This window comes from Bufo gargarizans, chromosome 3, assembly GCF_014858855.1.
Source record: "Bufo gargarizans isolate SCDJY-AF-19 chromosome 3, ASM1485885v1, whole genome shotgun sequence".
NCBI lineage: Eukaryota > Metazoa > Chordata > Amphibia > Anura > Bufonidae > Bufo > Bufo gargarizans.
The window spans coordinates 188,348,504-188,476,003 of record NC_058082.1 but is presented as its reverse complement, the minus strand read 5'-3'; the positions used below and the strand labels follow the sequence as shown (position 1 = coordinate 188,476,003).

The window sequence follows — 127,500 nt, the reverse complement described above, 5'->3', positions numbered from 1 at the left end:
GTTAACACTAGCATTTTTACTGGATCCGGCAGGGTCCAGCAAAAACGGATCCATCCCCATTGACTTGCATTGGGGGTCATGCCGAATCCGTCTTGCTCCGCATCTCAGAACGGAAAGCAAACTACAACATGTTGCGGTTTGCTCTCCGGTCTGGGAATGCAACTTAGGCTACTTTCACACTAGCGTTCGATCGGATCCGTTCTGAACGGATCCGATCGTAATAATGCAGACGGAGGCTCCGTTCAGAACGGATCCGTCTGCATTATATTAGCAAAAAAAAAGCTAAGTGTGAAAATAGCCTCTGACGGATCCGTCCAGACTTTCAATGTAAAGTCAATGGGGGACGGATCCGCCTGAAGATTGAGCCATATTGTGGCATCTTCAAACGGATCCGTCCCCATTGACTTACATTGTAAGTCTGGACGGATCCGCACGCCTCCGCACGGCCAGGCGGACACCCGAACGCTGCAATCAGCGTTCAGCTGTCCGCCTGTCCGTGCGGAGGCGAGCGGAGCGGAGGCTGAACGCCGCCAGACTGATGCAGTCTGAGCGGATCCGCTCCATTCAGACTGCATCAGGGCTGGACGGCTGCGTTCGGGTCCGCTCGTGAGCTCCTTCAAACGGAGCTCACGAGCGGACCAGCGAACGCTAGTGTGAAAGGAGCCTAAACAGAACGGAATACATTTTGGAACATTCTGTTCAGTTCAGTTTTGCCCCCTTTGACAATGAATGGGGACAAAACGGGAGCATTTTTTTCCGGTATTGAGACCCTATGACGGAGCTCAATACCAGAAAACTAAAATGCTAGTGTGAAAGTAGCCTAAGCTACTCCCCTTCTCCATCATGGCTGATTTAGAGTCAGAGAAGGGGGCTAGTTAGCTAATGAATGGGGCTAGATAGTCAGCCCCTTCTTATACACCCCAGACACGTAGAGAGGGTAAATGTGTTCCCTGCCACCAGAGCGTGTGTCAGAACATTGACCGGGACTGAAATTGAGGCATCCGTGCAGTGTCCACTTCTGTCCAAATGCAGATACAGGAGATTTTGGCACCTGTATTTCCGCATTCATCAACTGCGCAGAAACGGCTGCAGCCTTAGACAGAGAACTGGTCATGTCAGTAATTCTCATGACTGCCGTCATCTAGAGTCCTGTGGAGACCAGTGGGCTTTGAAATGAAGAACTGGGGTAACAACTAAAGGAGTATGAAACGTTACCAGAAAGGGGCAAACCTCTATAATTGGCATTTTGCATACATTGGGTGTCATTTATTATGACCCCCTATGCCAGAAACTGGCATAAAAAAAACTTGCACGTCCTCATTTTGTGACTTTTTCGAATACCTAAAGCACCTAAATGTAGTCACATGCGGCCTTTTCACTGGGGAGTGGCGGGGGTGGGGGCATTGTGTGGGTGAGGCCATCAGCCCTGGCTCATTTATTATCATTTACTCCGGTTTCCTGGGATATATGACGCCAGCCTGGAGCCAGAACAGATTTGGATCTGGGTGCATGGACTGCAGGACGATGTGCCTAATTTATGAAGCAGTCTGCACCTTGTCATAAACTAAGTGCATGCTGTAGTGGTGCAGGGGGATATAAAAAAACACATGAAGTAACTTTCCTAATCTTGATCTTTACCTGCAGGAAATCATACCACACATGGCCCAAGAATATGGCTTCCAGTATGAGTTAGTCCAGTACAAGTGGCCTCGATGGCTGCACCAGCAGACTGAGAAACAGCGGATTATTTGGGGTTACAAAATCCTCTTCCTCGATGTTTTATTCCCACTTGCCGTAGACAAAATAATCTTTGTTGACGCTGACCAGGTACGGTTCTGTGTGTACAAGCAAGCATGTCTTTCTAACAGAATCAGGTGCCAACTCGCAGTCTTTGCTCAGATGGCAGTGTGAAAACTGATTTTATTCTTAACCCAAATATCAAGCTTAGTGGCAAACAGAGGGAGATTGTCAATCCATCTCAGGTAATTATGTGAGCATTCTTTTAATCCCAGAGGGATTTTAGAAGCTCATTACATTCTCTCTTCAGTCTTTGCAGAATATCCTTGCAGAAGGCATTCGTTGCTGCATTTTCTATTTCTCCTCCTTTGTTCTTATAAGTTCAGGATGTTCAGTGTTTAAATGATCTGTGTCTTGCCTGTAGCTCCCAAGGAAAGGAACCTGAGCTTGCGTTTAATGAGAAAATCGGAAGAACGAATGCTTCACAGATCCTTACAAATCCAAGCAAGGCCCTAAAGTTGAGACATATTTAATCCGAATATTGACAGTTGAATCCAAGCACATCCTTAAATAGTTTGTTACTTTGGAAAATGTCCTTTTAACCGCTGCTTGTCCTGGATTTTTCCATCTAGGTGGATCAACAATTCTGTGATATATATATATGAATGTTGTAATAATATCTTCAATTACACATAAGACTAATATAAAACATTAAGAGACAACTGATAGACATTGTGTATTTTGTACACTTTTCCAGAAATCGAATGTTCTAGGCTGAATATAACCATGGGCCAGGCGCAGACTGAGGGTTGTCTGCTTAATAAGAGTCTTGGGCCCCTTTCCACCCATTAGACTTTTTTTTTTTTTTTCTTTTTTCTTTATTTATTATTTTTGTGTTTTTATCATATGCAAAAAAAACACATGAGAAAAAAAAAATTAAAACCAATTCCCATGTATTCAGTACCATAGAAACAGCAGCAGGTTACAGGGCGTAACAATATAAAGATCAGTGATGGAACATTCCACTATGCAGTGATAACCCATATCTATTAGACATGGTGCAACGCTATTCAGCATTCAGTCAGATAAGACTGACAAAGCTGTTTGAGCCTTAAAGGGGTTATCCCATGATTAATGTAAAATATGAAAATCAGACGTCATATAGTACATTAAAATCTCTTTGTAACAAAGCTAGAACCAGCCCTGTACCTCACATGGATCCAGAGATCTCCTCATTCATTGCTCTGCTAGATTATATCAAGCTGACAGCTCAAGGGGAGTGTCTTTTCTGCTGCAGCTAAGGGGGCGTGTCTCAGCTCTCCCTATCACAGCTCAGGAGGCAGTTTAAGGATGGAACTGAGCATGTGCGGCCTCTCAGTGAGCAGGACAAATAAATATGTACAGCAGGGGCGGACATACTGGTTCAGCTGCACAGCGTGCAAGGGGGCCCATACAGCTTGGACTGGGCCACTGGGTCTGAACTTCAGACTGAGAGATAATGTGCTGCTCAGGGGCTGAATTCATAGGAGGACTGACAGGTTTTAGTGTAATCAGCACTCCTGGCCAGTAAGGCTGTGTCCACAGGGTTTGATTTGTACAGAATTGCGGAAAAAAAACACTGCATTTTGCCGCGATTTTCTCGAAAATAGGACCTTGTGGACCCAGCCTTACTGACCGTGCTGATTGGACTAAAAACTGTCACTCAAAAGCATGACCGCCTCTCCTCCAATGAGCCAGCACTGCTAATCAGTAAGGAAGGAAGCAAGGACCGACTGCTGCTGTGTGGAGACCGAGCCTTGCTGCTGCTGAGAGGGGGAGGAGCCTGGCTGAGGACACAAAGACCAGCAATACAGAGCCAGGAGGTGAGGGAGGAATCTGTACGTAATGTAGTGTAAAATAGTTTATGCATGTGTGACAGTGCCTACATGTGTGCAAGTGTATGTGAGTGACTGCATATGTGACAGTGTGTGTATGTGTGAGTGACTGCATATGTGACAGTGTGTGTATGTGAGAGTGCCTGCATGTGTGACAGTGTGTATGTGAGTGACTGCATATGTGACAGTGTGTATGTGAGAGTGCCTGCATGTGTCACAGTGTGTATGTGAGTGACTGCATATGTGACAGTGTGTATGTGAGAGTGCCTGCATATGTGACAGTGTGTATGTGAGAGTGCCTGCATATGTGACAGTGTGTATGTGAGAGTGCCTGCATGTGTGACAGTGTGTATGTGAGTGACTGCATATGTGACAGTGTGTATGTGAGAGTGCCTGCATATGTGACAGTGTGTATGTGAGAGTGCCTGCATATGTGACAGTGTGTATGTGAGAGTGCCTGCATATGTGACAGTGTGTATGTGAGTGACTGCATATGTGACAGTGTGTATGTGAGAGTGCCTGCATATGTGACAGTGTGTATGTGAGAGTGCCTGCATATGTGACTGTGTGTATGTGAGTGCCTGCATGTGTGACAGTGTGTATGTGAGAGTGCCTGCATATGTGACAGTGTGTGTTTGTGAGAGGCCTGCATGTGTACAAGTGTATGTGAGTGACTGCATATGTGACAGTGTGTATGTGAGAGTGCCTGCATATGTGACAGTGTGTATGTGAGTGACTGCATATGTGACAGTGTGTATGTGAGAGTGCCTGCATATGTGACAGTGTGTATGTGAGAGTGCCTGCATATGTGACAGTGTGTATGTGAGAGTGCCTGCATGTGTGACAGTGTGTGTTTGTGAGAGGCCTGCATGTGTACAAGTGTATGTGAGTGACTGCATATGTGACAGTGTGTATGTGAGAGTGCCTGCATATGTGACAGTGTGTATGTGAGTGACTGCATATGTGACAGTGTGTATGTGAGAGTGCCTGCATATGTGACAGTGTGTATGTGAGAGTGCCTGCATATGTGACAGTGTGTATGTGAGAGTGCCTGCATATGTGACAGTGTGTATGTGAGAGTGCCTGCATATGTGACAGTGTGTATGTGAGTGACTGCATATGTGACAGTGTGTATGTGAGAGTGCCTGCATATGTGACAGTGTGTATGTGAGAGTGCCTGCATATGTGACAGTGTGTATGTGAGAGTGCCTGCATATGTGACAGTGTGTATGTGAGAGTGCCTGCATGTGTGACAGTGTGTATGTGAGTGACTGCATATGTGACAGTGTGTGTTTGTGAGAGGCCTGCATGTGTACAAGTGTATGTGAGTGACTGCATATGTGACAGTGTGTGTTTGTGAGAGTGCCTGCATATGTGACAGTGTGTATGTGAGAGTGCCTGCATATGTGACAGTGTGTATGTGAGAGTGCCTGCATATGTGACAGTGTGTATGTGAGAGTGCCTGCATGTGTGACAGTGTGTGTTTGTGAGAGGCCTGCATGTGTACAAGTGTATGTGAGTGACTGCATATGTGACAGTGTGTATGTGAGAGTGCCTGCATATGTGACAGTGTGTATGTGAGTGACTGCATATGTGACAGTGTGTATGTGAGAGTGCCTGCATATGTGACAGTGTGTATGTGAGAGTGCCTGCATATGTGACAGTGTGTATGTGAGAGTGCCTGCATGTGTGACAGTGTGTATGTGAGTGACTGCATATGTGACAGTGTGTATGTGAGTGACTGCATATGTGACAGTGTGTATGTGAGAGTGCCTGCATATGTGACAGTGTGTATGTGAGAGTGCCTGCATATGTGACAGTGTGTATGTGAGAGTGCCTGCATATGTGACAGTGTGTATGTGAGAGTGCCTGCATATGTGACAGTGTGTATGTGAGTGACTGCATATGTGACAGTGTGTATGTGAGAGTGCCTGCATATGTGACAGTGTGTATGTGAGAGTGCCTGCATATGTGACAGTGTGTATGTGAGAGTGCCTGCATATGTGACAGTGTGTATGTGAGAGTGCCTGCATGTGTGACAGTGTGTATGTGAGTGACTGCATATGTGACAGTGTGTGTTTGTGAGAGGCCTGCATGTGTACAAGTGTATGTGAGTGACTGCATATGTGACAGTGTGTGTTTGTGAGAGTGCCTGCATATGTGACAGTGTGTATGTGAGAGTGCCTGCATATGTGACAGTGTGTATGTGAGTGACTGCATATGTGACAGTGGGTGTTTGTGAGAGGCCTGCATATGTGACTGTGTGTATGTGAGTGCCTGCATGTGTGACAGTGTGTATGTGAGAGTGCCTGCATATGTGACAGTGTGTATGTGAGAGTGCCTGCATGTGTGACAGTGTGTGTTTGTGAGAGGCCTGCATGTGTACAAGTGTATGTGAGTGACTGCATATGTGACTGTGTGTATGTGAGTGCCTGCATGTGTACAAGTGTATGTGAGTGACTGCATATGTGACTGTGTGTATGTGAGTGCCTGCATGTGTACAAGTGTATGTGAGTGACTGCATATGTGACAGTGTGTATGTGAGAGTGCCTGCATGTGTGACAGTGTGTATGTGAGAGTGCCTGCATGTGTGACAGTGTGTATGTGAGTGACTGCATATGTGACAGTGGGTGTTTGTGAGAGGCCTGCATATGTGACTGTGTGTATGTGAGTGCCTGCATGTGTGACAGTGTGTGTTTGTGAGAGGCCTGCATATGTGAGGATGTGTGAAAAAGAGTGGCTGCATGTATGAAAGTCCATAGAACCGAAAAAAGAAGGGCCTCACTATAATACCGTAGGTAAGGGCAACCAGAGAACCAATCATATAAACCTATAAATGCTGCTATAAAAACAACCATAGAATGCCCAGTAGAAATATAAATACTTTATTAGATCATCAATGGATCACAAAAATTCATAAAATATGTTTTATACACAGATATGCTATGGAGAATGGTCAGCAAAACAGACTGGAAACAATAGTCCCCCCCGTCGGTGCCTCAAACACCCACCAAACAGATGAACAACATGTCAGTGTGATGTGCAGTGAGGTGATTCACCAGTAGAGAGTGTCAGTAAACATCCACTACAAGTGTCTGTGATATCCAACTCACTGCACAACCCAGGGAGAGGTTATTGTGTGAATACAGCAGAAAAGTGATACTGATATTCTGGAGCACAAGGTTACAACACATCCATCAAATACATCTAGATGCAATCTGCCCATATATAGTAAGTTAAAGATATCAGGCTGTACAATCAAACTCCCACAAAAAAGTATCCACTGGGGACGTGAACATACCCACAGACATGATGGAGGGTGGAGGCACCGAACACAGGGCTGGAAGGAACCCCGACGCGCGTTTCGCCTCAGCTTCGTCAGGAGGTTAATGTGAATGTGGCCATGGCTTCCCCCTTTATACCCCTCATGCAGCTACACCTTCAATTAATATGTTTCAGCTGATACTTACTTATCGAGCGCTTGTGCCTGATGATGCGCGCCAAGGACATCATGGAGACGCCGCATTCATCAGGAGGAGGGGTGGAACGCAAACGTGCGTTCCAGCCCGCCTCCCAAGGAAACGTAGCCGCGTCACCACGTGACCCGGCGCGCAGCGCATCCTGGCCAAGCGCTATATCAGCCTCTACAGCGAGCCTACCAAAGCGGCTCAGAAAATACCAGAGCCCATCCGAACATATGGCAAACAGTCTTAACCCTTAGTGGGATTTGCATGAGGTCTATAAAGTTCGGGAATGCCTTAAGGCCGCTGAGTATGGATGGCTGATAATTGGGATACATACAGGGGGGGGAGGGGGGGGTGGGGGAAAGAAAAATAAAGGTGAAAAAGAAGTTGAGGAGAAAACAAATGGATAACAATAAATCAACAAAAAGTATATATAAAGAGAGGAAGATAAATACAGAGAATGCTGTAAAAATGATTCCATAATTTCATCTTTTTGTACAGATATTCATAAATTTTACACCATGGTTGAATATATAAAATATAGCATGATTTCTTATGAATTATATCCCATGATTTTATGAAAATAGATACACACAAATTTTACAAATTTATATATCACAAATAGCATAATTTTTTATATAATGAATTAGGTCCCATGATTTTTAACAATAAATTTGCGTATCCATGGAGTCATGATTTAATAATAAATTTACATATCCATGACATCATGATTCCATATATAATTACAAAAATTTATAATAAGCAGACTTTATGAACATGATTGTATTGAATAATATTTCATATGTGTTTCCTCTAAGACAAGATGTATATATATCAATTATGTATATGTACAGAAAGGAGCAATGTGTTTCAGAAGAACGAATACCAATGCTATGTTCTCACCAATATTATCAATAGTAACTACAAGTGACTCGTGCAACAATAACTATATAGATATGAGATCTACCCAGTAAAGGTCCCGTCCTATCTAGCCCATTCAAAATAAGGCTACATAGGTCCTGTGAGGTTATACTGCCGAACAAAATGTTTACATTAATAATTGTTATGAAGTATTGCGGGGGATGATCGATGGACCAGGGTGCCACCGACCCCACCCCTAACCAAGTGGAGTCAGGCCCATCGCCACACCCCCAGCAGCACCCCCAATTATACACAATCATTTACCCTGAACCCAAAATTATAAATTAATGTAAAGAGACCAGTGTTGGTCAATAGCATCATCCAACACCCATCATGTGCATAGTTAATTGTCCAAAACGGACATTGTGAGCTTGTGTAGAAAGGCTGTGCTGGTCAAAAATGTCTCCCAGCACGGACTATATTACACCCCCCCAACAACCTGTCTGTGCAAAGAATATTAACTAAATAAGTAGGAATTTCAAGATTCTTAATAATAAATATTCATAAGGTTAACTATTCATATTAAAGGGTGAGAGTGTGTCCAAAAGCAGCTGGGTACCATCAGTCATGGTTGTACCAGCCTAATCGGGCACAGCATCACCTAATGATATACATAAAGTTCTGAAACAACATCACATTCCAATTTTACTCCATACAAATTTATTCACCAATAGTCTAGCCCCACAAATATATTCACCAATAGTCTAGCCCATATATCATAGCCTATTCCTTGTCAAATAACTGTGGAACCACCCACGCAGAGATAAATAGAGGGATCATAATATTTCTTCCCGTTGGTATCTTCCTCTCCATTTGCATCATACAATTTCCGATACATATAGGAACTGCTCCTCAACTCGAACACCTCCACTCATCGTACCATGTCCACACAAGAACTAAATAGAATAAAAAACAGTTAAAATCACTGAAAAAATTCAGTAACAACGCTACCCTAAATAAAGGATTTGAAACTCAAAGCCTCATTTAATCCATGAGGAGTCACTGTATTGAGCAGAACCATCCATTTGGTCTCCTTTTGGAGGAGGCAACGTTTGATATTGCCCCCTCTAATCCCCAACCGTACCCGATCTATCCCTTTAAATAGAATACCCCTGGGATTACAACCATGCATCTCCCTAAAATGTTTTGCCACTGGTTTCAACTTTCTAAGTTTCTCGCACTCTGTAATCTCGGCGGCAGCCTTAATGTCACGGATGTGTTCCAGGACTCTCGTTCTGAGTGCCCTCGTGGTCATGCCTATATAGACCAGGCCACAGGGGCACTCAGCCCGATAGATCACCGCCTCCGTTTTACAGGAGATGTGATGCACAATTTTGTACTCCTTCTCCCTGTTGGTGTTAGTAAATTTGTCTGACCGGATCATATATTTGCATGCTGTACAGTCACCACAGGGGAAGAAACCCCACTGTGGGCCCCTATCTCCAAATATCCCTCCCATAGTGGGGGCCACATAGTGGCTCCTGGTCACAATATCTCTCAAGTTTTTAGCTCTCTTCCAAGTGACTAGAGGCCTATCCGAGATGACTTTTTTCAGGTCTCTATCTGTGCGAAGAACCTGCCAGTGTTTGTGGAGAATATCTTGTATTTGTCTCCATTGGGCATTAAAGTTGGTGATAAACCTAGGAAAACCAAAATCTTTTTCTTTTTCTTTTTTGCGTGAAGATTGTTTAAGCAAACTATCCCGCGAGGAGTTTTTGGCCCTATCATAGCCTTTTTTGATTACTTTTTGGCTGTACCCTCTCTCTCGGAGTCTCCTAGAGAGATCCGCTGCCTCTCGCTCAAAACTTACTTCGCTAGAACAAATTCTCCTAGCTCGACAAAATTGTCCAATGGGTATAGCGCGAGCGACCTGTGGATGATGCGAAGAGGAGGAGAACAGTAATGAGTTTGTGGCCGTGGGTTTCCGATGTATGTCAAAGCCCAACAGGCCATCATTCTCCACAGTAATAGCAAGATCCAAGAAATCAACACGCTCGCCACTATAAACCCACGTTAATTTTATATTTTGGTCATTAGAGTTAAGATCATCCATAAACTTCTTCAAGTGCGACGTCGAGCCCTGCCAGATGAACAGTACATCATCAATATACCTTGACCACGAGACTACGGCGTCATGACCTTCCAAATTCAGGACAATCTCCCTCTCCCACAGCCCCAGGAAAAGATTTGCGTATGAGGGCGCACAAGTCGCCCCCATCGCAGTTCCCCGGAGCTGTAGGAAGTAGCGGTCCTTAAATGTAAAAGCATTGTGTGTCAATGCAAACTCCAACAGCGTCATGATTAGATCAATCAGATCGCTGTCTAGTTTAGTTGTACTGAGAAAGAATCGTGACGCTCGCAGCCCGTGGTCATGGCAGATGGAAGTATACAGGGACTCGACGTCGCACGTGACCAGAACCATATTTTTATCCAAATGCACACCACTGAGTCTATGAAGGACTGGTATTTTCTGAGCCGCTTTGGTAGGCTCGCTGTAGAGGCTGATATAGCGCTTGGCCAGGATGCGCTGCGCGCCGGGTCACGTGGTGACGCGGCTACGTTTCCTTGGGAGGCGGGCTGGAACGCACGTTTGCGTTCCACCCCTCCTCCTGATGAATGCGGCGTCTCCATGATGTCCTCGGCGCGCATCATCAGGCACAAGCGCTCGATAAGTAAGTATCAGCTGAAACATATTAATTGAAGGTGTAGCTGCATGAGGGGTATAAAGGGGAAGCCATGGCCACATTCACATTAACCTCCTGACGAAGCTGAGGCGAAACGCGCGTCGGGGTTCCTTCCAGCCCTGTGTTCGGTGCCTCCACCCTCCATCATGTCTGTGGGTATGTTCACGTCCCCAGTGGATACTTTTTTGTGGGAGTTTGATTGTACAGCCTGATATCTTTAACTTACTATATATGGGCAGATTGCATCTAGATGTATTTGATGGATGTGTTGTAACCTTGTGCTCCAGAATATCAGTATCACTTTTTGCTGTATTCACACAATAACCTCTCCCTGGGTTGTGCAGCGAGTTGGATATCACAGACACTTGTAGTGGATGTTTACTGACACTCTCTACTGGTGAATCACCTCACTGCACATCACACTGACATGTTGTTCATCTGTTTGGTGGGTGTTTGAGGCACCGACGGGGGGGACTATTGTTTCCAGTCTGTTTTGCTGACCATTCTCCATAGCATATCTGTGTATAAAACATATTTTATGAATTTTTGTGATCCATTGATGATCTAATAAAGTATTTATATTTCTACTGGGCATTCTATGGTTGTTTTTATAGCAGCATTTATAGGTTTATATGTATGAAAGTCCAGTATGTGTGTTAGGACCCATTCAGACGGCCATATGAATAGGTCCACATCCGTTCCGCAATGTTGCAGAACAGATGCAGACCCATTCATTTCAACGGGTACGCACAAGATGTGGACAGCACAACGTGTATTGTCCACATCCGTAGTTCCGTTCTGCAGAACATGTCCTATTTATGTCCGCAATTTGGGGGGTCTCTGTCCTTGCCAGGTACGCTAAGGCACTACCTCTCCTGTTGCCCTCGGAAAAGATGGACTGCTTCTGTGCTAATACCCATTTCTGCGTGTACTCCGTCAGGTGTAAGGTGTATAACCTCTGAGCTGCAAGCCATGTTGCCTCATGTTCCACTGTGGGGTCTTCCGTGTAAGCCTCTTCTGCACTCGCCAACTTCTCCTCCAGCTTTTTACGTGTGGAGAGTAGTTCAGCCCTATTTGTCGCTATCGCTGCTATCAGCATTCCCCTCATAACTGCCTTGCATGTGTCCCATTCTGTCAATGGATTAGAGGAACCTGTGTTAGTTTCCCAGAATTCCGATAAACCCTCCCTGCATTTTTCTTCCATTGGAAGCACCATTAGCCAAGTAGGGTTTAGGCGCCAGTGGTAAGTGGCCTGCTTAGTGGCTGTGTAAGGGTAGTTTGAAGTGAGGCATGGTCAGATATGCCCTGGGGTAGATACTCGGCTGCCCTCACCCTGATTGGCAAACGCAAGGTCTATACGTGATAGTTAGTGTACAGAGGAAGAGTGACATGAAAATTGTCTGTTATCAGGATGTAGCTTCCTCCATATCTCCGTGAGATGGTGCGCCTGTGCCCAATGAGGCAATGCTAGGTTATGTCTAGGTGACGAGTTTAGCCTGTCCAGTTGTTTATCCAGTGTGGCATTGAAATCACCCAGGAGGAAAAGTGGGGCTGGCGGGAGTACAGCTACCCGGGCCATAAATTGGTCTATTATCTCCCTATTGAAAGGTGGGGGGACATATATCCCAGCAATCAAAACATCAGAGCCTCTAATAGCGGCCTGCAGCAGTACATGTCTCCAAGACGGATCAATGTGCACGGAGATCAGCTGAAACGGCAATGCTTTACTTGCGAGTATGAACACACCTCTGGCATAGTTAGACTACTTTCACACTCGCGTTTTGTGCGGATCCGTCATAGACTGATCTGTTCAGATAATGCAACTGTCTGCATCCATTCAGGACAGATCCGTTTGTATTATCTTTAACATAGCCAAGACGGATCCGTCTTGAATACCATTGAAAGTCAATGGAGGACGGATCCGTTTTCTATTGTGCCAGATTGTGTCAGTGAAAACGGATCCGTCCCCATTGACTTAGGCTGAGTTCACATCAGCATTCAACCTTTCCATTCTCCTGCTCCGTTATAGGAGCAAGAGAACGGAAAGGACGGATTCAGCACATTACTGAGCCGAACGGAGCCTACGGACCCCATAGACTTAAATGGGGTCCGTTAGGTTTCCGCTCAGAAGATGATTTTGGAGCGGAGACAAAAGTTGTGCGCGCAGGACTTTTGTCTCCGATTCAAAAATCTTCCTCTGAGCGGAAACCTAACGGACCCTATTATAGTCTATGGGGTCCATAGGCTCCGTTCGGCTCAGTTATGTGCTGAATCCGTCCTTTCCGTTCTCCTGCTCCTATAACGGAGCAGGAGAATGGAAAGGCTGCACGCTGATGTGAACTCAGTCTTACATCCGTCCCCATTGACTTGCGTTTGGCTCAGTTTCATCACACAGACACTAAAACGCGGTCCGTCTCCAAAGCAGAATGGAGACTGAACTGATGCATTCTGAGCAGATCCTTTTCCATTCAGAATGCATTAGGGAAAAACTGATCCGTTTTGGACCACTTGTGAGAGCCCTGAACGGATCTCACAAACAGAAATCCAAAATACCAGTGTAAAAGTAGCCTTAGAAAAGGTTGCGTGGTACACATAACTTATCAGTGGTCTTTTAAGCGCCAATACTTTTTGACCGCGAAGGTGGGTTTCCTGGCAGAACATCTGGGTTATGTTTCTTTATATAATTGAATACTAAGGACCTCTTTACCTTATTTAGTTCCCGGACATTCCAGGAGATCAGCTTACATGTCGCCATGGGTATTCATAAGGGGGGTGCCACCACATCCTGCGTCCTTCAGAGTCGCTGCCCCATTCATACACACAAGCACACCAAAGTATGAAAAACCTGGAACTTCCTACCACAACCCCACCCTGCCCAAACATCCCCAACTCGTCTGAGCCTATTTATCCCTAACCTGCTTAGTAAACCTTTATGGAAGACTAAGGAGCACTCTGCCAGTCTAACTAGAACATAGAGGGTTATTTAACAGTACCCTATAGAACAATTGAACTAAGAGCTAACTAAAGGTAGAGCCTAACCCCTATCTAAATTATACTGCCTCATTATTCCAAAGCTATCCCACTTCCAGCAGAGAGTGCCACAGCCAGAACAGGAACACCCCTAATGGCAGTGGCATTCTCTCAAACCCTTGAAAAGTTCACTTGAACTAGTTATTTGTGGAACTGCATGTCCTTCATCGTTGGTAAATTGCCTGCATTTTTTCTGTACTTCAGTTGTGAAGTCTGGATAGAAGGAGATCTTTACATTTTCATATTGAATGTCCTCCTTCCTCCTGGCTGCTGCCAGAATGGCATCCTGATCTCTATAGTTTAAAAGTTTCATCGTGAAGGGTCTGGGACCAGAGCCCGGAGGAAGAGGTCTTGTAGGAATCCTGTGGGCTCTTTCCACGACAAAGCTTGACGATGGCTCTATGGGCTCCAGGAGGGTTCGAATCAGTTGTTCCGCATAGTTCTCTGGAGTGGATCCTTACACCCTTTCAAGCAGTCCCAGAATTTATGTTATTTCTTCTATTGCGGTTTTCCACATCTTCCACTCTGGCCTGTAGGGTTTTCACCTGTTGTTGCAGATATCTGGTAGTTTCAGAGGTAGCAGATGCTGAATCCTCCACCTCACCAAGGCGACGTTCAACCTCCTTTGTACGATCTCTCGTTTTATCTATGTCATGGCGTAGACCGTGAATGTCAGTTTGTAAATGATTGATTTTCGCAGTTAGCGCTGCCTGGCATGCTGCTATAGCAGACATGATCTTGACCGTTTGTGGCTCAGTGTCCATAGGGGCACCTTATTCTGGGTAAAGGTCAGGCTGACTCATATTATCTACCAGTTCTTTTGGTGATGCAGGGGCCGTACAGGATGTGGTATATTGTAGATGCTCCCTAAGGGGAGTATATGTAATAACTGCAATATCCTTTGGAGGAGAAAGTGCAGGAAGCCTTGAGCAAAGCAAGCTATGAAGTGTCAAGTTGCCCTCTGTGCGGGTTTGATAATTGAAGATCCTATTCAGTAGTTGTATTGAGAGTTTGTGAGTGGTGTAACTTCAGAAGTAATGGATATAGGTCTCCAGTGACCAGCGGCGGGAGGAAACAGGGATCCAAAATGGCGTTACCAGTTCCCCATGAGAGAGGCAGCTAGGTATAGCAGCCCAATAGTGACGTTTGGAAAAGCTACCAGACTAAGCTCTAGCTCCCACTGCACCTTTATCTTTATCAGGGTCCAGGGAAACCAAGAACAGGGGGTCCCCAACCTGCTCCCCAGCTTGTCAGATAGCGCTCCCTTCCCGGTAACCTGTAATCAGGCACCACATGAGGACAAGATGGCCATTAGCTGTCTCTGGGTGCCGCTGCAGAGTATCTCTGTTTTTTCATGGAGCTGCTCCTGCAGAGGGGTGTCTTCCAGATCCCCAGTGGCGCGACAGGGGACTCAGCGCAGACAGCGGGAGGTGCTCCGCAATGTTCTGGAGTCGTCAACTCACTGCTTCCAGCGAGAAAGAGGGCCGCCCGCTCTGCTGCAGGAGACTGGAGCGCGTCTCACTAGAGTCGCTGGCGCAGGGGAAGAGCTGTTGGCAACGTGGCACAGAAACAGGGTGAGAGCAGAAGTTCTTCTGCTGGTAGTGTGGGTCACTGTTGAGTTCAGGACAATCTGAGAAGCAGGAAAATTACAGGATGGCGGGGGAGCTCAAGCTGTAGACGTCCTTACACCATGCTCGGCAGGCCACGCCCCCCAGCAGTTGGCTGTTTAAAGGGGTTGTGCAGAAATTATATTAATGACCTATCCTCAGGATAGGTCATCAATATCAGATCGGCGGGGTCCGACACCTTGCACTCCCACCGAACAGCTGTTTGAAGAGGAGACAGCGCTCCATGCGAGTGCTGCTTCCTGGTCATTATACTGCGTGTCATCTCCTGTGGAGCAGCAGCATAGTGTAATTACAAGTGCTCACTCCATTCAAGTGAATGGAGCAAATACTCATCATTAAACTGCACTTCGAGCGCTGCCTCCTCTTCAAACACCTGATCAGCAGGGGTGACAGGTGTCTGTCCCCGCTGATCAGATATTGATGATGTATCATGAGGCTAGATGATCAATATAAATAGTTGGGCAACCCCGTTAAAGGGGTTCTCTGGGCTTTTTCTATTGATGACCTATCCTCAGGATAGGTCATCAATATCAGAGCGGCGGGGGTCCGATACCCAGCACCCCTGCCCATCGATGGTTGAAGAGATGGTGCGTCCAGTGCGCACGTGCCGTCTCCCTTCCCTCTTCCTGCTCCCCGCTGGTGTCAAAGACCATAGACTGCAGCAGCAGACGAGAAGGGAGACTCTGGAAGGAAGCATGTGACAATTCTTTACACAACATGAAATACTATTTTTCATGTTGTTTTATTTAAAAGAAATTTCTTAGACTGATAGTCTTCAGTGCATTAATGCAATGATGCCCTTTGAAATGACAGTCCAATAGTCCATGTGGCATTCCAGTTGACCAAAGGTTTCTGTGGGGAACATCATCACAGCCTCACCGCACCAAATATTATTGCTGAATTAATCGTATGTTCATAGATTTTCAAAGTACAAGGGAAGCATTACTCACTTCAGTGATACCCTGCCGCTGATGTCTCAGAGCTAACCCTGTCCACACTGCTCTTCTCTTCCTGGTCCCAGCTTGGAACACAGGCCACAGCGGTGACCCACCTCGGCCAGTAGTTGGCTGGGGAACATTTACAGCCATTTTCTGTGTGTCTAGCCAGGACCAGGGCGTGAGTAGCAGCATCTGTGTACCAGTAGAGTGGATTGGTGAAGGCATGCTTTTATATTTTTTGTTAATTCTGGGAGAAAATTCCTCCTTTATAAGTAGAATATCCATTTATATCACCATATTTTATCTCTTTTATGCATTTGTGGCCAGATTGTGAGAACGGATTTAAAAGAACTGAGAGACTTTGACCTTGGCAGTGCACCCTATGGTTACACCCCATTTTGTAACAGTCGCAAAGAGATGGATGGGTATCGTTTCTGGAAGTCTGGGTATTGGGCATCACATCTTGGACATAGGAAATACCATATCAGGTTGGCAATTATAATACTATATATTATGATAGTATACATATTTGAATGTGACTGAGCATGATCACATTTTTCTTTGTCCTTTACCCTCTGATTCTCTGTTTTGCAGTGCTTTATATGTAGTGGACCTTAAGAAGTTCAGGAAAATTGCTGCAGGCGACAGGCTCCGTGGACAGTACCAGGCTCTAAGTCAGGATCCAAACAGTTTGTCTAATTTGGATCAGGTGAATATATTTAAAGGGCGGTTAAGTGCACTGTGGGCGGGCCCAAGCCGCTCTGTGCAGCAGTGCTCCTTCTGCTTCCTCTGTTTGCCCCTCCCTCTCCTTCTTGATTGACAGGGACTGTTTTATGCACAGTCATGTCACCTGGCCTGGTCCATCAAGGAGTAGATGGAGGGACTGGCAGAGGAAAAGGAGGAACAAGGGTGCACAGAGTGGCTTGGTCCTGCACTCGCTAGTCCCTTAAATGCTCATTTGCACATGGATTAAAAGTACATTTTCTCCAGAATATAGCAGTGGATCGCTAAGTGAAAGGTAACATTCTATGCAGCCAAGCTTAGTCCTACAAGGTATTGTGCCTGGTTTATCAGTGTATGTTCCCGTGGCAATCTCCCTTCAATGTCATTTATCATCAAACAATAATATCACTATAAATGTTAGTATTTATATTTTTTTTTAACCTGTGCAAATATTTCCAGTTACAAAGCAGTTTACTATGCACTGATTCTCCTGCTACTTGAGCTTTAACATTTCAGATGAAGCATCAAACTCACATCTACAGATGGACAAAGGATACACACAGGCAGTATCAGTGTACAGTGAGAAAACAGATCTTGCATACACAGGCAGCATCAGCATAGGGGAGAAGAAATCCCTTATAGGCTGTATTAAAAGGGTAAAGCAGGACTAATGAAGCTGCACTAGTGTAGTGAAGGCAGCAGCATCCTAGGCACACAGACTTCATATGCAGCATGTGTTACTGGAACTAGGAGCAGGTTTGCCTTTGGTAAAACAGGCAAGGCGCACTAGACAAGCACATATTAGTTACTTTAAAATCATTTAGAAGAAAAAAGTAATGAGGATGGAGGATTTAGGCTTCTTTCACGTCTGCGTTGTGTCCAGTTTTGAGATCTGGCACAGGCTCCCAAAACCGCAGCACAACGCTTCAGTTTTGTCCCCGTTCATTGTCAAGGGGTACAAAACTGAACAAACTGGAACTGAGTACACCAGAATGCATTCTGTTCCAGTTTGTTGCTTTCTGATGCCGGACACAAAATCTCTGCAAGCAGTGGTTTTTGTGTGTGGCATGGGAAACTGAAGAAACCGGATCCGACACCAAAAACCTTGTAAGTCAATGGTGCCGGATCGAGTTTTTTTCAGACACGAAAAAACTGATCCGATGCCCATCGACTTACAATAGTTTTAGTGCCTGATCCGGTTTCTTCATTTTCGTTATATTACAGCCGGATCTGTTCAGAATGGATGCAGCCAGTGGTATTATTAGAACGGAAGTGTTTTGCTGTGGCTTTGAGATCCCATGCTGGTCTCAATAAGGCCCTGCGCTAGCAGTGAATCGCTGAAGTTATGTCAAGGCGCAGGCCTCTACATAACTTTGGCATATCCAGCATAGATTCTAAATGTAAGACAGCGTCCTTGGTGTCTTACATTTAGGCCATTTTCTGCTGGCCCCGTCCCCTTCCCAGCCCACGATGCTCCCCCTTTTTTAGACAGGGAAGAAGTCGCAGATTCTCCTGCAAAATGGCCTGTGACATAATCTGCGCCCTATATATCTGCTCGTAAATGACCCCCGGAAACTTTATGTGGCTGAAACTAAATTGTAAATAATAAGTAGGTGGATAAGCAGGGACTCTGATAAATATAATAGGAGGGTACATATTTTAACTGTTACTGAAACTGTAATATGTCAAAGATATTTTGAGACTTTTAAAAACTCTCTCAACTTAGTGGTCACTATAACAGACAGTAGATATTCTTTGTTACATTCCTGAATCATTTTCTTGGTTTACACAGGACCTACCCAACAACATGATTCATCAAGTGTCAATAAAATCTCTACCTCAAGAGTGGTTGTGGTGTGAGACCTGGTGTGATGACAAGTCCAAAGAAAGAGCCAAAACTATAGATCTGGTGAGTAACTATATGAAAAAATAATTTACATTGTAACACAGCGTAACACAAAGGCATTGTCAAGGTGATTCTCTGGTATTCACGCTTTTACCTCTGTTTGGGGATCTGGACAACCCTGCAGGGGCCACTTTCATTAGTAGTCTCTGTTCAGAGGCTGCTGACCCAGGCAGGACAAGTGAAACCTGTATGTGGCACCAAGGGTAGAGGGAGCATGATCAGAAGGCAAGCCAGGGTCAAGACGGGCAGAGTCTGTGCAATATGGTAAGACAGGCAGTAGGGTTAGTATGATTATCCAGCAGGACTAACTGGAATGCAAGTAGAGACTGGAGAACTGGAGTAGTGGTTGACCACCAGTATTTTGAAATGTAAAACATAAAATGAATTAGGTATACAAAGGGAAGGTGGAAGTCATAACTTGTAACATACAGGGTCAATCTGCTTCAAGACCTCTAAAGAATTAAAGAGCAAACTTGTAGGAGGATACTCTCAAATGGATGTTTTTGGAAGACAGATTTTGTCTCCTGGGGAGAAATATGTTAGTGACCTGCATCTCAGGTCAGCAGATTTTTTCATACATTCCTCGACCAGGAAGATTTTGTTTCCTGCCAGATCTGGACAAAGTCTTTGAGGGTATAATCAGAAGCTGGCACCTTAGAAGTAACACGTACAGGAAGTGGAATCCACAGATAGATTGTGGAATAGAGAATTGACGGTTGACACACCAGAGCAATTCTTATAATAGTATTCAGCCCAGGGAAGCAAAAGCATCCAGTCGTCATGGCAAGAAGAGGTGAAATGGTGCAGATTGCTCTCTATAACCTGGTTAATGTGCTCTACCTGTCCTTGGACTGAGAATGATATGCTGGAGAAGTTCAAGTTAACATCCAGAAATCTACAGAGGGACCTCCAGAACCTGAATATGAACTGAACTTCCTTATCAGTGACAATGTGCTAGGGTAGTCCATATAAATGGAAAAATGTGCTTAATAAACAGCTTGGCGAGATGGACAGTTGTAGGAAGACCAATCAGAGGAACAAAATAAGCCATCTTGGAGATATGGTCTTTGACCACCCAGATCACAGTACAACTGGAGGCAAATCTGTGATGAGGTCCCCAGTGATATGTTATTGAGGAGAATCTGGCACATGCAGAAAAAGGAGAGCACCTGCAGGTCTTTGCCGGAAAGATTTATTTTCCTGCGCACGTGGCACAGAAGGTAACATATTTATGAATGTTTTTGGAAAGTGTGGGCCACCAAAAGTGTCCAAAAAGTAGGTCTAAAGTCTTGTGGACTGGGCTGACCAACAGTTTTATTTTTTTGTCCCCAAATAAGAATTTTTCCTTTTCATAGTAGGAACAAATGTTCTCCCTGAAACAATATCCTTAGCCAGAATTGGAGTAACAGACGTAATCTAAGCAGGATCAATAATGTTGTGATGTTCAGTGATTTGGTCTGCAGGAACAAAGGGATGAGAGAGGGCATCTGTCTTCATGTTTTCCTCTGTGTGATGAAAGTGGATAATTAATTTGAAACAAGCAAACAAGAGGGGCCAGGTGACTTGACAAAGATTCAGACACCCTACAGTCTGTAGGTACTGTAGGTTACATTTTTGTGGTCATGTAAATAACCACCAAATGACCAACACCTTCCAGCAGATCTCTCCAATCATTTAATGCCAATTTGATGGCGAATATGTCATGGTCTCCAATAGAATTTCTCTTGGCACAGTGGAACACCTTGGATAAGAAGCCAGTCAACTCTGCCCCAACTCCTATGGATGATGCATTCACCTTCAAAAATAACTGCCTGGTGACATCAGGATGATGCAAAAAGCAGGAAGAGATAAAGTTTTTTCTTTTTCTTTTTTCTTTTTGGAAAGCTTTTTTAGCACAAGGTAAGCAATCTTTAGTGTTCACTACATTTCAGGCAGAGATGGGTGGGGTGAGTGTGACAAGTGTAGCTGACACTGCTCAGACAAAGAGAACGCTTAAACATCACAGTATAACCTCAAGTCACTTAAACTTCAGATATTTCAATCTATCCAGTTAGGATGCATATACAAGTGTGAATCACTTTCACCTGCTTTGGTACAAATCAAAGTGACAACAGGTTCACTGGAAATGACCTTCAGCAGGTTTCTCGTCTCTATGGTTCTCACCAAATTGTCAGAAACAGACTGGCATGAGGGCCCGAAGTTCTGTATTGGAAGCTGTGCTCACAGCCCAGCAGCATGCATCTCAGTTGGCAATTTCCTGAGAACACCAGAATAGGTAGGCCTCTCATTGGTGTCCCTTTCTCTTCACAGATGGGAGCAGGTTCATACTGAGCATATGTCAGGTGAAAACATCTGGAATCACCTATGCTGTCTGCAAAATCATGCAGCACGACTGGTTTGGCGGTGGGTTAGTGATGGTCTGGGGATTTTTTTTGGGATGGTACCACAAACCTTCACGTGATGGCCAACAGTACCCTGACTGCTGTTGAAAATCCTCAGAGCCATTGTTAGACCTAGGCTGATGGACTGAGCCCTATGTTCCCCCTTCTGCAGGAAAATGACTGGCCTCATGTAGCCAATTAGTAGGCAGTTTAGGTGACAAAGACATTGATGCAATTTACTGACCATCATGTTCCCTAGACCTGAATCCAACTAAGAAACTGGACATTCTAGATCAGTGCATCTGCCACCAAGTAACACCACAGACCAGGAGTTCACAGATGCCCTGATCTAGGTGTGGGAGGAGAATCACACAGGACACCATCTGCCATTCCATTAGTAGCACGCCCACACATTGTCTGTAGCACATACTGGCATGTGGGGGCCCTACACACTACCGAGTCATATTATGAGTTGCCTTAATGAAATTCACACAAATTGGACCTGCCTGTGACCTGAATTTTTTACTTTGATTTTTGTGTTGTTTTGGAATCCAGCCCTCAATTGGTTGATGATTTTGGTTTCCATTGCCTGTTGAAACATTATTTTCTTTTAAACAAATTACAATATTTATAAATCAGTGAAGATTTTCAAATTGAATCAATATGCAATGTGTGGGTCAAGTGTTACCTTAAAGGGGTATTCCAGCAATTATTATTTATGATAACTTACAGTTAGGTCATGGGGGTTCTACCTCTGGGTCTCCACTGATCATGAGAATGGCAACCCTGTACCTGTTCTGGGAAGCCCCCAGAAATGAACAGAATAGCCATTGGCCATATGTGCAATAGTTCCAATCATTTCTGTGGGAGTTCTGGAAACAAGCAGAGTGCAGGGATCCCTCCAGTAGACTCCCCATTGTTTTAACCCTTTGAGCCTCAGAGGTTTTTTAGTTTTAATTTTTCACTCCCTGCTTTTCCGGGGTCATAACTTTTTTTTATTTTTCCATTCACATACTGGTATGAGGGCTCATTTTTTGTGGGGCAAGTTGCACTTTCTATTGCCACCATTTCATATTGCATACAATGTTATCAGCCTCCCACTCACTGTAAGCTTTTCCGGCAGGGGAACAGCCTGCGGTATCCCTACTACTGTTTGCACACGTGTACGGCCGGAAGTCCGCCCAGCCCCATTCACTATAATGGGGACCAGCTGGAGATCCGGCCACAACACAGCAAACATGCCGAGAGGCGGCCAGACAAAAACCGCAGCGTGCAGCCTAGGGAACTATAGCAAGCAATCATTGCCTCTCTCATAGACCCCAACACATTAGCATTGGAGTCTATGGGGATTATACTATGTATGGCAGCCTCTTGTCATTTAGGATACAGCTAAAGCAATCCAACCATGCTCTTAAGAGATCTTATGGAAGGTAGTCAGGAACTGTTGCAAGTTGGTAGTCAGGAAATTTCCATATTTACAGATAGGTGTGACCCAAGACAATGCTTCGCCAGGCAGAAGAGACAACAATAAACACCATTTTGTCATGATCTGTAGGGTACTGGTGGGCTTGCAGTTTTTCGTGTTTGGTACACTGATTTAGAAAGCCACCATAAGTCTTTGGGTCTCCCTCTTAATTAGGTGCTGATGGCAGGTGTAATCTGGAACCACTGGAATAAGGAGCAGACTGTGGCCAAGGTGAAGGAGCTGAAGCTTGAGGAAGCAGAGCTGGGACAGAAGCAGCCATGGTGTCCAGATGTGCAGAGATAGTGTTGACATACCGAAATAATGAATCCTGGCAGCTCCACTAACTAGTCGGCTCCTTGTATAGATCTTGTATCCAAAGCCTGTGGGTGCCAGGGGCTCCATGCCACCATGAGCAAATTGTAGGGTGTGAACCTAATGTGTCGCTGAACGGATTTGACTTGGGGCATTGTCAGTGTGGTCTGGACTTTGCTGAAGGGGCCACCAGACTGCCACCTCTAATAGAAGTCTTCATTCAGAGGCTGCTAACAGAGTGAGGCACCAAGGGGACAGGCTGTGAGACTTGGTTTATGGTGATTTTACACGGGCAGATATCTATCCATTAAATGAGCTCCAGTCATGTATTATCACCAATCGGCAAACAATCAGATTGTACATGCAGCCATTCATTTACATTAATGTTGGAAGCACATTCCTTTTACATGGGGAGATGTGCTGCTGACAAAAGATACTTTATATGCATAGCTCAGTCCCAGTAAGAGGCATTAAGCCACGCCCCTTTTATAAGCCACTCCCCTTTCCAATACCCTTTTCAGAACCATCTAGTTAGGTGTGAAAGTGTAGAAAACACACAATACATTTGGTGCAAGTATTTGCCAGTTTGCCAGAATGCTAACATAATTAGCTTATCCCCAGCCATGTTTTCAGTGCCCCCACTAATTTCCTGCTGAGCTCTGACATGTCAGGCCTCACTCTTGCATGTATTAGTAGAGCTAATGTTTATAGACATTTGAAATAACATACTTGTACCAGGGAATGGCAAAGCCAGTGCAAGACTGTGTTTACTATGATGCAGGTCCTTCAAATTCCAAACTGAGTATGTATCTGAAAACTGGAATTTCATGATTTAGTGTTTCACCATGTTTAAGAAGTTTTTCCTTTAAATTGTGCTCCCAGCATATAAAGTCGAAAGTGTCTAAGGCTACATCCACATCTTCGCTTGCAATTCTGGTATTTTTCTCAGTATAGGAACAGAATACTGGAATTGCTGTATCCAACATATGCCAAACACCACCAGCGCCCCACGGATCACATTTGCTATAATAAGGTCCGCCAGGTTTCCGCCATGAATACCAGCATTTTGCCAAACAAAATGCTGCTGCATACCTCTAATGTACTGTTAATTTAACTTATGTTTCCTGTAACTGTGATTTTTTTTTTTTACTTTTATATAATAAATGTCATAAGTAAGGATAAGCACAGCTAGTTTAACATGATGAACCTTTATCTGAGTTCATCCTTATAGTGAGTACATAAAATAAGCACTTCCGTTACTGATACTACAACCATCTGGATCCATTATGAACGGATCCGGTTGTATTGTCTTCAACATAGCCAAGACGGATCCGTCATGAACTCCATTGAAAGTCAATGGGAGACGGATTAATTTTCTATTGTGTCAGAGAAAACGGATTGACTTGCATTGTGGGTTATGACGGATCCGTCATTCCCATGACAGAAAGAAAACCGCAGCATGCTACGGTTTGCTCTCCGGTATGAGAACGCATTTTGGATCATTCTGTTCTGTTCAGTTACGTTTTGTCCCCATTGACAATGAATGGGGACAAATTGGAAGCATTTTTTTCTGGTATTGAGACCCTATGACGGATCTCAATACCGTAAAATAGAAACGCTAGTGTGAAAGTAGCCTTAAGCATGCTGGGAGTCGTAGTTTCACAACAGCTGGAGTGCCAGAGGTTAGCCATCACTGGTCTATACAGATCTCTTTACTGCCGTTATATATTATTCTAAACCTGCCTGTGATAAGGAGATATCACCTCGGTGTACAGATAAGACAGGATCCATTCACAATAGGCGATTGTCAAATCATCTATTCTTTCCTTGTACAATGACCTCTGCACAGGTCACAGAGCATGTCTTTAAGACTCTACTATAGAAGTCAATGAGGTCCCCTCCTGTCCATTGTGCCTATGGACCATGGGGCTGCCGTAAAGCGATTTCTTAATGCTTTGTAAATGCTGTTAAGAACAGCTCAGGCAAAATGTCCGTCCCCATAATAATGTTCACGAAATATAATTAAAAAATTTACAATCGGAAAATATTCTTGTTAGAATGGAAGGCACACCGATTGCGACCAAAATTTTATTCACAGATTTGTTATAAACATTTCTGCACAAATCCGTTCGATGTGAACATACCATGAAAAGAATAGTTACTCCATTGATTGTAGTGCTGAGGGTCCTTCCACTCAAGTGTTACATCAAGTGTTCATTTACTCTGTGCATCTCAAGGAATCTTCTTCCGTTCCTACTACAAATGACACGCATTAGTTCTTCCCACTCAATATAATGTGTAAGGCTGGGGTTTATGTCTCAGTGGGTTCTTCATGTTCTCGCAGGTCTGGTTTCTAACACTTGTCTCAAGTGAAAGCTCAATGTCTGCAGATCTGCCTGGCCAGGTATTTGTGAGGTCCCCGTCTGCAGCCAGCTAGTGACCCTTAATCTCTTGGATCTTATGTTATATTGCCGATCCATCTTGGTTCTGTAGAGTTTCTTGGCATCTCCGTTTTGTACAGTAAGCTACACTTTCCAGATGGTTGAATATATCTTTCTGACATTTAGTTTTCTTTACAGTATTAGAAAATGGCTTCCTCTTTGTTTTCCGTTCTTAATCGAATGCGGCATCCTCTTGTTCCACCTGTGCCTAAAGGGATCAAGCCTAATAAGCCATGGGAAAGGTCTTATCCGTAGGCTTGGAATTTCCATTCTATAGCAAATGTGTTGAGGAAAAAAGCTGAGAGAAAATGTACAGCACACCGCCTGGGAGCATGTCTTATTCTGTAAATGCTCAATTTGTGGAAGTCAATAAACTATGCTGTAATCTGTCAAGGGCTAGAAAGTGGAATTGCATTATTGCCTGGGGTAGTCGGACAAAAAAAATGACAGCTATTCAAACAGCACCTTAAGATCTTGAGAGCTTGGGGTAGAATATATTGATTTAAGGAGATATCTGCAGTAATATGAGTGTACAGGATACACATCTGCAGTTATTGTATTGTTTTGTGCTTTTGAAGAGAAAAATAATTCCAAAGTGGCATTTTATAGCCGGCACAGTTTGCATCTCCTTCTGTAATATTTTGCCGTCTTATTGGTTTTCAGATCAAGCTTTCCCTAGTATTCGGACACATCATTTCTTTTTTCCTCAAAGAATACACAATTTAAATAAAAAGAGAAACTGTATGTATGAGTTCAGTGGTGTGTAACATCATTTGTGTAAGAGAAAACATGTCCACAGGTAATGTCAGGTCAGAGGGAAGGCAAACAAAACCATTACCTGGTTGTTTCAGAGGAGAATTTCATGTCGTCACGCTATGCCAATATATTACGAGAACACCGAAGACGAAAAGTGCATTATGTGAACACTTTATGGTTAATAATGTCAGCTATATCGTACATCATAAGTAAAAAACAGATATATTTGGTAAAGACAAAAAACACCACATGACACCTACTGGGGTCAAAAGTAACGCAGTTGGACCAATGCAGATACAACATAAAATGCAGGTAGCATAAGTAACAAGGCCACAATGGAGGGATGCAGATATATAGACCCGGTAGGTGCCGCAAACACCAGCCCCAACAGGGGGACAGAGGTTAATAATGTAATATATATATTATTGGTGCACCCCCAATAAACAGGCATTTCGGGATAAAAAGGGACATGCTCCGTATATATTATATAGCATTAAATGTGGCAAATTATATATCTTGGCAAAATTTAGTTTTTTACTGGTTGCTTCCGCGTGCTGATGTTTTTTTTCCCCTTAAAGGGAACCTGTCACCAGGATTTTGGGTATAGAACTGAGGACATGGGTTGCTAGATGGCCACTAGCACCTCCTCAATATCCAGTCCCCATAGCTCTGTGTGCTTTTATTGTGTAAAAAAAAAAAAGATTTGATACATATGCAAATTAACATAAAAGAGTCATATCCTACTTGTGTGACCAGAGAAGAGTCATATTTTCAAACTCTGACTCATCTCAGGTTAATTTACATATGTATCAAATCAGTTTTTATACACAATAAAAGCACACAGAGCTATGGGGACTGGATATTCCAGATGTGCTAGCGGCCATCTAGCAACCCATGTCCTCAGCTCTATACACAAAATCCTGGTGACAGGTTCCCTTCAAATTCCCGAGGATAGGTGATCCATAGTAACATCTATATGCTGAAAACTACAATTTCCATGACGTCTCAAGTGATGTGTCACGTAATATGGCTTCTATTAGTTGCTGTAAGAAATGTGATTAATGACATGCTGTGCATTAGTGGAGTTACCTTGCAGAGATCGGGCGCCTGCGCAGTAGCATTCACTGTTCAGCATGCATTGCAGCTGCAGCAGCGCAAGCTCAGCATCTAGGATTAGCAACCCAGCCCAATGTATGGCACGTGATGGTAGTCATGCCATGCTTGGGGGAGTTATTTTACAGAGATACATACAAGGGATGGATGTACATAGCTCAGCAGTGCATATCAGTAAAGTAAGTGAATGTAAATATGAAAAAAGGTGGAAAGAATAATGGTCAAAATAGAATAAAAAATACTAAAAGCAAGAGCAATGGAATTATAAACTCACTGGGCAATGTGCCCTTCAAATTTAAGGTAACACACCGCTGTAAATTGAAATCTTCCATTATAATACTTTATTCAGGAACCCTTCAAACTCCCTACTGAGGTAAGCAGTCGCTGAAAGCATGACTGGACTCTGGTAATATGTCACCCACATCCAGACATTGTATGAAGAGTGTCAGGGTGCTAACCATGTGTCTCCTAACCAGTAGGCAGAGATAGATACTCCCATAAACCTATAGCTGGTGCAGATGGCCTTGGTTTTGGTGGGCACCTAGGCCGTGGTTAAGTAGGGCATCTATGGAGACTAATAGTAGCTATTTTGGTTGCAGTCTACATAAATAAAAAGGCAATTGATCTTACAAGCTGTTATATCTTCAACCACAGTGCAACAATCCCAAAACTAAGGAACCCAAATTAAAAGCTGCAGCACGAATTGTTCCTGAATGGACCGACTATGACAATGAAATCCGTCAATTTTTGAAGAGGATAGAGGAGCAGAAAGCAAATGGAACACAAGTACCTCCTAAAGGTAAGAGAATGCCCAGGAGAATTAGTTCATCCCCTACTAACTAAAAGACATTTTTATATAATGACTGTGGGGTGAGATGTCATAAGTGGGTCTTCGCAATGGTACATAGCAGGACGCCCATCACATGTCATTATGTATTACATCATAGGCCTTTAGCCTTTACTCTAATATATACCTGAGTAGTTTTTATATATCCAATTGCTATGGTGTACTGTTACAAGGAGTTATATATTCCTTTCCATCTTGATGGTTGCTTCACAGATCCTTTAGTCTTGATACAATAAACCAAATTTTCGAAACTGTTGAATATATCCCTGATCGATATATCTTACTGCCAGGCGGAGGTGCTATTGCTGTCTTGGGGGCAGTAGCCAGTAGCAATTCTTCCCATTTTAGCCCCACTCCCAAATGATTATCACCATCATAAGTATCTGATGCATACCACTAAATATAAATAGTAAGGGCTGTATTAAGGCTTTATTACACTGGCCGATATTTTGGGTGATAATTGCTATGAAGCGTTCACATGAAGGCTCGTTAGCGATTATCTTGCAGTGTAATATTGCCCGATGAATTAGCAAACGTTTGTTCGTTGGGCAATTCTGATTTTCAAACATGCTTAAAAATCAGCACTTGCCGGCGGCAGATCGTGCTGTCTAATGGACAGCATGGTGATGAGCGATGGCATAACGATCGCTCCTTCCCATGCTGTGGAGGAGATTGTAGCATTTTATAGCAGGAGTCGCCTCCACTAGCTAGCAGGCGATTGCTCGGAGGTAGTGGCGTACAAAGAGAAGTAAGGGCCCCATAGCAAGGATCAAACTGGGCCCCCCACACAGGACAGAAGGGTATCCACCTAAACCCGTTTCAATGACCCTTGGGCCATTTTTCTACTGGCTTATTTGCTAAATGTTGTTCCTTTAGAGCAGGCATCCTCAAACTACGGCCCTCCAGCTGTTGTAAAACTACAACTCCCACAATACCCTGCTGTAGGTTGATACCTGTAGGCTGTTCGGGCATGCTGGGAGTTGTAGTTTAGCAACAGCTGGAGGGCCGCAGTTTGAGGATGCCTGCTTTAGAGGGTAGAGTCCTGACCACGTTTTTCACTCCCAGTAGATGGTCTTCCGCTATGGTAGTTACGCCCCAGCTCGGAGGGAATGCTTCCCTCCTGACAAACGCTTGCTCAATCGGCCTGTGTAATAGAGGCTTAAGGCTGCAACATGACCAATTACTACTTATTTATACAGCATTAACAGAAGTTTTAGAAATGTATGACCGCTAAGGCTGGTTTCACACGGGCGTTGCGGGAACACATTGTAATGCGTTTTGCACTCGCGTGAGAAAAATCACGCATGTTTGGTACCCAAACCCGAACTTCTTCACAGAAGTTCGGGCTTGGGATCGGTGTTCTGTAGATTGTATTATTTTCTCTTATAACATGGTTATAAGGGAAAATAATAGCATTCTGAATACAGAATGCATAGTAAAATAGCGCTGGAGGGGTTAAAAAAAATTAATAATAATTTAACTCACCTTAATCCACTTGATCGTGCAGCCGGCATCTCCTTCTGTCTTCATCTTAGCTGTGTGCAGTAACAGGACCTGTGGTGACGTCACTCCGGTCATCACATGATCCATCACATGATCTTTTACCATGGTGATGGATCATGTGATGACCGGAGTGACGTCACCACAGGTCCTGTTACTGCACACAGCTAAGATGAAGACAGAAGGAGATGCCGGCTGCGCGATCAAGTGGATTAAGGTGAGTTAAATTATTTTTTATTTTATTTTTTCCCCTCCAGCGCCATTTTACTATGCATTCTGTATTCAGAATGCTATTATTTTCCCTTATAACCATGTTATAAGGGAAAATAATAATGATCGGGTCTCCATACCGATCGTCTCCTAGCAACCGTGCGTGAAAATCGCACCGCTTCCGCACTTGCTTGCGGATGCTTGCGATTTTCACGCAACCCCATTCATTTCTATGGGGCCTGCGTTACGTGAAAAACGCTAAATATAGAGCATGCTGCGATTTTCACGCAACGCACAAGTGATGCATGAAAATCACCGCTCATTTGAACAGCCCCATAGAAATGAATAGGTCGGGATTCATTGCGGTTGCAATGCGTTCAACTCGCGCATCACATCCGCGCGGATTACTCGGCCGTGTGAAAGGGGCCTAAGTTGACATTGGCGCTCTCATGTGCGGCATGTTCCTTATGCACTGAATAGAAGATCCTGTAAAGGCTTCACAATGTCTTATTTTCTCTTGTTTTCTGCAGGCTTAAATCACGATGAACTTTAGCAAATTTCAATTTCACGGTGGAAAGTAAAGTCCTCCCAACTGACCCTTCATTCTACAGGAGACTGTCGAAGTAGCGGTGACCTTATTTGCTGGATACTGGGATACATATGGACCTATTTTTTGATCCTCGAGAGACCTGTTTATTAGGAGTCCTTTATTAATATGAATTATTATTTTTTTATGTCTGGTAATACAGTGATGGTAGAGCTGACGTCTGATTCCCTGCACTGTAATGTACCAGTGTCTTTTCTCTGATACATGGGTGTACGGCTCCTTCCAGTAACTGGCAGTGTAGACTATATGGGACAGATTTATCAGCATTGTCGCTGAGATAGCTTAAGGTGCCATGTAAATACTGACTTAAAATGTTCCACAGATAATGTTCAGTCTCTCTACTGCTACAGACAGTTGGGTAGCAGATACCTGTTCTGCCCTTAGTGTGTCATGTCTTTGTCATACGCCTTTTTGATGAAAATAGCATAAAACATGTTGCAGCTGCTCAGCACATATGCTCACTGGTGGTTTTTGGCCAATTTTACAACTGACACATGAATGTGTTTTTTCTGCTGTAAATTTAGTTTCGTACATTTTCCATGTAAGTACAAGCATTGTTGTTATAAACTACGTGTTCACATTCACTTTTATGTATTTTATTTGTCTGTTTAATCATATTTTTACTGTGAAGGAAGGTGGTCTTCACACCCGGCAGACTTTGTGGCAGAAAATTCCACGACTGAAAATCGGTTCCATTCACTTGAAGGGGGCAGCAGGCACATGGGTTTCTACAAGCCCCGTTAAGGTGGATTGAATGAATTTTCAGCCACAAAATCTGCAGCGTGTGAAGGCATCTTCATACTATTGATGAGACATCTACACCGGAAGCTCGTGAGTAGAAGAAGCAATGCTTAGGCTACTACAGGAGGGTCCAGCAGGTTGTTCTAGCAGGGGAACAGCCTACCGGATCTGTACTAACGCTAGCCCAAGTGCCGCCAGAAGTCCGCACTGGTCCCATTCACTATAGCGGGGACGGGATGGAGGTCCGGTCGCAGCACGGCAAAAAACTACGGACCCTCCTAGCGAAAGTGTGAAAGCTGCCTTACATGTGAAGCTTGGTCAGAACAATTAAGAGTTTTCCAGACTATAAACATTGATGAACTATCCTCAGGATAGGTCATCAATATCAAATTGATACTGATATTCCCTTGCCAATCATCTGCAGCCTATTCCTAGGCCTGTACATCACATCCATCAGTCTCATGGTCTTTGTGCAGCTCAGACCAATTCAAGTGAGGCAGATTAAAGGGGTTGTCCGGGATCGGGGACATTACTCTAATAGTACAAGTGTGGAATAGACATTACATACAAGCAGCTAGTACGTTTTGGCACAGATTTCTGCAGCCTGTTTTCATCTTTGAAATTCATGGCCGGAAGTTACTGTTTTCTTCTCCTCAGTGAGGTACCGGGTCCCTTTCAGGCAAGCAAAGCTTCCTCTTCCGCTGCTCAGGGAGCCCGGTGACGTCACCGGCAGCAAATGAATCGAGGTGAATATTGATGAGGGGCGGAGTTACAGCGGCTGGCTGACATCCCACTATGCCCCGCCCCTCAACAACCCGCTCAGCCCCGCCCCTCCAGTCCGGTGAGCTTCAGAATGAATTGAGGTGAATATTGATGAGGGGGCGGAGTTACGGCGGCTGGCCGACATCCTGCTAAGCCCCGCCCCATAACCCGCTCAGCCCCACCCCTCCAGTCCGGTGAGCTTCAGATTGAATTGAGGTGAATATTGATGAGGGGGCGAAGTTACAGCAGAGCAGAGAGACAGCTGTAACCACCTGATGCTGCGCTGCCCCAGGACCCACAGGGCAGTGCAGCCGGAAGTCAGGTAAAGATAAACAGATATATAAACAATGAGTGGGGGACCGTTGGAGCCACATAGAAGTGGCAAAAATAGCTGAAAATGTATGGAGGCCTCTACTTAGATGTACATTGTGAGTAAACTTTTTTTTTTTTTTTTTTTTTTTAAACATTTGGTCCCGGACAACCCCTTTAAGCATAACCACTATACAGTGTACAGCACTGTGCTTGGAATACAATGTAGAGAACTGCAGCATTGGTCTGAGCGCTACATCCCTTTCCCAAAGCCGATCAGCTAGGGTGCCGGGTGTCCACTCCCCACCAATTCGATATTGATGACTACTCCCCAGGATAGTTCATCAATATTTAAATCCCAGATAGCACTAAGGCTACTTTCACATCTGCGTTGGTTGCTATGACGCTGTGCGCTTCATGCCTCCGCTGCACTACAGTAATACACCGGTATGATCTACCGTATATGAGTGTATTACTGTAATGCATGTATTACTGTAATACCGTGTGCATTCGGCCTTAGAGTAACATAGTTTAGAGTAGGGAAAAGAAAAACTGCGATGGAAAAAGATTCCGACTTTTTTGTCGCTGTGTAGCTATAATATTTTTGCTGTGCCTTTGAGCATACTATTGGTGCTACAGCAGGTGTAATTCCATCTTTGTCCACTAGATGGCCCCTGGTTCATACATGGCTTGTTTAATCTCAGGATTGTTCTTTACATCGGTTGATGAAAATAATCTCAACAGATTTCTGCATTCTAGTCTACAGTATATGAACATGACACCTGGTGACTCGACATGTATGAGGGTAAAGTCAGAGATTTCTTTTAAAATTAAGAAAAACCTTATCATGCTTAGTTAATACGTAAGTAGAGTAAACAAAATACCGTACATCTTTTCGCATCTGCATTAAGGCTTCAACACACCACCTGTGGTTAAACGAAACTGAACTTGATGGACTTATGTCTTTTTTCAACCGTATTAACTATGTAACTATGAAAGTAAATCACCATTGCACCAGATTTTAAATTATCAGGAATTTGAGAGGGATCTTTGGCACATGTACCTCATATTGACTTACGGTTAAGACGGACAAAAGTTGTTGTTTTTTTTACTTTTTATTAGTACAGGTAAAAATTGGCAATCATCAGAGTAAATACCATACAGTAATCATTTACTAACATATGGTATATCGTATTGTCAAGATGAGCAGTGTTCATTAAGAGGATATTGCTCCTCAAGAGGAACGAGCAGAGGTGTTATGGACAGATGGCGCATTCTCGGAACAAAATACATGTTATGGGGTGATCTACACCATACACCCCAGATTTTTTTTGGTTGATTGCGATGTTTAACTACTAAGGCAACATAAGGTAGAATCTGATTTATCTGTGTTTTCAACATACTTAAAGCGGTTATCCAGTATCTACAACAGCCCCCCTGTGCTGGGCCCCTCCGTGGGAATATACTTGCCTCGCTCCCTGCGCCGCTCCTGGTCCCCGCACCTCCACTGCTGCTTCTCCCTGTACACGGATGAAAACATCCAATGTCGGGGGGTCGTGAGGGAGGAGCAGCCAATGGCAGGCGGGGATGGGGACGAGCCTCTCTAGCACCCCGGGTGACGCTGCTTCTCCGTGTACAGGGAGAAGCAGCGGTGTGGGGACCAGGAGTGCCGCAGGTTAAGTATATTCCCACAGAGGGGTCCGGCACATGGGGGGGGGGGGGGGGGGGGCTGTTGTAGATACTGGATAACCTCTTTAGGGTTGGCACATTTGGGCTGTACCACCACAAAGCAATACATTTGCGCACCAGGAATAAAGATTCCCTCAGAAGAATGGCCATTTAATGTTCCCAGTGATCTTCATCCATTAATCCCAGAAGACACAGTTCAGGGATACATGCATCCGGAGAAGGTAACAGATTTGAAAGAAGTCTGTCACCCCATTTCAGAAAGCAGCAATTCGTCTACTTTCCCACATCATGTGTTAGAAATCCACCTCCAATTCCCCACACGGTGGGCAAGCCTGACAAGGCGACCAACCCATTCTACATAATCGAATTGGTGTGATGAATGTCTGGTGAATGATATAGAGCTGAATTATTTTGTTATTGACTGCCGGTAAAACTTTGAGATGAGATTCTAATAAATCTGCTACTGATTCATCTGTGAGTGTGGGTATCTGTCTTTTCCGTTTATCTATTACTGTCAGGGGAGTAGCAAGCGTTTTTGCATGCAGTAGGTGTGAGTAGATCACAGAGATTAGACCTCTGGGCCGTTGAGTCTTAACAACTCCTATAAGTTGGTACTGAGAAAATGTGGTAGTTGGATCTTGGTACATGGCTCGCAGAGCAGATCTGTGCTGTAACTAAGAAAAGGGACCGAGGGACATTGAACTTTTGTGTCAAGTCTGGGAAGGCTAGGAGCACACTGATAATATCACCTAAGCTTTGTACCCCAGCCGTTTTCCATCTCTCAGCCCCCATAACCGCTTGTATATGCGGCAAGGACTGGTTATTCCAAAGGGTGTTTCAGAGATAACATCTGTGAACCGGGTCAATGATTTAGCCTCTTTTCAGACTACCTGAGCCAAACTATGCAGCAGTAGTTTCTGAAAACCTAGGGGGTATCTCCAATACTGACCACAGGGTCTGAAAATTGAGATAGTGTTTCAAAAAATACTCAGAAGTAGGCAACTCAGTGGTGTACCAGGTGTAACTGAGGCTTAACTGCCCTGCTAGGTAATACAGGAAATAATTTGCTAGTGCCATTCCCACTTCAGTTTTTGTACATCTTTATGAATATAACCTTAGCTTAAAGTGAGAGCAGCCTCAAATGAAGACTCTAATCATGGAGTCCTGTTCTTTGATTATTGACTTCGGTATAGATGCTTCTGAGGCGTAAAGAGCCTTAGGGAGTATGATCATTTTTATTAGATGAATTTGCCCTGCCAAGAATAAAGCTTTTAAATCTATCCCGTACATGGCCAATCGGAGGGTGAATGTTGAGGGCCAATGCCTGTGAGTGTTGGTTAGTGATTTTAACTCTCAGATATTTGAATATATCCACCACCTTTAAACCAGCCATATGGGATGGGCCCGACCACTGTTCTACGCAGAGACATATACAGACTTCAAACCAGTTAAAGGGGTTGTCCGGGTTCAGAGCTGAACCCGGACATACTCTTATTTTCACCCAGGCAGCCACTCTGAGGCTAGCATTGGAGCATCTCATGCTCAGATGCGCTCCCTTGCCCAGCGCTAAATCGCGCAGGGCACGGGCTCTTTTGTTTATCATAACACACTGCAGGGCGGAAGCCTCCACCCAGCAGAGTGTTCGGTGATGTCACCGGCTCTGATGGACGGGCTTTAGCGCTGCCCTAGCCGTTTTACTGGCTAGGGCAGCGCTAAATCCCACCCATCAGTGCCAGTGATGTCACCGGGCTTCCTGGCAGCCCCATGGAGAGCCCGGTACGTCACCGGATCTAAAAAAAATGCCTTTGCCCTGCGCGATGTAGCGCAGGGCAAAGGAGAGCATCTGAGCAGTCATGGGGGCTGGCTGGGTGAAAATGGAGGAATGTACGGGTTCAGCTCTGAACCCGGACAACCCTTTTAAGCTTTAGGCCCAAATACATCCCAAATTCATCTATCAGGTCCACAGCATTGTTTAGAGATGTGTCCGGGGATGATCTGGTTCGTGGGCATGAGGCCTAAGTTAAACCAGCGAAACTCCTCCAGGAACCATGCCCAAACGCGAATGGGTCCCTGCCTCTGAAGGTCCTCCTCGCATCTGCGAAGCAGTCTATGGATCTGTCTAGCAGCATATTCAGATCGCCCATACGTATTGTCTTAGCATGCAGGTATGTGGCTGCAAAAGAAGCCACTAGGTGAAGGACACGCATGGATCCAGGGGGAGGATAATAAATACCTAATAGATTATACTGTACATTATCAATAAGAGAGTGAACAAAGACATATTTACCTTCCAAATAGACAGCTAGGTCTTTTGCCTCCCAACGAAGAGGAGGAGTGATAGGAGTGTGCAGAACTGATAGGAGTGGACCCAGGACGTCTGTGAAGTATTAGCAGTAAGATGTGTCTCTTGCAGGCAGAGAACATGCAGTTTATGATGAGAAAATACCATAGATCTTTTGTGTGGTGTGCCCAAACCTCTTACATTCTATGACATGATCTTTAGGTCAGCCATGGTTTCTGAGGCAGATGTGTCACCCAAATGTGAATATACTGCAATAAGCTTGTAAACTTCACAGTGTAACAGGAGGCTTGTATCTTCATCAGGGACGTGATGACATAGTCACGCTACGTTGCGCACTTCTTTTCCCCCTCCACCTCGCCATGCCGATCTCTGGACCTCCCCAGCATCTCTCCTGCTTCCTTGCTGTGTCGTGACTGCCTGCCGCCTTATAGAGGATTCCTTTCTCCGGTCATTCCCCGCTCCCCTCTACCTCTCCGCTCCTGGTTCTCCCGCTTCTTCACTTATCCTGCTCCTCGCTTTCCGATGGTCCCAGGATTCAGGTTTGAAGAGGCATGCCTCATCTTCTCCCTCGTGTCCTCCCTTGTTTGATCGATTTATTTCTCCCTTAGGCCTCATGCACGGTCCGCAAAAACGGGGTCCGTAGGTCCGTGATCCGTGACCGTTTTTTCGTCCGTAGGTCTTCCTTGATTTTTGGAGGATCCACGGACATGAAAAAAAAAGTCGTTTTGGTGTCCGCCTGGCCGTGCGGAGCCAAACGGATCCGTCCTGAATTACAATGCAAGTCAATGGGGACGGATCCGTTTGACGTTGACACAATATGGTGCAATTGCAAACGGATCCGTCCCCATTGACTTTCAATGTAAAGTCTGGAGTCCCTTTTATACCATCGGATCGGAGTTTTCTCCAATCCAATGGTATATTTTAACTTGAAGCGTCCCCATCACCATGGGAACGCCTCTATGTTAGAATATACGGTCGGATATGAGTTACATATCCGACAGTAGGCATTTTTTTTAGATCCGGTGACGTACCGGGCTCTCCATGGGGCTGCCAGGAAGCCCGGTGACATCGCCGGCACTGATGGGTGGGATCTAGCGCTGCCCTAGCCAGTAAAACGGCTAGGGCAGCGCTAAAGCCCGTCCATCAGAGCCGGTGCCGCACCTGAAGGGGTTAATTGTGCGTATCATAGCCCCCTGTAAGAGATCAGGGCTGCCAGGCAGCAGGGGGCAGACCCCCCTCCCCAGTTTGAATATCATTGGTGGCCAGTGCGGCCCCCCCTCCCTCCCTCTATTGTATTAATAACATAACATTGGTGGCACAGTGTGCGGCCTCCCCCGGCCCCCCTCCCTCCCTCTATTGTAATAAGAACATTGGTGGCAGTGTGCGGCCTCCCCCGGCCCCCCCCCCCTTCCTCTATTGTAATAAGAACATTGGTGGCACAGTGTGCGGCCTCCCCCGGCCCCCCTCCCTCCCTCTATTGTAATAAGAACATTGGTGGCATTGTGCGGCCTCCCCCGGCCCCCCTCCCTCTATTGTAATAAGAACATTGTGGCAGTGTGCGGCCTCCCCCGGCCCCCCTCCCTCCCTCTATTGTAATAAGAACATTGGTGGCAGTGTGCGGCCTCCCCCGGCCCCCCTCCCTCTATTGTAATAAGAACATTGGTGGCAGTGTGCGGCCTCCCCCGGCCCCCCCATCCTTGTAATAAGAACATTGGTGGCAGTGTGCGGCCTCCCCCGGCCCCCCTCCCTCTATTGTAATAAGAACATTGGTGGCAGTGTGCTCCTCCTACTGGTAAGTGACAGGTCTGTGCGGCGCATTGCTAAATGAACTGTCACTTACCAGTAGGAGGAGCTCCCGGCCGGACACAGACATTGCAGCAGCCAGCAGGTAAGTATGATGCTTCTACTATTGCTAAGTAACCATGGCAACCAGGACTGCAGTAGCGTCCTGGTTGCCATGGTTACCGATCGGAGCCCGCTGCCACCAATGATCGGGGGAGGCCGCACACTGCCACCAATGTTTTTATTACAATAGAGGGAGGGAGGGGGGCCGGGGGGGCAGCACACTGCCACCAATGTTCTAATTACAATAGAGGGAGGGGGGGCCGGGGGAGGCCGCACACTGCCACCAATGTTCTTATTACAATAGAGGGAGGGAGGGGGGCCGGGGGGGCCGCACACTGCCACCAATGTTCTAATTACAATAGAGGGAGGGAGGGAGGGGGGCCGGGGGGGCCGCACACTGCCACCAATGTTCTAATTACAATAGAGGGAGGGAGGGAGGGGGGCCGGGGGAGGCCGCACACTGCCACCAATGTTCTTATTACAATAGAGGGGGGGGGGGGGCGCACACTGTGCCACCAATGTTATTATTACAATAGAGGGAGGGAGGGGGGGCCGCACTGGCCACCAATGTAATTTAAACTGGGGAGGGAGGGGGGTCTGCCCCCTGCTGCCTGGCAGCCCCGGATCTCTTACAGGGGGCTATGATACGCACAATTAACCCCTTCAGGTGCGGCACCTGATGGGTTAATTGTACGGATCACAGCCCCCTGTAAGAGATCGGGTGCTGCCAGGCAGCAGGGGGCAGTCATGTACACAGTTCGTTGTATATTCTAACTAGAAGCGTCCCCATCACTATGGGAACGCCTCTGTGTTAGAATATACTGTCGGATCTGAGTTTTCACAAAGTGAAAACTCAGCTCTGAAAAAGCTTTTATGCAGACGGATCTTCGGATCCGGCTGTATGAAAGTAACTTGCGGCCACGGATCACGGATGCCAATCTTGTGTGCATCCGTGTTTTTTCACTGACCCATTGACTTGAATGGATCCGTGAACCGTGGTCCGTCAAAAAAATAGGACAGGTCCTATTTTTTTGACAGACAGGATACACGGATTACGGATGCGGCTGCAAAACGGTGCATTTTCCGATTTTTCCACGGACCCATTGAAAGTCAATGGGTCCGCGGAAAACGGCACAACCGCCACGGATGCACACAACGGTCGTGTGCATGAGGCCTTACTCTTCCCCTGTGCGCTCCCCGACCCTCCTGACTGTGTTTCATTACATCAAAGATTAGCCCTACTCGCTCTCTTTATGATTATACTGCTGGACTAGGGACCGCTGCATTTCGGATGAACTTTTTTTTTTTTTTTTTTTTTTTTATAGAACTGGTCTTTTTTTTCAGTGCCATTTCTGGTAATTAATATAAGTAGGGTAAAGTAAGGAGGGAGAGGAGAAAACCAGAAAAAGAAAGAGGGGAAGAAAAGAGAGAAGTAAGAGAAAGTAAAAAGAAAAGAAAAAAAGGAAAAGATAAAAGAAAGAGAAGGATAGAGGTAAAATAAAGGAGTGGAGAGGAGGGGGGAAAAAAGCGGGTGGGGGAATATAAAAAAGTAAGAAAGATAAGGAGAGGAGAAGAAAAAGAAAAATTATTATTAAAAGAGGAAAGAAGGAAGAGAAAAGAGGAAAGGGGGAAAAAAATGGCCCCAAAGCAAAATAGGCGTTCTGCTGAACATACATTGGTCAAAACAGGCCAGAAACTGACAGAATCGTCCAAAATGTATCAATTTCTGAAGTCCCCAAAGGTTGTTACTAGAAGAGCGGGACATAAAGGGTCGCAAGATCTGGATGTAGTTAAAAAAGGTGGATCTAATATGGAAGAAGCTTCTGACCATTACATCCAGGAGATGGGGGCGGGAGAAAGATGATGTTACTGCTTTCTCCAAAGATGAATCCTCACCACTGAATGAAATTCTAGTTGCAGTTAAAAAAAACAGAGAGCTAATTAAAGTCATCTCTACTCAACTTGGGGTAATTCAAACTGATGTGGCTCTGATAAGAGACGAGGTGTCTAAAATACTGGACAGAGTTACTACTATAGAAAAATCTGTAGAGGTCCTGGAGAAGGAAGTTAAAATGTTCAAATGTAGATCCCTATGTTGAGATCTGAGGGTAACACCCTTAAAAAAAAAAAAAGATGGTGGATCTCGAAGATAGGTCTAGGCCAAGCAATGTGAAAATAATGGGCCTACCAGAAGGAACGGAAGGGGATAATCCTAGTGATATGATTCAGAAGTTAATTTAAAAAAAATTGGAAAAGAGCATTTTTCTCCACTATTCCTTGTGGAAAGGGTAGACCAGGTCCCAGGGGGTAAACCAATTCCTGGAAGGCAATCGCGGATGCTTCTTGTGAAGATACTTGTCTCACGAGATAGGGATATGATATGTTTTTTTCAAGGATACTCAAGATAAAAGACGTAGTTACATCGAGGTTAAGAGACGACTTTCTGAAAAGAACATTAAGTATTAATTTGTGTACCCGGCCAAATTGCGGATAATTTCTACCAGCGGGACTAATTTTTTTTCAATACTTCCAACCTTGTGGACTGGCTTGATCAAAATAACATTTGAACTTTTCCTTTTTTTTTTTTCACTCATTGTGGCGGGGGGGGGGGGGGGGGGGGTGGATGGGGAGAAGTGGTCTTAGTGGTGGAGAGATCTGTCCAAGACTGTGGTGGATCAAAAGTTGAAGGGGGAGGTTTGTAGCTTGTCGGGTAAGTTGCGATGCCTCTCCCAGGTTGGGGAGCTGATTCATGTCAGTTAGAATGTTCGGAGGTTTGGCAATAATTAATAAATTAAAAAGACAGGCAGTCTGTGATCAGGTTCAGAGACATCTCCCAGCGATTGTTAGTTTAGTAGAGACCCATACAGAAGGGGAGATCCCTCAACTCGGTGGGGTTGGGCCGTGCAGACTTATCACTCCACTTTTTCCAGTTATTCAAGTAACCGTATTAATTCATAAAGGGATTGACTTCGTCTGCCGGGCCTCCTCCATCGATCCGCGGGGGAGATTTGTTTTTTTTTCATGGGAATTTATCTAGAAAAATATGTATTTTGGCTTTTCTTTATATTCCCCCCCCCCCTCCCCCCCCCCCCCCTTTTATCTTTATGTACTTATTGTTTATTAACTTTTATGGATTGGTGGCCTGAATGCCTAGTCATTGTGATGGGGGATTTTAATTGTTTATCGATCCAGAAAAGGATAGGGTTTCCACATATGTAGCGCATCAAGTATCTCCTTTGGCCCGTTTTTGCCAAGAATCTGGCTTTGTGGACATATGGGGATATTTAGGAAAGGGGAAACGAGCATATTCTTGTGTTAGTAAATCTGGGAGGTCGATGTCTAGGATAGATCTGGCCTTGATAAATAAAAACTATTTGAAGTACATAAACCATATGAAATACGAGGCTAGGTCTTTATCCGACCATCTACCTCTTCCTGTTGAATTATGCTTGGTCCAGGATAAATATAGTGCTAGGACTCCATTTAGAATAAACCCCCATTGGATTTCTATAATGGATAACCATGAATTGATTAAACAGGAGATAGAATTTTGTTGGAATAATAATTATAATACAGCAAGGACCCGCCTGGTATGGGATGCATTCAAGGCCTACATGAGGGGGGTGTTTATTAGTAATATTTCTAACTTGAGAAAGCTATGCTAAGAAAGAGAGAGGGAGCTGCAAGAAACAGTGGCTGCTGCTATGGATGACTGTTCCACTAAGAATACAGAACAAACTAGGGAATATATGCAGAGGACAAGTCAGGCCTTTTCTGACTTTCTTCTGGATACGGCTCAGCAAAGGGACAGAAATATTTTTTTGAATTGGGTCGCCCAGGTAAGATGTTGGCCAGGGTGATCTCTAATCAGGATCCAAAAAAAAGACATAGTTACTAGTCACTCCCCTGAGGGTATAATTATTCAAGATCAGGAATCCATTAAAGAAGCATTTGTGAAATATTTTCTTGAATTATATAAATCAGAAAATAGTGTTCCAGACGAAACTATTGATTCATATTTGGACTCCATCTATCTCCCAGTTCTTACAGATGTTCAGAGAATCCCTAGATGCGAATCTTTCCTTGCAAGAATTAGAGGCTGCTTTGAAGGCTTGTGCGGGAAACTCTTCTCCGGGATCATATGGCCTTCCATATGAATTTTATCGTAAATATAGGGAGGTGGTTTTTCCCCGTCTTCTGAAGGTATTTATTGAGGCAATAGAGGATGGTAGTCTTCCGGGAAACAATGACAAAGGCTGTAGTAGTATTAATATTGAAAAAGGTAAAGATCCCCTAGTTATGGGCTCATTTAGGCAGATTTTTTAAAATTAAATACTTATGTGAAGGTTCTGTCAGGGATTCTTTCTACTAGGCGGTCTAGGGTTATTTCATCTATTATACATCCTGATCAAAATGGGTTTATTCCTAATAAGGGTACTCATTATAACTTGCACCACCTTTTTACCAATGTTCAGTCCTCTGGGGGGTTTCTCGCTCCATCCTGTCTTTGGATGCCTCTAAGGCTTTTGACAGGGTGGAGTGGAGATTCCTCTGGAAGGTCTTAGAGAGGATGGGTTTTGGAACTAAGTTTATAAATATGGTTAAGCTTTTGTATAAATCTCCTAGGGCGAGGCTGAATATTAATAAGATGCTTACAAGGTGTATCTTTTTGGGGAGGGGTACTCGTCAAGGATGTCCATTATGTCTATTATTATTTGATATTGATATTTATATTGAGCCCCTTGCTACTAGAGTCAGGCAAGACCCTATGATTGAAGGCTTTTGGACATTGGGAACAGAAAATCGTATTTCCCTATATGCTGATAATGTTTTATTTTATATACAACATACTAATACCACACTCTTGAGCATTATTCGAGTTGTTAATTCCTTTGGTGAGGTTTCAGGTCTTGATATTAATTGGTCTAAAAACTATTCTTATACCCCTGGATAAATTACAACGCTTTACTGACGAGTTGTGTAGTAATCTGACAATTTACGACTCATTTGAATACCCGGGTATCATTATCTCTGCTAAGATTCAAGACCTCCTACAGTTGAATTTGATCCCATTGATAACCAAATTGAGATCTAAAATAAAGATATGGCTCTGACTTCCGATATCTAGAGCCGATAGAATATCTTTGGTGAAGATGGTGATATTGCCCCAATTATATTGTATATCCTCAGGAATTCCCCAGTATGGATTGAAGATAAGTTTTTTAAGTTAAGAGAATTATCAAAGATCTACTCTGGGGGGAGGAAGCAAGTTAGGCTTAAATTGGAGCATTTTTATAAGCCGATGGAACAGGGAGGATTAAATCTTCCCTATTTCAAAGGCTATTTTATAGCATCACAGCTATGGTTGTACCATGAATGGGAGAAAAGTCCACTATGTAGAACTTTGGTGAAGAGGTCGCCACATGATAATATTTTTACCCTACAGGAATCTGGTCAATTAATTAATCCCCAACAGGACTATATAGTTGCTGCAAAGCTACTTATTAAGTCCTGGAGTACTATCAGAGATTGGTTTGGGATAAAGGGATCTCTTTGTTGTACGCCCCTCTGGCATAATTATCATTTACAGGCCTTAGATGAACTGGTTGGAGATCAGTATTGGCAAAAGAATAACATTCGGTATCTTACACAGGTGGTTGGAAATGGTTATATTTTTTCTTTTTTGGACTTAGCACAAAGAGAAAATATTCCTAACTTATCTTGGTTTCGGGATTTTCAGTTATGTTCGGCACTTTCTAGTATAAAAGAAAAATAGTTTTTTGATATTGATACTCCTACATTTTTGCATGATTTGATAGTAAAGATGGCCCAGAGGGTTAAGATTTCTCAATGTTATAAATATTTACTTAAAGCACTATTTATTAATTTGCAGTCCCCTGGGCAAAAAGTCTGGAGAAGGGATTGCCCAATGATTCAATCGGCATATTGGGATAATATATTGGGGAATGTGGCATTAGTTTCTCATAATATTAATCATACACTGGTTCAATTTAATATTTTACACAGGATTTATATTACACCTTTTTGGCTTAATAAATGGGGTTTGAGAAATAAGTTTTGGACCTATATAGAGTTAGAAGAATACTGGAGGGCAATACACAACTACACCATTCAAAAATTGGAAGTGGTGATCCCATTTATGGTAGAGTCCTGGATTTTGAGTGATCTCTCCAAGGTTGGGTGCCATAAATATAAAAGGATTCTTTTGCTAAAGATAATGTTTTTGGCAAGACTCTTGATTGCACAGGCTTGGTTTTCATCTACTGCTCAAAGTATTAATACATGGCTAAATCTCGTGAACAAGATGAAAAGTTATGAAAAAATCTTATATGAACATAGAAACGCTGGGGATAAATGGTTCAAGATATGGGGCGAATGGAAATCTTAATGAGTTCTGCCTCAACCTTCTCAATATCCCCATTCCGCCTTGTTGTCGGCAGGGATGGGAGACGCATGTGGTTGGGAGGGATTTAGGGGGCTAAGATTTAAGAAATAAGAAAATGGAAATGATCATGTTGATGTTTTATGTTGTATGGAAATATTATTCGTTAATAAAAAAAATTAAAAAAAAGCTTGTAAACTAGCAACAGCTTTACTTGATTGATTGTAGTCATTTGGAGATAACTAATAACCCTAAAACAAAAGCTATATGAACAGAAACTTCTAACAATTCGGGTACTGTGAAACAATGTTTAGTTCTGAAATAAGCTGTATCAGACCACTCTATAGGCCAGAAAAAATCTAGATGCCCCTACCAGAGATGTTAAATGGCAGTAGCATGCAGGTTGCGGCTACAGTAAGTAAACAAACATTAAGGCAAGTAAAGGCAACGGATGTGGCCCCTCTTAGGAGCAAAAACTTAAACATGAGGTGGCATGCATCAAGAGCATAGATACATTATATAATCTCAAACCAGGTTCCCAACACTGTCTGGTGGCAAGTACACTGATTCTGCTAAAGTCCACAGCGTCTCGGAGAGCATTGTCTCAAGGCTAGCCATTCAGAAACTTCTCCAGGCGAGGTGAAAAACACTGCTTTGTCGCTGTCTAATACTCGGAGCTTGGCGGGGTATCACATAGAGTAGGGAATATTAGCCTCTCTCAAACACCTTTTGACATCCATGAAAGTGGCATGCTGTTTTTGTAGCTCCATCAAGCCCATTCTACAGCGCACGCCAGAATGAAATTTGGATCTGGGAAAAGTACTTTTATCCATTTTTCTATTAACTCCCCTGGTGTGCGACCTTCCGGTCTTTCTGGCAGGCCTATAATTCTGATGTTATTTCTGTGAAGCTTGTTTTCCAGGTCCTCCGCTTTATGTTTCCAAAGCTCCGCTCTAGCATTAAGGTCAGATATGAATCTATAATACTATGTTGGTCTGTGGGACCAAATAATCCCTTTAGGGATCTCTTTTTAACAGTTAAAAAGTTTTACTTTATTGTTTATAATATTTACTCACAAGACATAGACAAAAATTAGAGAAAATATAAAGAAAAGTTCTTTTAAAAATCTCAGTTGTGAGGAGTTAGGAGAAAAAGCAATAACTAAGCCTAGTTGCCTAGTTTTGCAACCTTTGCTGGCAATATCTTGCTAGATACAGTATATTGACAATTATCACATGGTATGGTGACTGTAGGTGTGTGAGAGCCTCACCTTTTGAATAAGAATCACTTGGATATCTATTTATGGGTTTAGCACTGGGACTATATGCTTTATTTATTTGGAGTGCAAGTAGAAAACCTTTATTTGAGGCCTCCTGTATTCAGTTCCTATTGTACTGGGGCTCACAGATTGTTTCCAGTCCCCTGCTTATGATACTTTTATGTCTGCACAACAATTGGATACAGATTGGCTTACAATGTTGCCTCTATTTATGCCATAGAGGTCAATGTAGCCGTATCTCTCTGTCCATACAGCTGCCAAACTTCTATTTCCTGACTTGCTATTCTAGCTATCTGACACTAGGGGTCGGCTTCACACACCGTATCTAATCAGTCACAATCTGCCACTATATGCTTTTATATAAAGTCTGTATCTCAGCGTTGATATACAGACTTTATATAAAAGCATATAGTGGCAGATTGTGACTGATTAGATACGGTGTGTGAAGCCGACCCCTAGTGTCAGATAGCTAGAATAGCAAGTCAGGAAATAGAAGTTTGGCAGCTGTATGGACAGAGAGATACGGCTACATTGACCTCTATGGCATAAATAGAGGCAACATTGTAAGCCAATCTGTATCCAATTGTTGTGCAGACATAAAAGTATCATAAGCAGGGGACTGGAAACAATCTGTGAGCCCCAGTACAATAGGAACTGAATACAGGAGGCCTCAAATAAAGGTTTTCTACTTGCACTCCAAATAAATAAAGCATATAGTCCCAGTGCTAAACCCATAAATAGATATCCAAGTGATTCTTATTCAAAAGGTGAGGCTCTCACACACCTACAGTCACCATACCATGTGATAATTGTCAATATACTGTATCTAGCAAGATATTGCCAGCAAAGGTTGCAAAACTAGGCAACTAGGCTTAGTTATTGCTTTTTCTCCTAACTCCTCACAACTGAGATTTTTAAAAGAACTTTTCTTTATATTTTCTCTAATTTTTGTTTATGTCTTGTGAGTAAATATTATAAACAATAAAGTAAAACTTTTTAACTGTTAAAAAGAGATCCCTAAAGGGATTATTTGGTCCCACAGACCAACATAGTATTATGAATTATATCCCGAGGATCTCTAAAGGGACTGTGTAGATTCATATATGAATCTAGGAACAGTGGCGGTAACATCCTTTATGAGAGATATGCGCTCCTCAGTGTGTTGTACTCTGTCCCATTGGTTATGCAAATCTTGACATAAGAGTTCCAGGTAAATTTTTACTTCGTTTCCCAGTAAGGGATGTCTTGCACGCTGTGATTGTCTCTAGGACTTGGGCTGATACCTGCTTCAGTGTGAGATCTTCAGGCCCCTCCTCAGTAGGCATTTCCATTGCTGCCAGATCCGTGGTAGTACTGGCTCTAGTGTGTACAGTGAACTGCGGTAATGGTGGGAGTAAGTTCTCAAGCGGCTGTCTAGCAAATTCCTGCAGTCTCTCACTAGCACTTTGTGGTTACTTTGGCCCCATTGTTATGTCAGGATGACAACAGTAAATTGAAGGTGATACCAGAGCTCAGAGTCCCTTTTGTTGGGAGGTGCTTCTCTCAGGCTTATTATCAATAACCAGGGGTCAGAGAGAGAGACACTGAGGAAGCTATGACCCCCTGCAACTAAAGTCGAAATAGAAAACTTGCCTAACTAGGCAGGACTAGAAGCAAAATTACTGTGTTTTGCTAAATCAGGGAGTGGTCCTGAAGAAGTAAACTAGGCCGAGACACACCGTTCAAGGCTTGTCCCCCTCTTCTTGCTGCCTCTGGAGCCTAAGAAAGATGGCAGGGTGGCGGGAAAAAGAAGGGAACTTCAAGCCCTGTGGAGTCAACTCTCCAATCCCTCCATAGTGGCCCACAAACTGATCCCCCACCTCGGCACTCTATTCCACACCGGCTGGGGGAAGCTCTCTACGCTCACCATGATGTCACCGCTCTCCCTGTCAGGTATGGGTTTTGTGTTTGCTCGCCGATGTTAGGGCACTTGCAGGGGTCAGTCTGTGGTTGGGTGAGGTCAGGATTTATCCTGTGGCAGCTGCTGCCATGGAGCCCCGCTCAGACACGTCTAGCCATCTTGGCTGCAGGCCACCACCCCCCACGGACAAAAGTTTTAGATGATGGTCCCAGGAAGTATAACAGATTAACTGTTTACTACATGTAAACTACTTGTGTTTTTATTTTCACTACTAAGAAGTGGTAGACATTTTTAATGTAGAAAATAATTGTAATAAAACAAAAGATATGCTCAGCCTCACCTACTTTATCTGACTTCTATGTGCTCAATCTGAACACATTTTTCCACAATTGGAAAATATTTCCTTTCATAAAGCATTTTATAAAACAAGCTGCCTGAAGTCACAACTAGAGGGAGCTCAGTGCTTAGGAATTTCTACACTTTTTATTTATATCAATGGAGGCTGTAAATAATTTCTTTGCACTGAGCTCCCTCTAGTGGTGACTGGCATAAAATGCATTGACTCTTTATTTGGGGAACACGAGAAGTAATTCATCTCCTGGCCTCACATTCACTTCATTAGAGCTGAGCTGCAATTCCAGCCACAACATGGACAAGTGTCATTTATGGAAGAAAATAAATATGTTTTTCTAAACTTGGCCTAACCCATTAAGTTTGCTACTATTTTATGACCAATACATTTTTACATGTTTTTTCATGCATTAGGCACACGTGGATTATTATTTTTTACTTATTCTTACAAGAGGAAAACTGCAACCAAGTCTAAAAGGGGTTATCCATACTTTCCTTAATGTTCCTGACCATTCCTGTTCTGAACCTTCTGGTCCCTCTTGACACAGAGGAAATGCTTGCCTAGCCAAAATGACAGGCAGGTCCCTGGTGCATCCAGTGTTGGGCTGAGTGGAAATTTCCTATGTGTGGGGAGGGACAAGGAATTACTGACCTACAGGAGACTGAAGTGTTGAAACAGGAACGGCAGGGGGATTGATTAGTTTAGTATGACTTATTTTATTCATTTACACCATTCTGGGCATTATTAAAAAGTTCTAATTGGCCAGACGACCCCTTTAAAGAGATAAGGACAGGAAAGTTTTAGGCCTCTTTCACACAGTCAGTGTTTGTTCTATGATTTCCATCATTAATGGTGAGCCTAACCTGGGGTAGACCTACACAGAGATACGGTATAATGGAAAGACTTTCACCTGTTCTGTTTTTTTGGACGGCTCCTGGTTTTGGATCACAATCACCGGTCAAACACTGGCTGTGTGAAAGCAGCCTTAGAAATTCCTCCATTGCAACTGACACAGATATATATTATTCTGTATAGATGGATACGATTAAGAGCTCATGCACATGGCCACAGTTTCAGTCCGCATCCGATCCAAGCCTTTTTGCGGATCGGATGCGGACCCATTCACACCCATGTGCTGTCCACATACACACTTTTTCCGTGGCTCTTCAAAAAAAATAGACCATTTCATATTCTTGTCTATTTTGCGGACAAGAATAAGACATTTTTACAGAAGTTAAAAATAGTGGCTTGCACTCAGCCGGAATCTGCGATTTGTGGACTGCAAAACACTTAGGGTCCATTCACACATCCGCAATTTTGTTCCACATTTTGCGGAACGGAATTGCGGCCCCCTTCATTTCTATAGGGCAGCATGATGTGCTGCCCGGATACGGAATTGCAGACCCGCACTTCCCGGTCCGCAATTCCGTTCCTGAAAAAAAAATAGAACATGTCCTATTCTTGTCCACAATTGCGGACAAGAATAGGCATATTCTATTAGTGCTGGCAATGTGTGGTCCGCAAAATGCCACTGTCCTTGTTTTGCGGATCCGCAAAACACGTTACGGACGTCTGAATGGAGCCTTACAGCCGTTTGCAGGAGTCCTAAGAGTACACAAATTCTGCAAAATATTCCTTCATTTAACCACAACATTTATTTAGCTATAATTTGCCTGTAATGTAATTATTCAGGCCTCACACTGTGGGGATTAAGCATGATTAGCTTTGCACTTTTCTTTACAGATTTTAGGGAAAAACATCGGAATTTCAAGCTATTTCTGAAATGACAAATGATTAGAGGTAATTGTGGTTGATGAGGCATTGATTACTTTAATTAAGAAACTTGAGTTCTGCTTCAGTGTCATGGTTGTGCAACATTTTACATGGATGGAGCACCATCATTCATTATGAACACTAAAACATTTACATCCTCAATATGGGGCTGAGGAGAATTAACTTCCAAATGTTTAAGTAAAGTAATTTATGCTTTTTTTTTTGTTCCAAAATTTGTGGAGTTTGTTTGTATGGGATGCTCTGTACTTTGTCCTCATGCACATGGCACATAATATAGCTTTCATAGAAGTCCAGGAAGCCTCCACTCTCCGTCTGTAAATCCTTCAGTTACATGCTCCATCAGACTCCATATATACAGTGGTATTCTCTTTTAGGAGCATTGCTTCTATGGTAAAACACCTCCATACAGGCCTCATGCACACGACCGTATGTATTTTGCGGCCCGCAAAAACAGATCTGCAAAAAATACGGATGACGTCCGTGTGCATTCTGTATTTTGCAGAACAGAACAGCTGGCCCCTAATAGAACAGTCCTATCCTTGTCCGTAATGCGGACAATAATAGCACATGTTCTATTATTTTGCGGAACGGACATACGGAAACAGAATGCACACGGAGTAACTGCCTTTTTATTTTTGCGGACCCATTGAAATGAATGGTTCCGTATACGGTCTGCAAAAAAAACAAAAAAAAAACAGACCTGGAAAGAAAATACGTTTGTGTGCATGAGGCCCTAGGCCTCTTTCACACGAGCGTGACAGATTAGGTCCGGATGCGTTCAGTAAAACTCGCACCATTTTGCCAGCAAGTTCAGTCAGTTTTGTCTGCAATTGCGTTCAGTTGTTCAGTTTTTTCCGCGCGGGTGCAATGCGTTTTCATGTGTTTTTCACGCGCGTGATAAAAAACTAAAGGTTTACAAACATCTCCTAGCAACTATCAGTGAAAAACGCACTGCATTCGCACTTGCTTCCGGATGCAATGTGTTTTTCACTGAAGCCCCATTCACTTCTATGGGACCAGGGCTGCGTGAAAAACACAGAATATAGAACAAGCTGTGTTTTTCACGCAATGCAGAACTGATGCATGAAAAAAATGCTCATGTACACAGACCCAATGAAATGAATGGGTCAAGATTCAGTGCGGGTGCTACGCGTTCACGTCACGCATTACACCAGCGTGGAAAACTCGCTCGTGTGAAAGGGGCCTTAGTTTGTGTTCATATGGCTTAAATCTGCAGCAGAAAAATCAGTAGCAGAATTAGCGGAAAACAGGTTGTTTTTGGATTGTAATTTGGTGGTGTTTTTACAAGTATTTCGGAGGTTATTTTGCTTCTCCATTGACTATAGAATCCACTATCAAATCTGCTTCTAAAAAGTAACGTGTCACTTCTGAAGTGTTTTTCAAATTGTCTACCGAAAAAGACTTTACCATTTGTACAAGGTATGCACATGTTGTGGCGGTGCCGTCTCAAAACAGCTGATCGGCTGGGGTCCCGGATGTCTGACCCCCACCGATCAGGGAAAACGCCTTTAATGCTAGGAGCTTCAGGTTCATGTTCCTGGCCGGAGTTTACAGGTGTGCTCCTGAATTCAACTGTATCACTGTCCTCAGGACAGTGATACAGTTAAATACCGCGGCATGGGCAGCAGTATTTAGTGCTACACTGTGGTTTATGGTTCTTTCGAAGGAGTATTTTATGCTGCACTGTGGTGTTTCGTTCTGCACTCCTGCCTACTTCTGGTATACCTGCTTACTTGTGTTGCTCTGCCTTCTGTTAATCTGGATCCGCCTACAACATAGGGTCACCTTTAGGTTTTTTATCTAGGGCCACTTTAAGTTCCCAGTCCGTCCCTGCTGTATAATGCCATGCTCAGGGCTCTGCCCTTAGGCTGGGATCACACATAAACTTGTAATACATAGCAATACATTGTGTAACATGTACATGACCCTGTAATGGAACTTTCATTCATCTATTACAGGGATCAGCCCACTCCAGCTGTTGTGAAATTACAACTCCCAGCATGCTCCATTCCCTTCTAAAGGAGTTAATGTCAAATCAAATGTGTTTCCCGGGAGTTGTAGTTTTACTAGTGGATTGCCAGACATTGCTTACCCCTGACACGTTATATGACTAATTTAAAGGGGTTCACTGGAATTTACATAATAAAGACCAATTGTTAGGATAATTCATCAATATGAGATTGGCGGGGGTCTGATCCCCAGCACTCCCGTTGATCAGCTGTTTGAGGAGGCACACACGGCGAGCGCAGCAACCTCCTCAGAGCTAACCAAGCACAGTGACATACGTTGCTTGGTATCGCACATCCGCCCTCTTCATTTGAAAGGGACTGAGCTGCGCCTAACCAATGTGTCCGATGAACATGTCACTGGCTTAGAAAGTGGCCTAAATGCTCACAGAGAGCTGAAACCTCTTCATAGAGCCGATTGGTCCTAGGAATTGGACCCCCCACCGATCTGATATTGATGACCTGTCCGGAGGATAGGCCATCAATATGTAGATCCTGGAAAACCCCTGTAACAGTGCAGCATGCTGTACCCTATACTGTCCAGAAAGTAGTAGGAACCCAATGAGACCGTAATAAATAAATGGAGGAATTGATGGATTATGATAGATTGATTGTGGCTGTCATAGAGCTTGGAAAAAGGACACCCTGATGCCTGTGTGAATAGAATCTAAGATGTGGCGTGAAATTGGTCCATGTGAATCTAGTGAGCATGGCACACAAATAAATAATTGCTGTTAGAAAAAAGTAAAAAAGTCATTTTTATTTGTTTGTTTTTCATCAGAAGTGTAAATGAGTCATTAGACTGGCAGATTGGCGGTCAGATGATCGCTAACGAGCATTCGTAGTATGATCTAGCAGTGTAATACTGCTGCCGAGTACCCAATGAACGAGCAGGCGATTGCCGGGAAGGAACGCTTCCCTCATGACAATTGCCTGCCTGATCTGGCTGTCTAATACAGCCTGAGGGCTCATGTACACGAACGTTTGCAGGTCCGCAGTGCACGGGCACCGACCATAGGGCCGCCGTTTGTGGATTGCGGACCTATTCACTTGAATAGGGCCCACATCCGCCAGTCTGCACGGTTTGGAGGCACGGAGAGAAACCCCACGGAAGCACTCCGTGCCTGTTCCGCACCGGACCTTCCGGATTGCGGACCCATTCAAGTGAATGGGTCCACATCCAGGATGCGGGGTGCACACCATGTGATGCAGACCCGCTGTTTGCGGGCCACAATAAGGGCATGGCCTGGCAACGGCCGTTTGCATGAGCCCTTAAAAGTACCTCGTAGGTGTGGGATTTTGGAGTTAATTTCTCCAGTGACTTAAATGAAGGGGAAATAAAACACCTGCTTATTTGGCTTCTTAAAAAATATACATTAATACGTTTATTTTGAGCCTGTGGCATATTAGTTTTCACCATATTTAGGACTAGTATGTATTTGGATTGTTGAATGTGTCTAAATCTGTAATGTTGATTTTAGAATGTGGTGAAGAGAAGTTGTGACATTATGCGCCACAAAAATCCCTATTTGAGACACAGTGAGGGAGATTTATCAAAACTAGTGCTGCAAAAGTAAAAAAAAAAAAAAATTGTGTCTAGGATCTGGTGAATTAATCCAAAATGTGGCACATACTGTACTCTTCAAATCTATGGAGATGTGAGCGTGCATCACAAATTCTGGTACCTATAAAGACACTTTCCACACGCAGTGACATTGCACCAAAACAACAGAACACAATGGAAGATATATCAATCACAATTTATGCCTAAACCACTATGATCTCACTTGAAGCAACAGAAAATCTGCAGTGTATGATAGTAGCAGCGAGGTAGATGAGATTTAACAAAATCTTGTCCACGTGCTGCACAAGAAAACGGAAACAGTAATTGAAATCTGGGGAGATGTGGCGGCCATGCAGGGATCCATTGCGACGGGGGTGCCGGGAGCAGGGCAAGTATAATCTATATGAGGGGCCCGGGCGTTTAGGGGCATGTTTTGCAGTTTGGATAACCCCTTTAGGGAAGATCTGTCACAACAAAATGCAGTACAATCTGCAGGCAGAAAGAATTGAGCAGATTGATATATAGTTTTATGGGAAAAGATTCTGTAAAACTTGTAATTTATACACTTAAATCTCTGCTTTTTCTGACTTACGTTATACACGGGGGCGGTGTTATCAGTAATTGATAGCAGTATCTGTGTAAGTGTGTATACAGAGATAGCTGTCAGTCACTGATAGTTATACATGGGGGAGGTGTTATCAGTGACCTAGCATTCTATGTGTAAGTGTGTATACAGAGATAGCTGTCAGTCACTGATAGTTATACATGGGGGAGATGTTATCAGTGATTGATAGTATTCTATGTGTAAGTGTGTATACAGAGATAGCTGTCAGTCACTGATAACATCTCCCCTGTGTACATCTATCAGTGACATAGCATTCCCTCTGTAAGTGTGTATACAGAAATAGCCGTCAGTCACTGATAACATCTCCCCCGTGAGCAATAAAATGAGAAATAGCATATATATATATATATATATATATATATCTCTATATATGTGTAAATTACAAGTTTTACAAAATCTTTTCTTACAAACCTATACATCAATCTGCTCAGCTCCTCCTCCTCTATAACACACTGCCTGCAGATTGCACTGAATTTCATGGTGACAAGCTCTTTTTAAGGAAATCTATCTCCTGCTAGGGGTGACATATACCTCAGGCCTCATGCACACGGCTGTTGCCGTATTGCGGTCCGCAATGCATAGGCACCGGCCGTATGCACCCTGCCTCACAGATGTGGACCCTTTCACTTGTATGGTTCCGCAATGTAGAAGATCAGTGTGGAATGGAGGCACCGAACGCCACAGAAGACTTCCTTGGGGTTTCTGTCCGCGCCTCCACACAGCAAAAAAAAAAAGGTTGTGCATGCACAATTTTTTTGCGATGCGGATCACGGACCCCGTTTAAGTGAATGGATCAGCGTCCGCATGCGGCAGCCCTGAGGCCTCATTTATACACTTGTGATGTGGATATATTTTAATGTCTGTAGTATAGCCACAAAACCAGGCCCAACCACAGGTGTAAATCATCTGAACTTACAGCATCTTAGATCCCTATAATGCTGTTAGTTTAAGTCATTAGACTGTCGGGCCAGGATTCACACTTGTGATATGGATGCTAAACTAAACATTACAGCCACCTGAATGAAGCCTATTTTATTTTTCCTTCCTCAATAGATCGCAAATTATACATTTTCTGGAAGTTTTATTTGCCAGTTGTCATATTTTACTGTATATGTGAGCTGGCCTGGGCCTCTGCCGTACCTTCAAGTAGCCGGCAGAGAGTTCTGAATGATGATTTTCTTACTTCTGCCTCATCAGAATGCAGTATGAAAAACGATCTTTTATCCTCCGTCCACGCTATTTTCCAGTCAGGGTAACCACGCCCCCTTCCCTGTGACTGACAGCGCTTATGCCAGACAGCCGGCTGTCAGTCACAGGAGGGGGCGCGGTTACCTTGACTTGAAACAAGGAGGCTGCCCCCATCCCCCCCCCCCCCCCCCCGACTTCAAGCCTAACTGGAAAATAGCGCGGACAGAGGATTAAATAATGTTTACAGTAAGAAAATAATCATTTGAAACTCACTGCCGGCTACTTGAAGGTATTGCTGGCGGTTTGGGATGGGTTTTGCCGCTGACAGGTTCCCTTTAACATATTCCTAAATCATTTTTTGTGATGTTATCTTTAAATTCTCCATGTCAAAACTAAACAAAAACCATTAAATCCTGCAATTTTCGCACTGGCCACTAAGCCCAACAATAGATCACTTAGGCTACTTTCACACTAGCTTTCGATCAGATCCGTTCTGAACGGATCCGATCATATTAATGCAGACGGAGGCTCCGTTCAGTACGGATCCGTCTGCATTAATAACTTAGAAAAAATTCTAAGTGTAAAAGTAGCCTGAGCGGATCCGTTCAGACTTTCAATGTAAAGTCAATGGGGGACGGATCCGCTTGAAGATTGAGCCATATGGTGACATCTTCAAGCGGATCCGTTCCCATTGACTTACATTGCAAGTCTGAACGGATCCGCTCGCCTCCGCACGGCCAGGCGGACAGCTGAACGCTGCAAGCAGCGTTCAGCTGTCCGCCTGTCCGAGCGGAGCGGAGGCTGAACGCCGCCAGACTGATGCAGTCTGAGCGGATCCGCTCCATTCAGACTGCATCAGGGCTGGACGGAGGCGTTCGGGTGAGCTCCTTCAAACGGAGCTCACGAACGGACCTATAAACGCTAGTGTGAAAGTAGCCTTACTTACAAATCACTTTACTGCAGTTACCTGCTTATCAGGGGCGTAACTTTAGGGGAAGCGGCTGGAACAGTGTAGAAAGCGGATGGAACAGCTGCCGCTCCTGGTCTGAGAGAACGATCTTTACTAGCCACAGGAATGGGGGCGGCATGAAAGGAAGGGGTTGCGAAAAAATTTGCTGTGGGGCCCAGTCATTTCTAGCTATGCCACTGCTGCTGCTTATCTACACGCAGAGGTGATATCATTTCAGGCAGAATTAGAATGACAGATAACACAGGATCCACCATTCACAGTAGGTAATTGTCAAAGTTCATCTATTCTTCCCTTGCACAATGACCTCTGCACAGGTCACAGAGCATGCCCAGAAAACTCTCCCATAGAAGTCAGTGAAGTCCTCTCCTGACCATTGTGTCTATGGTCTATGTGGCTGCCATAAAGCAATTTTTTAACACTTCGCAAATGCTGTTTTAAACAGCTCAGGCAAGATGGTCGCCCCCCATAATAATGTTCAGGAAATGGAATAAATAAATCTGCAATCATAAACTAAAAACAGATTAGAAAAAAAGATATGTGCTATCATCTGGTTTTAACTGGCAGAAAAAACTTTCCATATACGGAACCATCCATTCCGCAAAAAAAAAACTGAATGTACTCCGTATGCATTCAGTTTCCGTATTTCCGTTGAAAGATAGCACATGTCCTATTATTGCCCGCAAATCACGTTCCGTGGCTCCATTCAAGTCAATGGGTCCGCTAAAAAAAAAAGGAACACAAACGGAAATGCATCCGTATGTCTTCCGTATCCGTTCAGTTTTTTTGCAGAACCACCTATTGAAAATGTTATGCCCAGCACAATTTTTTCTATGTAATTACTGTATACACCATACAGAGAAACGGAAACAAAAAACGGCCCGCAAGACACTGAAAAAGCCATACGGTCGTGTGAAAGAGGCCTTAATAAGACACAATGACCAATCTTGGCATGCTCCATCAGACTCCATGTGTACGGAGATATTCTGCTCTAGAAGGCAATGCAGATCTGTACATAATCCTACACAGCATGTATGGCTCCGTACTAAAGATTGTGTTTAGCTCAGCCTTTCACTTCCCAAATCTATGGGCTTTGTCACCTCTTCTTCATGCTTCATTTGTAAACCATGCCTCACTCCATTCAGTATAACACGTATCAAGTGGTTCATGAATAACTATTGTGAAATCTGTCACTCACAAAATGCGCCCATTCTTAAATGTGATGTCCTGGTGCTGTGTCTAACGTGTTATCTGGGCATTTCGTATAGCAGCTGATATTTACGCCGAATGGTTAAACCATATTCAGTAATTTGAAGACTTTGGTGAGGGAAGGTACAGTCCAATACATGAACTGGAGGCAATTACTAGATGGGTAATTGAGGACTGGATAATCCCAGATGACTACTGATCCAGAGACATGCACAAAAAAAGTTTATTCCATTCAAAAGAAAATAGTTTAATGTTCAAGTAGCATTTTTGTGGATTCACTGAACCAATGATCTCAAAGCAGCTCAGACATCTTCTAAACGGACAAAAGCCCCGAGCCAAGTCTGTTATCCATCCAGTCAACTACCACGATCAAACCATTGCACAGTCCTTCTGAGGCACATTTGGCAAATGTCAAAAACTTCTGCCAACAATCACAATATAATCAATAGTAGTTAATTAACTGTGACAAATAACTTACATGTAAGACAAAAAAAACACTCACTAGTCTGTCTTAAGAGGAGATCTACTCATGATATACATTTAGAATAACGGATTCATAGTAAAGATGAACCAATCGATTTGTCTCATCAGCAAGACTCCTTTACCTGTGACGGATTGTCCCACCTGCTGCTAGATGGACAGGGGCTGACAATTAGCAAAGGCTTGGTGTCAGGGCAGCGACTGCACAGGCGCCACTGGTAGCTAACCCTGCACAGTCATAGCAGCCCACCCCCCTCCCCTGGTGAGAAAGTTCTGCTGATGTGATGGATCGATTCGCTTATCTCTATTTCATAGTCATCTCCATGATGCAGTTGTGTCAGGCTCTAGAACAGCATATTTCTAATGTTTTCCATCCACTCAACTGCACCACTTCGGCCCAAAGAAAAAAATTGGAAAATACATGATGATTGGTGGCTATGGGCAACACAACCAGTTGTTCTATTAGGCCAGACACACAGGAGCAACATGTGTCAGTGAGAGGTCCCGTTCTGACCTCTTCTCCTCGGACAGGATCGTACAGCATTATACTGATTTATAAGGCTGTGTGGCCCTGAGAGTCCTGAATTACACTGACATAATGCTGTCAGTGTAATACAGTAAATCCCAGGACTCTCAGGGTTACACCGCATTATAAATTAGTTTAATGCTGTGTGATCCTGTCAGAGGAGTGGAGGACAGAAAGGGACCTCTCACAGACACGTTGTGAGTTTATCACATTCAACACGCTCTTGTGTGTCTGGCCTTAGAGTTAAAGGAGTTAGCCCACAAAAAGCATTGCTATGCAATATACAGGGCATTTCAAATTAAAAAAATATTGCAATATACATGCAATAAAAAAAGAAAGAAGCACCCTCGGTTGCATATCCTTCTGGTCCACCTTCTCCTGCACTCAGTGGTGGACACACATGCTCAGTACTTTCCCTGCTCGCTTCCTCTTCACACTGCTGATGTAGTGATCCCATACTGAAGCAGATGACGCTATTCCGTTCATTTATTTAAGCAGTGGAGAAGGAAAGGGTGGGGAGCATTACATATCCAGTTACTTGAAAATTGAAGCCAAAGAGAGAGGGAAGAATGATGGGACTACGGTTTTCACTTTGAATGTTCAGTGGCTACTTATAGTTTTGCCTGGAAAAAGCAGCCATGTTTTTCCAATCCTGAAAACCCCCTTTAACTGGTGCACTATACACTCAATAGCTTGCTTTTCAAGTTACTTGTAGAAATGCAGGGCATCCCGGTGAACAGACAATCCAGCACTGGGACATGACGGACATACTTTAGCTGGCTGCTACCTGAACATACACATCACAGTGTAAAATTGTGCTCAATTTATTAAAGGGACAATTTACTGCACACATTAGACACTCTTTCACCTCATGGCTGATGGATCTTTGATATGTATTTTGCCAACTACAACTGTAATGCACTTTATCACTCTTTTTAGCCTTTCCACATTTTTTTAAAATATTAACGGTGGCTTTAAGAGTGTCTGAAACACATACTGAAATAAATTAATTGCATGCCATGTACAGTACTCCACCTTCCTGGCACTCAGTGGGGGGGGATTTATACAGGCAGGTGCTTTCTGCAGCTCTCTTGATATCTCCTGCACTGCTGGAGGATGCCCCATATTTATGATGAGGCATAGGCCTCATTAGAAATTAGGCACATCCTCCTGCAGTCCATGCGCCAGTTCAGAGCTGCCATAGATTTCTGCCTTCATTTGTAACCAGAAAACTAGTGTAAATGAAATAAATTAGTCTCAGATGTTGGCCATGCCCCCTTTTGGAAAAGTAGCAAGGATGGCATAAAAAGAGGGACTTGCGACCACACACCTTGTGACTTGAAACAAGCACACTACAGTTTGAGAGCAGTTCCCCTCTCCTGCTGGTAAAGGATTTGTTAATGGGTTTCGGGAACATCCTAGAGACCTACACATGGGTCTGCTGATCCAGAATAAAGTGTCTGGATTATAAAGGACTAGACATCTGAAAAGTAGAGTAGATATAATCTACCTTCATTTTACATATTTGGAAAATGGTTTCAGGTAGGTAACAATTCCTTGGTATGAAGTCTTGGCACGGCTTTATACTGTCACTTTAATATAATCTGGTATCTTTGATAAGTCCTCAGATGGCTGAGGGTCCTGGAACTCTCCCTACTTGAGGATTGTTCCTGAATGATGAAGGAAGGTAAATAAATGAGTATTTCTTCCTCTAGAAATACTGTCATTGGGAAGAAAAATAATAGCTGGACACCAATTCAAGTCTGTCTTCAATACTCAGAAAATGAAAATGTTTCTCTGACAATGTGTCCAAACAGTTGTGTCTGGTTGACTTTACTAAGCCTGCACAGCAGTCATCCAGCCAATCTCCCGGGGAAGTTGTACAGCTCTGTAACAAAACATTTTATTTTCTTTGCTATCAAGGTGCATGAGAGTGCCACCAATTTAGTCTCTAGTTGAAGTGGAACTTGAAATTGAAAGGTCCTCCTGAGCCGAATGGATTGAATCCCTGCCACTGGTTCCATCCTCGATGGAAATGTTCCCCACCTCCTCCTTGCTGGCTCTCAGGGTCCAAAGGATCTTCACCTGCATCAAATCGACTTCTCTTTTCTATTAAAAATAAAACACATATCAAACATTTAGGTCTTCAAGGGACTCCTAAACTGAGTGTTAGAAGAAACAGAACTCAGGAAAACCAGCACAGTAAGGATTTCAACCACAGCTAAGCATATTGTCCACACCAATTCCTCAAAAAACAGGAAAGCAGCCATAATGGAAAAGAATAACATCGTGGTCACATAATCCTTAGATTTTAAAATTAACTATAAGCAGATCACAAAGAATCTCCCCATCCCCAGCAATCAGCTGTTAGCTATGAGGAAACATGGCAGTAAATACCCCTGCCGGAAATAAAGGGAAAAGTAATATATAGTGCCTATTCATATCAATGGATTGTCTGTAGCACAGGCTCCTCCAAAAGGGTAAGGCCTCTTGCACACGAACGTGTGCGCCCCGTGGCCGCGCTCGAACACCCACCGTGGGGCAGGTGCAGCAGATCGCGGACCAATTCACTTTATTTGGGTCCGCGATCCGGCCGTTCCGCAAAAAGATAGAACATGTTCTATCTTTTTGCAGAGCGGAAGGACGTCACGAATCCCCAAGGAAGCACTCCGTAGTGCTTCCGTAGGGTTCCGTTCTTCTGTTCCACATCTCCGGATTTGCAGACCCATCAAAGTGAATGGGTCTGCATCCGTGATGTGGCATGCACACAGAACGGTGCCTGTGTATTGCGGATCTGCAATAAGCCTAACTGCTCTCCACCCTGGCCCAAACATGACAACCCTAAATGGAGGATTCCCCTGATTACATGGAATTCTCTTATTTGGCATTTGAAAATTACTTTTCTATACTGTACAACCTCTAATTAAAGGGGGGTTGTACAGGACTTTTAAATTGATGGTGTACCCCACTGATCGTTTGTTCTGCAGTAGCACAAACTACGCAGTTCCTCCCACCGTTTAATGGAGTAAGCTGGTTACTCCAGTGCTGCTCCAGAGATACTGGAGAAAAGCTGATCAGCTGGGGTGCTGGGAGTCAAACCCCCACCAATCTGATACTGATGACCTATCTAAGGATAGCCCATCAATATAATAGTCCTAGAGAACCCTTTAATCTATAACACTGTATGTATGTTACAGAGCAGGGTGCTCTGTTTGTGGCTCAGCCTGTCCGTATACAGTATTACAGGGATAGCCATTCATTTGTAATACTACATCTCCCCTGCAGAGAGCAGAATGTCTAGTCAGAGCTTCCCCTGTAAATTCTATTTTTTCTTTATAATAACAAATACCCTAATGTGCAGTTGCTCACTACCTGGGATGGTGGAACCAGGGTTATAACTTCCAGCCAAACGGGTTTGTTATATTTATGGCTGGTATAACAATAAGAAACAGGATGTTTAGATATAGGTTATCCCTAGAGCCGAATTTGAGTTGGTTTCTGTGATGTATAATCTCCTCTCCACATTGTTTGTATGTGTCCAAAGCCAAATATGCAATGAGAAAATGTCCTATAACGGTCATGGACGACGACTGCAGAATAGCGATTTTCTGCAAATATTTGCAGAATCTTAAATCCAACCTGTTCTTATACAATGACACACAAAATAACATATACGTGATGCACCTTCCACCGTTCGCTCATTTGTTTTTAGATTTTTTTTTTAAATTATTTTAGCTAACTTGGGCCCCTTTAACAGTCAGTGTTTCAATAGTGGAAAGACTGTTAACCCCTACCCCTAGGACAATTTTTTTATTTGCATTTTAAATTTCAACTTTTTTTTTGTTTCCTGTTCACACAGACAAGAGGCTTGTTATTTTGCAGGACAAGTTGCATCTTGTAATGGCTTCATTTAAATTTACCACAGCTTGTATTGGAAAACAGGAAAAATATATATTCTTTGTTGGGAGAAAATGTGTTTTGTTTTTACGCCATTCACCGTTGCTAAAATGACCAAAAATGGAAAATTGGCAATTTTTATTTTTCTGTAATTGTGTTCACCGTGCATTATTATTGTTTTTATATTGTAACAGTTTGGACCTTTTTGGATGCGGTGATAAAAATTATGTTTATTTTTATATGTAAAATGGGGCCGATTTACATTTTAATATGTTTTTTTTGTGTGTGTGTCCTTGGGGGACTTGATTATCTGATCACGTGTACCATAGACTGCAACAGAATACTAACACGGTCTATGGAATCTTGACAGGCTACCTATTAACAGGCAGCGTACTATGGCAGACCTGGGAACCTTCACAAGGCCCCAGGTTGCTATAGTAACCAATCAGAAACCTGCACTTTTGCCACAGGCACTCCAATTGGAGGACAGAGAGCTAGTCGCTTTCCGCTAACCCCTTAGATGCTGCTGTAGTTTACTGTGGCATCTGAGGGGCTAAATGACCGGGATTGGAGTTATCCGATTTTGGTCACTGCAGCTAAGTCTCAGCTGTATTACATACATCCCTCCTGCACCATGGATGTAGTTATGCCCAGGTGCGGGAAGGGGTTAACAGCAGTAAAATTGGAGAAAAAATATCCAGTGCATGGCCCAGTTTAATACCCCAAGCTGAAGCTGGGAGCATCATCATGTAACAGTGACCAGAAGGAAGGAAGGTTACCTGGATCCGTTAAGACTTCTTTGGCAGATGCAATGTCAATGAATTTCTTCTCTGCGCTCTTTTTTTGTACTTCATCATGAAAGTTATCTGGGTGCCACTGCTGTGCCAGCTTTCTATAAGCTTTTATGATTTCCTGTTTCTTGGCATTCCTGTGCGTCACCATGAAAAAGAAGCGTGAAACAGATTTCATATTAGTGGAGCATCTCGCAGGCGCTGAAATATTTTCAGTGCTATTCAAGTAACCAGTACAAATAATCTGACAACAACCACATCCCAAGCAAGCGTTCACCTGCAGTGAGAATGTTGCTGGGCAGAAATTTATCACAGCTGAAGAAAAAAATAAAAATAAAAATAAATACAAATCCACAGCAGACATCGCTATGCTACTTATTTCAGATGAATGACAATGGGGCTAATCCTCACGCAGACCTGCTGCACACAGCAACAAATCCGCGCCTGAATCCAAGGGTCAGCCTCAGATTTCTGCTGCAGAAATACACATCAGATTGTAAACCACTGTGTGAACGCAGCCTAGAGTGCAACAATGGATTCTGAAGACCCCATTTTTAGCACTAGCTCATAAACTGTCCTCGTAGCCATAAAAGCCATTTCTTGCCCATACAAGTTTCCCTATTTTTTACCTAAAAAGACATAAGGTCCAGGTCAACTCTTTTAGAAATGCATCTTAATATATTATATCATTATTGCATCATTAAAAGGGGTCTTCCAGGACCCAGCAGGACCAAGCAAATTCCACCTTAACTACAGATATCCCCCCGTAGGAGAAAGTTTGTTATATACTTACTGTTCTTAAATGGGTTGTCCATGTTTTTATTGATGACCTATCCTCAGCTTAGGTCATCAATATCAGATCAGTGGGAGTCCGACACCCCCGCCCATCAGCTGGTTGAAGAGAAGATGCAGGACGTGCCAGCGCAACCTTCGCTCCAATGTTTACCTGCTCACCGTTGCAACAGCAGCAATGAGCTTGTGTAATTACAAGCCATCCCATTCACTTCTATGGGACCGCTCCTTCTTATACACTGGAATAGGAACGAGCTGTTCCATTGAAGTGAATGGGATGGCCTAGGTGCAATTACAGCTGCTCACTGCTGCGGTTGCAGGTAAACAGTGAAAGGATGCCCGCTCCCTTGGACAACCCCTTTAAGTTGTGTGGATTGGCCTCTTGAGAACCGAATCACATCACACTCCTCTTCTGAAAATCCTGCTTCCGCTGAGATCATTAGTTTATGCCTGGGCCGTGGTTGGGACATCTCTTCCACTGTGGAAGGGCCCGGAATTATTCCTCTTCCTGCCACCTCATCTGTGTATGCACCAGGGAGAGGAATAGCTCTGGCCCTGTTCACAGTGTAAGCGACGTCCCATCTATGGCCCAAGTCAGAAACCTGACAAAGGACAATGCCAGTAGTAGGATTTTCAGAAGTGGAGCGAAACATGACCAGATCCCCAAGAGACTGACTCCTACAACTTTAGAAAGGTAAGCATATTGTAAACTTTCTACCAGGGTGTTATGTATAATTAGGGTGGGTTTATGGGACTTGTTGGTTCCCAGAAAACTCCTTTAATATTGGAATATCCCTTTCATTTCATGAAAAGGGATCTCTGAGATCAAAAGGATGGATGCTGGGTCATTTGCCTGACCGTTTTTGCAAGAACATGTCCAGCTTTGGGATCAGTGTAGCTTTGCGGACAGTACATATAACTATATTGGAGGTAGCATACTACCGCTTCCTTATCAACCTACAGCTACTCCTTTTCCAAGCGAATCATTAGAACTTTTTTGAGCCTCCATCGTCTGCCCATGAGATATTGAAGAACATACCTTTTTACCCCCAGGATCTTATAGTAATCCCTTTTTTGGGACTGCTTGAGGAGCTTTTGTGCTTTCTCTAGACCTTCTCTTATCTGTTTGTCATTTTCGCTGTTTTGCTGTGCCGTCTCATAATCCCGAATAGCTGTGAAAAGACATGAAGAACAGTAAGGACCCTTAATACGTCTCCCCATGTTATATCAGCAGCAGAACAATACTGGAGCAGCCGGCTCCAGCTGAGCGATGGAAGCCGCACCTGCAGAAGCCCTGCTGTTACAATAGATTAAGTGATGTTCAGCATGCCACACACATTATAGTCTATTACACAAAGCACAGGTTTTGCACATTTCCCTCTCGGAGACAGAATATGAACGTGTTATTTGATATAAATGCTCAATATGCCCCAGTATTTTGTTGTCTTCTATGTGACATGGAACCAGCATCTCTCTACTCCCTTCTATTTTTGGCCTACTCCAAGGTGTCTTAAGTAAGACAAAGTATTTGCATCAGATGATTTCCAAGCAGATGCTCCCTCTCAGCGAGTGTTACATTTGTCTTTTGTGCTGTTTCCCAGCAAGACAGCAGGAGGTGCCAACCAATTTATATTACTTAGACGCCTGACAGCTCCGTGCAAATCTGTCCTGAAGTATGACATGAATACATGGATCTGAAAAACATCACATCTCAAATCCCAGTAATAAGAAAAAAAACAAAAAACAGAAAGGCCACTAAAAAACCTGAATGTCTCACGAGTGGAAGCTTTTTCTACCTGCTGGAACAAGATCAACATGTATCAGTGTCAAACTCCAGCTTTCCTGGAAGCCTTCAAGCAATTCCTATAAATAAATTTTATTCGCAACCAACAAGTGGCTTGATAAACAGCAAGGTAAAAAAATATAAAAAATGAAATTGTACTCGCCATTAGGTGTAGATAAGCAGATGCTCTCACTGACATTTACCACTTTGTCAAAACACTCAGCCTACCCGCTGCTGACAAGTTAATATACTGCCCAGTCACTTATAAGCGCGGTAGGAATCCACAACTTCATTTGTACTTGGGAGAGGTAACGGAAGAATAAAAGAGCATGGTTATGTGACATCTGCGTTCATGTCAGCGCGGAGACGGAGGGGTTTAATAGTCATTTAACACATGAAAAAGATTCCATTTCTACAGTCTGGAACATCCAAATGCTGTCTGGCTGCACGGAAATCAGAAAACTCAGAACTCCCAGGCAATTCTATACCGGGAACAAGCGGGAGTCAGCAGGAGATGTGCAGACATATCACCCTGCGCAGAGGCATTGATCTGACAGAACATTAAAAAGGCTATGGACATCTTCAGGGGCATTTTTATGATCGCATTTTACTCATTTTGGGCTATTTTTTTTTTTCAATTGGTCTCTAATAAAAATGTTCAATGCTTCCTGACATACAAAGGATTTAAAAAAATAATCATCCTGTTTGCAGTCTGTCAGGTTCTGTTTTCTTTCAATCCAGTCATCTGCTGGGTTATCTGTAGCTCTGATCTCCCAACCTCAAACACTTATTTAAGCCATATCAGTTTGTTACAATTGAGCTCTAATGAGTGTTTATGAGGTCAGGAGATCAGAGAAAAGAGCTACACATGAGCTGTCAGATGATGGGATTCAAAGACAACAGACCTGACAGCCTGCAAACAGACTTATTTTTAACCCCTTGTATGTCACAAATGACAGAAGACTTATTAAAGACCAATTCAAAAAATGATTTCTAGCCCCAAAATGAGTAAAATGCAATTGCTTTTTTTTGCCATAAATTAGCAACATTTTCAGACTGATTGTTAAAAAGGTTTTGCCACCATTAACAGTCATCACCCATGCACAAGATAGGTGATAAATGTCTAATCGCTAGGGACTCCACACAAGGATCCACAGAATGAGAGTCCTGTGCCACCCACTCCTTGTTACAGCACAAATGCAGTGGTCAAACATGTGTAATATGGCAGACCTAGGTGCTGTACCAAACCAGCAATGACGGTCCAGCTGGGTGTTACCAGGAGGTGTCACTGCACATTCTGCCAGTAGCAGCACTGAATGGACAGTGTCGGACTGTGGCGGGACCACACCCTCAACTGTTAACACCCATCTGGACCTTCATTGATAATTGGAAGTAATTCAATTATGACTTCTAACAGGAATAATAAGGCAGTGGCAGAACCTGGTCAAATCAGAATTGTTACTGCATGGAGAATGCCAGTAGTTACTAAAATAGAAATGTCAGGAGAGGTGACAGGTCCACATTAAATGGGTTTAACTTATTCCCTATCCACAAAGGATTAGCAGGACAAGGGGTTACAGGAAAAGATGCTCTTTTGATCTTTCTGGCCACAGCCAACCCTGGCTGTGGCCGTGGCCGTGGCCATTCACCATGTGCTAAAAATGACATTATCTTTACTCTTTTTGTCATTTTATTTATGATCAAATAAGACAGCATTTCAGACATTTTTTCCATAAAAGCATTCACTGTATAGAATACATACTTTCATATTTTAATAGTTTGGACACGGATACTAAATTGTTTTTTTATTGCTTATTTATTTTTATATGCAAAGTTGAGAAAGGGGAGGGGTGATCTGAATCTTTAACCCTTTTTTTTTTTTTTTTTTTAATAGAAACCATTCTTTACTTTTATTTTTTAGTCCCCCTTTTAGTATTCATACATCCAAAACTAACTACCATAAGTAGGTGTGGTCTCTACCTCCTGTGTACCGGCCAAGATTATCAGGATCTAGCTGGTATCTCATATTTCTATTAATACTTTTGTATTGAAGCCTATGATGCCTATGGCATCTTCCCCTTTATTAAAGGGGCTGTCTCACTTCAGCAAGTGGCATTTATCATGTATACAAGGCACTTACTAATGTATTGTGATTGCCCATATTGCTTCCTTTGCTGCCTGGATTCATTTTTCCATCACATTATACACTGCCCATTTCCATGGTTACAGCCACCATGCAATCCATCAGCGGTGGCCATGCTTGCACACTATAGGAAAAAGTGCAGTCTTATGTGCACTCCCACATTCTCTACATGATAAATGCCATTTGCTGAAGTGAGACAACCCCTTTAAGTAGGACTTAAGATTACAATGGCAGGTCTGGGAGCCTTTACAAGCCACAGGCTGCCATGACAGCCGATCATCACTCTGTTATTTCTCCTTGAATGGGTGAAGGGAGGGCATTCAAAAGACAGAGGCAACCCCTACTTCAGTCTATCCAGACAGATGCTGCAGTCATCTGAGGGGTCAAATGACTGGGATTGGTCATCTCCGATCCTGGTCACTACAGGTGGGCGTCAGCTGTATACCATAGCTGCCAACCACCGATTGGGTTAGCACTTTAGTCATTCATACACCTCTTCTGCCACTATGACACCTCTGCTGCAATCTGTTGTGCTGCAAATTTTGGGCAGGTGTTAAAGGATAGGCATAAGCATCAGTAGGGAACCCTGCCAAATCACAAGAACGAGAGTCCCTTTGTTTCTCGGTTTGAATGGAGTGGCAGCTGTCTTGGCCATCTCTGGCAGTGCAATGGAGTCGATAGGAGCTGCAATAGACGTGTGCTCTCTGCTCTATTCATATGGAAGAACACAGGACCCCCATTCCCATGATCGGCATGGTCTCCAGCTCTCTGATCTGTGAATAAGATTGTCCCACATGGACATTTATGGCATATCAACAAGATATGCCATAACTGTGAAATAGGTGTGGGTTGCAACTCTCTCAATAAATGAGGCCCAGGCATGAATGGAAAGCATGCTTGGCGTGTGCGGCTGCCTCCATTTACCGCTATGGTACATTTGAAAACAGCCAAGCGCTGGCTCGCCTTTTTTTGGAAGTACCATAGCAGTGAATGGAGAAGTAGCGGTGAATGCACTGTGTGCTTTCCATTCACAATGGGGGCCAGTCCCTGAAACAGAAGGGGGACCTGCACTTAATGGGACATTTATGGCATATCCCATCAATATGTTTCCAGATAGGACAACTCCTTTAAGTAAACTTAATGTATCCTTATCAGACACTATGTGCCTGCGCTAACCATGCTTTCAAGAGGGTCCCCAGGCATGTAATTATACAGGCTGCCATAGAAAAACTCTGCGGCAGAAACTAGAAAGGTTTACTTAGTATTTGAACATTGTTACTAAGGAGGCTGAGCCTTCTGCTAACGGGGAATTGCAAAAAGAGATGGTGTATTGTGCCTGGGAACATGGACAGATAGAACAGCGCAGTTCTCAGGATCACAAATAATAAATTCAACTACGCCGATCCTATTTATCTGGTCTCCAAAGGCGGCTGAAAATCTTGTGATCACCTCTGTAATAATTCACCATTTGAGAGGTTATTTCTGGGAGAATAATCTGAAGGTGACATAAATCCTGTCTTATCCTGACTTACATGCCCATTTCTCAAAGCAGCGAGCCGGCTGGTGGGAGCTAAACTAGGTGTCCCCTTATAAACATCTTTTTGACTTGATTTAATGGCAGAGGAGATGACATATATATCAGCCAGAGCCGGTGTGAATCATTTATAAGGAACTTATTGTACTGGCTGATAATATTAATAAGCGCTCGCTCAGCTTTTACCTGCTGACAGAATGAGCAATACACACTTCTACCTCGAGAAGCCGCATCCTTGTTTAGCAAACCTACCAGAGAAGATATTAGACATGGCTGGAATACAAGCAGAAGCAAAAAGGCTGAAAGCCAAATAAAGATCCATTATGCACAGATCCGATTTGGCATTATGCACACAAATCCCCAGGAGTAAGCCAGTCACAATTTTCCTAACGAGAATCAATCAGCTTAAAATTCAAATGTCAATACGACATCTTTCTAATTAGCATATCTAGCAGGCGGCGAGATTTAACCTTTTCGTACAACATCAAGGATCAGGTCTCCGGTGGCAGCGACAATCAGTACGCCACCTTAATAACACAGGCACATAACCGACATGGAGGAGAAGGCCTCGTGTAAGGTGCACTTACACCTCCACATCTTAAGTCTCAAGTCATATTGATATGATTACAACAAAAGCTGTCATGACCGCTCCAATAGTGTGAGAACACATCTTCTCCAGCACTCGTCTGGATAAAATCCAAAAGTTTCTCTTACTCCGAAATATTAAAAGAATCAGAAAGTGAAATGCAGACGATGACACATTTTGGACAGGGCAACTCGTCTTTTGTGATATGCATGGTTTCCATTCAGTGTAATCCTACCTGTGATGATAATGAGGTGACTGCTAAAAAGTGATCTCTACAGACCAATAGGTGGCATCTATTACACTCACTGTGTAATAGATGGACCATGGAGGAGTTCGAATCAAATGACACTTTCTATGTGTTCATGTAAAGATTGTACACTAGAGCGGAAGGATTGTATTGGGGAAAACTGTACAATTGAAAAGAGGCTCTAGTACCCTGTTGGGCCACTTCTAGCCTGGATACACAATGATATATGGATGGGCATGGAGGCATACAGGTTCTGTATGGTATACTGTGACACACATACAGTCAGGGCCATACATTTTGGGACAGCGACAATACTAATATTTTTGGCTCTATACACCACCACAATGCATTTGAAATGACCACATCCAAATCAGGTGAACGGTGTAGGAATTACAACAGTTTGCATATGTGCCTCCCACTTGTTAAGGGGCCAAAAGTAATGGGACAGAATTTTAATAATCATAAATCAAACTTTCACTTTTTAATACTTTGTTGCAAATCCTTTGCAGTCAATTACAGCCTGAAGTCTGGAACGCATAGACATCACCAGACGAAATGCATGCTCAATCGGATTCAGGTCAGGTGATTGACTTGGCCATTGCATAACATTCCACTTCTTTCCCTTAAAAAACTCTTTGGTTGCTTTTGCAGTATGCTTTGGGTCATTGTCCATCTGCACTGTGAAGCGCCGTCCACTGAAGCATTTGGCGGAGTATGAGCAGATAATATTGCCCGAAACACTTCAGAATTCATCCTGCTGCTTTTGTCAGCAGTCACATCATCAATAAATACAAGAGAACCAGTTCCATTGGCAGCCATACATGCCCACGCCATGACACTACCACCACATGCTTCACTGGTGAGGGGGTATGCTTAGGATCATGAGCAGTTCCTTTCCTTCTCCATACTCTTCTCTTCCCATCACTCTGGTACAAGTTGATCTTGGTCTCATCTGTCCATAGGATGTTGTTCCAGAACTGTGAAGGATTTTTTAGATGTCGTTTGGCAAACTCTAATCTGGCCTTCCTGTTTTTGAGGCTCGTCAATGGTTTACATCTTGTGGGGAACCCTCTGTATTCACTCTGGTGAAGTCTTCTCTTGATTGTTGACTTTGACACACATACACCTACCTCCTGGAGAGTGTTCTTGATTTGGCCAACTGTTGTAAAGGGCGTTTTCTTCACCAGGGAAAGAATTCTTAGGTCATCCACCACAGTTGTTTTCTGTGGTCTTCCAGGTTTTTTGGTGTTGCTGAGCTCACCGATGTGTTCCTTCTTTATAAGACTGTTCCAAACAGATGTTTTGGCCAAGCCTAATGTTTTTGCCATCTCTCCGATGGGTTTGTTTTGTTTTTTTCAGCCTAATGATGGCTTGCTTCACTGATAGTGACAGCTCTTTGGATCTCATCTTGAGAGTTGACAGCAACAGATTCCAAATGCAAATAGCACACTGGAAATGAACTCTAGACCTTTTATCTTCTCATTGTAATTGGGATAATGAGGGAATAACACACATCTGGCCATGGAAGAGCTGATAGCAAATTGTCCCATTACTTTTGGTCCCCTAACAAGTGGGAGGCACATATACGAAATGTTGTAATTCCTACACCGTCCACCTGATTTGGATGTAAATACCCTCAAATTAAAGCTGACAGTCTGCAGTTAAAGCACATCTTGTTCGATTCATTTCAAATCCATTGTGGTGGTGTATACAGCCAGAAATGTTAGAATTGTGTCGATGTCCTAATATTTATGGACCTGACTGTATATCCACAGATGTTGCAGATGGGCCTGTAGATCCTACACACACACACACATAAGCTGCTGAAGCTGTCATCTTAACTGGTCCCATAAATGCTCTATTGGTGATAAATCTGTCGATCTAGCAAGCCAAGAAAGTGTCTGGAGGAGACATTCCTGGTAAACCCTTGCTGTTTGCGAGCCAATGTCCTGCTGAAAAAAGCCAGTTGGAAGCTGAGTTGTTAGTGTCCCCTATATCACTATTAGGGGTGACTGACTGATGTGTGATGGTTCCCCAGATCCTCACACCAGCAGCAATGGTAGTGTGTCGCTCCACAGCAAATGCAGAACTGAAGTGCTCACCAAGAGGCTTCCATATTCGAACCAGACTGTCGTGGGATCCCAAACCGAATTCGTTGCTAAAAATGAAAGGGTTCAAGTCTAACAGGACAGGTTTCTTTTCTTGTTCATGAAACCACTGCAAACAAAGAGGGCATTGGCTGGCTGTCTTTGCCAGGACATGTAATGGGGACCATGACACCACATTTCCAACAGCTAAATGCCTTTAAATGTGTAATGAAGGTGCCACCTGTGTCTGGATAGCAGACAACAAAACTATGCGAGCTGCTCGTGCTTGGCTGGCAGCTCAAATGTTCCTCTCTACTGGTCTGTCTGGGCCACCCAGAGCCTGTTAGCAGTGGTTACATGAAGGCACGCACGCACGCACTGCAGCCAACACCTACTAACAGCTACGTCAGAATGACCTAGATGGTGGGCAATTTGTCAAAATGACCATCCTGCTTCTCTTAGTCCAATTATGTGTGAATTTTCAAAAGTCTGTCAACTGGGAAAAATGCCTTTAAGGCCGAATGCACACGGCTGTGAGTGGTCCGTGGAACCACGGGCTGGATTCCGGCTGAGAGCAGGAGCGCACAGAGTCATTGGTATGATCTATACCAGTGTATTACTGTACTGTGGCGGCAGCAGGGAGCGCACGGCGTCATAGCGACCAATGACTCCGTGCGCTCCTGCTCTCAGCCGGAATCCAGCCCGTGGTAACACGGCCGTGTGCATTTGGCCTAAGTGTGTGACATGTCTTGCAGTCAATGATCAATGACCCAAGAGGCACATTAACCAAGAAATAGCCCCCGAGAGCCTTTTTCTAGGGCAGCGGGGAAGCAATTTTACACCCTCTTGTGGAAAGACCCAGTGTCTAATCAGACCGCTCCTTTAATCATTTACGTATCTGCCCAACTTAATGCAGAAATTCAACATTTCTATCTGGGTGGAATTTTTTGTTGTTGTTGTCAATAAGTGTATTAGACTTAGGGCATACCGTTGTGTGCAAGAGGCCTTAGGCTGCTTTCACACTAGCGTTCGGGTTTCCGTTCGTGAGCTCCGTTTGAAGGAGCTCACGAGCGGACCCGAACGCAGCCGTCCAGCCCTGATGCAGTCTGAATGGAGGCGGATCCGCTCAGACTGCATCAGTCTGGCGGCGTTCAGCCTCCGCTCCGCTCGCCTCCGCACGGACAGGCGGACAGCTGAACGCTGCTTGCAGCGTTCGGGTGTCCGCCTGGCCGTGCGGAGGCGTGCGGATCCGTCCAGACTTACAATGTGGCTCAATCTTCAAGCGGATCCGTCCCCCATTGACTTTACATTGAAAGTCTGGACGGATCCGTCCCAGGCTATTTTCACACTTAGCTTTTTTTAGCTAATATAATGCAGACGGATCCGTTCTGAACGGAGCCTCCGTCTGCATTATTATGGGCGGATCCGTTCAGAACGGATCCGCCCGAACGCTAGTGTGAAAGTGGGAGTATTTTAGTTTTGTTTTTTAAGTGAGATAGTAACATGGATTAGTAAAAGTAACACCACCAAGAATGCTTTAAAGCTAAGTTGAACAAAAACTTGATCTTAACAATTTTCTGACAACGCATTGACTCTAAAGGCAAGCCAATATCAACACAAGAGGCTAGAAAAACTTACAATGTACATTACCATCTCATAGATTGAGAAAGGACGAGAATAGTTGACTATGCCGGTACTTTCCACCGTCCCAGTGCATATCCATTTTAATAATTTATCAACAATAATCATGTTTGTGCACTAGACAAAAATAGGAGAAATAAGAAAAGTACCTTCTTCATACATTTCTTCTAGCACGTAAGCTTCTGCTCGGTCCTTTAGTGCATTCACATTATTTGGATCTTTCTGCAGGAATTCTGTGCACTCTTTGATGGCTTCGGTAGACTGCTGATTCTGGAATAAACAAGAAAATAGTATATTTTCATACGTATAGTGCTGCATTGCATAAAGGCATATTGCAATCATATAAAGTCCCTTAATGGCCAATAAAAGGAGAAATGCGGAAGTTGAAGTCTTGGATAGATGCTCCAGGTTAAAGCATTGGCTTAGAAAAAATATATATATATTCGTTGCCACCACGACACATCAGTATAGGTTCATTACATTGGTCAGCCATTACTGAATTTAAAAAAACATAGCAAAAAAATTCACTGCAAAGGAGACTGAAATGGTATCTCGAAGATTACAGATGCTAAATTCCCTTAGTCATACAATTATTAAATTTTATATTTTGTAGAGTATTTGTTCTACCCCAATACAAGCAGCAAAGCACACAAAACCACTGGAAGCCACGTTATGCGATAGGAAATTAGCGGTTAGCAGATGTCAAGCAATACTGAGCCCGGTAGCCGGTCAGGGCAGCTTCGGAGTGACGGCAGGTGACAGGTAGAAAGCTGGTACAAAGCCGATGTGTCAGGCGGAGAAGAGACAAATATAATTACGTGATATCTGCACCATTTCCTTGCATGACTGCAGCATACCAATGTCCACAAGCGTGCCACATAGCTTGAGCATTTAAGCCCATGTAGAAGCCCTATCAAAGCAACTTTCCCAACAAAAGCTCCTGCAGTCATTACCCGGAAGAGTGACAGGAGGGCTACCCAACAACCTGAAACAATGCGGAGTCCTCCTATATATCTGGCAGCATCACAAACTACTCATTTCCCCAAAGGGACAGTGTGGCTCCAACAGTCATTGCCTGACTGCCATGAAACGCTCTCCTCACCAGCAATACAGATTACTCCACTGCCTGTGAGGAAACCTACAAAATAAAGCCATGAAGTAAATCAGACAGCTATGGCCGCAGATGTAGTTAGGCTCTGATCACATGGCGTTTTGTCTATATGTGGTCTATAAGTAGCATTCCCACCCCATGTATACCTCTGACATATGCCACTCTATAGCCATACTTCAGCCATTGAAGAAATCTTAGGAGCGGTATAGTAAAACGTAACTTTTATGGAGATTAGTTAAAAGAACGTTTTTTAAAAGATGAAGCATATCCAAGTTGTGATAGCTGTGCTTGAAGACAGGTCTGGTACAGAGCGGCACCAGGGGTTGCCCGCTTCTAATCTGTGCGAGTTTGCGTCACTCTGTAGCATGCGCCATCACCAACATAGCAGAGCATTCGCCATGTAAACAGCGACCTCAACTGTTCCTCATACCTAGGCTACGACATGACAATACCTTGGTGCTATAGGCTTATCAGGGAGTAAAGAGTAGCACGTTTCGTTAGTCAGGTAGTACAGCGAGGAGGTGACAAGTTTCCCAGGTTCTGTCTTCTCTTAACCATCAAGCACCACTTGGGGGCTCGAGCCCTGGGAGTGGGAAAGTGGGATTGTATCAACTCAGCACGTTCGATAGGGCCGTGCAAGCGCATCAGCCCAAAGCAAGGATAGTAAGCTCCACCTCAATAGGGAAGCCGCTACTCAGCAGCCAATAGGAGAACGTGGGGGAAGGGGGGTCACTATTTGCCAATCCCATCAGGTGAAGCTTCATGTCCTTGCTTTGGGCTGACATGGCACTATCTGATGTGGTGACTTGGTACACTCCTAATTCCCCTGCTATTGGCCAGACCAGGAATCAAGTCGCCAAGCGAGCAGTTGGATTACAGTTAAATGATAACGGTCATATTTTTTTTAATTTGCTAGTTTATTAGAGCTAGGCATGTATTCCTGAGTTAGTCTGTCAAAAGATCTGTAATTACCTTATAATAACAGCTATTTATTAATGTCCTCTGTCCCTTTCCACTGCTCCCTTAAACGACCATTGCTATGGCTCATCTGTCTCCGGCTAGGAAGACGGAGGGGCGGTCCTTCACACTGCATGCCTGCATTAGGCTTCAGAGTAAGGAGGCGTGTCTCTCAGTAATCCAATCTGATTGGCTGGTAGGGAGCTGCTGGCTACAGCAAGTGTGTATGTGACCTAAGGGAATGCAGTTTTAGCCCCAGAGAACTGGCAGAAGAGCCATCTTGAGAAGATTCTCATAATGTAGGATTCATAACTCAAGGAAACCAGTGGTAAGTGAAGAAACTAAAGATTGCTTTATGCATAATGCTGCTGCAGCAGTAACATATGGTAAAAAAAAAATTTTTTTATGAAAATATGACGTTATCCTTTAAAGAGAAGTCAGAACATATATATAATGGCCCACCCGCGCTCCCAAACACTACCAGAACTCGGTATCCGTCGGATGATCGCAGCTAAAGTCCCTGCCACAGTCTGCTGCTGTGACTGTTGGGTTTAAAATATCATCAAGGTCTGATTTCAGGATATGAAGTCAGAGTAGGGACTTGCGCAGATCTGGATGCCTATATGAGTTGGGGGTGATTGATTTATATGTCAGAGAAGCGTCGCTGACCTGCTTCAAATGGCAATCTATGTAACAAGTAAGCATTGTCATTAATGAGGCTACAAGTGATTACCTGCATCAAGTGGCGATCTGTGGATAAGGTTCCAAGTAATTACTTCTGCTTCAGATGGCGATCCTTACAGAGATGTTCTTCCTGTTGTTGGATCCGGATAGATTCAGGCTCAACCTCGAGTGTGGGTGGCGCTCCGGCCGGTAGCTAATCCACTCACACGAGGGAACCCCAGTTGAAGTCCGGGAACTTCGGCGTGTGACGTCACCGCACTGTGTATGGAAGCCTACAAGGGACACAATTAATCCGACGCGTTTCTGAGCCAAAACGTCCCTGACGAAGGAGCCCGTTTTGGCTCAGAAACGCGTCGGATTAATTGTGTCCCTTGTAGGCTTCCATACACAGTGCGGTGACGTCACAAGCCGAAGTTACCGGACTTCAACTGGGGTTCCCTCGTGTGAGTGGATTAGCTACCGGCCGGAGCGCCACCCACACTCGAGGTTGAGCCTGAATCTATCAGGATCCAACAACAGGAAGAACATCTCTGTAAGGATCGCCATCTGAAGCAGAAGTAATTACTTGGAACCTTATCCACAGATCGCCACTTGATGCCGGTAATCACTTGTAGCCTCATTAATGACAACGCTTACTTGTTACATAGATTTCCATTTGAAGCAGGTCAGCGACGCTTCTCTGACATATAAATCAATCACCCCCAACTCATATAGGCATCCAGATCTGCGCAAGTCCCTACTCTGACTTCATATCCTGAAATCAGACCTTGATGAGAAGTCAGAACATGCCTTTCTGTACTACCTGTCGAATGAACCACGCTACCGTTTACCCCCTGATGATCCGAATATGACAAAACGCATAGGAGAATAGGTTCTATAACACCAAGGTATTGTAATATCAGGGTCTAGGTACAGTATGAGGAACAGTTGGGGTTGCCACTTTCATGGCGAGTGCTCAGTTATGCCGGTGTTAGGGCAGATTACAGCATGACGCAATCTTGCATCAATTAGAAGAGGGCAAGAGATAAACCTCAACTCAGTACCAGACCTATATTTTAGACACAGTTATATTAACTAAGGCTACTTTCACATTCGTTTTTTTTTGCAGATCTGCAAAAACGCTTCAGTTGCCATAATACAACCGCATGCATCAGTCATGGAACAAAACATACAATGCAACAGCACTCTGCAAACCAAATAAAGTACAAAAATTAATTATATCGGTTGTATTATGTCTTCTATAGCCATGACGGATCCGTCATGAACACCTTTGAAAGTCAATGGGGGACGGATCAGTTTTCTATTGTGTCAGGAAGGACAGAAAAACTCTGCAGGCAGCGTTTTGGTGTCCGCCTCCAGAGCGGAATGGTGACTGAACAGAGGCAAACTGATGCATTCTGAGCGGATCCTTATCCATTCAGAATGCATTTTTGGCAAAACTGATCCGTTTTGGACCGCTTGTGAGAGCCCATGACGGAACTCCATCAGGACAGGGACTTAAGACCTCCATCCTCCAGATCAGTAGGTGTCCCAGCATTCGGACACCCAGTGATCAATTATCTCCTATTTTGTGGATAGAGAATAACTTTAAAAATTGTCAAAACCCCTTTAAATAACATAACCTTATAGTGCAAGTCATTACGGAGGGCCCAATACCAATTGTCTGCCTTTTTTTTTTCTTGACATAATAAATCATTTATAATTGGGTGGGTGGGAAGGTTTTGGGGCATTTTATTTTTAAATCATTTCTAATTTATTAATTTTCACTAATATATCTCCGCTTCTAAGATGTAGTATCCTATCCTCCTTTGCCAGGAGCTAGGAGATTCACCAATCTAACTCTATGTCAGGATGAGTGGTATCGAGCTGAACATGTAGCATCTCCGGCACTAGTATGGCCTAGGACAGCGATGGCAAACCTTTTACAGACTGAGTGCCCAAACTGCAACCTTACAACCCACTTATTTATCGCAAAGTGCCAACAAGGCAATTTACCCTGAACACTACAGTCCGATATAGTATATCTTCCATGTACTTTAGTATTTAGCTATAATCGCTAATCGCTGCCTGCACTCAATGCGCTACCAGTGCCGTCCATAGTGCGCCCTGTGCTGATAAATGGCAGGAAAAGTCTAAAGCATATTGGTACGCCATAGACTTTTTCCAGGGTGCGGGTGCCCACAGAGAGGGCTCTGAGTGCCGCCTCTGGCACCCATGCCATAGGTTCGCCACCACTGGCCTAGGATATTATATATTAGAAATGGGTATATTTCTTGTCAATCGCCCCCATGCATTCAGGACTGTGAGATGATATATGGCATCCAGACACTACGCAACGTTACAGGGTGCTGGAGGATACCGACTTTGAATCCAGTGTATCTTAAAGTATTCAGGGCTGAGAACAGATCATTAACAGTCGGCTCCCAATCCTCCCAACACATAATGTGACTGTACATTGGGATACTTGTTAGAGGGTGAGATCTTTATTTTAATAATTATAGAATTAAAGACTTATTTTTACCATCCTTTACAGTCAGTGAATCATTATTTGTGATGGAAAAATACTCCTTTTATTCTCCATTACCCAAACGCTTGTATAATACACATCAATACTTCATAATGTAAGGCCCCATCTCCGGTACAATCTAATAGATACGGCAGACCTAGAGGCCCATGTATGGCCCCCACTGACTACAATGACAACCCAACCCATCAGCACCCTGTCATCACTTCACGAGGGGTCCAATGAGGCGACAGGGGGTGTCTTCCTCTGTCTAACCACTTTGAAGCCACAGTCGCTATGGGCCATGGTATCTAAGGGCCTACATGGCTGTGATCGGAGTTACCTCCAATGCTGGCCATAGTAACGGGAACCTGGCTGTATATTAAACAGCTCCTCAGACCACACAGGTTACTTACCTTTGTGTAACAGTGACACAAACGTTCCTGGACCAGTGCAGCATAACTAGGGACATTTGGCTCTGTTTTTAAAACGCCTCCATATTTACTGATGGCATCTTCATACCTGCAAGGAAATTCCTAAATTGTTAACATCACAAGTGAATATCTAATAATTCAACATGTATATAATCACTGCAAAACTAATTTTCTGAAGGTTTCTACAACTGCAATAATGAGTGGGGAACTCTGTGGCCCGGACCACCACCAGACGCCTATTACTTATCCTGAAGATGGGTGGTAGGTGTAAATCTTGGGACAACCACAATCCGTATTATAATTGCTTCACTGATTAAAAGGCTGGAGGTTTCTAACTGGTTTAATCTCCACTTAGCAAATTCAAGTATGATCCAACACATCGGCATCATTGTGTGACATGCAGATTTTGTGGCAGATGTCACCATTTGCATTGTAAAGGGTAAATTCTGTGGCCCGAATTCACAGCATGTGAGAGTGGCTTCAAATTTACACCATGCATTAGAAATCAGGATTTCTTCCACTATGTGTGAACAGGTTTTTTTTTGTAAACGGAGAATGATCTGAAACTAACTTGCAGCATCTGACCATACCCTTAGGCTGAGTTCACATGGGCGAGATTTCCGCGCGGGTGCAATGCGGGAGGTGAACGCATTGCGCCCGCACTACATCTGGACCCATTCATTTCTATGGGGCTGTGCACATGAGCTGTGATTTTCACGCATCACTTATGCGTTGCGTGAAAATCGCAGCATGCTCTATATTGTGCGTTTATCACCACGGTGATGGATCATGTGATTTGACCATGTGATCTGACGTCACCACAGGTCCTTTAGCGGCAGCTCGTGATTAAAGAAGTAAAAGGAGACCGGCAGCTACGCGATCAAGATGAGAAGGAGAGTTCATTTTTTATTTAACCCTCAATTGACCACCTACTAAGCATTCAGTATTAAAGAATGCTATTATTTTCCCTTATAACCATGTTATAAGGGAAAATAACAACATCTACACAATACCGAACCCAAACCTAATCTTCAGTGAAGAAGTTCCGGTCTGGGTACCAGAGTCAGTTTATCACGCGTGTGCAAAACGCATTGCGCGATAAAAACTGAACAACGGACTGCAATCGCAGTCAAAACTGACTGCGATTGGGTACCTACTCGCGCGGGTTTGCCGCAATGCATCCGGACCTTATCCGGACACGCTCGTGTGAACTCAGCCTTATGGTAACATGACAGGAGTTTTCTCCCCGGTCAAGAAGCTTTACCTTCCTTCCTGTATAAGCTCCTCAGCAACGTGGATCTGTTTGTTCAGCTTCTTCACTTGTTTATAATGTGAAAAGCAATCTTTGTGATCAGGATCGAGTTTTAAACACTCCCGGATTTCACTGCAAAATTAAAGATAAATTTCCATTAATGTACCAGTATATTACAGAACACAAACATCATAGCAATAAGACGGTCTAATCTAAATAAGCTGCACTGAAAAATACCAAAAGATTTCCATAGGCACTAAGAATTAAGCAGGTTCTTCAGTCTTTAACATCACAGCGGCAAAGAAAATCATTTTCAAAAAAGCAGCAATAAAGCAGACTGATCTCTATGTAAACAGAGGAGAAACACACCTGAGCGACATCTCGTGGTCCCCCAAATTATAATATATGCGGCTGACTTTGTAGAAGGCTACTGTATTATCACTCTTTAGTTTGGAGGCAGCTTTCAGGTCACTGATGGCTTTCCTGGGCTCTCCTTGATTGATGTAGCATTCTGCCCGCAGCTCTCGAATTTCTGCATCCCATACACAAGTCTAAAATAAAATAAAATAAAATAGAGATTATTCACCTATGCACAGTGCTGGTAATGTATGAACCAACATCTAGAACAAGGATCAATGAAAAAGACGACTCCAGACTCTTATTAACCTGCAAGCAGTTATAGTAATTTCTGAGAATCAATAGGAGACACAATCGAGAAAGGACCTTGAGAAAACATTGAGGCATAAAAACAACAATTTTAAAGAGTTCCTCCATTTCAGCGCATAAAACACTTAAGGTCTATTAGCTAACTAGAATGCACTGAATGTTGCTCACATTTCCACGTTTTATTACCAGGCTGTGACTACAACACTGTGCAGAATAAACAATACTTCAGTTACGGACCTCAGCTCCATTCATTCGTGAGTCGGCTGTCATGATCGTGCAATATTTGATACAGGAGAGGAGACTAACTGCTTATAGCTATTAAAAGGCGTTTCGCAAGTAAGACCTATCCTAAGATGGAGGTCCGACTCCCAGCACCCCTGCCGATCCTCTGTGTAAAACAGGCCTCCGCCGTCTGTTGAGTGCTATGGCCTCTTCCTAGGCCAGTGAGGCCACTTCCATTGGTAACATGGCCTAGGCAAGTAAATGGGGCTAGGTTGTAATGCCAAGCTCAACCGCAATATAATGAACAGGGCTGTACTTGGTATGTTGTAAAGAGGCGGCAGCCGTGACCGAAACGCTGAAGCCTCCTTAAAACAGCTAATCGGTGGCAGTTCTCGGTGTCAGAACCTCACTAAATCAGATATTGATGATCTATCCTGAGGACAAGTCAGCAGTGCATTACTCCTGGAAAACCCCTTTAACATAACTACAGAACAAAATAAAGTACAAATCTCCAGCAATTGAGAGTCAGCAATCGATGGCCACTTACCTCCAAGACAATGTTGAGCAAGCTTTCTGCAGTTGTGTAATCTTTTTGGTTGTAGGCTGCAATTCCTTGTGAACGCGTGCGTTGAATTTCATCTGACTTTGCCAGTTGTGACGTAGCTTCTTTCTCCTCTTGATCACTGGGGTTAGACTTCAGCTTTAAGAAAAAAAAAATATAAATGATGTGGTGAAATAAAAATCTAATAAAGAAAAATATTAAATAAAAAAAACATATATACCCAGTGTCACTAACATATTGGAAGCTTTCCTGTCAATAATAAAAATTTAGATTTAGTTAAGAAAAAAAAAGAAAAAATGTTCATATAACTATCCAACTCATAATTATGGTGGTCCTCTAAATGGTCAGCAACCAATTAACGGGAGCAGAGCCATTGTGGGCTTTTTACTCCCTCCCTATATGGGGTCCACCTACATCCTAGGGTACAGGAGTAGTCCAAGAGTCAAGGGACAGGTAGCTTGCCATAGCTAATTTTTCAGTTGTGATGTGTCACCTGAATGCACAGCTAACACCACTAAAATAACCGATATTGATGACCTACCCCCAAAGGAATGGGCGTTAAGCTGTAGAGCACTGGCACAGCCGCTACACAGTTGTCTTTCTCGAAGCGATTGCTATATTAATTATATATATATATTATATATAATACATACATACACACACACACACACACTTGTTTTTTGCAGGATAAGTTGTACACAGTTCCACCACAGTTTTATGGGTTTTCTTTTTAGTGTTCCCTATGCAGTAAAACTGCCGTTCCCTTCAGTACGATAACAAAACCAATGTTATCGTTTTTCTTGTGTTTTAATAATTTCTTTTCATCACCATATTCTGACCCCATAACCGTTTCATAACTACATCTACAGAGCCGTGTGATTATTTTTTTTTTTTTGGGCAGAATTTTTCCTGATACACTCATTATAGTGTGCAAGACTTTTTGATCAGTTTTTTTATTCAATTTATTTTGGGCATGTGGAGCAAGAAGAAAATAAATAAAAGTGAACAGGCCATTTTTATTTTATTCTTCCGTTACACTATTCACCGTATTGAAAAACTTGCCATTTCTATTCAGTAATTCAGCTGCCGCACCTTGTACAGGCTCAGGCCTATTACTACTACAGAACGCCTTCCCCGATCTCAGTGAGGGGAAGGCGTTCCAGCCTCGAGAGCACACCGCTCCTAGGTTTTCCACTCTCAGATGCTTTTGGTCACAGTTCACCGTGGCACCTGAAGAGATGGTGGTCTGCAATCACCATTGGCAGACTTTAGCCCCAGCAGCTATGTTGATCGCTCCGCTCATGAGCAGGTGCAGTATGTAAAGACTTGTACAACAGATGTTAGGAAGAGGTTATCCCACAATTCTTAACTGTTTTTTAGTCACATATCTGGAGGACTTGCATGCTTTTTTGTGGGAAGACATACATCGAACGACTGCATTTCCCAGGGTGCACTGCAATTAGCTCATCTTAAAGGGGTTATTATTAATATTGATGACCTATCCTGAGGTCATCAATATCAGATCGGTTGGGGGTCTGACACCCAGGATCCCACCGATCAGCTGTTCCTCGGCCGTGTGACATCAACTTACATCGGTCACATGACCCACTTCACATAAAAGTGAATGGGGCTGAGCTGCAATACCGAGCACAGCTGCTATGCTGGGAGAGATGCCGGGCACCAGCTGCGTTCACCAGAGCTCCCTGTAACAGCTGATTGGCAGGGGTACCAGATCCTTGCTGATCTGTTAACGATTACCTATCCTGAGGTCTTCACTATCCATTACTGGATAACCCCTTTAACCCTTTCCTCACCTGTATAGAAGCCAGTCCCCTCACATTTAGCCCCAGAGACATCATGTAATGCCCCTCCCCCAGTTTCCTTCTCCATTGTCTAGAGACAGATAGAACTACCTATGAACTAAAGGTGTCTGGTCCAGCATTGGAGGAGAAGGTGGACCAGAATGATATAAAACAGGGGCGCTACCAGAGAGGAGACTGGAAAGTGTAAAGAAATACAATTTTTATTGCTTTATAGCAGTCAAACTTCATTGAAAATGCTCTCAATGTACAATACTACTTTCTGTGGGATAACCCGTAAAACAACTTCATATATTTCAAACCCTAATCCAACTTTAAACCCGTGCTAACTCTAGTAGCCATTTTAGCAGCAGGTTTGTACTGAACACAATATATTCAACACACTTTATAACAGATTCTTTCAGGAGCACAGTAACATTAGGAGAGATTGTCCACTGGATATCACAGACTGTACCCTGTGCTGAACTCCGAAGCACGAGGGCACAAGCCGCTTAGAGGTGAGAGCTGGGTAAAGAGGAGCCCAGTATGCCAGCGTCACTCAGAGCCAACCTGAAACAGAATACTCAAAATATTTCATATTGAAAATGAAAAAATAAAAGAAATTGTGTAGATGGTGCCAAAAAAATCATCAGGATCTTGTCCATACAAATCAACATGCAGGTAAATAAGTATCCCTGCCAACTGGTAAAACACGGGCAGCACAACTTTTTCCATTAAAATGTCATAATTTATTCATGACGAATATTTCCCAAATATATTGGTTTCACAGTTCTGCAGGAATAAAGCCAGTAATAAAAGAAATCCAACAATACCTACATAATATGGTGTTCAACACCCTCTCATAAATATAAATGTTAACGGCCTGTATAATTGGATTTGGGAGCATAGCACAGCTTATAGAGACCTGTTATCACTATAGGTCACCAGCATGAAGATATCTATCAGACCACAGCTCATCACAATGGCACGCACTGCAGCAATCCGCAGAATACTAGCCCGAGCAACTTGTGTTCTGGCGCCATCTGCAGAAATTTTTGGGAATTACACCATGCTGAGAGAACTAGGCATCTTTTTACCCATGCAAGAATATGTGCCCACCAGACTGGGATTGCTATACTCAGTGGGCAACAACCAAGCATCTGGAAAAATGGTACAGAGCGAGAACTGGTGGCTGAGGATCTCGCTCATTCCCTACTGATGTAATTCAACAACCCAACATGTTATGATATGGAGATATGATACAGCACGTAATCCATGTTTTGTGGTTCATTTCTATATAATAAAAAGGGCCGTCACAAAGGGATAGCAGACTTTGCTTTGAGAAAAGTGGTCTCTAAATGCATCCATTGTAAACAGACTGGGGGAGATATATCAAGACTGGCACATCCACACGCCAGCCTTCACCTCCCTGCCCTGGGGAGATGCACCCAATTTATTAAGAGGCAGATACAGGTGCATCTCTGCCCTACCGTGCACCAGATACTGAAGTCTACGCCAGTTCCAGGCTGGCGTAGACTTCACCTATAACTTCCACCACCTTCTGTAAATGCTACGGGCGGCACAATGCCACACCTCCTTTTAAGCGGCACTTCAGAAAACCGGCATTTCCCAAACCTAGATGTACACATTGTACCACATTCTGTTGTGAATGCACCCGGATTTTGGCATACATTTGCATCAGTAAATGTTGGGCAATGTTTTTAACCCTTTTCGGGCCTCCACATTTACTACTACAAAATTAGAGCCAGGACATACGTGCAGGTACTTTATACCATTACTTACAAATAGTTTTTTGGACTAATTGCCTTATTTTCACATGTCTCTTATTGTTATTGCTAAGGCTACTTTCACACTAGCGTTTTTTTTTTGCGGATCCGTCAGATTACAACCGCATGCATCAGTCATGAACGGATCCGGTTGTATTAGGTCTTCTATAGCCATAACGGATCTGTCATGAACACCATTGAAAGTCAATTGGACGGATCCATTTTCTATTGCGTCAGAGAAAACGGATCCGTCCCCATCGAGGACAGAAAAACGCTGCTTGCAGTGTTATTCTGCCCATGATGGGGACGCAGCCAAACAGAATGGAATGCATTTTAGTGCATTCCGTTTTGTTCAGTTCAGTTTTGTCCCAATGAATGGGGACAAAACTGAAGCGTTTTCTTCCGCCGTTGAGATCCTATGACGGATCTCAATAGCGAAATTGAAACCGCTAGTGTGAAAGTAGCCCAAGACGTAACTTTTATTACATTATGTACAAAATGTCTTTTTAAGACCAAATAAATAAATTTAAAACTATCAGTTGTGCTGCATTCTTTTCCTCAATATTCAGATGTGTGGCGCTGTTTCCTTCACAGCGCTCCTATTGTACCAATGGGCTATGGCAGGCTCCTCTATGTCTCTATCCCTTCCTACTATTAGAATATAGTCTTCTCTTATAGTCCGCAAAAAAAGGGGGTTAGTCAGCACCTCCCAGTGCGCAGGTGCACGCCGCCATGGCAAAGACCTAGGGGAAAAAAAGACAATGCAGCAGCACCCTGCAAATCAGATAAAGTACAATAATGCCAAAAATTATAGTGCTAATGCTACGCTCATTTATAAAGGGAGATACTTGGCCAATGCATTTTGTACAAAACCATCTGAGCCCGTCTGCCGAACGTCAAGGCGATCTCTGTAAGACGGGTCCTAAAACTAAATACTACCTGTTATGCGCCAAAATGGCCGCCATAAAGTTCAGGGAGTGTTGGATCCACATGCATGCTGGATCCACTCTGCTTTTTACCATTTTTGGTGCCATAATGGCCTCCATTAGTTACAAGGGATGCAGGTACCAACATGCATGCCGAGCCTACTCTATACCTTTCCTTGTGCCAGACGGCTTCCAATGAATGTAGTGAGAGCAGGCCACAGCTTTATGCTGAGACTAATTAAAATCAGCCTATGGGGCAGACAGGCTAATCTTATAGTCCCGAGAATGCTTCACCTCTGTACCTAAAATCCCTCAACTCTGCCCACCGACATGTTTCACCAGTTACACTGGCGTCCTCAGGGGAACGCTCCTTAATGATACACTTATTATATAATTATACTTATTTCAGTGGCATTTGTCTGAAGTGAGTCTCCTATTCCCCACTGGTTGCAGCATGACTAAGAAAAAGAAGCTAAAGCAAAAGAAAGCAGCCTATGGGAAATCTCGAGTCAATGACCTGTCAAGAATAAAGAAAAGTGCCCATGTTGTTCAAACTCATTTGCTTGCATGGGTTGCATTTGGCAGACCCCAATAATCAGTTAACAGCCCCCTCAATGACGTGCTAACAGCAGCCAGTGTCTTCTTTAGACAATCTCTACAAAACAAGTACTAAGACAAAGCTGAAGAGTGGTTGATGCAAGAAGACATTTTCGAGCTGCCAGCTCTCGTTCCATGTAATTGTCGAGTGATTTTCCTCCTCCTCTCCCAGTGTCACTTTTGATCTTCTGACATTCTGCCGGTCTGAAGAGAAGGGCTGTGTGACCTAGATGTTCTACAACACGCTTGGCCTACGACTCACAGGGACATGTTTAATGGAGTATTTGAAAGTTAAGATATTGAATTTTCCCGGTGGTAATTACTTGTTTTGAGGACTTTGGTGATCTCTCTCTCTCTCTGGAAGTGATGTCTGCTGTGGCCGGCACAAACACTGCTCTTTTTAATCTAACTGATTACTTGATAATGTTTTACAGAAAATGTTGACATGACTACAGGGATGGAAAGGCTGGGAACACTTTAGAGGAGATTTATCAAGCTTCTACATCAGTTTTATGGCATAAATTTCACCACAAGGGTACATCTGACAACAATTCCAGAAATCTACACCAGATTGTGAAGCAAGGACCTGAGCACCTATTAATAATTTTGGTGCAACTCACACTAAATCAAGACTGACCACTGATATAGCCCCATAGTGTCAAATGAAAATGACGTTCCTGGTATTTATAACTATGATGTATAATTGTCCAGACTACTCAGACCGTATTCACGTTTCCATCAGAGGTTCCATTAGGAGCCTCAAACCGAAATGCCAACAAACTGCACTTCCTGGCAAAACGACAGACACCATGATGGAAACCTGACAGGCCCATTATAAGGCTACATGCACACGACCGTATGTGTTTTGCGGACCGCAAATAAAAATGGATGACAACCGTATGCCATCCGTTTGAATTTTTTGCGGATCCATAGGACAAAAATAGGACATGTTCTATTTTTTTGCAGGCCCATGGAACGGACATACGGATAGCAAACAGTGTGCTGCCCGCATTTTTTGCGGACCCATTAAAATGAATGGGTCCACAAAAAAAAAAAAAAAAAAACAACACACAGACACGAAACAAAATACAGTCGTGTGCATGAGGCATAAGTCAACGGATTCTCTTGAGAGCCACTGGTGTCATAAGGCTGATCCTGCACTCCATTAATTTAATTTTTCTGCTCCTGCGATAGTAGTAAAACAGAAATTTTAGCCGAAATGTGAACACTGCCTTCCTTGTATTATTAGGAAACAAACAAAGCCCATGTATGTTCAAACATGTCATGATGAAGTCAGGAGTCCATTATAATGATGCTGACCACATAGATCCTGGTTTACCCATTTCACAGAATATAATAAAATAGGTACAGATTCCTTTGGTAATGTGATTAATTTGGCAGATTTAAGCCAGAATTGTGATAGCAGCCATATTGGCTGTAACGCAAAAACATACCTGAGTTTTTGAGTTACATAATGGATATGCTTCTGTGCACATTTATAACTGTGAAGGAACGTTTTTTTTATCCCCCCCCTGGCTTCCCTAATGTTTCTTTCAGCCCCATTATTCCCTGTTTCTGCTGCACAGCTAGATGAAGTTCACTCATTAGCAGGGTGTATATCTCTTCTGTGAAGTGTTTTAGCAGTATCCTGCTATGACGTCCTTTCCTTTACTTCCCACTATGTTTGTTTTCATCTCTGCAGCTCAAAGAACAGATAAAAAAGGGGAAAATCACACTTACAGAAAGGCCTAATCTTCAAAAGTCGTGTAGAAGCAGTTTTTTTTATTATTTAGCTCTGACACACCCCCATTTCTTATGAGCTGTCTTCTGTGTCTCCATAACCAGGGACGAATCTTGTCTGACAACAGGCAGTGGACTACAAATTAGGTGGAAGCGAGACCCCCTAGTGGCCATGACTACTGCTTTTTTTTCCAAGTAGATGCAGGAATATTTTTTTTTTATGAAGTGATTTAGAAATTAGTTACATTAGTCTCTATTACATGAAATTGGGTGAATACAGTGACTCTTAAAAATATTTATTGGACAAAAAGAATTGAACAAATGGTGAAATAGAAACTGACAAAGGGAAACTAAGGCTGAGCCCCCATCAGCGCTGATCATTTCTGTTGCTCTGCCCTATTATAAGAGCAGAGGAATGAAAATAACAGAATTGCCAGATCCAGCATATAACTCACACCAACAGCAGCAGAAACACCCTATTGACTACAGGGAGTGCAGAATTATTAGGCAAATGAGTATTTTGACCACATCATCCTCTTTATGCATGTTGTCTTACTCCAAACTGTATAGGCTCGAAAGCCTACTACCAATTAAGCATATTAGGTGATGTGCATCTCTGTAATGAGAAGGGGTGTGGTCTAATGACATCACCACCCTATATCAGGTGTGCATAATTATTAGGCAACTTCCTTTCCTTTGGCAAAATGGGTCAAAAGAAGGACTTGACAGGCTCAGAAAAGTCAAAAATAGTGAGATATCTTGCAGAGGGATGCAGCACTCTTAAAATTGCAAAGCTTCTGAAGCGTGATCATCGAACTATCAAGCGTTTCATTCAAAATAGTCAACAGGGTCGCAAGAAGCGTGTGGAAAAACCAAGGCGCAAAATAACCGCCCATGAACTGAGAAAAGTCAAGCGTGCAGCTGCCAAGATGCCACTTGCCACCAGTTTGGCCATATTTCAGAGCTGCAACATCACTGGAGTGCCCAAAAGCACAAGGTGTGCAATACTCAGAGACATGGCCAAGGTAAGAAAGGCTGAAAGACGACCACCACTGAACAAGACACACAAGCTGAAACGTCAAGACTGGGCCAAGAAATATCTCAAGACTGATTTTTCTAAGGTTTTATGGACTGATGAAATGAGAGTGAGTCTAGATGGGCCAGATGGATGGGCCCGTGGCTGGATTGGTAAAGGGCAGAGAGCTCAAGTCCGACTCAGACGCCAGCAAGGTGGAGGTGGAGTACTGGTTTGGGCTGGTATCATCAAAGATGAGCTTGTGGGGCCTTTTCGGGTTGAGGATGGAGTCAAGCTCAACTCCCAGTCCTACTGCCAGTTTCTGGAAGACACCTTCTTCAAGCAGTGATACAGGAAGAAGTCTGCATCCTTCAAGAAAAACATGATTTTCATGCAGGACAATGCTCCATCACACACGTCCAAGTACTCCACAGCGTGGCTAGCAAGAAAGGGTATAAAAGAAGAAAATCTAATGACATGGCCTCCTTGTTCACCTGATCTGAACCCCATTGAGAACCTGTGGTCCATCATCAAATGTGAGATTTACAAGGAGGGAAAACAGTACACCTCTCTGAACAGTGTCTGGGAGGCTGTGGTTGCTGCTGCACGCAATGTTGATGGTGAACAGATCAAAACACTGACAGAATCCATGGATGGCAGGCTTTTGAGTGTCCTTGCAAAGAAAGGTGGCTATATTGGTCACTGATTTGTTTTTGTTTTGTTTTTGAATGTCAGAAATGTATATTTGTGAATGTTGAGATGTTATATTGGTTTCACTGGTAAAAATAAATAATTGAAATGGGTATATATTTGTTTTTTGTTAAGTTGCCTAATAATTGTGCACAGTAATAGTCACCTGCACACAAAGATATCCCCCTAAAATAGCTAAAACTAAAAACAAACTAAAAACTACTTCCAAAAATATTCAGCTTTGATATTAATGAGTTTTTTGGGTTCATTGAGAACATGGTTGTTGTTCAATAATAAAATTAATCTTAAAAAATACAACTTGCCTAATAATTCTGCACTCCCTGTATAATGACACCTTTCGGGTTTCCATTAGGGAGTTCAGCATTTAACCGGACGAAATGGTCCTACAAGCAGAACTATTTTCTCTGATACTTTTGACTAAATCTGTGACTGAGGCCCCTAATGGAGCCCCTGCCATGGATGTTAACATGATGCATGGCGACATCGGCTTGGTTGGCGTTTGGGGGGGGGGTTTAAAGTAAAGTATAGGTAAAAAAATATCTTACAAACAGCACTTGGACTCCTAATACCTTTGCTACGTATGCAGTGCAACTGAATGGAGCCTATTGTCATCATGCTACCATATAAAAATACGACAGGCTGACCACAACGCTCCACGGCAGCAGAACTGACAGGAAGAATAAAGGAAATGCTTTATCGGTCCGTTATCTCAAAGATCTTCAGTAATGATAAGAGAAATCAATGGGTTTTGGAACCGCGCTGCTGGACACTATGTGTTCCGGTCACAGGTGAATGATACAAGGGTGTCCACCCTCTCCTCAATGCCAAGGGATACGATCTTTCCAGATCTCCTCCTCTACAGGGTTTAAGATGATACGGAGAATAGTGAAGCACCCTTGAGAATCTTATCTTTAAAAGGTTTTATTCTACTTACAACAAATCAGTAGACAAAAGGCATAAAATACAAATCGATCGTCACAATCCTGCCCGACCCGGGTTTCGCTGCCTTGCTTCTTCAGGGGCGATGACTGAGCATGCTCACCATTGAGCCCTTTAAGTAGCCCAGCTGTCTCATTATAACAGTGGGTGTGATTCCGATCAGTGTGGTATATTTGCAATTTAATATAATGATTTCAGAATCAACAATTCATTGAGTGTAGTCGCCTTTAAAATATAAACAGAATATACACACATACAAGAGCAACTTCTTACTCCCTATTATCAAATTGGACATCTTCAGGTTTCCACTTATATCCGCATTACATATATAATCAGCCTTCTAGGGATCATTTTTCAAATTTTCTTATACCATGCAGGTATTCCAACTCTAGCTTTTACTCCTATCTTCCTCCCTCTATTCCCTTCTAGATTATTTGGCAATTAATAACCGTCTATTCTCAGAACATTCCGTAAATTTTCGGGACGTTCGATCATGTCTGGGGCGTCACTTATTTACTCTCCGCCCATTCTTGGAGCGTCACCAGGGTGGACGTCATCGTTTATGGTAGCGTCATGAAGGTGTTCTCAACCCCGCCTCCACCTCTAATGTTCTTACCACGAGTCTTCATGGACCAATGGGACAGCCAGAATCCTGACGTCATTCGAAGGTCCTTAGGAGGCCAGGTAGGGAACAGTCGGATGACGCCACCGATAACTTCAATTTACAATAAACAGGGTTTTAGATCAAACTCTATGTTGAGTCCACTGGGCTGGAGGGTCCCTAGGTGGTAAATCCACTCCACCTCTTTTTTATTTATTTGTGCCAGCGAGTCCCCTCCACGCCAGTGTGGCCCAACGATTTCAACTCCAGCAAACTTTAACCCATTAGGGTTTTTTCCGTGTGTTAGTTTAAAGTGTGCTGATACGCTGTGGGTCATTAGGCCTTTTCTGATGTTCCGTAGGTGTTCTTGTATCCTAACTTTCAGCTTCCTAATTGTCCGTCCTACGTACTGGAGCCCGCAAGGGCATTCCAGTACGTAGATAATGCCTTCATTTTCGCACGAGCAATTACTTTTTATGCGAAATTCGGCCCCATTCTTTTTGGATACTATATGTTTAATATTTATTAGACGTTCTTTTGAGTTCCGATTTTTACAACCTGCACAGAAACCACACCAGGTGAATTTCCCTTCTTTTTTCTTTTTTAAATTTGTTGGGGGTATCGCACTATGTACGAGTTTTTCTCTAATGTTGGTCGCTTTTTTAAAGGTAAAGGATGGGTTCGCAGGTATTATTTTACCTAATGTTGGATCGTTTTTTAACACCCCCCAGTTCTTTTTCACAATTTTTTTAATGTTGTCTGACATGGAGCAGAATTTAGTCACAAATGAAAATCTATAATCCCTATCTTTCTTATCCACTATTCCTTCTGCATGTTCCTTTTTCTTTTTTGTTTCCACCTCTATATTCTGTATACATACCTCTAAATTGGTCTCATCATATCCTCTCATCCACAAATCTGGTTTTTTACACCCCACAATTGTGTTTCTATAGTCCATTAACATCTGTACAGTTTTCCGGGCCATCCTTATTGAACTGCTCCTTTCGGAATGTTCTTAAGCCAGGACCGTAGTGACAACTCTCATATCGATATAAGAGTTCAACTATCTGTCCTCTTTAAATAGGAGCAGGTAAGAAATCGCCCTTTTCTATCCGGATGCATAGGTCCAAAAATTAATACTTGTGTTGCTGATTCTTCATGCATCCACAAATCTTTGGAATCACGGTCAATAAGATGCCAGTCAATTGTGGCACCAGTAGAACAGGGGGGATTAGGGTCTTTAATGAGCTAGTACGACCGAAATGGTATTTCAGATAATGATTTTGCACTGATATCCTTGTAAACATAAGCAATGTAGACCGTGACTCTCACTCAGTGAATACAAACGAATTCTTGATGGTATATTAACAGGGGGTCTCGAAAAAGGAGTACTTAATAAAAAAGAATTTAACTATCTCACCATCCCTTTTCCCTTGGTGCCAGTAATATACCATCTGCCCAAGGTCCACAAAAACCCAGTAGATCCCCCGGGGAGACCAATAATCTCGGGGCTTAATTCTCTGACGTGCAGAGTTACGGAGTATATTGATTTCTTTTTACAAGGATATGTAGTACAAAATCCCTCCCATTTGAAAGACACTGGGTCTGTATTGGAACTGATTAAAAATCTAAACCCCCCCACTGTGAATACCTGGATGGCCACTATTGACGTGGCATCCTTATATACAGTGATTCCAAAGAAATTAGGAATGGATGCAGTGAAGAATAGAATTAAAAATGATGTTAGAATGGGGAATGAACAAGGTAACTTCATTCTGGAATGTCTTAGCTACTGCCTTGATTACAATTATTTTTGGTTCAAAGACTCATATTACGTACAGTGTATTGGCACGGCGATAGGGGCGAAATTCGCCCCCAGTTTTTGCTAATATCTTCATGGGGGCGTGGGAGGACAACTTCATCCTTCCCACACTAGGAGTGGACATCCCAGGGGGAAAACTGACCTTCTGGAGAAGGTATATTGATGACTGTCTCCTAGTGTGGGAAGGAGGGAGGGAGGGACTTGAGTCCTTCATCGTGGGTTTGAACCAGAATGATTGGAATCTACGATTTGTGGGAGAAATCAGCAACACAAGTATTAACTTTTTGGACCTATGCATCCGGATAGAAAAGGGGCGATTTCTTACCTGCTCCTATTTTAAAGAGACAGATGTGAACTCTTATATCGATATGAAGAGTTGTCACTACGGTCCATGGCTTAAGAACATTCCGAAAGGGCAGTTCAAAAGGATGGCCCGGAACTGTACAGATGTGAATGACTATAGAACACAATGTGGGGTGTTAAAAAACAGATTTGTGGAGAGAGGATATGATGAGACCAATTTAGATGTATGTATACAGAATATAGAGGTGGAAACAAAAAAGAAAAAGGAACATGCAGAAGGAATAGTGGATAAGAAAGATAGGGATTATAGATTTTCATTTGTGACTAAATTCTGCTCCATGTCAGACAACATTAAAAAAATTGTGAAAAAGAACTGGGGGGTGTTAAAAAACGATCCAACATTAGGTAAAATAATACCTGCGAACCCATCCTTTACCTTTAAAAAAGCGACCAACATTAGAGAAAAACTCGTACATAGTGCGATACCCCCAACAATTTAAAAAAGAAAAAAGAAGGGAAATTCACCTGGTGTGGTTTCTGTGCAGGTTGTAAAAATCGGAACTCAAAAGAACGTCTAATAAATATTAAACATATAGTATCCAAAAAGAATGGGGCCGAATTTCGCATAAAAAGTAATTGCTCGTGCGAAAATGAAGGCATTATCTACGTACTGGAATGCCCTTGCGGGCTCCAGTACGTAGGACGGACAATTAGGAAGCTGAAAGTTAGGATACAAGAACACCTACGGAACATCAGAAAAGGCCTAATGACCCACAGCGTATCAGCACACTTTAAACTAACACACGGAAAAAACCCTAATGGGTTAAAGTTTGCTGGAGTTGAAATCGTTGGGCCACACTGGCGTGGAGGGGACTCGCTGGCACAAATAAATAAAAAAGAGGTGGAGTGGATTTACCACCTAGGGACCCTCCAGCCCAGTGGACTCAACATAGAGTTTGATCTAAAACCCTGTTTATTGTAAATTGAAGTTATCGGTGGCGTCATCCTGACTGTTCCCTACCTGGCCTCCTAAGGACCTTCGAATGACGTCAGGATTCTGGCTGTCCCATTGGTCCATGAAGACTCGTGGTAAGAACATTAGAGGTGGAGGCGGGGTTGAGAACACCTTCATGACGCTACCATAAACGATGACGTCCACCCTGGTGACGCTCCAAGAATGGGCGGAGAGTAAATAAGTGACGCCCCAGACATGATCGAACGTCCCGAAAATTTACGGAATGTTCTGAGAATAGACGGTTATTAATTGCCAAATAATCTAGAAGGGAATAGAGGGAGGAAGATAGGAGTAAAAGCTAGAGTTGGAATACCTGCATGGTATAAGAAAATTTGAAAAATGATCCCTAGAAGGCTGATTATATATGTAATGCGGATATAAGTGGAAACCTGAAGATGTCCAATTTGATAATAGGGAGTAAGAAGTTGCTCTTGTATGTGTGTATATTCTGTTTATATTTTAAAGGCGACTACACTCAATGAATTGTTGATTCTGAAATCATTATATTAAATTGCAAATATACCACACTGATCGGAATCACACCCACTGTTATAATGAGACAGCTGGGCTACTTAAAGGGCTCAATGGTGAGCATGCTCAGTCATCGCCCCTGAAGAAGCAAGGCAGCGAAACCCGGGTCGGGCAGGATTGTGACGATCGATTTGTATTTTATGCCTTTTGTCTACTGATTTGTTGTAAGTAGAATAAAACCTTTTAAAGATAAGATTCTCAAGGGTGCTTCACTATTCTCCGTATCATCTTAAACCCTGTAGAGGAGGAGATCTGGAAAGATCGTATCCCTTGGCATTGAGGAGAGGGTGGACACCCTTGTATCATTCACCTGTGACCGGAACACAGTGTCCAGCAGCGCGGTTCCAAAACCCATTGATTTGACTTTGCCAGTGTGAAACCTACCGCACTATTCCGGGACCAGCAGCAGCGCAAGTACTTGTCCGTGTTGTGACATAGGACTGACCACTTTGCCATATCTGTATTTTATTAGTAATGATAAGAGGACAAACGCTTCTGAAGACATCTGTGAATACTCAAAATGGTATATGGAATTTTAAAACGAATACCACCCCAATCTAACTTGTACTGCAGATTTACATAGCTTAAAGCGGTTGTACAGGACTACAACATGGCTGCCATCCAAAAACAGCACAACAACCTGTTAAGGGGTTGTGTCTGGTATGACGGCCCAGCTCCACTGAAGTGAATAAGGCTGAGTGGCAATATCAGACACAGCCTGTGGACACGTCTGGTGCGGTCCTTGGAAGAAATCTGCATTTAGCAATACACTCACCACTCTTTTAAAGTCCTCCTCTGCTTCATCCAATTTCCCTTGTTTCAGCAGTAACTGTCCTCTCTGTAATCTTGCCTGGAAAAAAATAATTTTTTTTTTAGTATTGTAAGATAACCCCCGTTTATAACAAATACACCCCAAGTTTAAAAAGGACCAGAGATGGCATGCGAGATTGCATAGAATGAAACCCAGCATACAGAATGAAGGGGGAGACAGGGCTCCAGACAAAAAAATAAAAAATATCAAGGAGCCATTGGCTCCTAACCTGAAAAATGTAGGAGCCAAAATTTAAACACATATAATTACGGTATAATAAAAAAAAAAAAAAAAAGGGGCGGCAAAAACACACGTCTTACCTAGGGTTGTCACGATACCAAAATTTTGACTATTTCGATACTATAAAAATATATTGCGAAGCTCAATACCACGTGTAAAAAAAAAAAAAAAAAAAGAAAAGCAGCGCGTGTATTCCTAATTTTTGTTGGGACAAGGAACAAAAGAAAAAAATAAAAAATATTGCAAATTGCAAGTTTACATTTTTTTTTTCACCGCATAGGAGATATTTTCTAATATTTTAATAGTACGCACTTTTTCGGGCATGCGATATGTAATTTTTTGTATTGTTTATACAAACCGGATTCCAAAAAAGTTGGGACACTATACAAATCGTGAATAAAAACTGAATGCAATGATGTGGAGGTGCCAACTTCTAATATTTATTCAGAATAGAACATAAATCACGGAACAAAAGTTTAAACTGAGAAAATGTACCATTTTAAGGGAAAAATATGTTGAATCAGAATTTCTTGGTGTCCACAAATCCCCAAAAAGTTGGGACAAGGCCATTTTCACCACTGTGTGGCATCTCCCCTTCTTACAACACTCAACAGACGTCTGGGGACTGAGGAGACCAGTTTCTCAAGTTTAGAAATAGGAATGCTCTCCCATTCTTGTCTAATACAGGCCTCTAACTGTTCAATCGTCTTGGGCCTTCTTTGTTGCACCTTCCTCTTTATGATGCGCCAAATGTTCTCTATAGGTGAAAGATCTGGACCGCAGACTGGCCATTTCAGTACCCGGATACTTCTCCTACGCAGCCATGATGTTGTGATTGATACAGAATGTGGTCTGGCATTATCTTGTTGAAAAATGCAGGGTCTTCCCTGAAAGAGATGACGACTGGATGGGAGCATATGTTGTTCTAGAACCTGAATATATTTTTCTGCATTGATGGTGCCTTCCCAGACATGCAAGCTGCCCATGCCATACGCACTCATGCAACACCATACCATCAGAGATGCAGGCTTCTGAACTGAGCGTTGATAACAACTTGGGTTGTCCTTGTCCTCTTTGGTCCGGATGACATGGCGTCCCAGATTTCCAAAAAGAACTTCGAATCGTGACTCGTCTGACCACAGAACAGTCTTCCATTTTGCCACACTCCATTTCAAATGATCCCTGGCCCAGTGAAAACGCCTGAGCTTGTGGATCTTGCTTTGAAATGGCTTCTTCTTTGCACTGTAGAGTTTCAGCTGGCAACGGCGGATGGCACGGTGGATTGTGTTCACGGACAATGGTTTCTGGAAGTATTCCTGAGCCCATTCTGTGATTTCCTTTACAGTAGCATTCCTGTTTGTGGTGCAGTGCCGTTTAAGGGCCCGGAGATCACGGGCATCCAGTATGGTTTTACGGCCTTGACCCTTACGCACAGAGATTGTTCCAGATTCTCTGAATCTTCGGATGATGTTATGCACAGTTGATGATGATAGATGCAAAGTCTTTGCAATTTTTCGCTGGGTAACACCTTTCTGATATTGCTCCACTATCTTTCTGCGCAACATTGTGGGAATTGGTGATCCTCTACCCATCTTGGCTTCTGAGAGACACTGCCACTCTGAGAAGCTCTTTTTATACCCAATCATGTTGCCAATTGACCTAATTAGTGTTAATTGGTCTTCCAGCTCTTTGTTATGCTCAAATTTACTTTTTCTAGCCTCTTCTTGCTACTTGTCCCAACTTTTTGGGGATTTGTTGACACCGTGAAAATTTGAATCAACGATTTTTTCCTTTAAAATGATACATTTACTCGGATTAAACGTTTGATCTGTACTGTGTTCAGCGTGGGAGAATGGGGGTGGTGTGAGAGGAGCAGCCAATGGAAGGGCAGCCCATTAATCATACTATGACCAATCAGCAGCCTCCTCACTAATAATAGAGCTCTGTTATTGGATTGCCGTCTGTCTGCTGTATGAAATCCCATTATTCTTAAAGCGGCACAGCAGCGGAGGGTCTAGGCGCAAATGGCGACAAAAGTCTTGTCGCCATTTTGCAATTCTAAGTCGCATTGGCGAGACATTTTGGTCGCCATCTGGAGCCCTGAGGAGAACTACTTGTACTATAACTGTACCCAGAAATGAACAGTGTAAAAGGTCCTTACAGTCTAATGTACAGTAGCCATACTACTGGGTCATTATGGACCTAGACATTAAGGCTAACAGGGCTGGTGGCCATTGCAGTTTTCCAAGTAGAGCACATTTTAAAGGGAATCCGTCAGCAGTTTTATGCTGCTAGTGTCTAACAGCTCCAGCACATGCCAATGAGTCCTGATATCCATGAGCTCACAGCTCTCCCCGCCCCCTGCCTCTGATTGACAGTTTTGTTCCATACGAGTCAGCAGCAGGTGGGCGGAGAGAGCCAGGAGCTCATGAATATGGGGACTTGTTCAACATGTGTTTGAGCTGTTCAGTACAAGATTTTGGCAAAACGGCTAGGTCAGTTAAAGAAAGTGACCCAGCATTTTGCTTGCAATGAAAGGCCCGATTGCCTGCAAACTCCAGCATCCACTCAGAGTTTAAAATTGGCAGGAGTCACACACTGCTGGGGTTTCAACCCCCCATGTCCTTGGCCTAACAATGAAACCGCATGTAGCTGCAGTCAGTTTGAGAACTGCATCAATTTCCATGTTGGCACAGCTTCACGCGCAGTTTGCTAGCAGCATGTGAAGTCAGGAGCTGCTCTTTACTGTATATCATTTGTCTAGAGGGTCCTTTCTGTAATTTACCAGCGACGGATTTACTTGTGTCAGGCAGTGTCCACATCGCATTTCAGTCACATCCACTATTACTTGAAAACTACCAAGTCCTGCTTCATATATTAAAGGTTTAGACCTTGTGAAGTAGCGATTACAGACAAGAAAATACTCAGGTACAGGTTCTTTTTCTGCCCTGCAGTTAAGCTTTGGCGACATTACGTACTGATGTGAAGTCTGGTTTCAGCTCAATCACTCGACTTAAATCAGGGATTGCGGCTTTAGATTTGCCCATGGCCAGGTACGCTGTTGCTCTTCTGTAGTATGCCTGGTAGTTATCTGGATCTCCATCTAACAAAAAAAAAAAGAAAAAAAAAAAGGCCAAAACAGTGTAAAACAGAACGGTTATCTTCAGTGTAGTCAAGGGGCATGGGGGGAGCCATTTCTTACGACTTACATGTTAAAGAAGCAATCTCACAAAATTTTGTAATTGCTGACCTGCAAGAAAGGTACAGGATGTAAACTGTAGTGAAGGCAATCTTACCAGTGACTGCATTTGCGAGTTATAACCTCCCTTCCGATCCTCAGCTGTGTCATGTGCCGGTACTCTGACTTTCCAAATAACACAGAAAGTAATTTTCTCTATGTATTCCTATAGGAGCCTCGATAGGAATGAATAGAGAAGTAACTTCCTGTCCTGTGTCAGTTGGAGATCAGAGTGCTGGTCAAATGACACAGCTAAGGATCAGAAGCGAGGTTATAACTCACATATACAGACACTGTCAAGAAAATTACCTTTACTACAATTTACATCATGCACCTTTCTGACAGGTCAGAGAATAAAAATGTTTGAGAGTGCTACTTTAAAGAGTCTGTCACCACCATATGTCCATATACAGCGCTTGCATTGTCCTGTAGTACACCTATACATGAATGTTATGGTACCTTTGTTAATTTTCTTTATACTTGCAGAAGCTGGAAAAACGACATTTAATTCATATGCAAATGAGCATTCGCGTCTGCGCACTGCCTCGCCATGCGCACTGTGATGCCCATTGTGGGCACAGCATAGCTTCAACTAGTGCGCATGCGCCAGCGAGGCAGTATGCAGGCGCAGGCTCTCGGCCGGACCGAAGGATGACGCAAGGAAATAGGAGGGCGGGCACAGGCTGGGGCGGATTAACAATTAAAAGGTCTCCTACACAGTGAACGCCACCCACTTGCGAGTGCTCATTTGCATATTAATTAAATGTCGTTTTTCCAGCTTCTACAAGTGTAAAGAAAATAACAAAGGTACCATTAAATTCATGTATAGGTGTGCTACAGGACAATGTAAGCGCTGTATATGGACATATGGGGGTGACGAACTCTACACCAACAAGGAGCTGGCACAGATTTCAGGTGCGACGTGCACCAGTTATCTAGCCGACATACTGGTAAATGTGTTGTGCGGTGGGAGTTCTGCCTGCAGCCTGTCCCCTCCGACACACTTTTTGTAAAAGTGGCAAGGGTGCTGGGAAAAGTTACAAATTCTGGTACAAAATGGTACTCGTGCCAATATTTGCTACTTCTGTATGCCAGAACCAACAAGATATTTGTCGTACAACAAATATACATTCCCCCTCCATATGTAATATTTGCTAAAGTTAATATACAGTTTCTTGAAAAAGTTTTCATACCCCTTGAACTTTCCCCAAATTTTTTCATGTTACACAAACGTAAATGTATTTTATTGGAATTTTATAGTGATAGACCAACACAAGTAGCAAATGTGTGAAGTGAAAAGAAAATGATGCATGGTTTTCAAAAATTTTCATAAATAAAAGTCTGAAAAGTGTGGCATGCATTTGTATTCAGCCCCCTGTACTCAGATATCCCTAAATAAAATCCAGTGTGACCAATTGCCTTGAGAAGTCACCCAATTAGTAAATAAGAGTCCACCCCTGTGTAATTTATTCTCAGTATAACTACAGCTGTTTTGTGAAGGCCCCGGAAGTTTGTTGGAGAACATTACTGGTCAAACAGCATGAGGAAAACCAAGGAACACACCAGACAGGACAGGGATAAAGTTGTGGAGAAGTGTAAAGCAGGGATGGGTTATAAAAAAATATCCCAAGCTGAACATCTCATGGAGTACTGTTCAATTCATCTATATATCAAGGGAAGAAAAACAGAACTGGATCGCACATCCACAATGCTATGCTTTGATCTAATTAAACTCGCTTCTCAGCGCCATATTAAAGTTCAATTCATCATCCAAAAATGGAAGGAGTATGGCACAACTGCCAAAGACATGGCTGTCCACCTAAACTGACAGCCCACCAAGGAGAGCACTAATTAGAGAAAAAGGCAAGAGACCCATGGTTACTGTGGAGGAGCTGCAGAGATCCACAGCTCATGTGGGAGAATCTGTCCACAGAACAAATATTAGTTGATTACTCTGCAAATAAGGCTCTTATAGGAGGAGTGGAATGAAGAAAGCAATTTTTGAAAGCAAGACATAATAAGTCCTGTTTGCAGTTTACCACAAGCCATGTAGGTGACATAGAAAACATGTGGAAGAAGGTGCTCTGGTCAGATGGGACCAAAGTTCAACTTTTTTACCTAAATGCATACCGCTATGTGTGGTAGAAAATTAAAGGAGTTGTCCAGCCATTAATACTGATGATCTATCGTCAGGATAGGTCATCAATATCAGGCGGGGGTCCAACACCCAGCACCCCTGCCGTGCACCGCTTCCTGGTCTTCACACTATGCATAGTCAACTGTGGAGCGGTGGTTTAGTGCGATTACAGATATTCGCTCAATTTACTTGAATGGAGCTGGTACTTGTATTACACTGCACTTCCAAGATTAAGTGCAGAGTAATGAAGAGAAAGCGGTGCTCACATGGAGCACCAAATTCTCGTCAAACACCTAATTGGCGGGGGTGCCGGTAGTTGGACCCCCCGCCGATCAGATATTGTTCACCTATCCTGACGATAGGTCATCAATATTAACATACAACACAAAAATCCTCAATAAAATACATTTAAGTTTGTGGGTGTTGTTCTGCCCAGCAGCGTTAGAGAATGATTCTATTTCAAGTCAGTCAAGATTTGGTATTCCTGTAATGATGAATGTGGTTATAGCACCATTTAGCGGTGTTAAAATTGTATTGCACCTTGTTTTTCTTGTTTCAAAGACTACTAATGCAGTAGTCTTTGAAACAAGAAAAACAAGGTGCAATACAATTTTAACACCGCTAGATGGTGCTATAACCACATTAATAACCACAATGCGTGGGTGGTGCAAAGCATTTTGGGAGTGCAAAACATCCTGGGAAAGAGAAGTCTCCAGGACACAGTACAGAGCTGTCCTCCTGCATATCTCCTTCTTAAACTCTACCATCCTGGTAAAAGCATCTGATGTGAGATCTATTATGTTATGCAGAGGTGTTCAGCTAGTTTCATTGTTACTCAGGGAAGTTGTTGTAGCTGCTAGATGTTAGACATGTAGTCTTATGTTAGGCAGCCATTTTACCATATGCTTCAGTGTTATGCAAATGTTACAGTACATGCTATGCTATATGCTTATTAATGTTATTTGTATTCCTATAGTTTTACCAAACAATTGATCAATCATCAAATACTCCTGTTTTGCCAATAAACAAGTTAGACTACAAAGAACAGCCCTCTTATTTGGAAGACAGGAATGGTTTATGCTGAATGTCAGACTGCACACTGTGTGAACGTGTGCGAAGACAGAACAGGTGTAATGTGAAAAATTTTTGGGAAAAGTTCAAGGGATATGAATACTTTTTCAAGGCACTGTATAAGACTTCACTGTCACTATAGAAAGAGAATCGGAACTGCTAGGACATCACTGCACAGAGCTGTGAACAAAAGGGGATCACTTCATGGAGCAAAGTGCAGATATATGGGGTCATTTTTCAAACTGGTGTAAAGTAAATCTGGCTTAGTTGCCCGTAGCAACCAATCAGATTCCTCCTTTTATTTTCCAAAGGAGCTGTAAAAAAGGAAAGGTGGAATCTGATTGGTTGCTATGGGCAACTAAGCCAGTTCTACTTTACATCATTTTGATAAATGACCCCAATAAGCTTTATGAAAACCTGATATGGGAGCTCTGGACCTCAGACTGGGCCAAAGGTTCACCTTTCACCAAAACAGTGATCCTAAGCACACAGCCAAGACAACAGAGGACGGGCTTAGGGATAACTCTGAATGTGGCCCAGCCAGAGACCTGACTTGAACCCAACAAATAACTCTGGAGAGACCTGTAAATGGCTGTCCACCAACAGTCTGAATCCAACCTGACAGAGCACGAGTGGATCTGCAGAAAAATCCCCAAATCCAAGTGTATAAACCTTGTGGCATCATATCCAAGACGACAGGAGGCTGTAATCACTGCCAAAGGTGCCTCAACCAAGTCCTTAGTAAAGGGTCTGAATAATTATGTCAATGTAATATTTTAGATTTTCCTTTTCAACAAATTAGCAAAGATTTTGGACATTTTGTTTTCGCTTTCTCATTATTGTATACCGGAGTGCAGAATGATGGGGAAAAACTTAATTTAATTTTAGCAAAAGACCACAACATAAAATATGAAAAAAGTGATAGGGTGTGAAGACTTTCCAAATGCATTGTATATAAACTGAAGTAGCAAATAGAATTAAGTCTTCCATAGATAGAAAATTGCCCCAATCCAGTTTCCCTTAGTCAAATTCAAATGAGGATAACTGGTTAATGTCCGATTTTTCCAGTTGTATTATCATCCATATTATCATCATGCATTACCTTTATCAGCTGCCCAGTACTTACCAATGGCTGAATGAAAATGTGATAAAGCATCAGCAAGCTGCCCGGCAGCTAACAACTTCTTCCCCATTTCAAGGTGCTTGTCAACGTCTGCATTTATTCCGCTTTCCACACCTGTGAGACAGAACATCATGAGGGAAGAGATCATTGCTGGGAGATCCTCGGATCTGAAAGCTCTATCAAGTGGCCACTGCCATTGCTGGAAGGAGCTTCACTCAGACTGACTCCATCGCAACAGCAGAGGTACAAGCTCATGTTCCCCAGGGAAAAAACTATGGGGCCAACAAGTAGAAACATTGGGGTGGGGATTCATTGTCAGGAATAAGGACTGCCTTATCCTTAGTTATTATAATGTTTGCAGCGATATTATATGTTTTATGGTTATATGTTGTAGGGTAACATATTCCGGAGAGAGAGAGGAGAGAGAGAGAGGAGAGAGAGAGAGGAGAGAGAGAGAGGAGAGAGAGGAGAGAGAGAGAGGAAGAGAGAGAGAGAGGAAGAGAATCCCTGCACATGACTGCCGAGAACAGAGCATCTAATGTATGCAGAGGGAGGACATCTAATGTATGCGGAGGGAGGACTGGAGGAGGACATCTAATGTATGCGGAGGGAGGACTGGAGGAGGATATCTAATGTATGCGGAGGGAGGACTGAAGGAGGATATCTAATGTATGCGGAGGGAGGACTGGAGGAGGATATCTAATGTATGCGGAGGGAGGACTGGAGGAGGATATCTAATGTATGCGGAGGGAGGACTGGAGGAGGATATCTAATGTATGCGGAGGGAGGACTGGAGGAGGATATCTAATGTATGCGGAGGGAGGACTGGAGGAGGATATCTAATGTATGCGGAGGGAGGACTGGAGGAGGATATCTAATGTATGCGGAGGGAGGACTGGAGGAGGATATCTAATGTATGCGGAGGGAGGACTGGAGGAGGATATCTAATGTATGCGGAGGGAGGACTGGAGGAGGATATCTAATGTATGCGGAGGGAGGACTGGAGGAGGATATCTAATGTATGCGGAGGGAGGACTGAAGGAGGATATCTAATGTATGCGGAGGGAGGACTGGAGGAGGATATCTAATGTATGCGGAGGGAGGACTGGAGGAGGATATCTAATGTATGCGGAGGGAGGACTGAAGGAGGATATCTAATGTATGCGGAGGGAGGACTGGAGGAGGATATCTAATGTATGCGGAGGGAGGACTGGAGGAGGATATCTAATGTATGCGGAGGGAGGACTGGAGGAGGATATCTAATGTATGCGGAGGGAGGACTGGAGGAGGATATCTAATGTATGCGGAGGGAGGACTGAAGGAGGATATCTAATGTATGCGGAGGGAGGACTGGAGGAGGATATCTAATGTATGCGGAGGGAGGATTGGAGGAGGATATCTAATGTATGCGGAGGGAGGACTGGAGGAGGATATCTAATGTATACAGAGGGAGGAGGGTATCTAATGTATATGGATGGAGGACTGAAAGAGGGTATGCAATTTATATAATGTACGGTATATGGATGGAGGAAGGTATGCAATCCCCTCCCCTATTCCTCCTTCTATAAATTATATACCCTCCTCCAGTCCTCCCTGTAATGTATATTTGCACTCCCTATATACAGTACACCAAAAAAAAAAAAAAAAAAAGAAAGTGGTCAGAATTTTTTTAAAAATAAATAAAAAAGGCAACCATACAGAGTAGTAGAGCCAAGTATTTTCCAGATGTGATATGAGGTTGTGTGCGACGTCATCAATTGGAATAGGCTGCCTCAAAACACAGACAGAGATGTCTTCTAATTCTGGATGATGTCCAACTACATAACTTTTACGGCTGCAAATAACCTTCGATATGGGATTCTTGCCCTATACATTCCTGGCATTCCGTGCCTAAAAGCAGAGTAATCACCCCAAAAGGGGCGGCCCCACTTATCGGTGGCGGACCCTCAAGTTAACTGTCCCTTTTGTACACTAGCATCCCATCAAGTCATCTATTGTTATCTTCCCTTCCAGACGCTTTTCCCCTATCTCAAAGAAATAAGTTCTTTAGGGGAATCAGATAGGAATGGGCATGATAGCCCTAGTGATGTGCTGGTTGGCCCCTCAAAAAACGGACTTAATACTGACCCTCCTACTACTTATACTGTACTAGTATCTCATGGCCATCATTATGTAGACTATTTTTTCCATTAATGCCTAGCCCTAGTTGTGGCCAAAAGTTTTGAAAATGACAAATTTAGGTTTTCACAAAGTTTGCTGCTTCAGTGTTTTTGTATCTTTTGGTCACAAGTTTCTATGGTATGCTAAACGCAATTATAAGTATTTCAGAAGGTTTTTTTTTTGGGCAAATAGGAAAAAGACTCCATATTAACAGTGGATCCCCTTTTTTTCTTCAAAAGACTTGTGCATTTCACAATGGCATCCCACCCTCTTTTTGAGTATTGACCACAGCTTCTCAATGGGACTGAGACCTAGGTAGTTTCATGGCCATGAACCCACAATTTCCATGGTTTATTCACTTTTGCCTTGTGACATGGTGCTCCATCATGCTGGAAACAGCACTGTTCACCACTAAATTGTCCTTGGATCATTGGGAGAAGTTGCTCTTGGAAGATGTTTTGATTCCATTGTTTATTCATGGCAGTCTTTTAGGCAAACTTGTGTGTGAGCCCACTTCCTTGGATTAGAACCGACCCCACACATGAATGGTCTTAGGATACAGGACATAGCAGCTGTCATGGTCCCCCTGGCTGCTGCTGCCTCCGTATGGTAGCAGAGTCCGGTTGCTGGGGGAACCAGAAATGCGGCCCTGCCCTCAATGACGTCAGAGCTCCAGGCCAATGAGAAAGTGTTCCATGGCTACCGGCCGAACGTCAGGGCGCGAGGGTGGCAGCTCCACTCGGCATGAAGGCACATTGGCGTGAGCTGCCTTTTCCTCAGCATAAAGGACTGGCACCAGCTCTTGTACAAGTGCTGGTGGATCACCCTACTGGTTCCTACATTATTTGAAGACTCCCCTGGCTTTGAAATGCTGGTTTTGGCTTCTAGCATTTTGGTATCGTATTTGATCTCCTGGTTTTGGCTTGCTCCCATAAGAATGAATCGAGGGCGGACATGCCTGCACCCTCCTTCACTTTGTGGGCTCCGTTCTATAGATATGTGCAGCGTATTTTGGGTTTCCTGCTTGCCTTTTGCATACTTGTACTGTATTGACCGACTGGCTTTTGACCTTTTTCTGTAAACATAGTCTCTCAGCGTTTGTTCATCCTGGTTTGTGTGTTGCCCTTCATATGTTGCACTAAAGGGACTGTTGTCAAGCCGTGGGTCACTGCCTAAGGTGATCGTGCAAGTAGATACTGATAGGGGGCTCAGGCATTTTAGGGCTGCACTATCCATGTCTGCATGTGACAGTAGTAATTATCCTGAAACTAGCTCACCACTTCTTTTCCAGACAAAAATTTTCAAGATGTCCCAAACAGTCTGAAGTCCTCTGCGGCCTAGGGTTGGGCAATATCAAAAATATTCCCACAATAACTATATACACTGCAGCGCAATCCCTGTAATTCCTGTAGAATGTCACTCTGTCCTTGATGTTTTTTCTTGCAGAGAAGTGGATTCTTTCCTGCCCTTCTTGACACCAGGCTATCCTCAATAAGCTTGCGCCTCACTATGCGTGCAGATGAGCACGCCTGCTGCCAACTATAAGCAAGCTTTTCACTGGCGGTGACCCGATCTTGTGACTGAATCCGCTTTAGGACACTGTCTTGATACTTGCAGGACTTTCTTGGAAGTCCTGCAGCCTTCTTCACACCTTTCTCCTTCTTGATGATCTGATAAATGGTTACTTTAGGTGCAATCTTAAAAACTGCAATATTCCTGCTTGTGAAGCCCTTGTGATGCAAAGCAATGACGACTGCAAGTGTTTCCTAGGAGGTAACGTGGGTTAGCAGAAGAAGACAATGATTTCAAGAACCACCCACCAACCATCCCCTTTTAAAGCAACCAGTCTGCTCTTCTACTACAAGCAGCAGGACAGTCATATCATCGGCCTTGTCCTCATTAACACTGTCTCCTGAGCTAACAAGAAGATCACTCAAATAATGTTCGCAGGTTAGGCTACTTTCACACTAGCGTTCGGGCGGATCCTTCAAACGGAGCTCACGAGCGGAAACCCGAACGCTAGTGTGAAAGTAGCCTTATTTTGTGGCAGAGACCAAATGCGGTGGAAATGGGGGTTTTGTAATTAATTTTCACTGCAAGGAATGACTTTTCACCTAATTGTAAGTTATCTGATCACTATTCTTAATACAAATGTAATGCACATTGTCACCATAAAAACTGAAGCAGCCAAAACTTTGTGAAAACCAAAATCTGTGTCAGTCTGAAATTTTTTGGCCACAACTGTACACGTTCCTTCCCACCTCAAATATGATTTTTCAGCCACTTTACTGTGAAATCAATAATACATTGAGGGGAGGGGGAGGGGGAAGGGAGCAGGTAAGGCGTTAGTCCACCACTGATGGGAGAAGAAGGTGGACCAGAAGAAGAATAAACAGCAGTGGGCGCTAAATTCAGAAAGTTAAAGATTTGGTCACTTCTCCCCAGCCTGAATAGCATGTGAACTATACAAGGCATGCTTTCTCTAATTAATGAAACCTAATACCTACTTAGGCTTACCCAGAGTGGTACCAGTGCGGAGGTAATCTAACCACCCTGGAAGCAATAAACATGCAATCACTTCAGAATGAGCGTAATTACTGGAGGAGTCTACACACACAAACCAGAAGCGCGCTCATTAACTTTATACACTTTCAGTACCTGTGGGCTGCAACATAAGCACTACAAAAAAACCTCCTCTAAATCACAACCATTTACAATGGCAGCAAGGAGCTGATTGTTATTATTAGTGCCACACATGAGCAACTAGACTTTAAAGCCTAAAATAATTACCGCCTAACACATATTACAGGGAAATTAACGGAGGTTTGTGTCGTTAGAGCTGACGGATCACGCTACAAAGCTAGCACAGAGTGAACACCGTATTGCAGAAGCTGCGGTACATTTCAAGGATTCCTGACTGACAGTCAAGAAGAAGAGGGAGGGGCTGCCAGAGGAGGTAGGAGGAGCAAGGGTGCACAGAGCGGCTCATTTGCATATGGATTAAAAGTACTTTTTCTCCAGAATGAAACAACAGATCGCTAAGAGTTCAACCATACAACAGATGTTTTTTGCAGTCCGCAAATTGCAGATGCGCAAAACATGGATACCCCATTTTGCGGAACAAAACGCCCGGTCCATAATAGAACAGTCCTATCCTTTTCTGTAATGTGGACAATAGGACAGGTTCTATATTTTTGCAGGTGCCATGGAATGGATTTATGGATGCAGACAGCACATGGTGTGCTATCCGCAATGTGCTATGACCAGGGGGTGAGAAGCTACTGTCCCACGTGATCAACTCCCTCTGAGGGCGAAGTCTGAGCACACCCCTCGTCCTTCACACGATACCTCTGATGGTGAGGACAGACGTTCCCGAGCGGTCTACCAGGTGCTCCTCAGAGTAGAATTGGAACACGAGGAACTCGTGACCAGAGTGTGAACCCACTGGACTGACCTCTGGGTGACAATACACCCAGTGGATGCTGGGAGGCCAGAGGCTGATCAGATGGAAGAGTAGTCAGGGTACAAAAGGCAGAAGTCAGGGCAGGTGGCAGTCATGCAAAGTCCATAAATGTAGATCACAGTCAGGCAAAGTCTGTAAAACGTAATCCAAAGTCCAGTACACAGAATGACAAGAAACAGCAGAACACCATAGCTCAAACAGGAAACTAGACAAGCTAGGAACCCAATTTGCTCAGGCGCCTTCCAATACCTCCTGCAGACCAGCTATAGGCAGTGGAAGATAGAGGGCGTGCACAGGCTGCCTCACAAAGGGAGGAGAGACACGCCCGCACACAACCTAAATACACACAAGCAACTCTGAGCCAGGAGGGAAATGCTGGTGGCAGCAATACAAACCACAGCTAAGAACCTCACTGCCCACGTCTGTCAGCACGGCACCTGTCATCTTTTTGCGGTCTGGACCTTTTCTTGCAGATCGCAGACCCATTCAAATCAATGGGTCTGCACCCAGTGTGCACACTGCTGGTGCCCAAGCACCGCGTACCACTATTTGCAGTCTGCAACACAGGCACGAGGCACAAACACTCGTGTGCATGAGCCCTTAAACAATAAAGGAAATATTCTGGGTCTACTGCAATCTGGAGTAATAAAGTTGTAGGGAATTAGGCCAGGCAATGCCTGCTGGGATAAGAAGTATGCTAATTAGCTCTCCTCCAGGAAGAAGGAAAACTAGTGCCACCTTGCATGCCTACTACATGATGTGGTGGATGACATGGGTTCAAAGAAATTGTGAAATTCTGTCATGCCCAGCCCCTCTGGCCCTACTCCAGCCATAACACAGTGCATTCACTTGTCCCAAATATTTTATATCATATTCCCATTTACAATTGAACAATGGTACGTCCAAAAACCACATTCACCCCCCGGAGTCCTGCGAGGTGGTAAATGCCATATGGTTTATACACGTTATTAAATGTGTTCCACTTGAAATAACTGCCCAGGGAATTACCGCGCCAAAGAACCTTGTTAATCGCAGGGGGGAGGGGGGACATGCTTTTGATTATTTTTTTTTTCTTTTAAACCACAAGAACGACAACCTATGTGTTTCGGATTATATACCGTATTTTTCACTCCATAAGTTGCATTTTTCCCCCAAAAATTGGGGGAAAAATGTCCGAATGCTGCCATATTTACTTTGCTAACACTGATACATCGCCGGCAGCGATTCTGCACAGCGCAGCCTGCGATGTATCAGTGGGGAGGGAGGAGGGGCTGGAGGCCAGCAACTGGTGTTTGAATCGCAGCGGGGCCCCGTGCAGTCTATGACACCGGGCCCTGCACACAGAAGTATTCATATGTAAAGTGTAGGCACGGAAGCTTTGTTAAAGTATTGCAATCCACTGTAGTACTCATTATGAAACTACTGTAGCAGGCAGGCTGGCCGGTCACTCACATGCTCCTCCCACTTTATTAATTAAGCAGGCGGAGCAGGAGCGTGACGAAGTGAGTGACGTTACGCTGCCGGCCAGCCTGCCTGCCTGTTTGCTATGGGAGTTTCATAGTGAGTACTACAGTGGATTGCAATACTTTAACAAAGCTCCCATGCCTACACTTTATTTATGAATACTGCTGTGAGTGGGGCCCGGTGTAATAGAGTACAATGACTGCACCGGGCCCCGCCGCGATTCCAACACTAGTTTCCAGCCTCCACCCCCTGTATTGGGGGTCACTATTTACACAGGGACACTGTTCTGGGGGGGGTGGGGGGGAGATAAGATGCTATATATGTGTCATCCACAGATCAATCCCCCCCCCCCACCATAAACAGTGTCATCCACGGATCCCCCCCGCCATAAACAGTGTCATCCACGGATCCCCCCCCCATAAACAGTGTCATCCACGGATCCCCCCATAAACAGTGTCATCCAGGGATCCCCCCCCCCATAAACAGTGTCATCCAGGGATCCCCCCCCCATAAACAGTGTCATCCAGGGATCCCCCCCCCATAAACAGTGTCATCCACAGATTTCCCCCCCCCCATAAACAGTGTCATCCACAGATTCCCCCCCCCCATAAACAGTGTCATCCACAGATTCCCCCCCCCATAAACAGTGTCATCCACAGATTCCCCCCCCCCATAAACAGTGTCATCCACAGATTCCCCCCCCATAAACAGTGTCATCCACAGATTCCCCCCCCATAAACAGTGTCATCCACAGATTCCCCCCCATAAACAGTGTCATCCACAGATTCCCCCCCATAAACAGTGTCATCCACAGATTCCCCCCCATAAACAGTGTCATCCACAGATTCCCCCCCATAAACAGTGTCATCCACAGATTCCCCCCCATAAACAGTGTCATCCACAGATTCCCCCCATAAACAGTGTCATCCACAGATTCCCCCCCATAAACAGTGTCATCCACAGATTCCCCCCCTCCATAAACAGTGTCATCCACAGATTCCCCCCCATAAACAGTGTCATCCACAGATTCCCCCCCTCCATAAACAATGTCATCCACAGATTCCCCCCCTCCATAAACAGTGTCATCCACAGATTCCCCCCCTCCATAAACAGTGTCATCCACAGATTCCCTCCCCCCCATAAACAGTGTCATCCACAGATTCCCCCCCATAAACAGTGTCATCCACAGATCCCCCCCATAAACAGTGTCATCCACAGATCCCCCCCCATAAACAGTGTCATCCACAGATCCCCCCCCATAAACAGTGTCATCCACAGATCCCCCCCCATAAACAGTGTCATCCACAGATCCCCCCCCCATAAACAGTGTCATCCACAGATCCCCCCCCCCCCATAAACAGTGTCATCCACAGATTTCCCCCCCATATAAACAGTGTCATCCACAGATTCCCCCCCCCCCCATATAAACAGTGTCATCCACAGATCACCACCACCCCCCCCCCCCCCCATATAAACAGTGTCATCCACAGATCACCATTAGTTCAAAACCCACCAAAAGTACACCTTTTGGTTCAAAATATTTTTTTTTATTATTTTCCTCCTCAAAAACCTAGGGCAAAAAATAGTTAATTTTTTTTCTGCCTTACTTTTTGTTCTTAAAAAGCCAGCCATAAAATGCTCGCCTTTTCATGGTATATTTTATAGCTTTTTTTTCTTCAAGTTTGACGTGTTTGAAAAAACACCAATAATCAGAGCGTGCTGCTGTTTGCAAAAAGGGACACAAAAAAAAAGCACCATAATTTAAAAAAAGAGCGCGATATGCCACCTCTCCTGTCAAATCCCGCCGGGCCGCGCTTGCGCAGAAGACTGAAGATTTTCTCCCGGCCGGGCAATGTCCTGAACGAGCACGCCGCCGCGCATGCGCCATGATGACTTCTTCCTGGCCAGTATAGTACAGAGCCGCGAACGCGCACGCCGGCTCTGTACTATACTGGCCAGAAATAAGTCACCATGGCGCATGCGCGGCAGCGTGCGCATTCAGGACATTGCGCCCCTGCCAGGAGAAAATCCTCAGTCTTCTGCGCAAGCGCGGCCCGGCCGAGAGAAGAATCCAGGAAGTGAACGTCGCGCTCAAGGAAGGCAAGTATAAAATATGAAGATGGGAATACCCCTTTAAGGGCCGGATCTTCCATACTGCAAAATGTGGAACGCACGCTGCGGCTATCCGTGTTTTGCGGAGCACAAAAACAGCTATGGCCGTGTGCATGAGCCCTAAGGGTATGTTCACACAATGGATTTTGGTGCGTATTCCACCACCCACAGTTTCTTTATGATGACTGCTGCCATGTGATTTTTCTGCATGCAGATTTGAAATCTGTCTCACAGAAATAAAAAGTGAATGTATCATTTCTTGCCGTGGTTTCCGCTGCAGGTGACTAGACATGGATTTGGGGCTCAATCCACACGCAGTCCTGCCTCCTACGCCACTTCAAATTCATAGGAGGCTTCCCAGATGGAAGAACTGCACCATGTGAACACTATCAGGGTGCTTTCACACTTGGGTTGTTGGTGACATTTTTAGCCTTTTTTACCTGCTGTTTTTTTGTGAGCTTTTTGTGGTAAAAAAAAAAAAACACACACTTGCTCCAGTTGTTAGCTGAAGTTTTTTTTTGGGGGGTCCTGGTGTATGAGGTGGCATTTTTGCTCTTAGCGTTTTACATCACCTATAGGAAAAAAAGTGTCATGAAGAAAACACTAGTGCCCAAACAACGATTCCAATAAAACGTGACAAAACCCCTGTGTGTAAAGAGCGTAACACCACCAGTGCATAGAAGAGAAAGCCGGCTGCTTCCCAGACTTAGTATTTACTAGCAGATGAAATATACCCGAGCAAAGCCGGGTCCTTCAATTACATTTAATGTTTGTGTGTGTCGTTAAAAGATATCAACACTATAACAGTGACATCTACAGCACCCCGCCCCCTTAACAGTGACCTCCACAGCCCCCCACCCCTTAACATTGACCCCACCCCCCCCTTAAAATTGGACCTCCCCAGCAGCCCACCCCCTTAACTTTGACCTTTACAGCAGCCTTCCCCTTTAACAGTGACTTTAACAGCATACTGGCCCCTTCACAGTGACCTCCACAGGGGCCCGCCCCCTTAACAGTGGCCTTTACCGGATCAGGGGCGTGTACTTTTGAACAGCTCACTCTAAGACAGCAGCACTGTGCTGGTCTGAGTGTAAGCTGCAGGGAGAAAAAGTCACCCTCCCTCCCACCCCTGCAATTTACAGAATTGGATTTTTGCCTTCATTTTTTTAATCCCGTCGGCTCAGAATTTGGAGGGGCGTAGCCTAACCAGATAAGGGTGTGGCTTAGCTGGACCTGGGGGCAGGGTTTTAAGTCTTTTGAGGGTGGACACATCCTGCAAGAGTGACGCCCCTCTGCATAACAAACTGGATTTTCAGAGGATAAAACATCTATTGCTGGAACAAAGGCACATCTGGAAATAAGGTACTAAGTCTACTTTCACACTAGCGGCACGGACCTCCGGCAGGCTGTTCCGTCGGGTGAACAACCTGTCGGATCCGTCCTGCCGCTAGTGACTATGTGCCCCTGGACTGCCGCTCCGTCCCTATTGACTATAATGGGGGCGGGGGGGGCGGAGTTCCGGCGAGGCAAGGCTGCGCACGGCGAGAGGCTGCCGGAATAAATGTCGGACATGTCTTAGTTTTATTCCGGCAGCCTCTCACCGTGCCTCACCGGAACTCCGCCCCTGCCTCTATTATAGTCAATAGGGACTGAGCGGCAGTCCGGGGGCACATGGTCACTAGTGGCAGGACGGATCCGGCAGGCTGTTCACCCGACGGAACAGCCTGCCGGAGGTCAGTGCCGCTTGTGTGAAAGTAGCCTTAGTGCTATTATGCCATGGCTTTACTTCAATAGCGATTATCTTGGTGACAGATTTCCTTTAAAGCTCTCCTACAGCAGTGAAGATAAATGACTGGGTTGTTCTGGAAACCTGGAGTAAAACTGTATGTGGAGGCAAACGGCCTGCGAGCTTCTATTGGCTGATAAGGGTCATGTGACCAAGCTTCTAGTGACTAATGCCTTTTTTGGGAATATCTCAGGAACCGTACGTCCTAGAGAGCCGAGACCCGGTCTAAAACCTTCCCAGACACCTGATGTACCTGTGTGCCAAATTTTGTGATTGTAAATGCGACAGTGCGGATTCCTTTAGCAGACGTACACATACACTCTGCTTTATATATTAGATATGCAAGCCATGACAGTAAGGGCTCATGCACACAAATGTATTTTCTTTCCATGTCCATTCCGTTTTTTTGGGGGGGGAACGTATACGGAACCATTCATTTCAAAGGGTCTGCAAAAAAACTGAAGTATACTCAGTTTGCATTAATTTTCCGTATGTCAGTATTTCTGTTCCGCAAACAAATAGAACATGTCCTATTACGGACAAGGATAGGACTGTTCTGCTCCACAAAATACGGAATGCACACGGACGTCAACCGTATTTTTTGCGGACCACGTGCATGAGACCAAAGGCTGAGTTCACACATCAGTTATTGTGAGCCAAAACCCATAGTGAAGCTACTCGGAGATCAGGTACAGTGATTTGCTCCTGTTCTGTGTTTCTGACCCGCACCTGGTTTTGGCTCCACTAACTAATGGATATACCTGACCAAATAACTGACGGGTGAGCTTGGCCTCACAACGCTGTGGTCCTCAAAATACGGGCCTTTCTCAAAGTATGAAGAAACCGGCCCCTGCCGCCTTGAACAGACGCCTTTTCTACACCACGGACATCTGGGAGCACAGGAACAGCTGTGGCCCTTGAAATCTAAGTTCAGGAACCCGAAGAACAACACAGCATTTTCGACCGGGCACATTAGAACGACAGGACTCCTTATGGTTTTCATATGAATCAGCACAAGCTATACCTGTACTCGTGTCATCTACCCTGTATTATTGTCCACACCTGCTGCCTTCAGAGCTGACCTCTCCCAACATTCCTGGTGACCTCTAGTCTACACCATACGTCAATCTGAAAACCTTCACCTAAGCAGTTACAGGTGTATCTGCCAGCTTGGAGGGCTGGGATGTCTGCGCTACTGGACCAGTATCCTACATGTAGCCATTCTGGGGGCAGTATGTGCCTGCACAGGATTAGTATACAGTATCCTACATGTAGCCATTCTGTGGGCAGTATGTGCCTGCACAGGATTAGTATACAGTATCCTACATGTAGCCATTCTGGGGGCAGTATGTGCCTGCACAGGATTAGTATACAGTATCCTACATGTAGCCATTCTGGGGGCAGTATGTGCCTGCACAGGATTAGTATACAGTATCCTACATGTAGCCATTCTGGGGGCAGTATGTGCCTGCACAGGATTAGTATACAGTATCCTACATGTAGCCATTCTGGGGGCAGTATGTGCCTGCACAGGATTAGTATACAGTATCCTACATGTAGCCATTCTGGGGGCAGCATGTGCCTGCACAGGATTAGTATACAGTATCCTACATGTAGCCATTCTGGTGGCAGTATGTGCCTGCACAGGATTAGTATTCAGTATCCTACATGTAGCCATTCTGGTGGCAGTATGTGCCTGCACAGGATTAGTATACAGTATCTACATGTAGCCATTCTGGGGGCAGTATGTGCCTGCACAGGATTAGGATACAGTATCCTACATGTAGCCATTCTGTGGGCAGTATGTGCCTGCACAGGATTAGTATACAGTATCCTACATGTAGCCATTCTGGGGGCAGCATGTGCCTGCACAGGATTAGTATACAGTATCCTACATGTAGCCATTCTGGGGGCAGCATGTGCCTGCACAGGATTAGTATACAGTATCCTACATGTAGCCATTCTGGGGGCAGCATGTGCCTGCACAGGATTAGTATACAGTATCCTACATGTAGCCATTCTGGGGGCCGCATGTGCCTGCACAGGATTAGTATACAGTATCCTACATGTAGCCATTCTGGGGGCAGCATGTGCCTGCACAGGATTAGTATACAGTATCCTACATGTAGCCATTCTGGTGGCAGCATGTGCCTGCACAGGATTAGTATACAGTATCCTACATGTAGCCATTCTGGGGGCAGTATGTGCCTGCACAGGATTAGTATACAGTATCCTACATGTAGCCATTCTGGGGGCAGCATGTGCCTGCACAGGCTTAGTATACAGTATCCTACATGTAGCCATTCTGGTGGCAGCATGTGCCTGCACAGGATTAGTATACAGTATCCTACATGTAGCCATTCTGGGGGCAGCATGTGCCTGCACAGGATTAGTATTCAGTATCGTACATGTAGCCATTCTGGGGGCAGTATGTGCCTGCACAGGATTAGTATACAGTATCCTACATGTAGCCATTCTGGGGGCAGTATGTGCCTGCACAGGATTAGTATACAGTATCCTACATGTAGCCATTCTGGGGGCAGCATGTGCCTGCACAGGCTTAGTATACAGTATCCTACATGTAGCCATTCTGGTGGCAGCATGTGCCTGCACAGGATTAGTATACAGTATCCTACATGTAGCCATTCTGGGGGCAGTATGTGCCTGCACAGGATTAGTATTCAGTATCGTACATGTAGCCATTCTGGGGGCAGCATATGCCTGCACAGGATTAGTATACAGTATCCTACATGTAGCCATTCTGGGGGCCGCATGTGCCTGCACAGGATTAGTATACAGTATCCTACATGTAGCCATTCTGGGGGCAGCATGTGCCTGCACAGGATTAGTATACAGTATCCTACATGTAGCCATTCTGGTGGCAGCATGTGCCTGCACAGGATTAGTATACAGTATCCTACATGTAGCCATTCTGGGGGCAGTATGTGCCTGCACAGGATTAGTATACAGTATCCTACATGTAGCCATTCTGGGGGCAGTATGTGCCTGCACAGGATTAGTATACAGTATCCTACATGTAGCCATTCTGGGGGCAGCATGTGCCTGCACAGGATTAGTATACAGTATCCTACATGTAGCCATTCTGGGGGCAGCATGTGCCTGCACAGGATTAGTATACAGTATCCTACATGTAGCCATTCTGGGGGCAGCATATGCCTGCACAGGAGAGACATACTAATTACTACAGTACATGATAAGAGTGCTAGCCAGAGATTACAGCACACAGCCATGGCCTCTCCTCTTACCTTCATACTGCAGATCAAACAGGACGAGCAGGAAGGGGAAGAAGGACAGGAGCTTGTGGGCACAGGCGCTGGGGGCCACCATGCTGCTGGAGCCCTCACTGGCTGCCTCCTATACACTGTGACAGGGAACTGTCCTGCTCCACTTCAACTAGTTCCCAGCAAGTTGAGCGCTGGTCGTGGTGAGCTCTGATTGGACAGGAAGCCGGTAACCCCGCCCCTTTCTTCCTATTGGAGAACGTGGAGCATTGGCCGGAGAGAGGAAAGGAGTGCGCGCCGCCTTCTCCTCCACTTCCGGCACGTTGACTGCGCTCATACAGCTGACGCGTAATGACGTCACGGCCGAGCCTTCCTCTAGTTCAGGACTGCGCCTATCCACGAACTGTCCTCACGGGGGCGCTGTGTGATTATATGCTTGTGAGCTGGCTGCGGTGTGTATAGAGCTGTCGTTATTAGGGCTTGTCCAGGGCCATTGGAAATTTGAGCAATGCCCAGCAAATGCTTTAACCCCTTCAGGACCTTACCACGTTTTTTACTTTCTGCATTCCCAAAGCCATAACTTTTTTATTTTTCCATTCACATACCTCCCAACGTTTGAAAATCGTACAGGGGGACAATATGTGCGGCGCGCATCGCTGCAGTTTCTTTCATACTAGGCCACGCCTCTAACTCCGCCCAAAGCAGCAGCTGGGGATCGGTCAGGTGAGGATAAGTACCTTTATTTTTTACAGCATGTGGAGCCTCGGGACAATTTTATTTCTTGCACTTCTATATCCATTTAAATATTAGCAAATAATCATCGGATTATAGATATATTAATGTGTAAACCAGCATCAAATAATGAAGTTCTGGTCTAATATACAGGTAGAAACCATACAGATAGTTTAGTAAGGCCCCATGCACACTGCCGTGTTTCACAGCCGTGTGCGGGCCGTGGAACCGCGGCCTGGATCCCTCCTGAGAGCAGGAGCGCACGGCGTCACTGGTTGCTATGACGCCGTGCGCTCCCTGCTGCCGGCACAGTACAGTAATACACTGGTATAGATCACACCAGTGTATTACTGTATTGCAGCGGCAGCAGGGAGCGCACGGCGTCATAGCAACCAGTGACGCCGTGTGCTCCTGCTCTCAGGAGGGATCCAGGCCGCGGTTCCACGGCCCGCACACGGCTGTGAAACACGGCCGTGTGCATGGGGCCAACGGATGCAAGGGACTTGGGAGGCATGCATTCACATAGCCATATAGGGCTCGTCTGTGCAGGACACGTGGTACTTTGTAATGGCACCGTTTAATATTGCCTATGATGTGGGAAGCTGGAAAAAATCCCAATGGGGGGGAATTGGGAAAAAAAGCAATTCCACAATAGTTTTATGTGTTTTCGTTTTTTAAGACGTTCCCTGTGTGGTAAAAAATGACCTGTTACCTTCACTCTACAGGTCAGTATGATTACAGAAATACCACACTTAGGCTACTTTCACACGCGGCAGAGGATTCCGGCAGGCAGTTTCGTCGCCGGAACTGCCTGACAGATCCAGCAGTCTGGATGCAAACGGATGCATTTGTCATACGGCTCTGTATGCGGATCTGTCTGACAAATGCATTGCAATACCGGATGCATCTTTCTGGTTGTTATCTGGAAAACTGAATCCAGTATTTATCTTTTTCACATTTTTAAAGGTCCACTTTTCTGGAATACTTGGGGCGGGATCCGACATTAATGCATTCCAATGGAAAATAATTCCGGCAAGTTATCAGTATTTTTGGCTGGACAGAAAACTGCAGCATGCTGCGGTATTTTCTCCGGCCAAGAAACGTAAGAGGGACTGAACTGATGCATCCTGAACGGAAAGCTCTCCATTCAGAATGCATTAGGATAAAACTGGTCAGTTCTTTTCCGCTATTGAGCCCCTAGGACGGAACTCAATACCGGAAAAGAACAACGCTAGTGTGAAAGTACCCTAATATAGTTTTTCATGTGTTTTAATACTTAAAAAATATAAAAACTTTGGGAGAAAAAAAAACTGATTTTTTTTCTTTGCATCCTCAATCTTGCGACCTCCATAAGGCTACTTTCACACTAGCATTATTCTTTTCCGGTATTGAAATCCAATAAAGAGTCTCAATACTGGAAAAAAAACGCTCAGTTTTTCCCAAATGCATTCTGGATGAAGACCAATGGAAATGGAAAGTTCCATCCCTTTTACGGTATTTGACCGGAGAAAATACCACAGCATGCTGCGGTTTTTTTCCGGCCAAAATACCATAAGAATGCCGCACTTGCCGGATCCGGCATTAGTTTCCTTTCAGATGTATTAACGCCGGATCTGGTACCAAGTGGTCCAGAAATTGCCGCGTCACCAGATCCGGTTTTCCGGTCTGCGCCTGCGCTGGAATGTAGGAGGAGCTGGTTTCGCAGCTTCCTGTTTGCATCTTTGCTCCAGCCTGCGAGGGAGAAGAAGGCAGCACGCCATTGAAGGTGATTATAAGGGTGTTGTTTTTTTAATGTTGTGCAACAATAATGAAATATAAGCATCTCCTATGTATGCTATAAGTACATAGGTGATGCTAGGAGTAGTAGTACCTAGGACTACTACTCCTAGCATCCCCTATGTACTTATACTACCTGCAATCCCTATGTACTATTGCATAGGGACTGCAGGTAGTATAAGTACATATGGGATGCTAGGAGTAGTAGTCATAGGTACAAGAATATAACTACCACTCCTCGTAATAATTTGTTAGAAAAAAAAAAAAAATGCCAGACAGCTCGCCTGCCAGACAGGAAAAAAGTATGGAAAGTAAGTAATATTTACGTGGGTCCGCTTGTCGTGTGTCACTCCTCCAGTGTGGGGAGAGTATGTTGAAGACTACAGGGAGTGCAGAATTATTAGGCAAATGAGTATTTTGACCACATCATCCTCTTTATGCATGTTGTCTTACTCCAAGCTGTATAGGCTCGAAAGCCTTACTACCAATTAAGCATATTAGGTGATGTGCATCTCTGTAATGAGAAGGGGTGTGGTCTAATGACATCAACACCCTATATCAGGTGTGCATAATTATTAGGCAACTTCCTTTCCTTTGGCAAAATGGGTCAAAAGAAGGACTTGACAGGCTCAGAAAAGGCAAAAATAGTGAGATATCTTGCAGAGGGATGCAGCACTCTTAAAATTGCAAAGCTTCTGAAGCGTGATCATCGAACAATCAAGCGTTTCATTCAAAATAGTCAACAGGGTCGCAAGAAGCGTGTGGAAAAACCAAGGCGCAAAATAACTGCCCATGAACTGAGAAAAGTCAAGTGTGCAGCTGCCAAGATAGCCACTTGCCACCAGTTTGGCCATATTTCAGAGATGCAACATCACCTGGAGTGCCCAAAAGCACAAGGTGTGCAATACTCAGAGACATGGCCAAGGTAAGAAAGGCTGAAAGACGACCACCACTGAACAAGACACACAAGCTGAAACGTCAAGACTGGGCCAAGAAATATCTCAAGACTGATTTTTCTAAGGTTTTATGGACTGATGAAATGAGAGTGAGTCTTGATGGGCCAGATGGATGGGCCCATGGCTGGATTGGTAAAGGGCAGATGAGCTCCAATTCCGACTCAGACGCCAGCAAGGTGGAGGTGGAGTACTGGTTTGGGCTGGTATCATCAAAGATGAGCTTGTGGGGCCTTTTCGGGTTGAGGATGGAGTCAAGCTCAACTCCCAGTCCTACTGCCAGTTTCTGGAAGACACCTTCTTCAAGCAGTGGTACAAGGAAGAAGTCTGCATCCTTCAAGAAAAACATGATTTTCATGCAGGACAATGCTCCATCACACGCGTCCAAGTACTCCACAACGTGGCTGGCAAGAAAGGGTATAAAAGAAGAAAATCTAATGACATGGCCTCCTTGTTCACCTGATCTGAACCCCATTGAGAACTTGTGGTCCATCATCAAATGTGAGATTTACAAGGAGGGAAAACAGTACACCTCTCTGAACAGTGTCTGGGAGGCTGTGGTTGCTGCTGCACGCAATGTTGATGGTGAACAGATCAAAACACTGACAGAATCCATGGATGGCAGGCTTTTGAGTGTCCTTGCAAAGAAAGGTGGCTATATTGGTCACTGACTTTGTTTTTGTTTTGTTTTTGAATGTCAGAAATGTATATTTGTGAATGTTGAGATGTTATATTGGTTTCACTGGTAAAAATAAATAATTGAAATGGGTATATATTTGTTTTTTGTTAAGTTGCCTAATAATTATGCACAGTAATAGTCACCTGCACACACAGATATCCCCCTAAAATAGCTAAAACTAAAAACAAACTAAAAACTACTTCCAAAAATATTCAGCTTTGATATTAATGAGTTTTTTGGGTTAATTGAGAACATGGTTGTTGTTCAATAATAAAATTAATCCTCAAAAATACAACTTGCCTAATAATTCTGCACTCCCTGTACTGTGGAGAAGAGAGGCCTGACATAATCTCCCAACGCTGGCGGAGCAACACAAATATTTGACGCTCCTCCAGCATGGGGAGATCAATATATGCATAAAGACTCAGTATATGGTGTAAAAAAAGTTTAATAAACTGATTTTTTTTTTTACAGAACAGGTTTTGAAAAATCAATAAACACATAACTGTATCCACCTACATAACCACGCAACCAAACTGCATCTAGAATATATTCAAATTACATTAATTCTTCATGAAAAAAATAATAATAATTTTAAATCATTTGGTCCTGCCAGTCCACTCTTCCTGCAGCGGAGCAGAAATATTCTCATCCGGGAAACTGCTACAGTGGTCCTCGGTCCAAAACTTTCCATACTGGCCAAATCGCTGTCTTCAGGACTCTCCTGGACATGGAGCGGTTCTTTTATGAGGAGGTAGTTGTGTAACACCACACATGCCTTCACTACCTCATCAGCAATTCCTATTTTTAGTTGAATGGGTTTTGTGAAAATCCGCCATTTAGCCACCAGAATGCTAAATGCGCACTCCACCATTCTTCTGGCCCTAGTCAGGCGGTAGTTGAATATGCGTTTGCTCCGGTTTAATCCGCGGTTGCAATAAGGTTTAAGTAGATTGCCGCACATCTGAAACGCTTCATCAGCAACCAACACGGAGGGCATGGGAGGAGCATCAGTACCTGGTAGAGGTTGAGGTGGTGGAAAATCAAATTGTCTATTGTATAGTCTTCACCCCATGTCAGAAGTTTTAAAGACCATGGAATCATTGGTTCGGCCATAAGCCCCAACATCAATTGCCACAAAAAGGTACTGGGCATCAGCTATGGCTATTAATATAATTGAAAAATATTTTTTGTAGTTAAAGTACTCTGAACCAGTGCCTTGGGGCTTGATAATACGCATATGTTTCCCGTCCACTGCCCCAAGACAGTTAGAAAACTGGCACACCTCCCAAAATTTTTCAGAAATTTCAATCCACTGTTGCCTACTTGGATGTGGTATAAATTCTGCATGCAACTGCTCCCACAAAGCACGGCACTTATCCTTCACAATCAAGGAAACTGTGGATATTCCGAGCCAAAACTGATAATGGAGAGACGTCAAACTTTCTCCTGTTGTCAGAACCCTATCAGAAGAAAATAAAAAAGAGGAAATAAAAATGAGGAAATATGTAAATAAAAGCCCTAAAAAACAATACTAGCTACATAATTTGGGTGGCCGTGTTTGGGACCTTAAACTGGCCATACCACTGTTAAATGCTCAAATGCTTTCCTTTGTTCTGTGGTCATTCTCAAAGGGCAAAGGACATTTTTGGGAAATCCAGTGATGGAACAGGCTCTCCATGGAGAAGGATAGGCGTATGCTTCTGGCTACTAGCATTGCTCACAGTGAAGTCAACATCTCTAATGGTCGAGATAGGGTGTAAAAGCCTGACCATAGGAGCTGGTAAAATCACAGTGAACAATACTAATGGAAAGCCTCCTAAACCCTTGGCCTGCGTAATGAAGAGCTGCGCTAGGTAGAGTATAGTATCAAATACCAAAAATGTTCGTACCATGGGGTAGGGAAATATGTCTGGGTTCATCTTTGAATCTTTGGAAAAGCTACGTAAAAAAATATACAAAAATAACAGTTACAAGCACAATATAAAAAATAAAATAAAAATTACCTTATGGTAAGCATTAACTATTCTGCAGGTGAAATACATCAACGGAAAATGGTGTCCTGTCTTTCGATGCAATGAGACACCCTTTGTAGCAGTGATAAGAAAAAAGTTGTAGAGCTGCACAAAATGGACCTTCTGGCCTGTCTGGAATGCACCAGCCGTGGAAGGAACAGCCAATCCAACGCCGTCCCTTAGATATAAATGGTTAACAGAAGATATCACAGCAGCATGTCCAGTGTGACTTTTATTGGGGACCAGAGTGCACACACAAGTACGACGCCTTTCTCAAGCCTTTCTCATACTTGAGAAAGGCTACTGCGTAGCCGAAACATCGTACTTGTGTGTGCACTCTGGTCCCCAATAAAAGTCACACTGGACATGCTGCTGTGATATCTTCTGTTAACCCTTTGTAGCAGATCATCAAAACTGGAGACGCTCATCCGTAGTCATCCGTAGGTAGTTATGAAACTTGTCCGAATAATTCCGCAGTTCGGGAAACAGAATTCCGAATGCTCCCCTTCTCAGTTTGGCAGAAGTGATCGGATGCACCCAATAGCGACGGTGCCTTCTAGCTTGAAGACGTCTTCTCCAGTGGGAAACAAAGATTAGAGCCTGAAATCCAAACCGAATGTTGTCCGGCATCATCTTGCTATTTTCTGAGGCAGCATCTGAGGGGTATGTGACCTTCGGTTTGTCTTTTATAGCCACTGTACAATTTGCATCTGAAATTGATTCCTTTGATCTATAAAAAATTTAAATACCGGATCCGGTGTTCTGTCAGAAAACTTTAACTCGTTAGATTCCCTTACCCCACGTGACTTCGGGGTTGTGCCGGGGGGTTGTGCAGTCCCAGGTCCTGGGTAAGTTAAAATTACAGTGAGCGTTGACTCATGGCGTAAGGAGATCTAACGGTCTTTTGTCTTGTTAAGGAGATTTTACAATCCGTGCATGCGCAGTGTGAAGGTAAGGAGATTTAACAAGACAAAAGATCCGTCAGATCTCCTACCCTTGAGAGCGCACGCGCAGTGTCCGTGTGCGCATCATGAGTCAACGCTCACTTAATTTTACCTTACCCATGTCCCTGGTACTGCGCTTGCGGGAGGCGCCGTGCTATGGTACTGCGCTTGCGCGAGGCGCACACCCTCAGAAGTCGCGTCGGGTAAGGGAATCTGACAAGTTAGGTTTTCTGACAGAACACCGGCATTCCGTTTAAAAACCGGATGAGACGGAGCCTTCTAACAGATCCGGCAAACAATTATAACCGTTTGGATACAGTTTGTCGGATCAGGCAGACAGTTCCGGTGGGTTTTGAACTAATGGTGGTCTGTGGAAGACACTATTATGGGGGATCTGTGGATGACACTGTTATGGAGGGGGATCTGTTGATGACACTGTTATGGGGGATCTGTGGATGGCACTGCTATGGGGGGCAGGGCCGGCCTTTGGGGTGTGCGGGCTGTGCGGCTGCACAGGGCGCCCTAGCAACAGGGGCGCCGGGCGGCTGACAGCTCGCAATGTAATATGGGCAGGCGAGGCGGCACTTATGTTTTCCCACGGGGCGGGCCCCCGCCCCCTCCATCTCCGCCATCCCCTGTATTCAGCAGGGGGTGCCGGCGCACGTTGCGGCTTAAAAAGAGGCGGCGCAGAATGAGGGGCACCGCCTGAGTGGCTGAGGCCTGAGCGCTTGCCGTCTAAAGAATCCTGCCTGCGCCTGCTGTGTGCTGTTAATGTAGCGTGGCCGAGCTCTGTTCGATCCGCGGTACAGGAGCTTTTGTTTCCTGTACCCGGCCGGACTGACAGGAAGTGCTCACTTAGTGTGCACTTCCTGTCAGTCCGGCCGGGTACAGGAAACAAATGCTCCTGTACCGCGGATCGAACAGAGCTCGGCCACGCTACACTAGAGGTGGAGGTGGGAGTAGAATGAGAGTGACAAGGGGGGAGGGGAGAAATAATGAAGTGACAAGGGGAGAGGGGGGGAGGGAAATAATGAGAGTGATGGGGGGGGGAAATAATGAGAGTGATGGGGGGGGAAATAATGAGAGTGATGGGGGGGGAAATAATGAGAGTGATGGGGGGGAAATAATGAGAGTGATGGGGGAAATAATGAGAGTGATGGGGGGTAAATAAGGAGAGTGATGGGGGGGAATAATGAGAGTGATGGGGGGGAAATAATGAGAGTGACAAGGAGGGAGGGGGGAAATAATTAGAGTGACAAGTGGGGGAGGAGAAATAATGAGTGACAAGGGGGGAGGGAGGGGAAATAATTAGAGTGACAAGGGAGGGAGGGTGGAATAATGAGAGTGACAAGGGAGAGGGGGGGGGAATAATGAGAG

General features: G+C 43.9%; 2 protein-coding genes across 4 annotated transcripts in view; one reads left to right on the top strand and one right to left on the bottom strand.

Annotated features, from left to right (window-relative positions):
- Positions 1 to 32,495, top strand: part of UGGT2 (UDP-glucose glycoprotein glucosyltransferase 2) — a 421,287-nt gene extending 388,792 nt beyond the window's left edge. For 2 of the 3 annotated variants that reach the window (XM_044284938.1, XM_044284937.1), the window contains 6 exons: positions 1,645 to 1,827; positions 16,604 to 16,764; positions 16,871 to 16,985; positions 18,792 to 18,908; positions 28,028 to 28,172; positions 30,461 to 32,495. In XM_044284938.1, the coding sequence (XP_044140873.1) occupies positions 1,645 to 1,827; positions 16,604 to 16,764; positions 16,871 to 16,985; positions 18,792 to 18,908; positions 28,028 to 28,172; positions 30,461 to 30,483 (744 nt within the window). In that variant the 3' untranslated portion in view covers positions 30,484 to 32,495. Of the gene's footprint in view, positions 1 to 1,644; positions 1,828 to 2,161; positions 2,474 to 16,603; positions 16,765 to 16,870; positions 16,986 to 18,791; positions 18,909 to 28,027; positions 28,173 to 30,460 lie in introns of those variants that run through there. The other variant, XM_044284939.1, reaches the window with a different exon arrangement.
- Positions 32,496 to 57,700: 25,205 nt separating this feature from the next.
- On the bottom strand, positions 57,701 to 119,215 carry LOC122931165 (dnaJ homolog subfamily C member 3-like). The gene is made up of 12 exons (XM_044285170.1): positions 119,049 to 119,215; positions 104,801 to 104,911; positions 100,207 to 100,331; positions 96,953 to 97,027; positions 82,377 to 82,529; positions 81,311 to 81,492; positions 80,954 to 81,073; positions 79,672 to 79,777; positions 74,150 to 74,270; positions 65,019 to 65,151; positions 63,176 to 63,324; positions 57,701 to 60,608 (listed from the first exon to the last, which is right to left on the bottom strand). Exons 1-12 carry the CDS (start codon positions 119,128 to 119,130, stop codon positions 60,451 to 60,453), a joined length of 1,515 nt encoding a protein of 504 aa, XP_044141105.1. The 5' UTR covers positions 119,131 to 119,215; the 3' UTR covers positions 57,701 to 60,450.
- Between the last annotated feature and the right edge of the window lie 8,285 nt (positions 119,216 to 127,500).

Coding starts and splice junctions, on each gene's coding strand:
- LOC122931165 (XM_044285170.1), bottom strand. CDS start 119,130: ATGGTGGCCCCCAGCGCCTGTGCCCACAAGCTCCTGTCCTTCTTCCCC. Junction 82,530..96,952: donor AGGAGGACTTTAAAAGAGTG/GTGAGTGTATTG, acceptor TTTTTCTTAAAG/CTGAAGTCTAACCCCAGTGA. Junction 60,609..63,175: donor AGAAGTCTTAACGGATCCAG/GTAACCTTCCTT, acceptor TATTTTTAATAG/AAAAGAGAAGTCGATTTGAT.